The 144,179-nt window shown below is 38.3% G+C and overlaps 4 protein-coding genes, 2 long non-coding RNA genes and 3 pseudogenes across 7 annotated transcripts; 4 read left to right on the top strand and 5 right to left on the bottom strand.

Annotated features, from left to right (window-relative positions):
* Positions 1 to 23,106: 23,106 nt before the first annotated feature.
* LOC148720347 (tetratricopeptide repeat protein 28-like) lies at positions 23,107 to 32,915 on the bottom strand. 2 transcript variants are annotated; one of them, XM_088738284.1, is made up of 2 exons: positions 27,919 to 32,915; positions 23,107 to 23,772 (listed from the first exon to the last, which is right to left on the bottom strand). In XM_088738284.1, the coding sequence occupies exons 1-2, from the start codon at positions 28,188 to 28,190 to the stop codon at positions 23,718 to 23,720; spliced, it is 327 nt and encodes a 108-aa protein (XP_088594410.1). In that variant the 5' UTR covers positions 28,191 to 32,915; the 3' UTR covers positions 23,107 to 23,717. The 2 variants fall into 2 exon arrangements, with proteins under 2 accessions (XP_088594410.1, XP_088594411.1); XM_088738285.1 differs by lacking the exon at positions 23,107 to 23,772 and adding an exon at positions 25,072 to 25,108.
* An 11,195-nt stretch (positions 32,916 to 44,110) lies between these two features.
* LOC148720348 (angiopoietin-related protein 7-like) lies at positions 44,111 to 56,325 on the bottom strand. Its single transcript, XM_088738287.1, has 4 exons — positions 56,286 to 56,325; positions 47,398 to 47,574; positions 46,931 to 47,311; positions 44,111 to 46,519 (listed from the first exon to the last, which is right to left on the bottom strand). The coding sequence occupies exons 1-4, from the start codon at positions 56,308 to 56,310 to the stop codon at positions 46,245 to 46,247; spliced, it is 858 nt and encodes a 285-aa protein (XP_088594413.1). The 5' UTR covers positions 56,311 to 56,325; the 3' UTR covers positions 44,111 to 46,244.
* A 9,905-nt stretch (positions 56,326 to 66,230) lies between these two features.
* On the top strand, positions 66,231 to 70,616 carry LOC148720349 (uncharacterized). The gene is made up of 4 exons (XR_015993130.1): positions 66,231 to 66,757; positions 69,378 to 69,466; positions 69,786 to 69,862; positions 70,478 to 70,616. It is a non-coding gene; the product is annotated as an uncharacterized LOC148720349 (long non-coding RNA).
* A 24,225-nt stretch (positions 70,617 to 94,841) lies between these two features.
* Positions 94,842 to 96,856, bottom strand: LOC111330444 (visual pigment-like receptor peropsin; annotated as a pseudogene).
* An 8,166-nt stretch (positions 96,857 to 105,022) lies between these two features.
* LOC148720350 (uncharacterized) lies at positions 105,023 to 108,756 on the top strand (annotated as a pseudogene).
* Positions 108,757 to 115,706: 6,950 nt separating this feature from the next.
* Positions 115,707 to 126,029, top strand: LOC111330468 (angiopoietin-related protein 7). The gene is made up of 5 exons (XM_022935325.2): positions 115,707 to 115,846; positions 123,750 to 123,926; positions 124,017 to 124,397; positions 124,859 to 125,164; positions 125,796 to 126,029. Exons 1-4 carry the CDS (start codon positions 115,822 to 115,824, stop codon positions 125,134 to 125,136), a joined length of 861 nt encoding a protein of 286 aa, XP_022791060.2. The 5' UTR covers positions 115,707 to 115,821; the 3' UTR covers positions 125,137 to 125,164; positions 125,796 to 126,029.
* Positions 126,030 to 135,658: 9,629 nt separating this feature from the next.
* On the top strand, positions 135,659 to 138,570 carry LOC148720351 (uncharacterized; annotated as a pseudogene).
* A 687-nt stretch (positions 138,571 to 139,257) lies between these two features.
* Positions 139,258 to 139,888, bottom strand: LOC111330443 (uncharacterized). Its single transcript, XM_088738283.1, has 2 exons — positions 139,601 to 139,888; positions 139,258 to 139,468 (listed from the first exon to the last, which is right to left on the bottom strand). The coding sequence occupies exons 1-2, from the start codon at positions 139,825 to 139,827 to the stop codon at positions 139,324 to 139,326; spliced, it is 372 nt and encodes a 123-aa protein (XP_088594409.1). The 5' UTR covers positions 139,828 to 139,888; the 3' UTR covers positions 139,258 to 139,323.
* A 1,101-nt stretch (positions 139,889 to 140,989) lies between these two features.
* Positions 140,990 to 143,478, bottom strand: LOC111330462 (uncharacterized). The gene is made up of 2 exons (XR_002694793.2): positions 142,796 to 143,478; positions 140,990 to 141,347 (listed from the first exon to the last, which is right to left on the bottom strand). It is a non-coding gene; the product is annotated as an uncharacterized LOC111330462 (long non-coding RNA).
* Between the last annotated feature and the right edge of the window lie 701 nt (positions 143,479 to 144,179).

The raw sequence follows: 144,179 nt of genomic DNA on the forward strand, positions 1-144,179 counted from the left end.
TGAAGAAAACGTCGTTCGCCACTCATGTAAATCAGAAAGCTCCATGATTGCCTCTACTGTCATCGCTCAGGTTTGGCCATGATCTGATCAGTTTTCTTTCAATTTGTCCATGCTGTTTTAATCAAATTCTCTGTATATCCTAGGGCTTATGCATACAGTGTACACGACCCATGGTTTGACAAAGTTTATTTATATCTCATGTCAATCGTGTTCTATGACATTCAAACTCAGTGAGCAGAGTTCATTCTAAATCTAAGATGCGAGGAACGACGCTATTGCGCTGAACTCCATGTCTTTGATCTTTGGGCCTTTCTATGATAATACTGAGTTGGATTATTGCGAATTCAATCCAAATAAGAAGATAAAAACGGATCACTTCATATTATGGTAAATGCGAAACTTGTATATATAGCATCACCATTGAAAAAAGGAGCTCTTTGCTGTTTTATTTTGCTTTTCTTACTGCCATCCCTCTGGGTTGCAATCAAGTAATAACACAATTGACATAAGATATAAATAAACTTTGTCAAACCATGGGTACGTGTAGACTGTATGCATAAGCCCTTGGATATACAGAGAATTTGATTAAAACAGGATGGACAAATTGAAAGAAAACCGATCAGATCATGGCCAAACCTGAGCGATGACAGTAGAGGCAATCATGGAACTTTCTGATTTACATGAGTGGCGAACGACGTTTTGCGTATGATGGACGATGTTCGCAGTAGATGGCGCTATTTAGGCAATAGCGATAAACAGACCTTAAAAAAATCAGGCCTGTACGGGATTCGAACCACTGACCTCTGCGATACTGATTCCATCAACTTAACGGCCTGCTCTCAGTTGGCTTGTTAGCTCAATTGGTAGAGCGCTGCACTAGTATCGCAGAGGTCAGTGGTTCGAATCCCGTACTGGCCTGATTTTTTTCAGGTCTGTTTTTTGCTATTGCCTAAATAGCGCCATCTACTGCGAACATCGTCCATCATACGCATCTAATACCGCAGTTCAAAAATATATGAAATTCACATATTTATTGTATCTCTGAACGACGTTTTCTTCACTAAAATAAAACCTCACTAAGTCAACGTCGTGGTTTTCATTTTCCATCAAAGATTCACATCTCTTTTCCAATTTTCTTACTTCCATTCTTTTAGGTGAAGGGGCCGAGTGATAGGAATCCAAAACTATCCTTGAATATTCAATACCTTAAAAAGCCTTAAAGTATATTTTTTAGGCAACGAAACGCAGTTTTTGTGGCAATAAAGGAAGACAAGCGGCAACGATTATTTCCCAGGGATTCCCGTTATCGATCTTATCGTGAGGAAAGTACGGACAAGGGATTAAACTAGACTGTTTAGATTGAAGGCTATTGTAATTAACCTGAATAGAGCTGTCGCTGTACAGGAACATGCTAGCTGCTTCCGAACTCTCTAGGACCAATTGAGACATGAAAAGTCCTTTTCGATTTACCCTAAATTACCCATATGGAGTTTATTTCATTTCAATAAGTGATCTTATATTCTTTAAATCCAGTTTTGCAAAGGAAATCTCCGCATCTTCATACAGAGTTCCACGGGCTGGCCTAAACCTCAGGAAGTTCTTATCTTATTTTTTTAATTTTTTTATCATTTTTATAATACGTGACGGATTTGACCTGCGAAGATGTTATCTGATCGGAAAGAAATTTTTGAGCTGCTTCTGATATTAGGACATCTAAAAGTGACGTACTAACTCAGAAATCTTCTTCAAAAATATAAGAAGGAAGTACTTAGCTACGTTACTGTTCTTTAAGATTAATTACCCATGGTCTGGTGGATATAGACCCTGCAATTGTTCCTACTGGATATCGCTATTCATCGAGCTTCCGGTGCTAAGCATATTCAGTACTTTTGCACCTTATTCGGCTATAGGGGGGCACAGTTGAACCTTGAAATTATGATGTTTCTGAAATAAACTTAAAATACTTGTTTGAATGTATTCCGCCACAAACAGACACAACAATTTTACCTGAGCGTTGATAAATATCAAATTTCTTTCAATCAGTTAATCGCATTGATTTCGTAAAAGCTATACGATATGAGTTGGTATATGTGGGTGATGATATCACATCGTGGACTTACTTTCACATGACCGTGCAGTAATGAACTAAGGATGCGTTAAGCTGCTTTTCCCTAAAAAAGCTGAACAAAAGAGTTTTAAAGAGAGCTTAGCGGCCCTGTGGAATACTCGTGATGTTAAGTAGGTGGTTGACACATCATCGACCTCTCTCCTTGGTTGCAAAAAAAAATGCCCTTCTTCCTGTGTTTCATTTTTGTCTATGCAGTCAATGGTCTGAGATCATCGTGATTCAGTGCTTGCGACAGTAGAAAGACGTGGGAGTTGAGGTAAAGATTGTATATTTGCTGAGTGCCATGATAACAGTCTCAAGTGACAATCTTTAATGAAGTTAATGAGGTGCATCCTGTATATTATACGGTCACGCGATGAAAGGTTTCGACGAATTTGCGGAAGTTCTTGTATTCCAAGCTGTCCTGTTGGTTCAAGAATGCAGAAACTGAGGGTATAAAAAATGCGAACCAGTTGTAAACAAGCAACTCCGTTCGAATCGATCAAACGAGCTATCAACATTTTAAGTTGGAAAAACAAGAAAAGTGATCATCTCAAGATGCAAGCTCAAAACTCAGATTTTCCCCATGTTTGCTTTCCTTACCCAAACGGTTTTCAAGCCCTTATGCGTCTCTCAGGAGAACGAAATTTCAAAAGTGAAGACTCGCCATGCAACAGTAATAGGAGTTCCGCCTCATCGACAGCTTCGAGCCTACAATATCATGAACTGGTGAACCAACTCGCGTTTAACATTGAAGAAAGCGTTGTAAAAGTTGGATCTACAGCTCAACTCAAGAAAAGAAACAGTTTCCTCTCACGAAAAAACTCTGGCCTGAGACCTAACGTGAGACGTAAAACAACATGTATATTCCCAGAGGAATGGTCCGAGACGTTTGTGGCCCAAGATGGAGTCTTAACTACAAATTTCTGCACTACGGAATTGTGATTGTACTTTTGCTACTCAACTAACTGCAAAAGGCTTATATACTCTCGGTTTAGATAAGCAAAGACCGGGTGTGTCGCCTGGATCAAAGGAATAGTGCTGAGCTTTCCTGTCAACAACAAGAAAAGAAAACAGTGTTACACCGTCATTTCATCGTATTCGATAGAAACATAGTCTCGAACACATGGCATGGTTTAATGGATTGATGACTATGGAAAAATCAACCAGTCTGAACTTTACAGAAACAAAAAGAAAGCATTATCGACTGCACACAAGGCTGATAAAATCCAGACTGACATTTTGTAGAACGTTATGCTCTCGACTGAGTTAAGTGTATATCTACAACTTTTAAACAAGCACCATCATCGGAAGATGATGCTTTTGCGAACTGTCACAGATGAAAGTTTAGATTATATAAATGTGTGCAAGGTCTTTAGAAGAACAGTTACATTTAAAGGAAAAATTATGTAGCACTTAAGATGATATATTAAGTCGATTTATCTAATATATTTTTTAAGGTAAAATATTTCCCTTGTTTAATAAGGGACGAGGAAAGCTTATATTGAGAAAATTATCTTAGGACGTGATCTAATTTCGCAATATCTTACACAAGATCAAAAAGCTAAGTAACATTTATTTACTTTACGGACAAATAGTGCAAATTGGACTACGTTAAATGAGCATGTATTTTTCAATGAGTTAAAGGCAAATATAATTTATTGTAATTGTGAAGATTTAAAAATGTTTCAGGTGAAGCTTGAATCTAATGGACAATTTTTCATTATCTGTTAAGATTAGTTCAGGGATAGCCATAATTTCAAGAGAATACGCAAATTAGCGAAAAGTTCGGCACTCAGTGAAACATGTTAATAAAGTGTCCAAAGAAAATCCCGGAAAATAAATATCTAAAGGCAAAGTGAAAAAAAAAGTTTTGACAGTTTATGGTACCGTGATGGTATTGCACTCGACTAAGGATTTTAAAGAAGAAAGAGTCAATATCACGAAGGAACCTACGAATACTGAATTTAGTATGTTATCCTGCGTTTATTTCGATTGACCAGAAGGGTTCTTCATAGATCATTAGATATCTGGTTTTGCTGACACGCTTGTCAGAGAGGACTAGCTAACTTTGGCTATCATAGCATAGCTGCTCAAGTTTCTTATCGATATGTTAAGGAAATTTTAAAACAACCTACACGATGGTATTGGAGTAACAAATAAGGACAATTTCTCTTTTCATCACTTGTTTTTTTTTTTTTTTTTAAGATCTTTAAATATTCATCTCACGTATCAACAATCGTCACCTTCCACGAATGGTTAGTTCACAAGAATTGGTTTAAAAGGTATTTGAAATCCAGCTGTGGGAGAAAAAAGCTATATTTTTTTATCATTATTTTAAAGCCATGCTCTGTGTCATGTTAAGTCCATTCGCTAAAAATATGAGCCGAGCAGTTTATTATGTTTCTTAAGCAAAAGAACAGCATTTTTCTAGGACTTGAATTAGGCCAAAGTATACCCAGAGAGATTCTCGCTAGAGGGTCTTATATTATGACGTCAGCACCGATGCATGTATGAAAGGATGAGCGCCAGGACTCGTTTTGAAAATGAGGCGAAGAGTAATTCGGAAATGGGCTATTTTTGTTTTTGGGGAGGAGAAGGGAGAGGCGTTGTAGTAATAAGTGACTTTAATTTGAATGAACTGAATTTTTGAAATGTAAAGATAATTAAAGGGGTTCAAAAAACCCAACTGAAACACCAACATTGCTTAGTATAGATTGATTTCTCTTTAAGTCTGGCATAACACTTTCTCTTTAAGTCTGGCATAACACTGCTAACATCTTATATGGTTCCCACAAACAAAGGTACTTGAAACACAAATTGGGATTTCTTTTTTTCTGAGTCACACAGAAAAATTGATGTGTTATTTTAAAGTTTGATTTTAATTTTAGGTAGTGATGTTGATGTTGTTACAGCTTCAGAGAAAAGCTTTCTTGTGGTCTGATTCCTCTTATTGGCTTGTCTGTTTATTTGATGACTGTTTGGTTATGATGAATATATGAAGTTCATATATTTCGAACTGCGGTTATAGATACGTATGATACACGATCCTCGCAGTACAGAGCGCTATTTATGCAATAGCGAAAATCAGACCTGAAAAAAGAATCAGGCCTGTACGAGATTCGAACCACTGACCTCTGCGATACTAGTGCAGCGCTCTACCAATTGAGCTAATAACTGGGAGCAGGCCGTTAAGTTGATTCGTAATAAACCCGTGATGATAAATCCGGCAGATATCATGACTAATATCAAGTTCATATATTGTGAGCTGCGGTTATAGATTCAGATGACTGTTTGTTTCTCTTTCACACCATTTGGCTCCAAAAAGAATCTGCTCAACTAATAGATTCCGTGTTTCAGTGCGTTTGTTTAGTGAAAGATTACCTGTGACATCAAAATGTAGAAAGAACAAGAACGTGGCACATATGGCCAAGCCTAGTGTGTCTGGTGTGTAGGTCTTCTGTGATATGATAATTAACAGACCCACAACAACATGGAATCTATTTGTTTTGAATATTAAGAAGAAAAATTTAGAGTTATCTATTTTTCTGCACACTAATAGATCATAAGTAATGAGCCAATCAAAATAGAGGTGCTAAATTCAGCTTGTTATGAATTGCAGAAACATGGAATGACAGAGTGATTTTTACAGGTGACAGTCAATCGCTCTCCTGAGTTTTGGGGAGGGGATTGATTCAGAGGACGCTCTCTTATTTTACAAAATGTGCAAACAAATGTTTCATGACGAGTAAGTTATTGTCTCTGCACGCCTTATTCTTGTCCTTCACAATTAACGCTTTCTTTCCTTAAGAAAAAAGTTAACCAGTTTCCTATTTCCTACTTCCTCTCAGCTTTACAGATGTAACGCTAACCTTAGTTTTAGTAAGTGCTATTGCTTGTTTACCAGAAGATCTCACATCTCTTCCTTCATTTTTATTATACATATAAAGCGCATAAGAATATTTTTATAACTTATGCGCTATATAAGTTTAATATTTATTATTATTTTAAACCACCGATAGAGCACTGGACTGTTGTGCGGAAGGTCGATGGTTCGAGCCCCGGCCGGACCAACACTAAAGGTCTTAAAATAATTCAGAAGAATATGCTACCTTTCTATAACATCGAGAAAGGGTTAGATGTTCCAGTCTTCTCGGATAGGGACGAATAAATGGAGGTCCCGTCTCCTGCAGGGTTAGGGGTAGGAGACGTTAATTTCCCACGTACGAGATTATTGTACGTGTGATGGATGGCCTCCCCTAGGGTGGGACGGGTTGGGATTATTTAGAGGGCCCCAGGATCACCATTTTAATTACTGTCACGTGCTACCTTCTTGAAATAAAGTCTGTTATATTATTTCTTTATTATTTCTTTCTTTCTATTATTTCTCTTTTCCCTGAAAAGCAGTACTTTTATTTTCATTTATTTTCATTCTAATAAGAAGTTAGTTCAGTTCGTTTAGATTAGGCTTTTAATCTTTGTATATATTTTATAATGATTATATAGTTTTAAGTTTTACATTTGTAGGTATATCGCTTGTATACGATTGAGTGGGATTTACCGTGTATAAATAAAGTGATCTATCTCTATCTATCTTCTTAAATTGAGTATATCATTTTTCTTTTCATGAAATAGAGAACGAAACACATGGAATAATGGGGTCTTTGTGACAGGAACCTGGTCAACCACGCCCTGATTCTGTTTACCGAGCGAAACCACAAAAATCTCTATGTCATTCGACATGAACACGCTATTGAACCAAAATAGAAGATCGAGTAGCATTGCCTACGTTTACAGGCGATGACGACAAATTTAAACAAGAAGTGGATTGGATTGTGGGAAACAGAAATGCTCGTCGAGTCACACCAAATAACTCACTAAGGTTTAATCCTGTTAAGAACTCGACAATTTCTTCTCTCACAAAGAACAACACAAAAACGTCTCGATGCATTCTTTTCACGGAGCCTGTCATCGGAACCGAGGCTCTCACGATTTTCAAAACGAGGCTGTTACACAACACTCAAATAATGCAGCGAGGTCTAGAGAGTATGTTCTAAAGGCAGTTGCACTTATGCTATGAATGACTCATGACTAGGTCTTTCTCGACCCTGATTTTATTCCAGCCTAGTTACCATTTAAGTTAAAGTCCGCCGGTACATTCTTATTGTGGATTGCTGCGTTCGCATCTCCTTTATTGTCCCGTATCCGCTTTACTTTCTGTTAATTTAGCATCTCACAAAACAGGTGTTTTCCCCAGTTTTGGTTGAATTTTGTATTCACCTCTCACATAGTTTTTTTTTTTTTTATTTTCACATAAGATTTGACTTTTAATAAGTATTTGGCGCACTTTTTGTCCTCTTGTTACTGTTTGTTGCGTCAATATCTTGCGATCTGTTTCTTACTTTTTCTGTTTGATTTTAACGTTAGTGTCTCGCGCAATAGATGTTCCTTTTTTCGTAGGTTTGACAACTATTAAAGTGGGTAGTGCACTGTTTGGTGTCTTCTCTGTTTGATTTAAACTTCTTATCTCGCGCATTTTTTTATTCATTCTCTGTATGATTAAAGGCTGATAGTTTCTAAAGAAACTGTTTGGGGCTGCTTCGGTGGGGGTAACGAAATAATTTGGATATATCAACAAAGTTGAAATGGTAAATTGGCCACCATAACGATTACAAAAGCTAAGATTTGACTTTTAATTAGCTATTGCAATCGTTACGGTGGCCAATTTACCATTTCAACTTTGTTGATATATCCAAATTACTCTGGTATGATTGTTGCGTTACAATCGTGAGCTCTCTTTCTTCCATTCTCTGTTTGATTTTTGAGTTATTTAGTCGCGCACTGTTTCTTACGTTAGTATTTCTTCCAATTTCTTCGCATTCTCCCTTTTACTATTATGTTGCCTCCCATTCCAAGCAGTTTTGTCTTCGATCTGTTTGAGCATCACGCTTCAATTCCATGCAGCTTATCTCAACTGTTCGCCATACTATTACTACCGCGCGCGCAACGTTTTTTTTTTCTTTGAACTATCATCTTACTTAGCGGTACAAACAGCTTTATTACCCCTTGATTTGGCTAAAAGAGAACTAAAAACTGGATCATAATAGCTTAGATTAAAGATTGATTTTGGATTTCTCATCTGTGATTGGGACTTGAACTAAACTACAACTAATTTTTAAGTTCAATTACCCCATCCTTATTCATTTTAGTCCCCTAACGGCTGAACTGCGGCTTTCCGTAGTGTCACAAGCTTTCAATTCAGCTAGAGTTACATAAGCATGTGAAAACAGTTACTTGACCCTAAAAAAAGGAAAAACGGTTATACAAAGAAATACCAGTTTTCATTTAAAGACGATGTCTTGGAAAGATACCATTTGTGTAGTTGTTAGTCTGTTTCTGCCCTCCCTCATAGTTGTCCTTTTTGAGTTCTTAATTCCTAAAACAAACATAACACATTTGTCACTATAACAACTCTAAAGCGTACGGTTCAAATTTCCTAAGAAATACTGTTTACAGCATCGAACCTTGATTTATGGAATTATTTAGTAAAATAAACCCCCTTTTGGCAGCTGCTATGTCGGCTGATAATGTCCGCGGCTGAGATAATGTTCGAGAAATACATGTTTGGCCGAGAGGTAAGGCTTCGAGGACAAATGTGATATTTTGAGGACAATCTCTCAGCCAAGGACATTATCAGCCGACATACTAGCGAGCGAGAAGGGTTTTTTTTTTTTTTTTTTTACTTTTTAACCCTCATTAATTTCCGTACCGCGCATTGACAAATTCTTTCAGTTTGTTTACGTTTTTGTCATTTTCAGAGCGGCATTAGCGACGCTACAAATCGAGTTCAGTTTTCTTTCAGGTAAACTAACAAAGATGAAACAGTGAAACTTCTAAGTTGACTTTTGTCCTCTGGCATATTGACAATTTCAGGATCTGTAAGTAAATCTTCCACAGGAGCGATGATCCATTTGTCACACAAATGAAGGACGGTATCTTCGGTTTGTCAACACTAAAACCGGCGGCGCTCTTTTTGAAAACTCCATCCACATCGCAAACGTGCTCAGCATCAAGCGTGTTGATACACACTTCGTCTGTTGTTGTAGATTTCAAAATATCAATGACGTAAAAAGAGACAAGTGATTAGTGAGAGTCATGACTCGCACACCTTATCGCTTAACTAATTTAAACTAGTACCGTACATGGCAACATGTCAGTTAATCATTACTGTGTCTGTTTGATACCTATGCTGTTGTAGTCCAAGATAGGATGTTTTCTTTAATTTTGTAATTATTTCTCAGATAATTTTTAACCCCCGTTTTGTAAATGAAGGCGATTGCTTCCTCTTCACTGGGAGTCCCGTTAGCAAGCTACAATCACTCCAATTCATTTTGGATTCCAATTCTCATTTCCGAGTGTTCAAATAGAACTCTAATCTTATAACTCCAGCTGCTAATGGTATGCTGTAGTCATGGGCACATGGTTGATCTCGGTATCCTGCGGAACTTCGTCTGAGATTGTATACTACAAACTTAAAATGTCGGAGGAAGGCGGTGAAATTTACACCTCCTTCCACCCTCCCTTCTTTTCTTGTGTTTGTTCGTTCAGTTACGAAATCATTTTAAATCTTTCATTATCTTGCCTTTATTTTGAATTCTTTATGGCATGTTTACGAAAATTCCTTCAATTCCCACAGCTAATTAACATTAAACTTCTTTTCACATGATCGTTACATTTTTAAGCTAGCAGGTAAAGAGAGATTAAGAGTTTGAATGTTTTCTTCAGATAAACTAAACTCTCCCATTTGACCTATAGGAACACAGGGGGCAGCTAGCAGAGAGATTTACCTATCATACCTTGGTCATAAAGAGGTTAAATCTATGTTCGGTTTCTCTAGGCAAAAGTTTCCTCAAACAAAGTAATCAACGAATAAAGGGTGAACGTTTCCAAATAAACTGTGTTGCTGCGTCGGCGGGGGTAACAAGGTAATTCGGTTATATCAACTAAGTTGAAATTGTAAATTAGCCAACGTAACGAGTTAAAAAGCCGACATCTCGAGCGTTAGCCCTTCGTGAGAGCGAAGGAAGGAAAAGTGGGTTTTGTGTGGGTTTATATCCAGAAAGTGGAGCTACGCTCTTGGTGGGAACATGGCGACGAGAAAAACAGGGATGAATTTGTTCCGAGCTACCTAAATGTAAGGAAAGACCGCAGATTGTCAGATGTTACTTAGAATGATTAGGTAAATTAAAGTGTCAGGCGACTGGTTTTGATGCGTCCTTGTCATTCCTTCCTACGCCGCGAAGGTGTTCACGGAATCGGTCTCCTAGTCGTCTTCCTGTTTCTCCGATGTATATCTTTTTGCAACAAGTGCAAGTTATGCAATAGATGACATTGGCGGAGGTGTACGTGAAGTGATCAGTGGTCTTAATGGATCGTTTGGGTCCAGATATTTTCTTGGCGTTGTGAATGAAAGGACAAGTTTTGCATCGTGCGCGAGCGTATTTAAAAGTGCCGGGTTGGTCATTAGTTCGGAATGAACCTCTTACCAAAAAATTCCCTATGTTTTTGTCGCGTTTGAATGAAATGCGTGAAGGTTGCGAAAAGATAGCGCCAGTCTCTGGATCGTTATAGAGTAATTTAAAGTTTTTAAGAATAATGGATTTAACTGGGTGGTTGTGTGGGTGAAACGTGAGAGTAAATGGAATAATTTAATATATGATGGTAAAGTTTTCACGATGGGGGTCATATGAGGCGTGAGTAGACCAGTGGTCAACGTACTGGACTCTGGGTCAGATGGCCCCGGTTCAAGACCTGGCTGGGACTTGACGTTGTGTCCTTAAGCAAGACGCTACACATCCACATACTCTTCTCGGCTAGGTCTTCCCGTCTTCTTAATTAATTTCGACAGGGGACGTGAAAGAATTAGAGTGTCGGACTCGTAATTCGTCGCTCCCGGGTTCGAGTCCCACCCTGACCACTGGATCTGTTTCACGGTAGCCCCGAGTTCAGATCCTTGGCCACGCTTGTAAATAGCCAACTGGTTTGCCTCCGGCCAGTTGGGGTTCTTAATGATGTTCTTAATGATGTTATGTTCAATTTAGACCACTTGTTTCATTTGTTTGCAAGGACCACAATGGAAACTACTGGTTCACCAGTAATTGTGTAATCCTATAAAAAGACTTTTTTTTTTTTTTTAATCTACATCACGAGATTACTGTGATGTGGTCTAACCTGTTTACTTGGAATGGGGGAAGGGGGCAACTGTAATAATTTCTTCTTTATTAATTGTAAACTGACGCCGGCAGTCTGGAAAAGACCCCCGCTCAGTATTGTAAAGCGCATTAGAGCATTACATGGAAATGCGCTATAGAAATCGATATTTATTATTATTACAATAATAATAATAATTATCGTTTGTCTCAATAGCAGGTAGGGCAACTGCAAGCCGAGACAATGGGCCGACCTGGTTTGTTAGGTTTGTGAATTTTAGGTAAAAAGTCAATACAAGAAGTTCTAGGAGTGGTTATGATGAGATTTTTTGCAGTGGCCGGCAATTCTTGTTTAGCTATGAGTTCGTTTAATAGTATTTTTTTGACGGTGTTTTGATTAATAGAGGTGAGATCTTTGTCAACCTTTTGGTAAAAATTATTAGCAAAGTGGCGTATATCCCAAAAGTTTGAGGGAAAATATCCCAGAAAAGTGAGACCACAAACATGACTATTACATTTGAAGATTATTTGGTTGTATAACTCTACTTGTTGTGGCTGGTCGACGCACAGCTGGTTTCCATATGGGGCATCTAAGTTTTGGTGTATGCGCGGTGGCGGCATCTTCGAACAGTGCCACAAGGCCTCCGAGTTAGTATCTCTCTATTTCGTTCAGTTTTCTCTTGATTTTTTAGTCTTAATGTTGCGTTAAATACTGTAACATTTAGTGCGAGTTTTCTCGGAGCATTCGTGAAGGATTTTAGATCAAATGTTTTGATTTTACATGATTAGTCAACGTTTGCGACAACACCATTACTTTGTCAGTTTGCGAAATAAGGTCACGAGAATGCGCGAAATATACATAAAGGCGACCGGCCATTAAACTTTGTTTTCCAGACAGAAGAATATATTTCCCCTCCACTAGTTTTAATTCCATTTACATTTTGATTCTTTTGTAATTCATGTGCAAACATCCGCTCCTTATATTTTGTTTGGTAAAATTATTACCTCGGTCTTATTCATGGAAAATGAAACTAATTAAGGGAGAAGTACAATACAAAGCTAAAAACTTCGAACAACTTACCTTTCAAAACAATAAATGCTTTGTTTACTTTCTCGATGACGTGCTGATGAAAACAAAAGTAAGAAAGCGAAATGAGACTTTCCCTGCTAAAAAATACTCATTAGCTTGATGATGTTGTTTCTATGATTACGCCGAACTCACAATGTGTCGATCTTAAATACCACGCCAGTGCATAATATTTCTGAATTAAAGTATTAGTTGCTGCTCACTTTAGAAAAAGAAAAGATACTCAGACCATCTGTGAATAATTAGGAGACCAAAGCAGGAAATACATCCGCTGTTTTAAAATTGTTTTTTTATATTATTCATTTTCTCAGTCAGAGAAGAGTCTTTTTTAGTATTCTGATAGTATGACTAATAAAACCAAAAGCAAGAAACTAGATGGAAACTTCCCCGCAAATCAAAGATAAATGAAAAAATAAATTGTTAGAAAGAAGTGGCCCCTTTATGGGTGGGAAAGAGTATTTTATCGAGCTATAGAGACCTCAATGAACAGCAAACCAAAGGATTAATTTTGCTTGGGTAAAAATGTCGTTGCATTGCCAGAAATTTGGGTCAAAATGCCGGACGCGCGTGGGTATTGAGAAGTTAATGGCGGCGAAATCGTGTAAGGAAATGTAAGGGGTTTCCACAAAAATCCAAAATACAACAAATACGAGTCAGATTATTCCCTAGCTCCGACTCGAAACATGTTCAATAGAGATTAAGCTGTACTTCTAACATAAAAATGATTCAAAAGCTGTTTGTTTACTTACTTCCAGCAATGTTCGATATTCGAGGCTAGCCATGACCTCTAGTCTGTGAATAAGATTCTACCTATTCGCTGATGATACAAACCTGTTATATGCTGATAAGAATTTAAATCACTTTAATCTGTTGTGAACGTGGAGGTACTTAATGTCTGTGACTGGCTAAGCGCTAATAGACTCTCCTTAAATATAAAGAAAACTAATTTTGGTATCTGTCATCCATATCAAAAACGCTTAGATTATGAAGTTAAACTTAATATATATGACAACTACAGTAATAGACTGATAAGTATAGAACGTAAATAATATGTTAAGTACTTAGGGGTACTAATGGATAGTAATCTCTGTTGGAAATATCATATCAGCCACATCGCGTCAAAGGTCAGTAGTCATATAGGTATAATATCTAGATTAAGGCATTTCACTCCCTTCGTGACTTTGCTTAATATATACAGATCTCTTATTCTTCCATATATCTCCTATGGCCTTACTGCTTGGGGACAGGCAGCCAAAATGCACCTAAACAAAATACTCCATCTTCAAAAACGGGTAGTCCGCTTGATGAATTTCTCTAAGTTTAATGTTCACGCTGTTCCACTTTTTATCTCTACCAATATTCTGCCTTTACCTTTAATCTACTTTAAAAATTGCTCTATCTTAATGCATGGTGTCAATAACAAAGTCGTGCCACCTAACATTTCTGCTCTCTTTAGATCCATTAAAGATGCTCATCATTATAACACACGATCTTCTACCGCTGGTAACTTCTATATAAACTACTCTCGACTAAATCACTATAAGAATTATTTTTCCTCTATGGGGGCAAAAATTTTGTTTTGAGACAGCTCCCAAAATAGAGTTTCAAGAAAAAAATAACCGAATCTTTACTTAAAATCCTTCTAAACCAGGATTCTTATCCTTATATTGATACATTAATAAATGAAATGACATGAAACTAGATTTCGTTAAAATAACGAGTATTTTATTTTATTTCATTTTTTGTCATTACAATAATGGTAATTGACACGTCTCTCATACTACCTGCCTCGATTAGCTTCGCTATATTGCAGGTAGTCTTAATCTAGAAGTTAAATTGTGATTATGAATAAAGATGTTGTTGCGTTTTTCAAATATAGCGTAGTTCATGGCAAAGGATCGTCGATTTGAGGGGCAACCCTGCAAGAAGTCAACTAACTCCGACTCGCATGGAATAAAGCGAAGTTCGAAGTAAGCAAATCGTCCATAAAGAGACATTTCTTGACAATAAGATACTTCCAAAAGAGCTTGAAAATTGCTATTTTTGCTCTGTTGAGTCTGTGATCTGAGACCAATCCTTGAGAACGCATCAGAAGGGAAAGCGTTAAAAGAAAAACCCTCCGCGAAACCTTCAAACTGTCGCCATATTTGTTTTTCTTATTCAGCATTGTTTGACGGGAAATAAACTCAATCCATACCACCTCGTACTAAAGTAGAGCCTTGAATAAATGTATTTTCTCGCGCGAAAATCAAGAAGCAGATCAGAGAGACCTGTATAGTACGTTCGTTGAACTGTGTTTTCAACTGGGAGAAAAAGCCCTTTTCAAGTACGATTTGCCTAGATCTTCCCATTATTTAATGCAAGTGGTTTAAGCTACAATTTCCGAAATGTCAGACATCTTACGCGATTACAAAAAAAGCCAGTTTGAGTGGACATTGATTGAAGCTTAGTATAGAATGTCCCTTGCATTACATCAGAAAGCAAATTGCTCTAAGTCGCTCTGCCTTAAAAATACCAAGAGATCTGTTCAAAGTTGTTTTCCTTTTGCTTTTTTCTCCATAAAGAAGGTCCACAGAACTTAAATCGTTCAATATTTTATATGGAATTTGTCCTGACCGCCATCTTTGTTTTCATCCGACTGCAATCCGCTGACCAATGAATGCGGGAGCAAAATGTCCTCCTCGATTTCTGGCGATGAGCAAACCTAAAATCCATCGCTTTCCATCCTACCTTCAAATAGGACACGCAAGATCAAAATGTTGAACAAACAGATTTTCTCGTCTTGAATTATTATTAATAGCTATACCAACGACTCTGAAAAACTCTAAGTTTCTCAAGATAGCGAAGGCAACAAAATTAGACAGGACCAAACCGATATTTGAAGAAGAATAAAACTTTACTTAACGAGGGTAAAACTCATCGATTACTCGTCACCCAGTAGTTTTCATAATGACCCTTCTACAATTAAAAGTAATGAAACGTATCAATGAAATTAATTAACCATCAGAATAATCTACCAACTAAATTTATATAATGAAGAACTAATATAACGATATTGATTAATTAACTACTAATAAAACTAGAAGGTTTTACAAATCTTAAAATGATCAATAAAAGAATTCTAATTACGGTAGAGTTTAAATAGGTAATTTTTAAAATTTGTATGGGAGAGTAACCTAAGTTTTGGATCAAGAGTGTTCCACAAACGACAAGCGCTTGAGTGAAACGTTCTGAGGACAGAGTTCCTTTTACAAGCTGGCGTTGTTATATTGTTATTGGAAACTAATCTCGAGTTATAATTATAGGTATTGCTTATATATTCAATGTATTTATTAAAATAAGCGGGGCAATGTCCTTAATTTATTTTATTAAGCATATAAATCTTCCTAATACGTATAATATCGTCTATAGGCAGCCAACCTAGTTTGTTGAAAAGCTTGACAGAGTTTTCATGAGTATCTGCGTCCAAAACTAGCCTAGCACATCGTTTCTGTAGTCTTAAAATTCTTTGAAGATTCCCAACGTTACAATTACCCCAGACCGTGCAACAATACTCTAGAATTGGCTTGATGAGGGCAGTATATAACATTTAACTGCAAGCCAAGGTTAAGTAAACCTTAGCTCTTTTAATAAGACAAATTCTAGAGTTCAATTTTTTAATTAAATAGTCAGGATGTAAGTTCCACGAAAGATTTTGGTCAATGACGACAACTCCAAGCGGCTTCTGTCCCGCTGCCTCGCCCAGCCTGACGCCATCGATATGAATTTCCATTGTGGTCTCATTGCTATAGTTTAGCTTTTGTAAAGAACCAATTAGCAGGTGTTTGATCTTCTCTGTGTTTGGTATCATCCGGTTCAGTTTAAACCAACTGTTGGCCTTGTCTAGACTGTCATTCAGAATATTTTGAATATTTGTACAGTTAGTGCCGCTCGACCACATCGTTGTGTCGTCGGCATAAATATCGACATCAGTGTTCTTTAACAAGAGGGGTAGATCATTCATATAGATAGAAAAAAAAGTGGTCCTAAGATGGAACCTTGTGGTACCCCGACATCAGGTTATGAAGGGCTGAATAACACACCAGAGACAGATACAGCTTATGTGCGGCCTGTTAAATATGATCTGAACCAGTTCATTTCATTTGTACCAGTGTGATATTTATCAAGTTTTGCAAGTGAGATGACATGGTTGACTAAATCGAAGGCCTTACTCAGGTTTAAAAGACTGCACCAACGAGTTTACTGTTTTCCATGGCTTTCAACCAGTTGTCGGAAATATTAAGCAGAGCAGTTTCACATTAGTGATATGGGCGGTAAGCGGACTGGTTACTATATTTAACAATTATTCGCCGAAGGCGAGGTGAATATTGTCGAATAATCCCCGAGACGAAGTCGAGGGGATTATACGACAATATTCACCGAGCCTGAGGCGAATGATTGTTTTAGTATAATGTCAGAGCTGAACAACAGAGAAATTCGGAAATCATAACATTTTATTTCCGGTGTAAAGGTCACATGCGCCAGCGGGGACCCCGCGTGCGAATGATCAATAACATGACTCAACCTTCAAACAAACTTAAAACACGTCTCTCAGCAATAGCTGCATTCGAATTTGCGGCGAAGCATTACTTTGGAAGACGTAATTGAAAAGAAAGCAGGTTAAAGTTTGTAGGATGAAAGAAATTTCATCGCATTACTTGTTGATGTTGAAGGTAATGTTGAATGAACATTCGTAGAGGTTCCCCGATAGCAGAATCGAACTCGGATCAATTCCGTTGGAAATTAGGACGTTTCGTCGCTTTGAATGGTGGAGATACTGGTTTCTCCTGGTGGATCTGGACTGCTTCGGGCCATCACATCTCTCTTTGATTTTGAAGCTGAGGAGCTGGACGCGGCTCTTGGTGGCGCATTTTCTTTCCTGTTGATGAAAAAAGTTAGCGCGGACAACATGTGCTGGAATTGAAGCAAGGAGGGCCTTTCGCAGTAGCTTTGGATGCTTGCGTCACTTTTGTGGCCTGTGACTGCTTTTATTTGTCGAGTTTCCACGTTCTCCGAGGACAAAATGGTGACCGTGGTCGCCCTGAGGGAGTGGTTGGTGAAATAAGGCTGGATCCCGGCTCTTTGCGACATGGTTTTAAGCATGTTTTCAAGCTTGTTATGGCCTAACACCTTCCTCTCGAACCAGACACTATCTTTCTCTGGATTAAACCTTGTAGATTCTGCCTTGGGCCGTTAGAATAAAAACTCTACTTCCGGATTGAGATGCGAAAGATAAGACTTGATGGTCTGAACTGGGCGTCTCTTGGAACTGTGGCTTGAAAATATTCTTCCATATGCGTGATCTTCATTGCCCTCAAGGTCGCCCGTGTGATTTTTGGTGGAAAGCTCTGCGCCTGGTTCTTCTTTATTGAGCTCAAAGTACTCTTCACTTGCGGCTGTAACTGCCAAGCGAAGCATGGATTTCTTCAAAAGAATTTGATTTTCTCTGCCTCTTTTACCGAAATATAGCGAAACATAAAACCATGTTGTCTGCAGCAAAGCGCGAGGTATTTTCGTATCTGCACTCGCCAAGTCTCCGCTCTCAAACAACTTTTGGATAATTTGAGCCGTCAAAGGATTCTTGTGGATTGTTCCGGCAATTTTACCGGTGCTGGTAAGGTGCTTAAGGTAAGAATTCAAAGCTTTATTTGCTTCGTCAAACTGAATTCCGTCGCAAATTGAGAATTTCTTGTTGAGTGGAGATGAGCGTAGATAACGATCTAAGGCCGCCCTGATTGACAACAAACTTGTTTTCTTGTAATGGCTTCCGTCTCGTTTTCTTGCCGACAAATAAAACTTCGAAAGATATTTGTTCATTCCGTGGATATCCATGCACTCAAGTTCTGTTTTGAACTCGGTTTGTTGCGCAAACCATTCTGTGAAAGGCAAATTAAAAGTTACGATTGTGATGTACCTGTTGACTATTTCAGCTCCAGCTGTCGATACTTTTGCTTTTTGTACCGTTTCAGAATAAACTAATAAGTTCAAAGAGGCTGACTTACCTTTAAAAATTTTAACACCATACTTTGTTGCATACTGCGTTGACCTAGGAACTGCACCGATGTTAAGTTCCGTAATTTCCTCATCGGAAACATTTGCAAATGTTAAGGATAAGTTGAGAAAACGGACACCACCCCTCCCCTTCCCATGTAAACGTATTTGTCACGAGTTGCCATGGCAAAAAGAATAATTAAACGCACGAGGTTCGTTTTGGGCCGCCATATTGCTTGTATGTTTGCTTTCAATGTAAATGATTTCGACCTCTCCTTCCGCGGCCGGTAACACAAACCGGCTGCTGACAGAAATTTTGTTTTTGCTTTATATAAACCGCCTGGAGCGGTTTATATAGCGTCATCTAAGGAACCGCTCGACCAATCAAATTGCTGGAAACTCTTTGTTCAGCTCTGACCTTATACTAAAATAGATTATTCGAGGTTAGATGCTGTAAGTAGGCAGAAGCTACCTGTCTTTCTAGCGGTTTAGAGAGTATAGGTAGAACAGATATGGAACGGTAATTGCCCCCTCTCTTGTGCTGAGTCTCTCTTGTGGAGTGGTAATACTTTGGCTAATTTAAAGGCAACAGGAAAAACGCCATTACTGATGCTAGCATTGTAAATAAGCGCGAGGCTTGAGGATATTACTGGTAGAGCTTCTTTCAGCACACGGATGCTGATGCCATCTACACCTGTTGCCTTGTTTGAGGGAATCGTTCTCAGGACTGCTTCAATAATTTCCTCAGTAATAGGTGGGACACAAAATTTATCTTGTGCTAAGGGTGGCATATGGCTGTTAACAAAGTCCTGTAAGAGGACATCAAGTTCAGATTGTGAGGTTGCCAGGTTTTCTTGATCACGTGGCACTGTTGCTGTATTTATCGAAGTAAAGTATTCATTGAATGCGTCCGCTATCTTCACTGAATCAGTAACATGTTTACCATTAACTGAAATAACGTTGGGTGCTTTTGAGGTGGGTTTAGGCGGTGCTGAATGTTTTAACAGTTTCCACAGATTTTTTGTGCTTTCTTTATTTTCTACGATCTTTTCTTTGAAATAGTTGGACTTTGCATTCGTAATTAATTTGGCAACTTGATTCTTGGTCCTTTTATACATTGTTCTTGCCAGCGCACAGAGTTTGACATGTGCTTTAAATTTGTCTCTGACACGTATTTGCCTGATGATGTCGCGATTCATCCAAGCTGGGGTTTGTTTGTTTTTCACCCGTCGGGTGACCAGTGATATATGTTTATTTAACACATCCATAAATATTGCATACCAGCATTCTAGCTTGTGGTCCACATCGGCATAGGTGTCAAGAACTTTCCATGGCACACCTGCCAGATCATTAACAAAATTTTCTTTTGAGAAATTCTTAAAGTTTCTGTACGTAATTTTTTCGTGATGGTTTTTACTGCGTTTACCTCTGCCAAATTTATTCGTGAAGCAAATTGGATAGTGATCGCTTTGTCCGTACACAGGAACAATAATCTCGCTGATTCTATCTTCGTGTGTTGTGTATAGAGATGATCTAATAAAAAAGATGTGTTCCTGTAATCTCGCGTTGCGGTGTTTATTAATTGCTCCAAGCCCGCATCACGGAATATCTTGATGACAGTGCAGTTTGCATTCGTTGCATCAAGAAGATTTATGTTGAAGTCGCCGGTTACTATAATTTCATTCCAGTGACAAGAGGCTGATTCAATAATCTGTGTGATTTGATCATATCGCTTCGACGTTGAGTTGGGAGGGCGGTAGAAAACAATAAATAAAAATTTTGCTCCAGCAGCGTGTTGTTTCACTTCAATGCATACATATTCAGCCCTTGATTCTTTGTCGAGAATATAAATTCGTCGACATATAAGTGAGTTTTTTTTTGTATAAATCGCTACTCCACCTCCTTTAGCATCGTTCCTGTCATAACGGTAAATTGTGTAGTTGTCAATTGTAAGTTCAGGATCAGTCCAGGTGGAATTCAGCCAGGTTTCACTCGTTGCAAACAGATCGAAGTCATTCATCAGCATTACCATTTTGATTTCTTCAAAATGGCCGGGAAGGGAACGCACGTTTAGATGGCAAAGTTTCAGACCTTTTTCCTTCAGTTGGAAACAAGGATGCTTAGTTCCATGTGCATTTTCGCTTTCCTTTCGTCCGTAAGGGCCAGGGTGGCTTGAGATGTCACCGAATAATAATAATAATAATAACAATAATAATAATAATAATAATAATAAATTAATATTTATTTTGCGCAAATTAGCATGTGGATATGATCAAATGCGCATCACAATACTTTTCGGTTGACTTTGGCCGGACTGCATCAGCAGTTTACAAACAATCGAAGGAAACTTATTTGAAGATGCCCCCTCCCCCCAATTCCCAGTAAACAGGCCAGACCACATCACAGTAATCTCGTGACTGGGTTCTTTAACGTCCTCTGCCTAACCAATTAACTAATTAATAGATGGAGGAGACGGGACCTACGGTTTATTCGTCCTTATCCGAGAAGACTAGAATGTCTATCCATTTCTTGATGTTATAGAAAGGGAGCGCATTCTGCTCAGTTATTTTAAGACCTTGAGTGTTGGTCCGGCCGGGGCTCGAACCATCGACCTCGACCTCCCGCACAACAGTCCGGCGCTCTAGCCAATTGAGCTAACCGGGAGGCGGTTATAATAGGAGAAGACCAGCATAATAGGAGAAGACCAGCAACATAGCCATTGAAGTTGTTAAATTTGCGGGTTGTTTGTTTTCGAAGCTTCAGATCTTCTACGATGCAATATGCTGGCTTGAAAATCCATGAAGCTGATACGTGAAAATTCTCAGTTCGCTTTCGAGCAGGATTGTCATTGTTGCCAATAGTTTGATGGCAGTTAAATAACAGCAGCTGAAATAAAGCTGCTAAAACCACCAAAGCGACGGAGCGAGAGTCGGAACGTCCGCTCGCCATATTCAACGCGTCCTCGGCAGTTATTTCATGAGAAAAAGAATGACAGCTGCCGGTATGCTGAGCCTTTTTATTCAAAATAGTTTCAATTTCGACTGAGTAGCCGTATTTATCCATTCCTTACACTGGGAACGCCGAAAGCAGCCTCCGTCTTTCTGAAGCTGAACATGGATTTGCCAAAGATAATTGACCACGCGAGTGAGACATTGACCCATGAGGGTGTGAATGGGGTTAACCGACTAGCGACAAAAGGCGAAAAATACTACCGTCTACTGACAAAACGAGAAAAAAATTACCGACTACCGACAGAAAAAAATTTAACCGACTACCGACATGGGCCGACATTATCAAAATTTGTTTCAGAAAGATGAGACCAGAAGAACATTTTGTATCGTTTTTTCTGTCATCTTCTTACATTTTGGCCGGAAGAGCGCGGGATTATTTTGTAGAACAATTTGCGGTACTCGAGCCTACGAAACCTCCCGCTGTAATATTTCAACCACGTTGTTTGTTCATACAGTCTAGCCATGTCAGCCATAAGTGGAATCATAAAACTGATTGAGAATTTTTTTTTCCGAAAAGGCGAAGAAGTCGCAATCGAACGCCACCATAGCCGGGTTCCGGTCGACGAAGATAAACACAAAGAGTATTCGATTTTAAAAAACATCTCTTCAATTTGGAATTGGTGGTTTCTCGCTGAAGCTCTTTCGCCAGGGAAAATCGTCCTCGGGCAAATGCGAGAACTTTCCTATAGTAACAGCTGGGCAGGGGCAGCTAGAACTGCCAAATTTAACATAGCGCTGGATGACGGCAGCAGTGAGCTCAACGGTAAGTCTTAGAACGCTCTCTTAGTCTGAATAGTTTTTAAACATGTCCAGCGGAGTGTGATGGTTGTATCACTGTAGTAGTTTTGTAGTTAAGTTGTAAGATTAAATATTTATGTTGTTCACTACTCGTTCTATTTTTTTCCATTTGCTGTTTTTCGTGAAGAGAAAATTTTTGTTTCAGAAACGAGCTAACTAATAAAAAAATATCCCTTAGATATATTAGTCAGTAAAGGGGTTTAAGTATAAACTTCCATCTGTATTTCTGTGTAATGAATAACGCAACTTAACAGCAATAACTGTTTAACCTGCAAATTGTTGTATTTGACTTCGGTTCAGTGTTAAATACAAAAATTTTCTAGGTTGAAAATAAATATGTTGTTTATCGCACTTATAGTTTAAAGCAAATGATGCCATATTCTATTGATTATTGCGGCTTCAGGTTAACAGTCGCTTCCATGGCACGGACACACCGCATGGAGCCTCGCTCTGTTGTGTGTCCCGCACCCTTGTCCTCCGTTCTCCTCTGTGTCTTGTTCATATGTATATTTTAGTCCTTTTAGTATTGTAAGTATGGTGAAAGCGATTAAATAAAAATAAGATTGAAGTTGAGAATTTATCAAAATGGAAAATGAGCAGATATAAACAAGCAAAAATAAAACTTTTGGTTAACCTGGCGTCAAACTACTCAGTTTTCTCCGGAATGAAAGGAGAGTTGTTTAATCTTACATGTCCAACCACTTTTGGAACCACCTTCAGTGATGTATGGCGTGTTACATCGAAATAAGTCATCAGGGATAAGCGAAAAGGCTTGTGGTGGGCATAGAAAAGCTTGGTTGATGCCGTTTGCGAGGCGTTTAATATTGAGATAAAATGAATAGAAGAAGTTCTTATATTTTACAATCGTGCGCACTCTTTCTTCTCTTCTCTATTTGATTGTTTATGTTGAGTTATTTAGTCGCGCACTGTTTTTTACGTTGGTATTTCTTCCTCTTTCTTCGTATTCTCTCTTTTGCTATTACGTTGCTTCCCATTCCAAGCAGTTTTGTCTATGATCTTTTTGATCACGCTTCAATTCCATGTAACTTTTCTCCACAGTGCGCCACGTTGTTACTTCCGCAATGTTGTTGTTGTTTTTTTTTTTTTTCAACTATCACCTTACTTAGCGATGCGAACAGCTTTTATCACCCCTTGATTTGGCTAAAAGAGAACTGAAAAATGGATCATAGTAGTTTAAATGAAAGATTGATTTTGGATTTTTGTGATTGCGACTTCAACTAAACTACAGCTAATTTCCCACGTTCAATGACCTCATCCTTATTCATTTTAGTCCCCTAACGGCTGAACTGCGGTTTTCAGTAGGGTCGCTCGCTTTCACTTCAGCCATGGTTTTGTTATATTAGCATGTGAAAACAGTTACTTGACTCTAAAAAAAAAAATGCTTATACAAAGAAATACCAGTTTTAATTTAAAGACAATGTCTTGGATGGATAATCTTTGTGCTGGATCAGTTGTCAGTGTGTTTCTGACCTTCCCAGATCATCGTTCTCCTCTTTGAGTTCTTCTTTCCTAAAACAAACATTGCACATTTGTCACTATAACGGCTTTAAAGCATATGGTTCAAATTTCCTAAAAAATACTGTTTACAGTTTCGAACCTTGATTTCTGAAATCATTTGGTAAATAAATCCCTTCCGGCAGCTGGCATATCGGCTGATAATGTCCGCGGCTGAGATTATGTTCAAAAAGTGAATGTTTGACCGAGAAGCGAGGCTTCGAGAGCAAATTTGATATTTTGAGGACATTCTCTCAGCCGCGGACATTATTAGCCGATATACCAGTTTAGCCAGAGGAGTGTTTATTTGCTTCCATTCATTTTTCGTATCGCGCGTTGACAGCTTACTTTTTTTTTTGCTTTTTTGAAACTTCCGGAGAGGCATTTGCTACACCACAAATCGAATTTGGTTTTCTTTCGTGTATTGAACTTGTATTCAGACCTTAACAGCTCGGGAAATTTTGGAAATTTATTTCTGCACTCCTTCTTTCTTATGGGCATGTGAGGTCAAACTGAAATAAACAAATTACACTAATTACTTTTAAGGCACTGTGCCGTAATGTTCTTGAGCTAATTGAAATTACAACTCTGTATTCCTTTCCCTTTCTTGAACCTTGTGTTCTCCGCTACGATTTTCGAAACGCATGTTCATTTTTGTAGAGAAATGTCCCTAGGGATATTACGTAACTAATTTCGTGCAAAACATTTCGTGTAAACTAGCAAAGATAAAGGAGTGAAACTTCTGAGCTGGCTTTTGTTTATCGTTTTCTTTTTTCTTTTCGACGAAAATATTGTCTGGACAGATATCGACGGAAACGGGAGTTATACCTGTGTGGCGATTTTGCACCGCGCGACGTAAAATAGCCGATAAAATCGCGCGAAAATAGATGGTGGCTTTTTTTTATATAAGCTCTGATTCCTTTGTTCTTTTCGAGGGGAATATATTACATAGCCCCCTAATCAACTGTTGGAAAAGCTGGGTGCGGCTTTGATTGTTTGAAGGGAAGAGTGACTTATTTCCCTTGCATATTAATACATAATCCCCTCGCATTTAAATTACCTGTTCATAAAGAACAAATTTACAGTAAATACAGTGAATTTGGAGGGTATTCACTCTTATCCTTCTTCCTTATTTCATATACAAACTTGCTCAGCGAAAACGACAGTTCGAAATTGCACAGTGTCTTAAAAATTCCACTGTTTGGAGCTACCAGGAAAGTGTCGCTGTCATTTATTGGTAACGAGTTTCGCTATGTAACCCAGTCATCTCAAACTAGTGTACTCCATGAAGTTTCCCTTTCAGTGTTTTAATTTGTTACAGTAGTGATCCCTCGGCCGGAATCTTCTTTATCTGTAAAAAGGTCGGTAAAAAGATCCTCTGTGCGTAAATTAAAATTGTCAACTGCTTTCTCGTTGTCTGCACCTACAAATAAAGATTCAAAGTTGTTTTCGAAACCTCAATCGAGGTGCCGCCACTAAAACTGCTTTGAGTAACAAGCAGTTCTGACTCTGAATCGCTCAACATTGCTAGCCTGTTCCTAGCATTCACTACGAACAGGACTAACAACTAATTCGAAATGCGACTTCAAAAAAATAATATGATTAAAAAGCCGAGAAACTTGTGAATCCCACCAATGCCAGCATGGAGTGTTGAAAAACCAAACAAACATGAACAATAGAGCCATTTGTCTTCAGTGTATTTTTGCATCCCTTGAGGAATCCTCGCACATGTAATAATAATAATAATAATAATAATTTTATTTATATAGCGCTAAAATCCAATAATTGTCCAAAGCGCTACCTAATTACAATATAAAATATAAAATATATAATATAAAATATCTACAATATACAATATAATTCAAATATAGCCTAAGTTATCTACTATATAAATAAAAAACATCTCAAAACAAAACGAATCTCATAACCTATATGCTAACTTAAATAAAAAAGTTTTAAGGGATTGCTTAAAAGTTGCCACTGAAGCACATTTCCTAATCTCTAGAGGTAAATCGTTCCACAATTTAGGTCCTGCAATAGAGAAAGCTCTGTCTCCATATGTTTTCAATCTACTTCTTGGAACCACTAAATATTCTTTACATGAAGAACGCAATGACCTAGAGTATGTTTTAAAATTCAAAAGGTCAGAAATATAGGAAGGTGCAAGGCCATGAAGGGCCTTGTATACCAATAAAAGGACTTTAAAAGTTATTCTAAACTCAACTGGTAACCAATGAAGATTAATTAAAATAGGAGATATATGAACATGCCTCGGTGTCAATGTGACAACACGAGCTGCAGCATTCTGAACTGCCTGTAGTCTAGCTAACAGATACTTAGGAAGGCCATGTAATAAGGAATTACAGTGATCAATTTTCGAACTAATAAATGCATGGACTAAGATTTTACATGTATCTTGGCTTAAGTACTTGCGGATTTTAGCAATATTTCTCAAATGATAGAATGATGATTTACAAATGTTCTTAATGTGCTCCTCAAAACTAAATATGCTATCAAACTGAACCCCTAAATTACGAACAGAGTCACGAGGTGCAATGCACTCAGAACCAACAGTAATGTGACCAATGTCAGGCATGGGATGGTATCTGGAACTGATGACTACAAGGTCCGTTTTGTCCTGGTTTAGTTTAAGATAGTTTCTTATCATCCATTCATCAATGTCCCTCACACAGCATTCCACTCTCAACTTCACTTGTTGGATGTCATTCAAGCTGGTAGATTTAAAGGTAATATATAATTGGGTGTCGTCAGCATATAGATGGTATGATAGCCCATGATCATTTATTATGTCCGCAATAGGTGATGTGTATAACAAATACAACAAAGGGCCCAGAACTGATCCCTGAGGGACACCACACTTCAATGCACGTTGTGAAGAATGACTATTCCCAACTTTAACAAACAGCTTACGTGAAGACAGGTATGATTTCAGCCACTTAAGCACAGTTCCTTGAAAACCAAAACAAGTAGACAGCCTTGTTATCAACTATCAACCGTGTTATCTGAACAAGCATAGGTTATCGGCCTTCAGGTCGTGGTTATGTGATTTATTTCCCTTGGGCAACGCACGAGGGGAATAAATCACATAACCCCTCGCTTCAGGCCGATAAGCCTTGCTTATAATTCTGAATATCCTGAATACAAAAGCAACTCAAATTCACCACCAATTTACGAAAACGATTCATCAATATCGGTTCCATGTTAAGTTTTCTTTTTCTTAAAATGTTATGGTTGATAAAGAAACAGGAAAAACCACAAACAAATTAAACCTGTCCACAAAGTAGTTATCTGAACAAGCATAGGTAGCTAATGTTACTTACAGTCAAACTAAGTGAAGCGTACCCTCAGGATTACATTAATGATTTGATTATTTGAATATTGAACCAGCTAATCGTTTCAGGAGCGCAATAACGAATCGAACATGGAAACCGCTAACCGTTTCAAGAATGCATTATGGTTGATTATTTGAATATTGAACCCGATAGTCGTATTCGTTTTGAGAAGGCGCGGATCATTGTTCAAATCAGAAGTCCATTTCTGATTGGATTATGCGAACACGCGATGATGGATCGGAGCTATTTCAACATGGCGGCAGACATGGCGGGAAAGGTGAGTTCGAGTGTTGTGTAGAAATTCTTGTAAATGTTGTTGTAAATGGAATGCTATCGAGAGCTTTTTTCGCCTATTTATATTTTGACGAACTTGTAGAAATTCTTGTAGGTATTCATGGTCGAAAAAAATAGTTTACGGACGAAGCCATCACAAGACTTTTTTATTTCGTTAATATTTGCGATCGACTGTTTTCGCAGTGTTTTTACAGTGCAGTTTGTTCATTTTCAGGATTCCTCTTCGAATAGAACAATCTTTATTGGACTTCAGAAATGGACTTCTAATTTGAACAATGATTCGCACGTTTTCAAAAAGGATACGGCTATCGGGTTCAATACTCAAATAATCAATCCATTATTGCACTTTTGGAACGGCTAGCGGGTTCAATAATCAAATAATCAATTCATTATTGCATTCTTGAAACGACTGGCGGGTTCAATTTCCAAATGATTCATTCATTAATGTAATCTTAAGGGGTACGCTTCACTTAGTTTGACTGTAAAGAAAATCGCTCATTAAAACCTGACTTACCCTATTTTCGTAGAGTCAAATGTCACGTTATCTTCCATTAGCAAAAATGGAGCCCACTGGCTGGGATTGGAAAGCCATTGCTTCTTAACCATTTTACGGCTTCGGTGAAGAGATATACTGGCACTTTCTCCACGAATAAGGTGCTGGTAAAAATGTTTCATGAGCTTCGCAGTTGCTTGGTCTTCTAAGGCCCACGATGCCGCCAACACTGAACGTGTGCCAGATGCTAAGAATGCTCGAGCGATTCCAACGACTCCTTCCTTTTTAATCATTCCACTCCCACTATGAGAACGGCTGAGTACTACCAGTTTAGCTCGCACTCGAACTCCTAGAATGTTGGTCACCCTCAGGAGGTGGTCCTCCTCTTGTGGAAAACTGTTAGTAGTACATAGAGGGGCAAGGAAAATCTCTCCTCTTGAATGATACTAACTGAAGGTATTTTTTTAAGTACCGCCTGCTTTGTTGCGCACTTTCCCAACAAAGGTTGAACGCCTAGCAGTTAATCAACCATCCTTGCTTCCTAATTTGCATAGAGCATTGGTGGTTTATTAAAGAATCGTCCATTGTAATGCACTTTGTCAACCTTGGGATCACCCATTACCAATGCACCAGTTTGACTGTGATAATCTGCTGGACATTCCTGAATGAGACGTCGAAGAGTCGTCAGGGAAGGGACAATGCGGAATTAATAATTCTCTGATAAATACTTTCCGTCTAGTTCATCACGCAAGGCAGCAAATGGTACTCGGTACGAGAAACGATCTGGCACAATGACAATTTCAAGCTCTTTAAGTAAATCTGCCACAGGGGCGATGATCCATTTGTAACACAAATGAAGTGGGTAAAACGTGGGTAAAACGCTAAAGCTGGTAGCGCTCTTTTTGAAAATTCCCTCTTCATTGTAAACTTTCTCCTGAATAAGCGTTTTGTCTTCCACTTTGTCCGTTGCTCGAAAGAAAATGTCTCCATTTCCTTTAAAACCCAGAGTACAACTCGACGCTCATAATGCGAAATGTATAAAATATCACAGTTAGCTTCTTTTCTTACGATGTCTTCAATCCCGAACTATGATTGTGGATCAGCCGAGATATGCCTTTCAGCGGAGAACTTGTCTGCTATGGATTCCGCGAGGACTCTTGCTCGTCCCAGCTCCTCGACATAAAGAGCATCCCGAAATTTTCCAGTATTGCAAAGCAACTTCGTGAACAAGTTGTGGTGATAAGTAGCGTGTTCCTCAAGCGGGGGCATTTGAAGTTCTCCGTCTCTTTTCAGTAAAATTCTTATTTCTTCATATTTTCCAAAACATTGAAGAAGACATTGCTTTGCCTCCTTAACCTCTGATTTTGATGCCTTTAACCGTGAAATACAGTGAAGGATTTGAAACTCATTCCTTTTGTCCCCACTTTTGCTGCCTATGGAGTGAGCTTCCTCAAAGTAATCTTCTGCCTTGTCGCTTTCACCAACCGAGTAGAATATATTCCAAGGCTTGGGCAAATTTCTGCTTCGTTCGCTCTATTGCCACGTTCCTTGTTGATGGCAAGGGCCATCTCACAAAATTATATTGCCTTCTGACTTTCATTAATAAAAGCAGACACAGCTGCCAAACCTGCGAGACTGTTTCCTTCTACTGCCCTGTTACCAGTTGTTTTGCTCATGTGGAGTGCTTTTTCGAGAAATTATTTTGCTTCACGGCACTTGCGTAGGTGGATATAAACAGTTCGAAGGCTCAAATATCTTGAACTTAGTTTTCGGTTCTCGTGAATTTTTATTGCGATGTCAAGTGCTTCCTCAAAATATTCTTTAGCCCTCTCGTAATTACCAAGGGATTGAAAAAGAAGTCCGAGGTTTCCGTAACTTGCTTCTTCTCCTTCTCTCTCGCCAACCTCTCTTGCAATGTCAAGTGCTTTCTTGAGACATTAATTCTTTAGCTTTTAGATATTTGCTAAGGGAATGAAACACAAGTCCAAGGTTCCCGTTACTTGTTCCTTCTCCTTGTCTGTCGCCAATTTCTATTGCGATGTCAAGTGCATTCTCGAGGTGCTCCTTTGCCTTTTGTTTTTCAAGGAGGATATTACAAACAATTCCAAGTCTTCAATGAGTCACTGCTTCTTCCAGCGGCCAGTCGTTTTCGTGATGGTGAGTGCGCTTTCAAAAGTTTGCTTTGACTCTACAAACCGACTTTGTGCTTGATATTTGTCTCCTTCTTTTATCGTTAGTATTCCTGTCACTTGAGCTTGTCAAGAAGTTTTGAACATCTTGCCTTACATGTGTAACTAAAGACAGCGTTGAATATGGCTTCAGAGATGTCAAGTTGAATATCAGAGGCGAAGTTTTGGACTAGACTTACGCAGTCATTACACAACTAAGCCGCTTGTAAGCCACAACCAGTCTTGAGAAGAAGGATGGCTTCATCTAAACCTATCCAGACTGCTTTTAAGATTTCTACTGCCTTATTCATTACAGCTCTCTCCAGTGTGTGAAAAAAGAATCGGCTCGGACGTTGAGAAAACAAATAAACAAGGTAAAATTTTATGAAGAAAAAGAATAGAAAATAGAATTGAAAAAAAGAGGTCAGTAAAGCATTTTTTTCTCACAAAACACTTGAGCACAAGATACCTCAGTTTTTGTTATTTTACTTAAGTCACGCCGGGTTTGCATTTGCCAGGTTAAATTCCTAAACGAATGTACCATTGACAACTCGAATTCTCTATGACTCGTCGTCTGTCAAATCAAAGCAATTTTCTTTTGTTGCGAGGTGAATTGGAAGTTGTTGTTTTGAGACTTTTCTAGTTCAGCCCTTTGTTTTGGTAGATTTATATTATTTTGGTTCAGCCCGCGGATTTCTTGTTACCCTTTTAGACATTTAGACAATTAGACAGTTTCACAGGTGGTCGTGTTTGCGTTGGTAAAGCTGACCTTGAGTTCTACCTACACTGAAGTTCCTGTTTGCGTGGGCAATTCCTGTGCGCAGCCGTTAGCGTTCAATTGGTTTGCGTGCGCAATTACTGTACGCAACTGTTCACGTTCAGTTGGTTCCTTGGCTCTTAACAAGTGCTTCGGTGAGGGCCAACCAGTTTCTCCCTTTTTGCAAAATAAACGGATACACTGTGGAAGCTCTCGCGGTTAGCTAACCCAAACATGTCTACGGTTTCCTCCTTAAAGCGTTAGTGCCTCTCGCTAGATTATTAGATGCGTAGAACATTAGATGCACAAGGCATTAGATGCATAGAGCGTCGCTGTAGTAACTCTCAAGAAGAGAATAAAAGAAGAAGAGTACAGAGTCTTGGCACCTCTCGTTAATTGGGCCGAGCGAGCTGTAAAATTCCCCAAAACAGACTTCTGCTCACCAATGAATTTCAGATTATTTCTCGGTGATTCTTGAACATAGAAGAACAATCATCGGCAAAGGTAAAGAATCCGATCCTACCGACGCGTCGTTCAACGCGTCGATCAAGACACTACTAATAAAGAAGTTTGGATCAATTTTTGATCTAGTTGAGAAAAATAATGATAATTAATACGAGCTGCCAAGACAAGGACGAGCAGCTGACTCAAGCCCAGCAAGACGCCGACGAGATGACACTTCGTATCGTATTCAATCACATTAAGCAAATTTGATTAAGAAATGCAAAACTTAAGTTTTTGAAAAACTATCCTAACAGTACATTAGTACGTATATGTGCACGATCCTTCGCAGTAAAGCACTATTTGAGCAATAGTGAAAATCAGCCCTGAAAAAAAAAATTCAGGCCTGTACGGGACTCGAACCACTGACCTCTGCGATACTAGTGCAGCGCTCTACCAATTGAGCTAACAAGCCAACTGGGAGCAGGCCGTCAAATTAATTCGACATAAACCCGTAGATGATAAAAATCAAACAACAAACATATGAAACATATGTATGAACTGCGGTTATGAAACATATATGTGCACGATCCTTCGCAGTAAAGCACTATTTGAGCAATAGTGAAAATCAGACCTGAAAAAAAAAAAAAAAAATTTCAGGCCTGTACGGGATTCGAACCACTGACCTCGCTACTGTTTAGTAGCTGAACAGTAACGATAACAACGAAGATAAAGAAGGGACATACTCATCGACGAGTGACGAACGCAGACGCACTTAAATAAACATTTAACTTGTTATCTACATTAAAATAACTTTCAGAGGAGCGAGTCAAAACATATTGCTTTCCCTTGTGCAAACAAGCGCTTGACTGATTCTTACTACCTTTCCCCTTTTGCTCGCAGCCAATTTTTGAACTGGAAGAACGTCGTAGAAAAAACTTTGGTACCCAGGCATTTGAGGAGACCATCTGTTACAAAGGTTAGACCGCTAAAGCTTAGTGGTTTGTAGATTTCAAAATATCAATGGCGTAGAAAGAGACAAGTGATTAGTGAGAGTCATGACTCGCAAATCTTATCACTGATCTAAATGAACCTAATACCGTGCATGGCAACATGTCAGTTAATTATATTAACTGCGTCTGCTTGATACTTATACTGATGCAGCCCAGGATATAAAGTTCTCTTTCATTTTGTAATTATTTTTTCAGATAAAATTTTAACCCCAGTTTAATAAATGAAGGCAATCGCTTCCTCTTCACTGGGAGTCCCGTTAGCAAGCTACCGTACTTCAGTCCAATTCATTTTGATCCCAGTTTCATTTTCGAGTTTTCAAATGGAACTATGTCTGCATGCCAGACGTGAAAACTAATTCATGAAGGAATGCCGAATCGATTTCTGTCGGTACATTTGAAGTTATTGTTTTGAAAATGAGAAACTTAGAGCTAAAATATGTTACACCTTCTCCTTCCCCCTTTTCCTGTGTTTGTACGTGTATTTACGAAATCATGTGAAACTTCCTGTATCATAACTCTTATCTTATAACTCCAACTACTAATGGAATCCTGTAGGCACGGGGTTGATTTCAGTATCCTACGGAACTTCGTCTAAGATCGTAAACTACTAACTTAAAATGACGGAGGAAGACGGTTAAAATTTACACTTCTTTCCCCTCTCCCCCCTTTTCCTATGTTTGTTCGTGTAGTTACGAAATCATTTGAAATCTTCCCTTATATTGCCTTCGTTTTGATTTCTTGATGGGACATTTACGAAAAGTCCTTCAATTCACACAGCTGATTAACATTAAGCTCCTTCTCATATGATGGTTACATTTTTAAGCAAGCAGGTAACGAGAGATGAAAAGTTTTCAATTTTTGTCTTAGCATAAACTAGACTCTTCTATTTGACCTATAGGGACCTTAGGGGGCAGTTAGCATTATTTTACCTTCGTCATAAAGAGATTTTATCTATGTTCGCCTTCGATTCTCTGTGCAGAAATTTCCTCGAACAAAGTAACCAATGATATTTTTAAAAGTATGACTACGTGGTTATGTTAAACGAAAAGGTAACAACGTTGAAAAGATGGATGAATAACTACATCTCGTGGCAGAGTTTTCAAAGTATGTTGCAATATCGTACAGATTGCGTGAATCGATTTTCTGTTTCATATTATCAGCCTTCAAAACAACGACTTCCCGCTTTGGTTCACCGAGCGCTGACTTCGCCTCATGCTTAATCAACTAATGAATTTTGACAAAGATCAAATGCATGGGAATGTCTAAAAATTTAACTTATCAGGTAAAACGAGTATGTGTTGGCTTACCTACCTTGTCTATTAGCCTCGATAATTTGTATTGTCACTCTAATTTTAAAATGTGTTACTCGCCTATTTTTGTAAGCGCCGTGACTAGTTGATTACAACCTAGCAGGTTGACAGAGAGAAAAGAAAAATAAAACATAATGAGCTCCTTTTTCAATGGCGGTGCCATTTTTGCAAGTTCCACATTTGCAAGGTATGAAATGATCCGTTTTTAGTTTCTTATTCGGGTTGAATTCGCAATAATTCAAGTCAGTATTATCATAGAAAGGCCCAAGGATCAAAGACATGGAATTCAGCGCAATAGCGTCATTCCTCGCACCTAAGATTTAGAATAAACTCTGCTCACTGAGTTTGAATGTCATAGAATTCACGATTGAGATATCAATCAACTTAGTCAACTGGCATGCGTACGTGAAGACTGTATGCATAAGCCCTTGGATATACAGAGAATTTGATTAAAACAGGATAGACAAATTGAAAGAAAACTGAACATTAGATCAGATCATGGCCAAACGTAAGCGATGACAGTACAGGCAATTAGGCAATTATGGAACTTTCTGATTTACATGAGTGGCGAACGACGTTTTCTTCATTGAAGTAAAACCTTACTGAATCAACGTCGTGGTTTTCATTTTCGATCAAAGATATACATCTCTTTGTCAATTTTCTTAATTCTTTTGGGTGAAGGGGCCGAGTGATAGGAGTCCAAAACCATCCCTTGAATATTCAATACCTTAAAAAACCTCAAAGTATTTTTGAGCAAACAAAACGCAGTTTTTGTGGCAATAAACGAAGACAAGCGGCAACGATTATTTCCCAGGGATTCCCGTAATCGATCTTATCGTGAGGAAAGTACAGACAAGAGATTAAACTAGACGGTCTCCACTGAAGACTATTGTAATTAACCTTAATCGAGCTCTCGCTGTACAGGAACATGCTAGCTGCTTTTGAGCTCTCTAGGACCAATAGAGACATGAAAATTCCTTATCGATTTACCCCAAATTACCCATATGGAGTTTATTTCATTTCAATAGGTGATCTGATATTCTTTAAATACAGTTTTGCAAAGGAAATCTCCCCATCTTCATGCAGAGTTCCACGGGCTGGCCTAAACCCCAGGAAGTTCTTATTTTTTAAAATTCTCTATTATTTTCTTAAGCCGTGACGGATTTGACCTGCGAAGATGTTATCTGACCGGAAAGAAATTTTCGAGCTACTTCTGACATTAGGACATCTAAAAGTGACGTACCAACTCAGATATCTACTTCAAAAATATAAGAAGCAAATACTTAGATACATTACTGTTCTTTAAGATTAATTACCCATGGTCTGGTGGATACAGACCCTGCAATTGTTCCTATTGGATATCGCTATTCATTGAGCTTCCGGTGCTAAGCATATTCAGTACTTTTGCACCTTATTCGGCTATAGGGGGGCACAGTTGAACCTTGAAATTAGGATGTTTCTGAAATCAACTTAAAATACTCGTTCGAGTGTATTCCGCCACAAACAGACACAACAATTTTACCTGAGCGATGATAAATATCAAATTTCTATCAATCAGTTAATCGTATTGATTTCGTATAAGCTATACGATATGAGTTGGTATATGTGGGTGATGATATCACATCGTGGACTTCCTTTCCCATGACCGTGCAGTAATGAAGTAAGGATGCACTAAGCTGCTTTGCCCTAAAGCCTGAACAAAAGCGTATTAAAGAGAGCTTACGCCCTAGGGAATACTCGTGATGTTAAGCACGTGGTTGACACATTATCAACTTCTCTGCTTGGTTGCAAAAAAAAAAAAAAATGCCCTTCTTCTTGTGTTTCATTTTTGTCTATGCAGTCAAAGGTCTGAGATCATCGATTTTATCTGTTACTCGAAAGGATAGAACGTATAGAAGTTGCTTTAGATTCCCTTCGTGATTCAGTGCTTGCGTCCGTCGAAAGACGCGAGAGTTGTAGTAAAGATTGTTTATTGACTGAGTGCCATGATAACAGTCTCACGTGGCAATCATTCATTAAGTTAATGAGGTGCATCCTGTATATTATACGTTAACGGAAGTCCGCGCTCCTTGCATTCTAAGCTCTCCTATTGGTTCAAGAATGCAGTAACTGGGGATATAAAAACGCGGACGAGTTGTAAACAAGCAACTCCGTTCGAATCGATAGAAGGAGCTATCAACATTTTAAGTTTTCGCATTACGACACTTTCGAGGGACTTTAGCCGGACTGCATCAAGCAGTTTACAATATCAATCAAAGGAAGTTGAAGATGCCCGGCCCCTCCCTCCAATTTCCAGTAAACAGGCCAGACCACATCACAATAATCTCGTGAGTGGGTTCTTTAACGTCCCCTGCCTAACCAATTTAACTAATTAGTAGATGCAGGAGACGGGACCTACGGTTTATTCGTCGTAGAAAGACGTGGGAGTTGAGGTAAAGATTGTATATTTGCTGAGTGCCATGATAACAGTCTCAAGTGACAATCTTTAATGAAGTTAATGAGGTGCATCCTGTATATTATACGGTCACGCGATGAAAGGTTTCGACGAATTTGCGGAAGTTCTTGTATTCCAAGCTGTCCTGTTGGTTCAAGAATGCAGTAACTGAGGGTATAAAAAACGTGAACCAGTCGTAAACAAGCAACTCCGTTCGAATCGATCAAACGAGCTATCAACATTTTAAGTTGGAAAAACAAGAAAAGTGATCATCTCAAGATGCAAGCTCAAAACTCAGATTTTCCCTATGTTTGCTTTCCTTGCCCAAACGATTTTCAAGCCCTTATGCGTATCTCAGGAGAACGAAATTTCAAAAGTGAAGACTCGCCATGCAACAGTAATAGGAGTTCTGCCTCATTGACAGCTTCAAGCCTACAATATCATGAACTGGCGAACCAACTCGCGTTTAACATTGAAGAAAGCGTTGTAAAAGTTGGAGCTACAGCTCAACTCAAGAGAAGAAACAGTTCCCTCTCACGAAAAAAGTCGGGCTTGAGATCTAACGTGAGACATAAAACAACATGTATATTCCTAGAGGAATGGTCAGAGACGTTTGTGGCGCAAGATGGAGTCTTAACTACAAATTTCTGCACTACGGAATTGTGACTGTACTTTTGCTACTCAACTAACTACAAAAGGCTTATATACTCTCGGTTTAGAAAAGCAAAGACCGGGTTCTGTCGCCTGCATCAAAGGAATAGTCTAGAGCTTTCCTGTCAACAACAAGAAAAGAAAACAGAGTGACACCGTCATTTCATCGTATTCGATAGAAACATAGTCTCGAACACATGGCATGGTTTCATGAATCGATGACTATGGAAAAATCAGTCAGCCTGAACTTTACAGCAACCAAAAGAAAACATTACCCACTACACACGAGGCTGATAAAATCCAGACTGACATTTTTAAGAATGTTATGCTCTCGACTGAGTTAAGTGTATATCTACAACTTTTAAACAAGCACCATCATCGGAAGATGATGCTTTTGCGAACTGTCACAGATGAAAGTTTAGATTATATAAATGTGTGCAAAGTCTTTAGAAGAACAGTTACATTTAAAGGAAAAATTATGTAGCACTTAAGATAATATATTAAGTCGATTTATCTAATATATTTTGAGGTCAAATATTTCCCTTGTTTAATAAGGAGTGAGGAAAGCTTACATTGAGAAAATTCTCTCAGGACGTGATCTAATTTCGCAATATCTTTCACAAGATCAAAAAGCTAAGTAACATTTATTTACTATACGGACAAATAAGTGCAAATTGGACTACGTTAAATGAGCATGTATTTTTCAATGAGTTAAAAGGAAATATAATTTATTGCAATTGTGAAGATTTAAAAGTGTTTCAAGTAAAGCTTGAATCTAATGGACAATTTGTCATTATCTGTTAAGATTAGTTCAGGGATAGCCATAATTTCAAGAGAATACGCAAATTAGCGAAAAGTTCGGCACTCAGTGAAACATGTTAACAAAGTGTCCAAACAAAATCCCGGAAAATAAACATCTAAAAGCAAAGTGAAAAAGAAAGTTTTGACAGTTTATGGTATTGTGATGGTATTGCACTTGACTAGGGATTTTAAAGAAGAAAGAGGCAATATATTGAAGGAACCTACGAATACTGAATTTAGTATGTTATCCTGCGTTTATTTCAATTGACCAGAAGGGTTGTTCATAGATCATTAGATATCTGGTTTTGCTGAGACGACTGTCAGAGAAGACTAGCTAACTTTGGCTATCATAGCATAGCTGCTCATGTTTCTTATCGATATGTTAAGGAAATTTAAAAACAACCTACACGATGTTATTGGAGTAACAAATAAGGACAATTTCTCTATTCATCACTTGTTTTTTTTTTTATTAACGATCTTTAAATATTCATCTCACTTATCAACAATCGTCACGTCCACGAATGGTTAGTTCACAAAAATTGGTTTAAAAGGTATTTGAAATTCAGCTGTGGGAGAAAAAAGAAATATATTTTTTTATCATTATTTTAAAGCCATGCTCTGTGTCACGGTAAGTCCATTCGCTAAAAATATGAGCCGAGCAGTTTGTTGTTTCTTAAGCAAAAGAACAGCATTTTTCTAGGACTTGAATTAGGCCAAAGTTTTCCCAGAGAGATTCTCGCTAGAGGGTCTCATATCATGACGTCAACACCGATGCATCATGTAAAGTATTCAAAGATTAAAGAACTCAACAGATTTTTTTAATTGCTTCATCGTTATCGGTGCTTATCGAAAATGGCACTAACTCCGACCGGACGTTTGAAGGGTAAACATCGCACCGGCTCAGAGCAATTTACTGACAGGCGCCTTCCGTATTCCGTCTCGCAGAAAAGATGGAGTCTTTCCTCTACAAGTTATGACCCACTTTTGAATAATAATTTGTAAACGCTTTTTCTTTAAAGTAACAATAATAACTGGGCTCCCTATCGAGGAGATTAGCGAATTTCAGAGAGTGTCAGAAAGAGACAGTGATTAAAGCTAGTTGTGGGAAGAAACTTAATTCATTTATTATTTGTCTTGTAACACCAGAGTAATTGTGTTGCTAAACAAGAAGGAAATTTTTAAGAACGTCCGAAGGAAAACTGATAAGGAATGGCCATAACCAGTCACCCCTCCCCCCCCCCCCTCTCTTTGTGGTAACCTACTCCCTCCGCATTCTAAGAAAGGGCCCGTAATTAAAAACAGAGGTCACGATAACAAGGCTACGAAAATGCTACAAGTATGATTTTATCGCAGCATTGTTATTTATTTGATAAGACAGGGTTTCAGTAGCAAATATTGGCTTGTTTCTTTGCATGAAAAAACAGATTCCATCTTGCCGTCCTTCTGTTAGATCATAGATGACGTCAAAGTGTGATGAAAGTGTGGCGAACAAAAAAGTAGCGCACGAGCCCAGCCGAGTGTGTCTCTGATGTTCTTAATACAAATTGATGTTTTCAGGGATCTGATACTAAACAGACAGACTCACGGCAACATGGAATCTCTTTGTTTGGAATAATAATAATTATTAATAATTTATTTACTTATATTGCGCGTGTTACATATGCAGATACTCACACGCGCATTACGACACTTTCGAGGGACTTTAGCCGGACTGCATCAAGCAGTTTACAATATCAATCAAAGGAAGTTGAAGATGCCCGGCCCCTCCCTCCAATTTCCAGTAAACAGGCCAGACCACATCACAATAATCTCGTGAGTGGGTTCTTTAACGTCCCCTGCCTAACCAATTTAACTAATTAGTAGATGCAGGAGACGGGACCTACGGTTTATTCGTCCTTATCCGAGAAGACTAGAATGTCTATCCATTTGTTGATATTATAGAAAGGTAGCACATTTTCCTCAGTTATTTTAAGACCTTGAGTGTTAGTCCGATTGGAGCTCGAACTCTCGTCCTCCCGCACAACAGTCTGGCGCTCGAGCCAACTGAGCTAACCGGAATATTAACGAAGCAAAATGAGACGTCACCTATTTGTCTGTCCTCTAATAGATTATAAGTAAGAACCAATCAAAATGAGTGTATTATCTAGCTTGTCGCGCGCATGTCATGAAATGGAGAACAAAACACATGGAATAACGGGGTCTTTGTTAGAGGAACCTGGTCAACCACGCCTTGATTTTGTTTACAGAGAGGAAACGACGAAAATCTCCACGTCATGTCACAAAAACACACTATTGAATCAAAATAAAATATTAACATTGCCCACGTTTACAGGCGATGACGACAAATTAAAATAAGAATTGGATTGGATGTACATTGAAGGATGCAGTGCGATCAAAGAACCTATTATCTTAAGGTGTTTGCACTTATATTATAAATAACGAATGGCAAGGTCCTTCTCGACCCTAGTCTTATTCCAGCCTGGTTACCATTTGAGTTCAAATCCGCCGGACATTCTAACCGTGGATTGCTGTGTTCGCATCTCCTGCATTGACTGGTATCCACCTTACTTTCTGTTAATTTAGCATCTCCCAAAATATTATTTTCTTCCGTTTTGATCGAGTTTTGCTTTCTCCTGTCACGCAGTGTTTGTTCTTTTTTATGTAAGATTTTACTTTTAATTAGTGTTTGACGCACTTTTTGTCCTTTCTTTTACTGCTTGTTGCGTCAATATCTTACGCTCTGTTTCTTCCTTTTTCTGTTTGACTTAACGTTAGTGTCTCGCACAATATATGTTCCTTTAATTGTCGGTTTGATATTTGCTTAAGTGGCTAAGGCACTGTTTGGTGACTTCACTGTTTGATTTAAAACTATATTATCTCGCGCATTTTTTTGATTCGTTCTCTGTATGATTGTTGCGTTACAATCATGCGCACTCTTTCTTCTCTTCTCTGTTTGATTGTTGAGTTATTTAGTCGCGCACTGTTTCTTACGTTTGTCTTTCTTCTAGTTTCTTCGTATTCTCTCTTTGACTATTACGTTGTTTCCCATTCCAAGCAGTTTTGTCTTCGATCTCTTTGATCATCATGCTTCAATTCTATGTAGTTTTTCTCTACTGTTTGTCACGTTATTACTTCCGCAATGTTTTTTTTTTTCTTTTTTTCAACTATCACTTTACTTAGCGGTGCGAACAGCTTTTATCACTCCTAGATTTGGATAAGAGAGAACTAAGAACTGGATCATAATAGTTTAATTTTTAATTTAAAGATTCATTTTGAAGTTTTGTGATTGCGACTTCGACTAGACAACAACTAATTCCCATATTCAATCATGTCGTTAGCTTCCGATTTAGCCATGTTTGCAAGAGACTATATATAAAAACAGTTATTGGACTTTGAAAAAAAGAAAAAATGTTTGAGCAAAGAAATAGCAGTGTTCATATAAAGATAATGTCTTGGAAAGACTGATAACATTGTGTAGTTGTTAGTCTGTTTCTGCCCTCCCTCATTGTTGTCCTTTTTGAGTTCTTATTCCCTAAAACAAACATAACACATTTGACATTATAACAACTTTAAAGCATAGGGTTAAAATTTCCTAAAAGTACTGTTTACAGTATCGAACCTTGTTTTATGGAATTCGGTGAATAAACCCCTTCTGGCGGCTTGGTATGTCGGCTGATACGTCCGCGGCTGAGATAATGTTGGAAAAATGAATATTTGGCCGAGAAGCGAGGTTTCGAGGGCGAATGTAATATTTTTAGAATAGTCCCTCAGCCAAGGACATTATCAGCCGACATACCAGTAGGCCAGAAAAGGGTTTATTTATTTGATAACCCTTCCGTCCATGATTTTTCGTACCTCGCTTTAACAGCTACTTTATCTTGTTTACTTTTTAGTAATTTTCGGAGCGGCATTTGAGACACTTCCAATCGAGTTTGGTTTTCTTTGGTAGTTTGGAAAATAGGAATGCCGGAATTCGGAACCGAAACCGGAACCCGTATACTCGGAATACTCGGAATACCCGGAATACCCGGAATTCACGGAATGACCGAGAAATAATAAATGTTTAAAAAAATGAAAGTAAATTAATAAATAAATAAGAATATTTATGATTAAAATTGATGATAAATTCACAACTTAATTAAATAATTTGATACGAAATTTTTCTCTGAGGGTCCCCCCCCCCTCCAAAAAAAAAAAAAAAAACACTTACCGGTGCTGTTCATGGAGATGCACGTACCAGGAGTGAAAAAATGTCTGCGTCAGGCCAGTAGCCCATACAGCCTAAGCGACTGAATATTTCTACTCTCCCTTCCCCCTGGATGGGATGCTAATCCATCACAGGGTTTCTCCCCGTTTAAAATTCGCCTCCACCCATTTACACACCTGTAGGATGTCTAGGGCGCCATGACCATTAGGCCGCCACGCTTTTCCAGCCGGAATCATTGCAGAAGATTAAACAAATGGAATATTTCCAATTAGTTTAATAGTTCAATTGTAAAGAGCTCCGAACTATTACAAGCTAATACTCTACCTTATATAATTTTTAACCATACATTGGGAGCTTTCAAAGCAGCTACCATTAAGACCAGCCGTCTACAGTTAAAATTGAGAGATCGTCAGTTACTCGACACCTTTTCGCGTCTATTATAGATACCTTGAATAAATACCTTTGTTTATAAGCCTTGTTTAGAAGACTCAATCCGTACAAGATATATATTTAAAGGTATGTATTCAAGATGAAATAAACAATTTATAATATAACAGAAAAAATGAGTTTCCAGATAGGATTTGAACCCACGACTATCCGTCGGATGCTCTAACCACTGAGCTACGGAGACTCTATGGTGAGCAAGGGTCAATTATTGGGTATTGACTGGAACCGCATCACGCGGGTACACAGCCAAACATCAGCTAGCGCATAGAGGCTCACTAACAGCATCACGCTGTCACATTAAAGCATCACATGCATTAAAGCGTCACCAGCCAACCAGCCCCCAAAGTGAGCATGTAAAGATGAAATAAACAATTTTTAGTATGGGAGAAAAATCGAGTTTCCAGATGGGATTTGAACCCACGACCCTCCGTGACCCTCCATGACCTTCCGTAAAAAGGTGTCGAGTAACTGACGATCTCTCAATTTTAACTGTAGACGGCTGGTCTTATTGGTAGCTGATTTGATAGCTTCCAAGGTGTGGTTAATAATTATTTAAGGTAGAGTATTAATTTGTAATAGTTCGGAGATTTTTAAACTAATTGGAAATATTGCATTTGTTTAATCTTCTGCAATGGTTCCGGCTGGAAAAGCATGCAGGCCTAATGGTCATGGCGCCCTGGCTAGACATATAGGTGTGTAAATGGGTGGGGGCGAATTTAAAACGAGGAGTAACCATGTGATGAACTAGCATCAGAGATAAAACGCTTTGAGTTAAAACGTTTTCATTAGGTCACTTAAAGCTATGTAATTCATAATCTACATAGAACATAATCCACATGAAATCAAGAGTGTCGAAATTCTGAACGCTTATACATCGGTATCTATTGGCCATTCTATACTACAGAGTAGGCTTTTAACTGTTATATTTATATCATTACCAAATAACAAACCATTCCAACACACACTGTTTACTTCGCTCCAGATTTCATTTCTCGTCCGTAGTTAAGTGTCGCTCTTCCCTCCTGATTTCGGAGCCATGTGATAAAGTTTCGTATCAAGATCTCTGAGGTCGTATTTATTGGACAACTCCTTTCGACCAAGGAACGAAATGAAGGTGCCTTTTCAGCACCAGTACGGTGTTTACATTAATAATAGCTATTAACGCTCAAATGCCGTTTCCGAATAAGTTCGATAAAACTTGACAACAGCTTTTAAAAGTAAGTTGACGATCGAGTTGAGTATCGAAGATCATACAACCGATGTGTAACTTATGAGGCTTGATGTGGATGTTCCATGCGGTAATTATTAACGAAATAAGACACTGGCGTACTTCTACTGCGATGTAATAAAAAACGTACTTTTATTGAACAAAATAAGACAACTGGCCTTATTTTGCGATCAGTTTTTAGGATATTTAGGGCGATTCAATCTTTTGTCAGCTGTCAGTAAAAGCCCACCACAAATGTCAGTTGTCAGTTAGATTTTCAGCGATTTGTCAACTGTAAGTTAAAATTTTAGCCATTTGTCAGTTGTCAGTTAAGCCCACATCATCCAGATCCTCTCTTAGGAACACCTTCGTGGATCCGATGCAAAACGCTGCGCTTACGATATTTGAAAGCCAAACAGAAGCTACTCTCTTCATTCTCTCCACTCAGTCTCCTCATAACTTATCCAAGTTTCATTCTTTGCCTTTTTCCTTTACTTTGTTATATTTTTCTTAAAGTTCTTCCAATCTCGATTTTCTAAAGACAGATCTACTACTATTACCAGTCTACAAGATTCAGAGTTTCTCTTTACACATGTGTGAGGTTTGAAACAAATATCGTTGCTACTCATGTTTACCTACAATTCAAGTGTCGGCTTTTGAGTAGAGAAATATAGACACCTGGAATAAAATTAAACCTTGGGTAATAAGCACTAATCGGCCTTCGAACAACTGGCCCCTGAGTTGCTTTTGTAGTCAAGATATCAAGGATTCTAACCCATCCATTAATTTTTGTGCGATTTTCTTGGCTATTTTTGCGTCCCGTGATGCAAAATCGCCGGACAGGTATCGCGCATGCAATAACTCCCGTTTGCATCAAGATTTGTCCAGGGAATATTTCCGTTGAAAAGAAAACAAGCTAGCGGACAAAAGTCAGCTCAGAAGTTTCACTGTTTCCTCTTGTTAGTTTACATGAAAGAAAACGTTAGTTTGGAAAATATAGAATGCCGGAATTCGGAACAGGAACTGGAATACTCGGAATACCCGGAATTCCTGGAATTCCCAGAATGACCGAAAAAGAACAAATGTAAAAAAAAAAAAAAAAAAAGTAAATAAAGAAATAAATAAGAACATTGATGAGTAAAAATTAATGGTAAATTCAGAACTTAATTAAATAATTTAATACGAAAATTTTCTCTGAGGGTCCCGAAAAAGAAAAAAACACTTATCTGCACTGTTCATGGAGATCTGGCTTTGTAGACTAGGGGCATATCGTCCATATACGCACAAACGTCCTTGCGTACAAATAAAATCTGGAAAAAATTAATTTTTTTTATTCCCTTAACGCATTTGTCACAGTTACCATAAAATAGGACCGATTTTAAATTTCGAATTATGCTGGCTCGCGTATTTGTTTTTTCAGTAGGGACCTTAAGCAGTCAGGACGGCAACGCCAAGGAAGACTTCGATTAAAAAATGAATTTCTACTCTTAAGTCAGAATTTAAAAAATGGCTGCATGAGCTTACTGTCTCACACGGCGCCACAGCTAAACTTCAGCATGACGTATAGAAGTAGCGTTGAGTTCCAAATGGAAATTAAATTAATTTACCGTCGTGGTCTCGGTTCGTAGACGACGCAAATTTTGGCGATTTCACCTTGTTGTTTTGCATAGGACGGCTAAGAAATGTACAAAGTTTAAAAACACACGTGCTGAGCAATTTTTCTGCCAATTAGATCTCTTGTTTTTCCACGTCCTCGTTGCCGTTGCCGTCGGGGCTGCTTAAGGTCCCTAATACCTTTTCATTAACCAATGAACGACAAGAAACGTTATTTGGCTTCCTAGACTTATCAACTCTCTAGTTACTTTAGGAAGCCAACACCATTTTAACTTTAAAACTCTAGAGATAGGTAAAATAAACAACTAACTACTGCATTTTCCGTCGAATCTATTTATGAAAAAAAGGTTAATTTCAAACGTAAGCGAACTAGTTTTTGAATTGTAGCCAGGGGGGTGGCAAGTCATTTTTGGCTTGCAAGCATGTTCCACACCCTTTAAGTATAGTGCGGCCGAAGAAGGCAGTAGGGGAAGTCAAGTATTTCCGACAAAAGTTTGTAAGCCCGGGCTTACTGGCTTATGGCTTAAGGGAGCTACGTACATGGCAGCATTTTCAACTAATGGTTCATAAAGTACATCACAATGTATGGGAGCCGGGGAAGCAGTCAAGCAACTGAAGGCCACGATATCACCAATCAGAAAATCAAAATCGTAATAAAAGCAAGGTAGAGGTGAATCTTACATAAGTTGTCACCTCCGAAGGCGTCTAAGTAGAATACGTGAGAGTCACTATTTAAACAATAGAGTGTTTCTGTCGAGGAACTATCGGCTGATAGTTGCCCCGCTGAAATTTGATGTTCTTAAAACGAATACTTGCCCAAGGAGCGAGGCTTCGAGGGCAAATATGCTAGTTTTAAGAACATCAAATTTCTAAGGGGCAACTATCAGACCGATAGTTCCGAGACATAAACTCTCTATTGTTTTCATTGTTCACCACTAAATTTTCTTCCTCGCCTACAGCTTGTCACAAATGTCAATAACTCGCAACCGTACATTGGCTAAATAATACGTTATACCTATCAGAATTGAAAAGTCACTGTTTTTCCGATCTGCCTAACTTCGCGGCCGTCAAACTATTCAAAACACTTCACGGATGAGTACTATTAATCCAGGTATTTTCCGCGGACGGGCACTATTCATCCGTGTATTTTCCGCGGGTTAGCACTATGGGCTGATAGTGTCTCTCCATGGATGAACACTATCGCGTTACGTGATCGATTTAAACCAATAAGAACCGGAGAAAATTTAGTGGTGAACTATAATCACTTATAGGGTGTTCACCTATTCGTCTGAAAGTTCTAAAAGAAATTCACTGGTCTAGTTTTCATTTCAGTTGTTGTGGGAGTGCCCTCGGCACTGTTTGGAACTAATTTTCCCCAGTGGATATCGGCTCTGGTTCTAAATCCACAACGCGGATAAATTCCGTTGAGATTTGAAAAAACAGCACAATTACTATCGTTGCCATACCACCAGCCTCCGCCTCTTTTTCGAGCGCAATTAGCAGGATCTCTATCCCAGGTACCAAAAACAAAATCTTTGTGAGGACCGAGGGAATCAGAAAAAACCGTCGCATCTGTTCCAAAATAAAAAGAAAAGGAATTTGCAAAAGTTTACGATGAACATCTTAACAAACAAACAGAAGAAAATTTAACTCAAACAATAGCGACATGCTGTTTCGATGAAGTAAATTTCTCCTAGCATTATATCGTACTGATTCGACCTAGCATCCAGGGTGCTTATTTACCTTTGGTACCCCGGGGAAGGGAACTTATTAGAAACAGGGCGTTTTTCGTTTTTTGATGAAATAGCAGATTGTGATACACCATGGCATGAGCTTACGCGAAGGTAAAGCAGCAAGGTTCCCGCTATTTTGAGTTAAACGTAAAAGGACAAACTTACGTTTACTGATTCACGTAAAGGCGGCACCAAATCGCTCTAATATTTAAAAATTGCACAATGAATGGTAAAAACACGGTTTTATTACTGGTAATATTGCCAATGTACAGCCTGTACTTTGCCATCTCGGTCCCAACCCCGAACCAGTCATACTCAGCGTGAACAGTATTTCCAGTAGTTACTCCCAGATCTAGTCGAAGCTTGTTATATGTTTCGTTTCGAGTCAGGCGCTTTATCTTGTCCAGGCCAAGCCAAAATTCACCAACTAAGTTACCGAAGCCACGTTTGTAGTCATTCCAAGTGCGGTTAAAATCAAAAGAGCCATCTAGTCTCCTCTGAAACACCGCCCACCCCCCACCTGCTGTTGTTTGGTCACAATATACATTAAAGGCACCTGAACCATCTGGATCGATTGCGTAAACGCCGCTGATCTTTCGGCCGGATTTGTACAGCTCAGCACAGTTCTTAGCTGGTCAAAAAAGTAATGATAAGAATTAATATGAATAAATGGTAATAACGGTATCAACACGCATGATCTTATAGAATCTTACTTACCACTCGCCAATGTTTTGTTCTCCATGAGAATGCTAACCTCGAATCGAAGTTGAGTGATTTCCTTCATTATTTCTTCCAAGCAAACTGCAATGTTCTTTTTGCAATCTATTGGGGTTGCGCGTGTTGATGGTTTTATTTGAAAAGTCACAGAAAGTGCCAGAAAGAGGATAGCAGAGGCTAAAAGGAAAAGAAATCTGATTATACGGTATGAAGTTTCCCCCTGGAGAAAATCCAGAATTAGTTAGAGAATTCGGATAAACATCCGCCGAAGGCATACATGTAGCCCTGGGAGGTGGATAAAATAAGAAGGTATTTGAAGGTTGATAATGGCAGATGAAGGTGGATGTAGCTAGGAAGAAGATAGCAGATGAATGAAATAAAAATGGAGATAATTGAAAGAGGATGAAGGACATGGACGTAGTAGATAAAGGTGGATGAAGATAGAAGAGGGTAAATGACGATCTTTGAAGGTAAAGGATAGTAATTGGAAGTAGACGACGGTAAATGAGGGTAGATGAAGGTAAATGTTAGATGAAAGAACATTAAGATGACGAAGTCAAATTTAGATAGATGAAAGGCCATGAATGTAGAGGAAGGTAGATAAAGGAAAATGATGGTCATGAAAGGTGATCAAGGCAAAACTGTGGTAGATGAAGAAATACTGTGAACGTAGATGGGGGTAAATGATGGTAAATTTAGGTTGATGAAGGAATATAGGAGTTAGGAAAGGAAAAACATAGTGAATCAAGGTAGATGAATGAAGATGAACGTAGATGAACGTCGATGAAAGTAGAAGAAAGTGAGATGAAGGTAAACGATAGTAGTGGAGGTGGTATAAGGTAAATGATTGTAGGTGAAGAAATATGATCTAGATAAAGGTAGAGAAAGGAAAATAGTTGTACTTGAAGGACAATGAAGGGAGATGGTGAAAATCAGACCTGAAAAAAATTTCAGGCCTGTACGGGATTCGAACCACTGACCTCTGCGATACTAGTGGTAAAGCAGTAAAGCACTATTGCTCAAATAGTGCTTTACTGCGAAGGATCGTGCATATACGTTTCATAACCGCAGTTCATACATATGTTTCATATGTTTGTTGTTGTTTGATTTATCATCTACGGGTTTATGTCGAATTAATTTGATGGCCTGCTCCCAGTTGGCTTGTTAGCTCAATTGGTAGAGCGCTGCACTAGTATCGCAGAGGTCAGTGGTTCGAATCCCGTAAAGGCCTGAAATTTTTTTCAGGTCTGATTTCCACTATTGCTCAAATAGTGCTTTACTGCGAAGGATCGTGCATATACGATAGATAATTAAATATGAGGGTAAATGAATGGAGATGTGAGTATATAAAGAAAAATGAATATATACTTTAGACAAATACGTAAATTTAATATCAGGACTCTTTGTGTGTATATGCGAGAGATCTTTTTCGCTCCGCCTATATGTTTCTGAAGCACAGGTTTTTGAGCACGTTGCACTGTTCTAGCGCATGAAATCTTCATAAATGTCTATCGCTGAAATCAAGCTTATATGCTCATATCGCTCGACAGAAAGGGTCACTTCTATGTTTTTAATTTTTTTTTTTTTTTTGAAACATAGATGTTTTCTTAGAACTAGACAACGATGGGCTTGAGAAGAAAGAAGAAAGAAGAAAGTTAAATCATCAAGCCCAGTAGCAAAGAGGGATCTACCATTCAGTGCGGATTTTACAGCCTCGTGTATCGCATAGTACTTTGAGCTAGATCAAATAGTGAAACAGAATAATTGCAATACTCGTTTGGAGAGATGAATGAAAGGGAGCAGAGAGCGTCATTGAGAGGAAAAAGAAGAAGGAGCTCGAGGCCCGTTTCTTCAGCAAAATTGCAGAAGTAATTCCTTTTATTATCCAACTACACTTCGTAGAGTGCAAATAACACCAAAGACGAGCACAGATATCACGCGATATTTGTATTTTAGAGTATCGGTTAAACAGGTTTTTTCGCATCGCACAAGCGAAGAACTGGATTGAAGTTAGGAAAAAAGTGGCGGACAGTTTGAATTCTATTTGCGATGATGAAGAGTCGGAATGACTGGAAAATATAGATGAAAGTTTGTTGGATATATTGAACACAGGAAAACAGCTATATGAACAGGAAATTTCTTCATTTATTGAAGAAAACAGGAAAATTAACACGACTAAGAAGACGAAAACAGACTTTAATGTTTGGACTAGCTCGATGGTGCAACTCCATAAATGAGAGAAGGTCAATGGAGGATATTCCTCCCGCGGAACTGAACAGCCTCCTTTCCCAATTTTTCATCGAAGTCAGAAAACCTAACGGTGAAGAGTTCCAGCCAGGAACTTTAACTTCATTTCAGCGAAGTTTTGATAGCTATCTACGGCAACATGGAAATAATTACAACATCATTCAAGATATAAGATCTTTGAAAAATCACGCGAGACGTTGGAGTCGAAACGAAAGCAACTAAGACTGTCAGCTAAAGGAGTTAATCCACCATTGGTTCCAATCTCGACAATATGGCGCAAGGGCTACCAGCACTCCCCGACGACTACGCCCCAGAATCACCTCCCCCTCAGCAAATTTAGCCCCCTAACGGTAGAGAAGGTTCGCAAGCTCATCAATAGCAGTACAAATAAAAGCTGCAATCTAGACCCTATGCCAACATCCCTTGTGATAAATTGCATTGAGGTGCTTCTACCGATCATAACGAAAATAATCAATTTATCACTTGAGTCTGGGCTATTCGCTGGTGACTGGAAGTGTGCGCTTGTTCTTCCTCTGATGAAGAAGTCTGGACTAGACCTTCTATACAAAAATTACAGACCTGTCAGCAACATGCAGTATGTTTCAAAGCTGACTGAAAGGATGGTGTACGAGCAGATACACACCCATATGATCACTCATTCACTATATCCTGAGTTTCAGACTGCATATCGTAAAAATCATAGTACGGAAACGGCTCTTGTTAGAGTCACGAACGATATCCTCATGAAAATGAACACTCAAGAGGTCACCTTGCTGGTCATGCTCGACCTCAGCGCCGCTTTTGATACGGTTAATCATAATATCCTCTTTACTCGTTTGAATTGGGAGCTTGAGATATGCGGATTCGCGTTGGAATGGTTCAGGTCGTATCTGGCGAAAAGAGGCCAGCGAGTCTCCATCGACGGATCTCTTTCAGAGCGCTTTAGCCTGGAGTGTGATGTCCCACAAGGGTCATTTCTGGGCCCCCTGCTCTTTCTAATCTATGCATCCAAGCTATTCAGAGTGGTTGAAGATCAACTTCCACACGTGCATTGTTATGCCGACGACACACAGATTTATCTCAGTTTCAAACCTATCAGTAACACATCCCAGGAAGATGCAATCCGTGCGATGGAATGTTGTATCGAGAAGATCAGGCGCTGGCTGATCCATGATAGACTCCTTCTTAATGACGACAAGACTGAGTTTATTATTATTGGAACACGCCAGCAACTTAAGAAGTTACAGGCTAAGAATATTAAAGTAGGTGGCTCAGAGATAAAATCTAGCCACCAAGTTAAGAACCTTAGGAGCTGGCTTGATTCAAACCTGAATATGCGCCACCATATTACTAATGTACGTAAGGCGGGTTTTTTCTACTTGCATAATATTAGACGCATTAAGAAGTATTTATCGAGAGACAGCTTACTCACTCTGGTACACGCATTCATCACGAGTAGGTTAGATTACTGTAATGCTTTATTGTATGGCCTTCCCAAAGAGCAAATAGCTAAGTTACAACGCGTGCAAAATGCTGCCGCCGGACTAATTATGGATATCGGGAAGTATTCTCACATTACTCCAGCACTCTATGAGTTACACTGGTTACCAGTACTAGCGCGTGTACACTTCAAGACCCTATTATTAACTTTTAAAGCCATCCATGGCCTCGCATCCGCATATATTAGCAATCTTTTAGTAATCAAACGCAAGTCCTTGTACAATCTTAGATTTAATTTAGGTATTTTATTAGAGCCATGTAGAGGCAAAATGCTGGCAACCCTGGGTACTAAACGTGCATTTCAGGCAGCTGCACCGCATCTATGGAATGAGTTGCCATTGCAATTACGCAATATTCGATCTGTAGAAATTTTCAAGAATTCAATTAAGACTTTTCTTTTTAGGGAAACCTTTTAATAGTAGATAAATTATGAATCCTATATAGCCAATTTAACTGTAATATGTAATTATTATTTATTCATTTATTTATTTTTTTAATTAGATGAGATTTTGATATTTAGAGATTTCAGTTGTAAAGCGCTATTGATCTGTTATTGTAAATAGCGCTTTATAAGAAATAAATTATTATTATTATTATTAAGGAGGCCGTCCAAACAAGGCGCTGGGTCTAACAAACAATGAGCTTGAAAAGTTTTGGAGCGTAAAGCAGCTTGGAGATCATTCGCCTGAAGCTCTTCTCCGTACAGTTTGAATGAACAACATCGTGCATTTTGGTTGGCGTGCGCAGGACGAGCATCACAAAGTTCTGCTCGAAGACCTTGAGATACGACGAGAAGAAGTCGGCGAAAGGAGAAAATACATTATATGGAAGACGGAGCGAGGATCCAAGACGAGAACCGGAGGGAAAGAGTTTGGTGCAGAGAGGTATTTTAGCCCACACTTCTACTCGACAGGTGGTGATCGATATCCCGTGAATATTTTCAAGACTTTTCTGGCACGAAGACCACAGGACACGATGAAACCAGATTCCCCACTCTACTTGGCCGTGATTAAAGTCCGAAAACGGAAGTCTGGTACAAACGACAGCCTTTTGGTATCCATTCCTTGGGTCAGTTCATGAAGACGATGGCAGATGCCGTAATCCTTACCAGCAAACACACAAACCACTCCGCTCGTCGAACGATGATTACAGACTTAGGCAATGAAAACGTCAATAAGCTGTATATCGGACAATTATCAGGACATAAGAATCTTAAATCTATACATTCTTATTCCACTGTATCAGCAGCAAAAAGAAATGTTGTTTAAAATAAGCAGCCACTGTGGTGCTCGCCCAGCGCAAATCAGCTGAGTTTGAACAGCTTTGTTCAGAGCTCCTTTGTCACAGGAATAAATGCCAGTTCTGCCTGTGAAAATCAGCTTTTCTCTGGTGCACTTTTTAACAACTGCACCATTTTATTGGCGAACGAGCTCCCCAGATTCCTTCTAAGCGAAGAAGAATCGTTATCAAAGAGGAAGATAATGAATGAACTTGCTTCGAGCTTAACTGTTTTACCCAGAAAATTGTAATGAAAATTCGCCTTCTTTCGAAATTTTTACTTGTCAAAACGAATTTCTTTTCTACATTCTTTCTTAATAGAATTCTTAAACCGAAACACTTGCATGGATTGTAATTCGATCGAAAGACTCTTTTTACAAGTTGTGACTGAGAGCAATAAATTGTGCCAGCGATGGCTTGCTCGAAACCGCAAAAACCAGTTTGACGTGTTCTCCTGCTTTTGACCAATCAGTAAGCTGAATACCCCGCGCCAATTCCGTTCCGCTTCGCATACTTTTATCACGCACTCCCCGTATATAAATTTCCGCGAAATTCGCCCGCACTGGAATAACAATTTGGCGTGTTGGATAATGAATAATTTATTAGACGTTTTGTTGTATGGGATCGCTGAGTATTTTTACTCGTTATTTGTATTTTGACTCACCTTAAGGGCTCGTCAAAATACGGCACAACTCGTAAAAATACTCAGCGATGCTACAAAACAAAACGTCTAATAAGATATATAAATCTAACTGCACCAAAACCCTCCAGATTGCAAAACGAGGATTTCGGGCGAGGACCATAACCATGTAAATATGTATTTTGTAACAACATTCATGAATGCAAGTATATCCTTTAAAATAAATCAAAGGGCGCCTGTGGCCAACTCGTAAACTAAGGTGCTAAAAAGGAGATAGAAAGCAGAATCATTGCAAGTTAATCAATCATAGTACTTTAGTATGTGATGGAAACCCTCCGGGGGGGTATATAGGTCATTTTTGGCGGGGTATGTGCAGCTGGCTTCTCTGTCAACATCAAATTTTAAATTTTAGTACGATCGAACTACGTCGTTTGATTATAGAGGGGAGCTTGGGTGAATTCAGAAAGAGAAATATTCTGCAGAAGTAAGCTCGAAGCGAAATTCTTCTGCGGAGTAAGTAGTCTTTCCATTCTGCAGAAGTAAGTTCGAAACGAAATTCTTGTGCGGAATAAGTAGCATTTCCATCCAAAAATAGGAAAACAAACTTTAATCAAAGCAGCTGGTTTGAAAAAAGAAATATATTGTTTTCTAGGGTTCAAAATAATTTTTCAGCTTTTAGCGAAAATTTGTAGGCCTTTATGAAAGCTTATTTATTTTCCGGCTGTCGATTCAGCATCAAAATCCTTATTTTTATTAACATGTTTCGTTGCGGCAATTCCCTTTCTAACAAAGCGCAGAGAACGGCTCAATTTTACGGTGTATGTTCAAGCGTGAAACATACGACTTTGTCTAGACAAACTTTCGCGGTTCTTTATTCACAGTAGTAGGAAATCCGTATGTTCAAGCACCGACTTTGATTTGAACGCGTGAGAAGGCTTTACAAACGACATCTAACCGGATTTTGGCGGAGAATAAATCTTGATTAAAGGTAGTGTATATGCGCTGAAACATAAACATGGTAATGTGACTGTGTGTACACAAACTTCCATGTTTCGCCCTTAAATAAATAATTAGAACGCTGAATACTGTAAACAAAAGTTCCCCTGTAACAAGCTTCAAATTTCGAAACTTTATAGTTGTTTACGTTTCCTAAAACATTTTAAAACATTTCTTGGCTGCTTTATTATCTGGTATGTAATGTTCACCATAACATGACAGTGACTTTTACTTCAGTTGGACTATCAATAAGCATAATATTTTCTAGAAAATTCTAATTCTTTGGTGAAAAAAACGCCGGCAAGTCTGCTAAAATTTCCGGCTGTTAATTTGAACCCAGGCTCACACTTTTACGGTGCTCCTCGTTATGTTTACGCCTGGACGTTTCAAAGACTCCTAAAATTCAGACTTCAAGTTAATCATCGCACTAATCTGAAAGGTTCGAAGTCCATTTCAATTTAGTAAATGTCGAAACAGCCGTATATATATCAGCTAATAATTTTGATAAACTTTGGTGTAAAGCTTTATAGACCAACAGGACTCCCCCCGCCTGATAGTAGAGCGTGCTCGTACGTTTTCTGCGAATAATCTCTTGTCTCTACTTTGTTATTCTAACCTCCTGCATCGTCGGTGACACCAGCAATGGTATCAATATTATCGAGAATGACAATGACGATATCCCCTTAAAATGCTTATTGTGAAATACTTAAGAGATTACGCGAATGTAAAGACGGTTTTGACGTCATCTCAGATCTTTCGTGACACTCGCAAAAATATTCCATGTACGAATATAAGGGCAAAAGAGGGTTTTGTACCAATTTTAATTTGGAGTTTGGCTCTCTTAATCCATCTACGCCCGAGGGAACAACAGCAAAAGCAAAAAGAACTTCAGCACTTTGCCTGCCTCGATGATCTTCAGCTGGATGACATCGTCGAGGAAGCTTAAGGGAAGTGCGTCTTGGGTTTGCACAACTTTGTTAAATTCTTCCAATCCTTCTCTTGTTAAGGCGAGGCTGCGTGAATAGGAAAAGTCCTGTATTGCCTAAAATTATTGGTAACTCCTGCTCAAAAAGGCAATATGTGATTCACGTTCTCAGAACCTTTTATAGATTATAGCAAGCCATTCGAGGAAATTGCCTTCCATTCAAGTTTAGTAATGCAAAGGGTTCTGCTACATGTGAATACCTTGCGAATCCCCTGCCATAAGTAAAAATTCATAAATTCATTTATTTGCGCGCGTGTTCATATCCAATTACTATAACAAACTATCAGCTTTTCATCCAGTGACGTGAAAACACGGCCACCGCGGGTGATTGTTTGACTGACTAAATTAGCTTGCATAATTCTTGACCACTGTGCCTTTAAAAGGATGAGGTACCCCCTTTTGATTCTGGAGAGATGTCCGTAGAATAGTTTTTCTAAAGAAACCTCGCTCTTCGCCACTTGATTTTTATTTCTGATGTTCGCCAGGCCATAATCGTATCACGGCCCAGCAGTAGATAAAATCAAATGGACTGCAGTGACAGTTAAAGGACAGTAACATCATCATTTAATCAATCAATCAATCCGATCGATTTATAGATATATCGATCACAACTTCAATTTCCCACATAAATATAAAACGAGTACTGACTCATGACGAGAAACATTATGACAGAGCTAGTAAATCACATCATTAATTGGAGAGATGAGAGAAGAAAACATGGAGCAATATTGAGAAGAAGAAGAAGAAGAAGAAGAAGAAGAAGAAGATGAAGAAGAAGAAGAAGAAGAAGAAGAGGAAGAAGAAGAAAGGGAAGAAGAAGAAAGGGAAGAAGAAAAAGAAAGAGAAGAAGGCACCTGCAGCCTGTTTATTTTGCGAAATATGAAAGAAAAAAGAACCTTATAGGGCATTACAAGCCCCTGAAAGCGTAAAAATTGGACTGCGCCAGACTACCTGACTGCTCTACGTTGTAAGCCATCATCGAGAGATATTTCAAAACTTCTGGAATTCGACCTCTCTTCTTTGCGAATGATAATACAGAATGGGCGTTTGGAATGTTCTTGCTGTTTGGAAAATTAAGAGTCGCATACAAAATTCATGGCTTAGAAGTTGGTACAACCCTCAGCATCTTCAAATTTACGAGCTTTAGTGCACTTTAAATGAAATGAATGAACAAAAAGTCTTATATTTGAAAACGTTTCTCTAAGATACGAATTATATTGTAAACAGCCAGATTTCACCTACCTATTCCTCGTCGAATGCCTCTCATTGTCTTTCGTTTGGTGTTGTTTGCAGTGTTGTTGAGAAACGCTGCCAGAAATAAAATATTTGACGACGACTAAAAGGAAAATTAAGCAACTCTACAGAAAATGTGCGTTGGCAAGGTTTTGTCAAAACTGATTCGACTCGAACCTACGCTAAGCTTTCTATACCCGACAGAGCTGCGTGGGCGTACGTTCTATGCACCAGACCTTTTAAGTCGTCAGAGTCAAGTAAGTCCGTTATCGTCAAAGGTATTGAGCACTATTCGTAATAATTTTAAGTTCACCAACAACCAGTTATTTTGGTTATTGTTTCAGCCATGCTTTGGTAAGTCACGTTCAGAAAGGCTCCAAACGCAGTTAGCAAGAGAAACTAATGTTTTGTTGGGGCAAACATTTCACTTCCGCGGCAATGACAGACGATATACTTATATAAGTGGATAACAACAGTTTGGGGGACTAACCTTTGTTCGAGAACGTGCAAGTTCGTGAGAGCTGCGTGTAGCCCTGAGGCTGAAATTGTGTTGGACTTTGACTTTTAATATGGGATTCGTGATTTAAAGGTGAAAATAGACAATAACAATAACAATAAAGTAGTTATATAGTGCTAGTATCCTAAAACTTCAAAAGTGCTTAAAAAAAGCGACACAGTAGTAAAATTATAAAAATGCTTTTTTAAAAAGGAAAGTTAGAAGTTTGTTTTTAAAACGGACACTGAGGAGCTGTTCATGATATCGGACAGCAAAGTGTTCCAGAGTCTGGGGGCAGCTACGGAAAAAGATCATGCACCGTATGTCTTCAAATTACAATGAGATATCAGAAGTAGATTTTTAGATGATGAACGTAGTTGACGAGCTGGAGCGTAAAGTGTGAGTATATCAAGAATGTACGATATGGTGCAAGATTGTTAAGAGCTTTGTACGTGATGAGTAGAATTTTAAACATAATGCGAAAATGTCGGTAATTTTCTATTCCCTGGAATCTTAAACGGTAAATAATTTTACTTGCTTAGGCAAATTAAAGCATGGGTCGAGAGGCCAAAAGACCCACCGCAGAGAGTACAAAGATCTTTTTTAATGACGCAGAACAATCCATGTAGAGGATTCCACAAAGATATGACAAGACGTGTTTCACTAAAATTGTTCCGGAAAATTCATCCCAAGCTTCACATGACTTGAACTTGAACTTGAACTTGAACTTTATTTTTATTTAGACACAGTAAATCTATCAGATAAAATAATAATATTATTACAATCTATTATTACAATTACAATCTACTTTAATCTATATAAACATGATCTAAAATTTAAAAGTGAAATAAAAAACAATAAAGGAATTCTGCTTTACATAGATACCGTGTGCGTTTTGTCGATTCAGACGAAAAAATTGCGACAACCATTTCGAAAAGATTGAAGTGATATTGCTTGTCTATATGCACACCCAGAGATTTAACCGAGCTAACTAGTTTAATTATGTCACCACCTATGATTAGTTTAGGGGAAGTAGCGTAAGTACCTATCCTTTGCCGCGATCCAATTAATATGAATTCAGTTTTAGATGAATTTAGAGTCAATTTTTTTGCAGTGAACCATGTATTAACATTGGATAAGTCGTGATTCATAACATCATTGATCATTTCTATGTTGTTGCTGGCAAAGGTCAGGTGAGTATCGTCGGCATACATACGAGCAACTGAATTAGACAGGCAATTAGGAAGATCATTTATGTATAGCACAAAAAGCAAAGGTCCTAGAATTGTTCCCTGCGGAATTCCACAAGTGAGAACTTGACTAATTGAGAGCGAACCATTTACGAAACATTGTTGATTGCGATTATCTAGGTATGACCTAAACCATTCATAAGCGATACCGGGGATACCATATTCGAATAATTAGACATAAGAATTGTATGGTCAATGGTATCAAAAGCCTTTTTTAGGTCGCGAAAAACAACGGCATTTATACTGCCTTTATCAATGTTGAAGGCCAATTGTTTGTGGGCTCCAACAAGGCAGTAACAGTTGAATGGAGCGAACGAAAACCAGATTGCTGGCTGGAAATCAAATTGTTTTCAGTGAGATAACCGTAAACCTGATCGTACATGATACGCTCAAACACCTTAGCTGCTATAGGGACACTAGAAATTGGGCGATAATTGTTTAAGTCGGAGTGATCTTCCTCTTTGAAAAGTGGAATAACCTTTGCGCATTTCCATTCCTGAGAGAAAACACCTGATCTGATGGATTGATCAAAAATAGAAGACATAGGATCAGCTATCAGATCGGCGCACTCCCTAAGAAGTCGCAAAGATATCATATCTAAGCCTGTGGCTTTCGATTTACAAAGCTTAGACAAAAGTGAGAACACTTTAGAAGGATTAATACATTTTAACTCAAAACGTTTGTCAGTTCCCTCAAGGTAATGTAGTTGTGATGGACCATTATTAGAATAAATCTGGCTAGCAAGCTTGGGTCCAATAGAAGAAAAGTGATTGTTGAAGGCATCGGCCAGCTCAGGAGGGCCGTAAACAGAGTTTTGACATTCCTGAGACTATGACGTCACAAAACCTTTATTTGCAAACGGGGCAAGGTTATTAAGAGCCACTTACTGTAAATATCGAGAATCCGACGACAGTTGCAAAATTTCGTAATTCATTTTATGTTTTCTAAAGGACCCTTTTAATGAACCTTTTTCGAAAATTATATCAAAGAATTCTATTGTGCTTTTTTTTCTACGAAAAATCGAAACGTTCAAAATACGCCTGAATGACCGTTGTTCCCCCCCCCCCCCCCGTAAAACAATGAAAAATTATGCAAATTTGGCAACTTCGTACGCTACAACGCGATACAGTCCCGCTTTTAAATTTGGTGTGCTGGCAGATGATCCTTTCATCTCTTGGAAAATGTTAATTTCTTGTTATGTTGTTACGTTTAAGTCTGAATAGTAACTCGCGTCTCTTTCGCGGAGGTAAAATCAAAGTCAACTTCAGTGGTTTGTGAACAGGTCTGCCATATGTACTTACAAATCATAATGTACATCAGCTTAAAGCTTTATTCTTTTTTTTTTTTTTAATTCCTCCGATTCTCTATCTTGGCCCGCTATAAGAGGCACGTCCCGGTTTAAAAGAGTTTGGGCTTGTTTGTCAAAAATGTAATGCGAACCCCTGAACAGCTGTCGCGACCCATTTAAAGGCCTTTAAAAAGGTCTTATATGATATATTTACAAATCAAAACATATATCTTCTTTAAGCTCTATCCTGGTAGTTTAATTCCTCTAAGTTTCTTTCTTGGCCTACCATAGGCGGCGCGCCCAGCTTTCAAAGAGTTCGGGCTAAAATGACCAAAAATGTAATAGTGGTATAGAATGGGGTCTACCAGCGCAGCAAAATTAAGATTTATTAATAGTATATATGTTTTACCAGCGCAGCATAATTAAGATGCATTAATAGTACATTGGAAAATTGTTTATTAAAATATAATATTGAATATAATGAATAGAGATGAATTAGAAAACCTTAGCGAAGACGAATTAGAAGTCTGTTACAGAGCAATTAACATAGACGATGATAAGGTAGCTAAACTCTATGTGGAAAAAGTCTTAATAGTAGAACGAGACAATAAGACCTTTAAATTAATAAGAATTATAATGAGAAAAATGATTGATATTAATGAATATAAATTAGCATTGCACTTACGTAGAGTAGCTATAAGACAATAAGATAGATGGAGTTATCAATTATATAGAAGCCTACCCTAATCGAAGATGATTAGATCTTTGTTTAGTTCAGAGTTTCTTTTAAGCTTTTGCGCTTTTAGATGGCAGTTTTTACCCCTTAATCAGTACAGTTTTTATTGTTATTACAATCATCACAATACCAAGCACATTTCTTCATTTTTCTATTATGACTTTCTCTGAATGCTTTCATTCTTTCTTCTTCTGTTTTATAAACGAATGGTCTGCCTCTCTTTTTATCCATATTTAATATATATATATTTCATTTTTTTTTTTAATTATAATTTTTCTATATCTTTTAATGATACCCAACTATTGATTTCTTCGGGGTATCCTTTCCATTTTACTAATACTCTACCTTTGCTCCTCTGTATGACTTTTTCTGTGCGGTAGATATTTTGCCTAACTAGTTGCAGTTCTTTTCATAAAAAAGTATCTTGTATCACTTCATCTTTTTGATCGCGAATCTTATAAATAATGGGATCCGTGTATTGGATTTTATCAACGATGAATATTTCTTCAGTCCAATTAGGAGTATATCCCTTATCAAAGGTTTTTCTCTTAGATTTACTTATTCTTAGAAAGTCACCCACTTTAAATTTAGGTTTCTGATTATTAGCTTGTAAATCGCTATATAGATTAAAATAAACCATACCATATTCTCTTTTTGACTAGCCTCAACTGGAGTCCTACCAATAGATCTATGTTTAGTGTTATTGCATTGATTGAGTATCTTGTCTAGTATATAATAAGACTATCGTTTTGTATCGTGAATTGCTTGTACATTTTATCTTCTATAGTTCTATTCCAACGTTCACAAACAGATGATTTGTCTTCGTTTTCAGTAGAATACATTTTTACATCCTCTTTAACTAGTAAATCTTCGACATGTTTGTTGTAATATTCACGTCCTCTGTCGACCCATAAGAATTTAGGCTTTCGACCCTCTTTGAATATACTCTCTAGGGCATCTCTTACAGCTAGGCCAGTTTCACTTTTTAGCGTGACTACCCGGCCATATTTGCTAAAAATGTCTAAGACCATTATTAGATATTTGTATCCCTTATTCCATCTACGGAACTATTGCATGTCAACTAGATCAGAACACCATATATCATCAACATTATGAGCTATGACTCTTCTCTTTCTAAAATTTCGTTTTATCGACTTGTGTAATTCATTAGTCAATCTCTCTTGCCAGCTTTTTTGGGTGGTTTTTTTTTTTTTTTTGTGGTGGTTTTTTTACGCCTAGACCGAGCTTTTGTTTAGTATTAATTACATCTCTTGCTAACCAATGGCCCCATTGACCTTCTTTCCAAGAAACTGCATCCAAAGCTTTGACCATTTTTCTATCAGCTTTGTTTTTACATTTTTTTAATCGCCTTTGCAAACGGAATAGTCTACACCATGCTGCATAGCAATAGCACCGGTTTTTTCAGTTGGTGTATCATAAATTTCTAATATTTCACCTGTTTTAGGATTATATTTGACTTGATTTTCAAGATCATTATATAAGGACCTGTATATTTATGACCTGGTAAAGTCCAACCCCCTTTTGGTTTTGGTAATTTACCAATTGCTTTATGAATATCCAAAGCACCGCCTTTGTAAAGAGGATGGGTTGGATCATAGACACCTTAAGGTGAATACATGTCCATTGGGTACCATTTCTCTAGGTCTAGACCTTCACCATGTAGTGGATCTATCTTATCTGCCAAATCACCGGAAGCCGAGTCAATAGCTTTATTTACATGGGTACTAGCTGCTTGCTTTAACTTATTTCTGGCAAAGTTACTCTTTAAGGACTTACCGTAGCACCAATTCGACCTAAGTTGTAAAGACCTTTAGCGCCAGCTTTGAAGAGTAATTCTTCGAGACCTGAACCTTTTTCAGCTGAGATAAAACGTGATATCATGGTAGTAATAACACGTTCACTACCGGGAACTGAATCTGTCTGCTTTCGTTTACGCACACAATGAGTTTTCATATATTATAAGATCATATATTCTTTTTTAAGCTTGTTCCATTCTTGGATTGCTGTTACGGTGAACGTCCGGCCACCTTCCGTTTATCTCTTGAAGCAAGGACAACTTAAACTTAGATTACGGAATCCGTTTTTTTTATCATGGTGTCAGAGTTTTTGATTAGACGGTAAGGCATTTATATATTCTGGAGTATTACCATTAAGTCTTCTGTAGGTTAAGGTACAACGATTTAAAGATGACTCGGCATAGAAAGGAATCCAGTTCAAAATATTGAATAAATGAATAGAAGGGGCCGTTTTTTCGGCATTTAAAATAATTCTAACCGCACGTTTCTGAAGACGAAGAATTTTCTGAAGATTTTCCTTATTACAAGAGGTTCCTATCGAACTGCTATAAAGGTACACAGGTTTTATAATCGTGGAGTAATAAATTTCACGTTGATTCCGTTTTAGATAAGGACTTATATGATGAAAGAGACCTATCCGATTCACAAGTGTTTTGCTCAGTTATCGACGCAGAAGTACTCTGATCGTGTGTCATTCGTGAAGACGTTCATTTTATCTATGTATATCGAAAGTGTCAAAGTGATCATATCAGTTATTGCGTGCTAAGAGCTTGATATTTGGTCATGATTCCCAGATTAGATAAGCTTTGAAAGCGTATATGATGAAGCCTGTAATATGTCAACAGAGCAGTGAATGAAAAACGAGGAAGGGGTGAATAAAGGGAAAAATCCCGGCATAGGGTAAAATATTGACTGGACTGGACTGGACTGGACCATTTTTGGACCATTTTTTGGACCATTTTTTGGACCATTTTTTTGGACCATTTTTTCGGACCATTTTTTTTACCATTTGATAAAGGGGAGGCACACCTTTAGTACACAGGGAGGGTTGGGTGCAGTCTACAAGTGTTGAGGGAGGGGTTGGGGGCAGAGTGTTATTACTCAGGGAAGGGTGGTAGTTGTAAATACTACTGATTAATGGAGCTTTTACTCGATCGTAATAATCAACATTTTTGCGCTGGGCTGCGGCGTTTCTTAAATGTTTTAGCCTTGCGAAAGCGAAACTGCCACGTACATTTACATTTACATTTTACATTTAAAGAGCACAGATTTAATTGTGGATATATTCAGTCGCGCTTAATAGTATCGCCAGGTTGAGATCGGACGTCAGCATTTGGCAGCCGCTTCAGTCCATGTAACGATCTCACCATCCCATCCATCCTACCCCGGGGAGGACATCCACAGTAATCTCGTGCATGGGAAATTTACGTCTCCTATCCCTAACCCTGCAGGAGACGTAAATTTTCTCGGATAAGACGGGACCTACGGCTTTACGTCTTATCCGAGAGTACGAAGCAATGTGAGTGAAGCGTCTTGCTTAAGGCCACAACGTCATGCCCCAACCAGGACTTGAACCCGGGCCAACCGATCCAGAGTCCAGCGCACTGACCACTGGACTACTCATGCCTAGCCACGTACACACTGGACTTTAATTCTTATTGAAAATATCGCGTCTACGATCCTCCACTGTTGAGTTACCAGTCTGGCACAGGTTATGCGTGTGCCTTTTGAGTCGACTTGTGCATCATCAGTTTTCCTTTGTGTATACAGTGTGTAATTACCAGATTTATCTATCTTTCTTTTGTCATTGATGTTGTTAGACGAGATCATTGGTCTCTCAGGTTTCTCGTTAACACAGACCTCGAAAACGCAGACCGCATGACAAACAACTAAAGAAATGCTACGGCCCAGACTCAAAATTCCTAACTCAACAGTAGAGGATCGTAAACACAGTATTTTAAATATAAATTAAAGTCCAGTATTTACGTGGCAGTTTCGCTTTCGCATAACAGAAATTCCGAGATCTCGTCTGATAACATCAGTGACAAAAAAAAAGAGATATAGCTCTGGTAGTTACACACTGTATACAAGTTTTGCGAGGTGTGCGTTTTCGAGGTGTGCGGTCTGCGGTCTGCGTTTTCGAGCTCTGTGTTAACGAGACTACGAGACACCTGAGAGAATATTGCTTGGTACGATTGCACCAAAAATGGTTTCATATAGTAAACGTACAAACATTAAAATTGCGATAGCGCTTGTGAATTCTATATTTGCGGCTAAAGTCAAGGGCCACGGAACGGAAATTCCGTGATCTCGTCTGATAACATCAATGACAAAAGAAAGATAGATGTTTCGTTTAGTAAATAGGCATTGTCTATGATGACAGATCTAATTTAACTAACAGAACTCGTGATTGACATTAATTCCTCACAATGATTTAAAGTGTTAGCTTGTCGTGATTTAAACCAGTTTTTCAGAAGAATCAGAAAGAGAGAGAAGTCGATTTTTGTATCTGTTCGCTTACCCGAATCTGCTAACCTGAAGTGAGAAACCTGTTTTTACGACCCGCCACAGAAGTAAGTTTCCAGTCATGTTTTCTTGAATTTTGCCATGAGATTAACTAAATTTGCGTTTTCTGATTTCGAATTACAAATGTATTTCTCTTAGATCGAATAATCATTAAAGTTTGGATAATATTATACGGTTTGTATAAATAGTGCTTTACTGCGAAGGATCGTGCTCATATACGTCTCATAACCGCAGTTCACACATATGTTTCATATGTTTGTTGTTGTTTGATTTGTCATCTACGGGTTTATGTCGAATTAATTTGATGGCCTGCTCTCAGTTGGCTTGTTAGCTCAATTGGTAGAGCGCTGCACTAGTATCGCAGAGGTCAGTGGTTCGAATCCCGTACAGGCCTGAAATTTTTTTCAGGTCTGATTTTCACTATTGCTCAAATAGTGCTTTACTGCGAAGGATCGTGCTCATATATTATACGGTTTGTGGTGGTCGTCTGAGCTGACCAGTTCCGAGTAAGGAAACAATAGATAAATCTGGTAATTACACACTGTATTCACAAAGGAAAACTGATGGTACACAAGTCGACTCAAAAGGCACACGCATAACCCAAAGGCAGCCCAAGCTCACTGCTAGAAAAGCGGACGTAATTCTTAACGTGTTGCGCAACGTTTGATATTTATAAAGGTTTGTATGGGATGTTATCGGTTTGCCTTAAAAGAGAGAAAAAAATGTCTTGTTTTGAAACAAAATGGGCTTACCTTATTGCCTTGTTGTTTTCTTTGTTGATTCCGAGCGTCTCAGGTCATTTTGAAGCGTTTTCGGCGAGTTAGCGCTATGTTGGTGTTCAACTGCTAAAAGAAAGACAAGGCCGGAAACCTATTTTAGAAGTGTCCGTCGCCCGAAGCGAATAATTCCGCCAAAAGATTACCACCAGTCTCGATTCCTCCAGAAAATCAAAGCAGAGATGTTGCAGTTTGATTTCCATTCACTCGATTCCCAATTCCTCCCACAGATCTTTCACTAGCGATGCTTTTATCTCCAGATCGATCGGCTTTCCAATTTCGAATTTGGCTGCTTGAAACATTTGCGGGCCCATTGGCCGATCGCACATTATGTTGGGTAACAAAAATAAGCCCGGCGAGGGTAGCCAGCGACCTGCAGTCGACAAAAAAACCAGTTAGCTCTCGTGGTCCCCTCGAGAGGTTTTGTCAAGACCGCATTGTTTTGATCGACCAATCAACATCGAATGGAAATGTGTGATCAAACAATACGGTCTTGACAAAACCTCTAGAAAAGATCTGTGGGAGGAATTGGGAATCGAGTGAATGGAAATCAAACTTATATATATATAACAACTTTATTTAAATAATAACATGTAACATATTATTATTAAAAAAAGGGTTATAGAAGGGAGGAACTTAATCCTCATTGTAAACTATACCCCAGATATAAAAATTTAATACTATGTAATATACATATACATACTGAAACATTTTACATACAGGCATATATCTATATAAATATAAAATCAAAATAAAGAAGACATATCTAAGATAACTATTTTGTTTAAGATTATAACTAAATAATGTATAATACATAGAATAATTTAATTTTTAGTCATAGACCTAGTTAAAAAATGTTGATTTAAGAGCTTTCTTAAAAGCATTAATTGAGTCAAGTTCAACTACTGATGATGGTAAACTGTTCCATGTGTCGATATGTCTGTGCCAAAAAGAGTACTTAAAGATGTCTGTACGGCTAAATGGTTTGTATAGTTTAAACTGATGACTTTTTCTTGATTGCCTGTTACTGAAGGATATGTAATTATTAGTGTTTACAGGAGAGTGTCCTTTAATGAACTTAAAAAGCTGAACCAAACTAAGAAACTCTCTGCGCTGAGCTAGTGTCGCTAGTTTCAAGGATTTCAGTCGGTCTTCATACGGAGTGTCTTTATCAATGATCCATCTTGTAACGTTCCTTTGCACGCATTCAAGTTTTTCAATGAGATATGCTTGGTGAGGATTCCACGCTTGACAAGCGTACTCGAGTATTGGACGGATCATGGATTTATAACCAGTAAATAGAGCCCTAGAGTGAGATCCAAATGTCCGCTTGAGTAAGCCCAATAATCTGTTCGATCTTGCAACAACAGACAGTACGTGGGGTTTCTCTACTTTGATTTTCTGGAGGAATCGAGACTGGTGGTAACTTTTTGGCGGAATTATTCGCTTCGGGCGACGGACGCTTCTAAAATAGGTTTCACGCCTTGTCTTTCTTTTAGCAGTTGAACACCAACATAGCGCTAACTCGCCGAAAACGCTTCAAAATGACCTGAGACGCTCGGAATCAACAAAGAAAACAACAAAGCAATAAGGTAAGCCCATTTTGTTTCAAAACAAGACATTTTTTCTCTCTTTTAAGGCAAACCAATAACATCCCATACAAACCTTTATAAATATAAAACGTTGCGCAACACGGTAAGAGTCACGTCCGCTTTTCTTGTAGTGAGCTTGGGCTGCCTGTGCATAACCTATGCCAGACTGGTAACTCAACAGGGGAGGATCGTAAACGTGATATTTTCAATAAGAATTAAAGTCCAGTGTTTACGTGGCAGTTTCGCCTTCGCATCGCTAAAAATTTAAAGTAACGCCGCGGCCAAGCGCAAAAATGTTGATTTTGGAGAAGTCAGTCGAAAAACCGATTAAATTAATTAATACGATCGAGTAAAAGCTCCTTTAACTAATAGAGTTTACAATTACAACCACCTACCACCCCTCCCTGAGTAGTAACACTCTGCCCCACCCTCCCTTAGTACTTTTAGACTGCACCCCCCTCCCTGAGTACTAAAGGAGTGCCATCCCCCATTATAAAATGCTCCAAAATATGCTCCAAAAATAGTCCAAAAAATGGTCCAAAAAAAATATTCCAGTCCAGTCAATATTTTTTTACCCAATGCCGAAAAACTCCCCCAAAAAGTATTCAAGCATAATTCAACGTCCCAAACGAAAAAACTGAATATAGAGGAAGATTGCCAGTGTTTCTGGTAAAGACACTTGCTCTTGCAATGCTGTGGCCCAGGACTTGTGGGTCTGCCTGTCACGCAATCCTTACTGAACATTTCGAGACAGTAGGGGGCAGTTCACGCAGCGAATACACAAACAATATTTGGCGCTGATGCATGGTATATACAAATTTATAAAAAATGCACAAATCAAAGTTTAAATATGGCAGAAATAATTATTTTACGGTTTGTATCCGTCCTTGGCTGCTTCGAACTGGACGATGTTACATTTTGGCTTGTTTTGTTTCGAAAATAACCGCTAAAATATTAAATCTCAGTTAACCTGAGCAGCAGAAACGACAGATGCTGATCAAAGTTACCTTTGTATCAAGATTGGTAACGATATTTCGCTCCCAAAGCGGACTGTTGTCTTTTCCACGTGCGCATTGTTGATTTTTCACCTCCAATTGCGTGACAAGGAATGGTGCGTTTTCACCTCTGAGTCACTTTTGTTTGGGGTCCTAAAACTTCGTAGTTTGAGTAACCCAAACATTTTATTAGAGTTATTTGAAGAAGAAACCTTGTTCTTTCGCTTGAGTAACTTGATATAACCCCATGTCATGTACCAAGGTGCGATTTTACCCTTTCAATTTTGCCATATTTTTGTCCGCCGAAATGAGTGAAATATTGGAAAAAAACAGAAATTCCCCCAAAATTTAGATTGCAACGGAATCGAACAAAGAACACTTCAGACTGTTTTTAAATACGTGTTTTTTTCCATTAGGAAAATATTTGGTGACATTTACTGTTTTTCTTATTTTCAAGCGACGTTCAAATAATGTTTGTCTAAACCTCGTGAAGCTGACGTGAGAGCCACAAAACTGATTTTGCCGCCGTTCGCGAAAAATAAAAATGCAATTGGACTCAAAGTATTTTTTCTAGAAACAGTTCATCCAGACCTATATTCTGCCAAAGTTTGGGGATTTTCGATTTTTCCATATTGCACACCGGGTGAAATTTACGGACGGCCGCTCTTAAGTTTTAACAAATATTAATTTACATTTACTGTTTCTTTGTCTGTTTGATATTATATATTCTGAAAATATTTCTTAACAATTTTTCATTATTCATTATATTATTACCTTCGAAAATAGGTAGTAACCTATTGTAGTCACCATGTGTATGCATTTAATTTAAGAAATATAAGCAAAAGTACCCACATGTACTTGTATATAAGTTCTGTATCTGATTGTTTTGATGTGAAAGGGTTAAGTTCTTACTTTTAGCATGATCGGCTATCTCACGGAAAGGAGGCATACCAAAACTATCAAAATAATGAATGACATGATCTTTGACATAAGTAGCAACCCAATGACTACCATCCATGTAACTGGGTTCTAAATTATAGATGAATATGGCTATTCGGTGATTTTGTAAGCCTTTTTCATCGCGTGAAAGGACCTTATTTATAGTAATCTTAAGATATCGGCACCATCTTATAAGATCAAAGTTACTCACTGGAATCTTATCCGAGAATTGTGGTTTTATAAAATTGCTCCTACTAGAGGAATGCTGTTGAATGGGCTGTTTGGACCCAATAAGAGACTTTGGCCGGTATTTTTGGTCTTTTTTTTTTCCTTGTCCCGATTGAGGCCAAGTAGTAATAAATGGCGGTGGTGCTCCTAATTGTGGACCCCCATGTCCCTTTTGTCCACCAGGTCCACCCATTTTTGGCCCACCACCACCTTTGATAGCTTTCAGTATGGGTCTAATAGTAAGGGAACACCAATACTAGCCAAGATTGTACCAAGACCACTACCCACTTGATTTTTACTCGGGCCGGCCATGATTAAGTCTTTACCCGTCTTGTGTGCCTTAGCCAAATTAGCAATTTGTGTCTTATTCAGACTATCAATAGCATTAGCTAAATGATAGAGTCTTGCATGTGGTACCCGGTATGCTACTCCTCAACCGGTTTTTTTTTTTTTTTAAGTATTTGGCTTGCACCTTTACTAGCTAATCCTGCAAGTGCTGATAGACCAAGAGTCTTACCTACCGTTGGGGCTAAAGCTTTTACAACAGGTAATATAGACTGTAATAGACCACCACCAATTTGTTTTCTAATATTACTATTTGGTAGTTTAATATCCATCCCTTCGCCAGATTTACGTCGTTTTTCAAGCTTCTTCTTTGTCTGCATGGAGACGGATAATTCATTGTTTCCAGTAAGAGCCTTATGCTTAAGTCTTAAAGTAATCTCTTCACTAGCTTTATAGGCTTTCGCTAGTCGTTCTTTTTGTCCTTTTGTTAAAGTTATATTCGCTTTATGAAGTTCAGTCATATAGTGTATTCTATATGATATTTTTCTAATATCGTAGACTCTACATTTGATTACTTTAAGTGAAATTTAGAAGACGTTTAAAGCAGCTGGTTCAGTATCCGAGTCATCATCGTCAAGAAGTAGACATTCATCACACGGTAAGACTTATTTTCTTTTAAGTAACGCTAGTTAGATGATCTTAGGTTTTAGAGTAACACCAAAAGTTCCTCGACATAATGAGCTCCATTTACATAGTAATGATACTTCCGGCCATTTAGGCAAAACTTCTGAGACATTATCAACGTCAACATCAGCCATAGGATTTTTTTCGTGATCAAAAAATTTAGTCACGAATTTAAATTCTTATCCAGTAAGGCTGAGAATTCTAATTTTGGTGGAAAATCTAGATATTCTTGGCAATTATCGACCGTCTTGTAAGGCATTTTAACCATTCTTTTCCATAAACCATTTTCACCATGTTCATCATAACCACGGATTGCTTCTAGAGGTGTATTCTCTGAAAGTCCCCATTCACGTTTCATCGGATAGCATTTATTGATGAAAAATTAGTCTAATTCTCGAGCTTTTTTTAATTATTCTTCTGAGTCATTTAAGGATATTTGCATGTTCTTTCCAGCAGTTTTATCATTGTTATGTCTATTTAATTGTAAACCAAAGGGGCACGTATTTTTTCTATACTTTACATACAAAGGTTTACCTTTGTATCTTATTCAAATTTGACTTAGTCCAAATTGATTTGGTCTCTGTTTCAGAAAGCTTTACTCCTTTGGGTCTAGATGGAGAATGTCAACAACTTCAAACTTGTTTTCACTTTGCTTCTCTGTGGACATATACTATACCTAAGATAATTATTTCTAAATAATTTCTGAGTCAATTTTAGACAATTAAAAGTTGGTCGCCAACCTTATCAATAACGACTTCTTCTTCATATAAGACAATTGGATGCACATTAAAATCGGCACCAGCGGCGTGATTTAATTTACATCTGAAAATAAGTTGCTTTGGATCTCTAGTAGTTCTTTCAGCTTGGTAAGATAGATCAAAATAGACAATAGGATATAAGGTTTGATAATTACTCAAATTCACTTGCGTACCGGAATCATTTCTTCGCCAAGAATAATTTATGAGTTCAGTGAACATTCTTACTTTACTGTCACTATCAAACTCTGTTTCTGGATAGAAAATCCCATTACCATATTCTAATCGGCAAGTAGTCAGACTGCTATTATTATCACCTGCATTTAGTTTAAAAGTATAAAAAAGATAGGGATTTTGTGCAATGTCATTCGTCTTATTTCTCTCTAAATAGACAAATACTGCTTTTACCTTATCAACACTAGGCGAGATGGTGAAAAATCCACTATTTCTAGTGGCAGCTGATACCTGATTCATGTCTCTATGATAAGTTCACTGACTTACTTGGTTTTTGAAATTCACTTACAAATTTGCTCAATGATGAATCTTTTAGTTCCAATCGAGGTACCCATAAGAAAAAGCGATCTAGTACTACTCTCCCCTCATCATTTCCATCGCCTGCAAGACCAGTAGAAACGAGGATTTCATTATCAGTTTGAAGAGTCAGATTAAATTCAAGCTGCATTGGTGGCAACATTCTTCCTTCAAGCTCTGCAAAAAATGCATATCTATTCAATGGTATGATAACATTCACATCATTGTTAGCCGTTGTCAAGAGAAGTCTTGCTTCAAAACCCCTATTAACAGTACGATCTACTGCTGGCGCCCTTGTATCAGCACTAGTATCTAGATACCAAAAACTATTTTCAGCGACATCTCGGGCATAATCATCTGAATATTCTAATAGATCCTTAACAAATGTCACTTTATGTAGATTATTTGAGTCATAGGCAATCCTTCCTCCGCTCTTTATCATCATATGATTTATTAATGAATGAGATCCGTTTATGACTGTTATTCTATCAGCACCATAAGCAGTTCCGTCAGATAGTTTCTGCACTTTAAATTGTACTTCACAATAAGCATTATACCAATCATAAAAACTACTCCGGTCATTCACTGTAAATTTATAACCAGTTTTCATTTGATGTTGTCCATCAGCTGCTGCTCTAATCTCATCACCTAACCGAAATCTCACTTGTTCGTTTCGAGTCACGTTTTCGCTTGATCTAAAGGCCATTATATAATCCGTAAATACATATTTTTTTAATAGATAAAAGTCCAAAGCAATATTACTCTGCAAAAATTATTTTATTAATAAGGTCATGGATTTCATAGTGTCTCTCAGCCTTTTTATCAGCTGTCTTTTTAATCTTTTTACCCTTTTTATTAACTCCAAGGTCTTGTACTTTAACCTCCTTTTTCCCCAATAAACGCTTTTTTATCAAGTCACCTGACTTTTCTATTGCCTTATTAGCAGCCATTTTATCTAACTTATCTCCAGTCTCAAATATTCTTGAGGACAGAGCTTTTTTTGCAATAGGTTTGAAAAATTTCTTAGCTATTGCACTCATGACAGCTTTAGCGGGTCGCATTATATCATCTATAATAATTCCACTACCTCGGTGCTTATAAACAAACCTTCCTAGACTAAGATGGTAGACGCGTTTGTACTTATGTGATTTCATATGATAATGACTCAGTATTCTTTTTTAATACTGATCACGTATCACAATTTTTTCAAGTATTAAAGAATAAACCACATCCGCATGATGAAGATTGACTACGCGCCTTCGACCATCTGTGACATACATTCTAATGCTATTAATAGTCGTTCTGTTAACCGGACTATAAGTGATCCTTTATTGGTTCTAAGGTAAATAAATAGGAGGGTCTTAAATTACCTGTACCAAAAGTATATATGACATCTGATTCGATTCCATTTACTAGACTATCAGAAATAAGGTCACAATGGATATTTAAAATATCAGTTTCTTCTGTGACAGTAGACACTCTTGCTCCTATACTATAGGTAGCCGTTAATATTTTCTTGTCCTAACCTATGAGTTCATAGCTGAATAGAGGCTGATAGTTTCGAAAGAAACTGTTTGGGGCTGCGCCGGTGGGAGTAACGAAATAGTTCGGATATATCAACAAAGTTGAAATGGTAAATTGGCCACCGTAACGATTACAAAAGCTGACACTTCGAGCGTTAGCCCTTCGTCGGAGCGAATGACGAAGGGCTTATTCGCTCCCACGAAGAGCTAACGCTTGAAACGTCAGCTTTTGTAATCGTTACGGTGGCCAATTTACCATTTCAACTTTGTTGATCTATCCAAACTATATGAGTTCATAGAAGTCACTGTTCGTGAGATCTAATTTATAATTTTATAATTTTTCGCCAGAGTAATAATCACCCTAAAGGTTGTCGGATCAAATGTGAATGTAATAGGATAGCTCTCTTTACCATTACAATCGGTCCTCTTGGTCAGACTTTTAATATAGTTATCCATATCTTTATACGTCCAAACAACCGAAGAGAAAGTAATCTTGGCAAAGGTACTTCCGTTCTCTTTACTGTAAGCTATTAATTGATTTTTATAATCGGGATTAATATAATGTCATGAAAAGAACATGGATATCACACGACTTAATCCTATTTCATATTGATAATTACTATCGAGAGTAATTGGCTAAGTCAGCTTTATTGTAAAATCACCGGGTTTATTATTACCTTTTCCTCGAACTGAAAATCTAGTAAGGACAATTTCTGTTTCCATTATATTTTTATACTTTAAAATATTTTTTATTAATTTTCCATATTGACTTTTATTAATGGTATTGTTTCTTTGTAAGGTATCTAAGATACTGACTTCCATATTTCTCATCTCTTTTTAAGTGTTTCCAGCCCTCATTTCACCAATGATAATATCTAATCGCATGGGAAGCTCCTTTAAATTATTATAAAAAATAGATACCACGCACTCTTCTAAGCCCGGGACCATGAATACTTTCAGCTTTCAGAGTCTTTTTAGTATTTTCCCCGATGACATCAAGTCTGTCACTTAATGGTCTAGAAGTTCTAGCTATTTCGCCATCATTGGTCTGACGTACAATACTTTTGGCAGTAATTTTTTTGCTTTGAGTTATTCATCTGTCTTCCTGCTCTACTTTTTCTTTTTGCGAGACTGCTCCAAGCTGTAAGGCTCATTTATATTATAAAGACTAAGTTTTTTTTAACATTATGTTTTACAAGTTGTTTAACTAATATCCTTTTGAGTATCTTAAACGATAAATTAATACTTAAAAGATATAATATGCGAATGATTAATTATGAAAGACGAGATGATGATTTTCAAAGAACAATAAACAAATCTAAGGTATTCTAAACTAATCTAATGTAATCTAATCAAATCTAGGTGATAAACAATAATCGGGGTATATTAGAAGTTCAGTACAATGTTCACAAATTTACAAAAAGCAGTTGATTAATCTAAGTAGTAAACAGTAGTCTGGGTATATCAGAGGTTCAGTATAATATTCAATTTTGGTAGCTAAAAATTTAATTCAGGTTCAAGAAGTACAATTTAAGCTTGTTTTTGAAGTTGCTAATGGTAAGGCTGTTACAGAAAGTCAGAGGGATATCATTCCAAATAGTTTGGGCTTGGGAAAAAATAGCAAATTGATACCTTCGCGAGAATTCGTGTAAGTTAAAACAAGAGCGAGTTGAATAATCATGAAACTCACCATTGAAATGTAGAAGCGAAGAAAGAGTGGCAGGTACATGGGGATTGAAATATGAGAAAACAAAACAGGATACATGGACTTTGTAGAGTAAGTGGAGTGAAAGAATGTTGAGCTTAGAAAAAAGAGGTTTAGTATGTGTTATTGGAGGAGAGAATGTAATAATACGATGAAGATGATATCACTGGTAAAGTAGAGATTTACAAAGACTTTCATAACTTCAATAAAAAGGTAAAGCCATTTGAACTTAAACTTGATTCATCAAAAGGTTATTATTCAAATAGATTCGGAGTCAATATGTACAGTGCAGCAAAATCGGAATACACAGTTGTTTGTGAAATGTGGTGGGCTAGTAATAAAATTTATTACAGTTCAGTGACTGACTGCTATAAGCTCTGTTGAGACAATTACAAGATAACGAACAAATCGATTTCCAAATCATGCGAGAAGCCTTGTTCATATGAGCAAATGGAGTGATGCTATGCCTAGTTATTTGATGTTTGACATTGTTGTTAAATTCAAAGCAGGTCAGGCATATGATCAAAAATTAGATATATGGGTAGTAATCTGTGGTTCGAAGGGATATCATAACGACATACCGGTTAAAGTTTATGATAAGTGGTATGCGTTGTTCGATAACATACTGTACATTTATCCGCAAATGACTTTAAATAATGAGCCGAAGATGGCTAGGAATCCAGCGACTAAGAACTATGTTGACAGTGTTCAAACATCTTTGCAGAAAAACATTGATACTAAGGCAAGTAAAACAGAATTAACGAATGCAACAAAAAATATTTGGTACAGAGGCAATCTAGCTCATGATAATAAATCAAGAGTATCGTTTTATGTTAATGGAGCATCGGATTATAACACCAAAGTGTCCCAGAGCAATAATGGTGATTTCACAGTGAATTCAAGCGATAACACAAAACTAATTGTCAATAATGCTGGTTTGTACCTTATCACACTCATCGATGGCGTGAAAAGGGCGCATTTGTCACATCTCAAGTTCGTTCTTGATAAACCATTCATCTCTACTAGCAACAGCATTACGATTGAGCTTCCGAATACAAACGTTCTTGGGTGACATTAGTCAACACAGTAATGTTATATTTCCAAGCAAACACATCGCTAACATTAGAGACAGATAATAGTAATACGCTTTTCGACAGATTAGATTACGGTTATATTATGATAGCAAAACAAGATTAAGAGAGAGGTCAGAAGCAAAAAACAAGATAAATCTAAAGTGGACGTGACCGGAAAAAATGATTGCTAGTTATAATCACAATGGACTCTGCAAAGATTGTTTAAATTACTCAAAACTGCTCTTTTTACGCTCAGGCAAGCAAGCATTACGGAAAAGATAGAGGCGAAATAACGGTTGTATGCGACCGTTGCGGTGACAAAGATATTTGAACTTGTATTGGTTACGAAGAATATGACCTTCATAGGTACTAAAAGTTGGAATCACCTGAAACCACCTGAAACCACCAATGAACCACCTGAAACCATCTGAAACCCCCAAGGAAACCATTTGAAATTACCTGAAAATATCTCGAAATACTTTAAAACAACATGAAAACACCTAGAAAAGTACGAAACCACCTGAAACTACCTGAAAATATCTCGAAATAAGTTACGATATGACCTTTGCATCTTCTGTGTGTATATAATTTGACGAGAGATGTGGTGAATCGTTCAAATGCGTGATGCAAAATCGTGCCTCATTGGTTTTAAATTTCTTAATCAAATTATATGATTTCAAATTTCCAAATTTCAAATTTCTTGTGAAGGCTACTGTTCGAGTCTGATACATCAGACAAATTTTGATGCATATAACAAAAACAAAGTAAAAATTTCGTCCAGAGTAGATGGGTAGGAAATCAAATTCCTTAATAAAAACTATAGATAGCATTAAATTCAATAAATAAAAAAAATAAGGTAAAAATTTTCGCTTTACTCTAAGTGGTAGAATGAGACAATTTTTTTTAGTCAAGTTTACTCGAAAAGTTTAGTATAAAAATACAAGGGTGGGCCAGAGTGTCAGACATATACTACTTGTAATGCGATCCGTTGAACGGCTGTCACGCAAGAGGTCACGTATTTGTTACATTCTGGCCAAGCTGAAAGATTGGCCTTGGCCTCTTGCGTGACAGCCGTTCAACGAATCGCATTACATTTTTTGTCATTGTAGCCCGAACTGAGGCCCCATTTTTTTTTCTTGGGGAGGGGGGAAGGTCTCTTAATAGCCTGTATCCCTACATTTTTTTTTCTTGGGGAGGGGGGAAGGTCTCTTAATAGCCTGTATCCCTGTAACTTTTTCACCAAAAATCCCGTATCCCATAAATTCCGGTTACAAATATCCCGGAAATTAAAGTATCGGCGATTTTTTATGTTACTTGTTTTTATGTTTTATGTTTTATGTTTTACTTGTTTTTATGTTTTATGTTACTTGCTACGATATATTTTATAACATTCGTTCACTGGCATTAAAACGTAAACTGGAAAAGCACCGTTTTCAAATAGCTTATTGTGACATTGTGACAGTAGTGTAAACTGCTGTCATTCAAAATATAGTAGATATCAAGTGGAAATTATAGTTAACAAATGTTGCCACCAAAATCACTTTTGTATACCAGTTAATACAATTAGCTTACCTGATTCACTTAATTTCTACATATCGCCTGAAACCAAAGTCCTTTCTCATTTAGTTCCTTTATTAGTTAGTTGCCGTCTGAAATATCCAAATATATGGGTCGGTCTTGTTTTCTTTAAATGGTAGTAAACATGTGGGTCAGTTGGCAACAACAAACATAAAATTAAGTGAGGATGGCCTTAAAATAACTTAAAAGTTGAAAAAATCTAAATAGTAAATTCTATAACCAAATAATCAACTATGTTGATTTTCATGGAAGGGTACTGTAAGGTCAGTAAGGCCCTCCACGGACTAGGGATTTTAAAAGTTATCGACAACTAATTAAGTCGGATAAAGGATTCCACACACTGGCGCTCAAATACGGATTTAGCGACCGATACGCAGGGAAGTTGGGCACCAAGAGCTTACTGCGCATGTTCCGTATCGCCATAACGCCATAGCAACTCTTTCATCGACATCAATGGACTGCTTCATTCTTGTCGTTTCTAGGTGAATATAAGGGGTCAGTCTTTCAACAATAAGAAGAAACGTACCCCTGTCTACTCGGAAATTGGTGATAAAATCGCCGTCATTCCAGTTTCTACGGCACGTTGGCCAAAAGTCCCTTGAACGAACATTGCGCCAAATTTGCCTTTCAGTCGTTTTGGATAAAATATCCCGCATCAGAACTTGTTGGTGGGCAAAAGCTGCCGCAATAATGACATCGTTAGTGTCGTTTCCACCTCCAAGAACGGGATGTGGAGAAGGAAGATCAAAAAGAATGTTTCCTTTACCAAGTATTTTACTTCTGCAATCGTCCATGTTTTAAGCCGGTGGGGAAAGCCGCTAACACAATAGCGCGGAGATCTAAAAGTAGTCGACAACTAAAACAAAAGTTTTCACACACTAGAAAAACGCTAAAAAATGAGGCCGTGGACAATTATTAGTTGTCGACTACTTATTATTAGTTGATAATACTAATAACGGACTATAATACTAATAATCGACGATAATACTAATAATCGACTACTTATTATTAGTTGATAATACTAATAATCGACTATAATACTAATAATCGACGATAATACTAATAATCGACTACTTATTATTAGTTGTCGACTACTTATTATTAATTGTCGACAATTATTAGTTGTCGACAATTAATAGTTGTCGACAACTAATAATTTGCGGTTGACTTGTCTACAACTTGCGCCACAGACTACGTTTTTTAGTTGTCGATAACTTTTAGTTGTCGATCACAAATAGTTGTCGTCAACTAAATCCCTAGTCAGTGGAGGGCCTAAGACACGTACCTGCTTTGAAATTCTCAAGCAGTTTGGCCTTATGGGGCGACCGTTCAAAGTTGATGCCACCTTTCAGAGCCTTCCAAATGTTGGAATCGTTTGCCTGTCTTGCCCTGTTCGGCCGTCCAACCTCTTTAGATTTTTATTAAACTTTACCTTCTTGGCAGGTGCAGCACCATTTTTGACACTTGGATGTCCTGGATTACGATCATCGCTTGGGCCTTCATCTTCAACATCTTCGACATCATCATAATGCTTGCGTTTATTAACCTCTGATTTTGTCAATTTTCCATTCAGCATTTCAGACACTGTTGCACATTGGACCTCAATGACTTTCACTGTAATACCAATCGATATTTGCATAAGTTATTGTTGTTATTGGTCGGTTATTCAAAGAATGTCAACAGATCAACAATCTACTTTCAAATCAGCAAAATCATGTCGGCAGCGACAACAATAAAATTGAGTAGGACTTACCGATCAGCTCATGTTTTTCCTGGAGAAGAGGTCTGGCAACTTCGAACTGATCTTGAATATCAGTTGCGGTCCTTCGGAAACTCGGCCTCGGGTACATTTTGCTTCTACTGAAGTTTTATTTTGAAGTAAAAAATTCCGAGCTCATTCTTTCGCTCCACAAGGCCGGCTGACACTTTAAAACGTTCAAAAAGTTTATCCTTTTGTTGTTTTGTCTGAAAGGACCATTTGGAGACTGGCTTATCGCAGTTTTTTTTTTTTTTAAATACACGCCGTAACGTCCGGAATGACTTTGACCTGCGCCATTACAGAGGTCTCGCCTCGATCAGGTGGCGCTGCCTCGATCGAGCGCTGGCGCGCTATTTTTAGTACTTCATGTCATCCCCACATAGTAGGCTCTTACAGATCGTGCTAGCACTTTTTTTGACATTATTTGGCTCTACGAGCATTTTTTTTAACATTTTATCCCAAAAAGCACTGCTATATTCGATTTCCGACTGATTATTTGAATGTATAATTTGTCTAGGTAATCACATGATTTCGAGTGCAATTTGGAATAAATAAGTACGAGTTTATTTCGTCGAAGTTGGATTATTGTAACGTTCTTCTATCTGGCCTACAGCAGTCATAAATTAATATACTACAACATGTACAAAATTCAGCTGCCCGCCTGCTTACTGCTACCAGCAGATATGATCACCTTACGCCTGTACTTAGAAACTTACATTGGTTGCCTGTGTCCGCCCTTATTCATTTTAAGATACTTCTCGTTTTTAAAGTATTAAATGGCCTGAGTCCTCTGAATCTTAGTGAGCTGTTAAGACCGTACATTCCTAATAGAAACCTAAGATCTTCTAAGAAAAAACTCTCAATGGTACCTAAATGCAATCTTAAAAGATATGGGTATAGAGCGTTCTCTGATCGAGCTCCTACTCTGCGGAACGCCTTGCCGGAAGATATTAGGCAAGAGGACCTTTTAACAACATTTAAGTCTAAACTTAGAACCCATTTATTTGGGCAGTTGTAGTTTTTGCTTTCATTGATTTTTCACTATTTTTTTAATTCACTTTAATTCTTAATTCATGATATTTTTCTATCACTATCATTGTAAAGCGCCGCTGGATCTTTGAGAAGTGTTGCGCTATATAAGCTATGTATTGTATTGTGTATATATATCTTATTAACCAAGCGCGAGGGCCGTACAAGGAGAATATCGGCCCGAGGTCTTGACAATACGGACCGAGCGCAGCGAGGTCCGTACAAAAAAGACCGAGGGCCGATATTCTTCCAGAACGGTCCCGAGCAAGCTTGGTTAATAAGAGATTTATTATACGACTGAAGTTCAAAGAGATACAAGTGCGGTATCATTCGGGACCATTCGGGACAGTACCCGGTCCAATACTTAGAGAATATTGGACCGGCAATAGAGCATTTTGATTGGTTAATTTTAGCATTGGCCCTCTGACTGCCCGAGTCGTGTAATAATGTATTGTATTGTCTTGTCCCCTGCCTAACTTAATTAACCAACCAATAGATGCAGGGGACAGGACCTACGGTTTATTCGTCCTTATCTGAGAAGACTAGAATGTCTATCCATTTCATGATATTATAGAAAGGTAGCACATTCTCCTCAGTTATTTTAAGACCTTGAGTATTGGTTCGGCCGGGGCTCGAACTCTCGACCTCCCGCACAACAGTCCGGCGCTCTAACCAATTGAGCTAACCGGGAGGCGGTTGTCTTGTCAAAGGGAAGCGACTCCAATGCCTTAAATTTATATGACAGCGATGGGGATAATTCCAAAAGGTTGATATTAAGGCGAGCTTTTTGAGAACAAGTTGAAATTTCTCTCAAGGCTTCACCCGAATATCTAGTTACCACCAAATAATATTCCATTTCCGAACTACCCTTGGCCTCATTTTCAAAACGAGTCCTTGTGCTCATCCTTTCATACGATAATAAGTTTTCATTCACTGCAAATTAAACTCATTTTCACAAGAATGGATGAGCACCAGGCCTCGTTTTGAAAATGAGGCCAAGTGTAATTCGGAAATGGGCTATTAAGATAATTGTTCTCAGTTATTTTCCGTCGCGAAAGATATTCTCGCCTTCTGCCCAATTTCTGACCTCCCACTTGAATAAGCAGTCGGTAATATAATTGTCACGTTGAAACATTTTCCTTGTACTCGAATGCAATTAACCTCCTTAAATTGTTCCCCTACGAAAGATCAAGAGGGAGACAAAGAAAAAAATTTCAGCCAATTTGTTAAAGGCTTAACGCCTTCTTGCGGCGGATGTTGTACTTTCTCGGTAATGTTTTTCCTAGTTTCAGCCAATCTAGAACAATCTACGACAAATGAATTGGTCAAAACTTTCCAGGTTAAGTTCAATTTCCGAGGGTATAATTCATTGTCTCGATGAAAGAAACCTTTTGGCTAATGATGATCGTTTATGATGATCGTTTCTCGCAGCTAAGGCTGAATTGCAGTAGGGGTCAGTATTACATAGGTACTACATTAATTATACATCTTATTGATAACGAACAGTAACAAAATTATTAAGTCTGTCTGTGGCCCCCCTAAACCGATCTACTCGAGCATTGCCAGCTCGTCAAGAATAACCATGGTGGACCTCTGTGGCGCGAAGAAGGATGTAACTTATAGGTTAAAGGTTAAGTCATCCTCGCCCCAGCCATCAACCTGGAGCACAGTTCAGCTCTGCGAATCACGAGAGGCTACAGCCGAGCCTCACTATGGCCAGATCCGTAGTCAAGTCGGGGGAAGATGATCCTAAGTGCTTTCCGTTGTACTAACTTTACGAGCTCAATAAGGTACTCGGGAAGATATGCCCAGACAGGCGCCGCGTACTCCAAGACCGACCGCATTAGGGAGCAATACTGAAATAAACACTAAATTAGTCTGAGGGACTCCTGCCTTCCCAAGCACCCTAAGAGCGTAAAGGCGCTTGCTCGCCTTCTTCACAATTTAGTCAATGTGGTTGTTCCAGGACAGATCTCAGGAAATATAGACACCGAGTAACTTGTAACTATCTACCTGCCTGATACTAATACTCCCAGGAACTAAGCCTTGAGGAGAGGCAGGCAGGTAATGAAAAAATTTTACTTGGAGCTCTTTACATTTCTTGGAGTTTAAGCGCATTCCACGTAGTTAAGCAAAATCCTTAAACTCGTTAACAATAAATTGTAAATAACTGGGGGAGCATCTAGGAATTATTTCAAAGACTCTGGTGTCATCAACATACTTTAGTCGATTTGGCCAGCTAAACACTAGACGATTGACGAGAATAGCAAATAGCAGCGGGGCAGATTTTGTGCCCTAAGCGATACCCCATTGCTTACGATAACATTTGACAAGACATTCCCATTTTAACGCGCTGGGGCCTACTAGACAGAAAGGAACAAAGCCACCTAACAATTACATTGCTTTTGGAGAGTTGGTCTCTGCAATGATTCTATTTTTGTTAGGCGCTGAAACAAATTGTCAAAGGTTCGCACACACTGAAAATGGCAAAGTGCTTTAATTTCTGTGAAGCTGCCAACTTTGAGAGTAGATGAGATGAGACTTGAGTTGCAATTACGACGATTGCGGAGAAAAATGCGTATACACAATAATGCAGCTGATCTTGAAATCCTCTTAGTGGTTAGACCTAACCCAGCTTGGAATTTTTTCCGCATGAGTTACACCCATGTTCCGTTTAGATCCTATTCTCAGTTTAAAGTGTTCGGATCTGTTTTTCTGACTTTTTTCGTTTAACTTCATAGCCAAATCCCGAGCAAAGAGAAAAGATAGTAGCAAAAAATGATTTGATTTCTTAAATTTGAACCAAGAAAATAATATGAACTCCATCTCATCAATAACTATAAATATACCAGGTAATTTAAGGGGTGTGGGGAAGGGGAAGAGCAGAATTTTAGCAAAAAGGGAGGAAAATCCGGGCGAGGTTCAATTATCCTGTACTATATCTATAAGAAGAGTGAAATTAATGGTATTTTTTATTTGATATGATGTGTTTGTCTTTATTTTTTTTGTTTGTTTGTTTGTTTAGTTTCTTTTTTCTGGGGTGGGGGGTGGTGATGAGAATATTATTGCAATGTTCAACCGATCGAGTTTTACCTTTGATATCAATTATCATACTCGAGTTAAATGTTTCGTGCCAGCGCATACAAATCTACATAAAAAGCAAATATAAAACCCACAGGAACAAGTCATTACGGGTCATGATCACTTACAGTAACTAGATACCGGAGGTCGTTACCTGGGCCAGCCGTGTTCCGGTGAACGCTGCCTAATACACAAAGTTACTTAACGAGACTTTAAAGTACACGATGAGAAAGCAAAATTAATGAAAGAAATTCCACAAAATTAATGCCCTTGAATGAGAGAGGAGTATTAAAAACTTAAATTACTTCAAAACGATCCAGAGACTGGCACTATCTTTTCGCAAACTCAACTCATTTCATTTAAACACGACTAAAACATAGGCAAATTTTTGGTCAGAAGTTCATTCCAAACTAATAATAATGACCAACCCGGCACTTTTAAGTGCGCTCACGCACGATGCAAAACTTGTCCTTTCATTCACAACGCTGGGAAAATATCGGGAACCAAACGATCCATCAAGATCACCGATCACTTCATGTACACCTCCGCCAACGAAATCTATTGCATAACTTTCACGTATTGGAAAATGATGTACATTGGCGAAACAGGAAGACGACTAGGTGACTGATTCCGAGAACACCTTCGCTGACTTAGAAAGAAATGACAAGGACGCATCAAAACCAGTCACTAGACACTTTAATTTACCTAATCATTCTAAGCAACATATGGCAATCTGCTGTCATTCTTTACATTTAGGTAGCTCGGAAAGCCGCAAAACTCTTAAACGAAAGTTTATCTTTCAAATCGGCAATCTTAATCCCACAGGTATCAACGAACGCTTTTCATTCTACTTATTTATTCGTGTTTTTCTCGTTGCCATGTTCCCTCCAATGGCGTAGCTCCGCTTTCTGTATATAAACCCACACGCAACCCACAATTCCTGCATTCGCTCTGACGAAGTGTTAACGCTCGAAACGTCAGATTTTTAACTCGTTACGGTGGCCAATTTACAATTTCAACTAAGTTAATATAACCAAATTACCTTACTATTATACTGTTTGTGGTGGCCGTCTGAGCTGAACAGTTCAGAGTAAGGAAACAGCGAACCTCAGCTTACCTCTGAGGCACTGAGATGGGGATTTCCCCACCCCCCCCCCCCTCCACCACCCCGCCCAGTAAATGCACGACTCAACAGCTTCCAAGCCTTTTTTAACATTACTCAACGTACGAAATGATTTTTTCTATACGTCTACCTGAGACGCTTGAATCTGAGCGGCTGTATACTTGCAGCTTTTCTTAGTCCATTATCGGACTAAAGACGATAATGGACTTTTGACGCGTAAGACAGCGAAGGGCTGTCTTACGAGTCAAAAGCAAACACGTCGTTGTGAAATGCGTTTTTCGCTAGGATAAGTTATAAAATTCCCCATCAAACTTTAGGCGAAAAAGGGGTGACAGACATGTTTTCCTTGAATCGAAGCTTGATACCTTTTTTGCATGCGACTAATGAAACAAAGAAGTTTTGTTCCAATTAAAAAGATACGATCACCAAAAGAAATATCCGAGTTGTGCAATTGATGGTTGAACTCTTGGCTTATGCAGACATCTGCTCACTAATGATTTCAGTTTATTTTTTGGTGATCCTTGAATATAGAAAAAAAAGGCTCCAGCCCGACTAAGTAAACCACGTTTATTTAGTCAGGCTTATTAGCCTGCACTTCGTATACTCATGCGAAGGCAAAACGATCGTCATATACGTCATTTCTTGAATTCTAAATGTCTTTCCCCTTTAGCTCGTAGCCAGTTTTTAAACTGGAAGAACGTTGTCGAAAAATACTTTTGGTATCCAGGTATTTTAGGCGACCATCCGTTACAAAGCTTAGACCGCTAAAGCTTGGTGGTCTGTAGATTTTAAAATACCAATGACGTAAAAAGAGACAAGTGATTAGTGAGTCATGAATCGCAAACCCTCATCACTGAGCTAATTTAAACTAATACCGTGCATGGCAACATGTCAGTTAATCATAAATGAATGGTCCATTTCATTTTGTAATTATTTTGTCAGGTAATCCTTAACCTCAGTTTTGTAAAAATAGCGGAGGGACCCTGTAAAATTTAAAACTCATTCCCCACCCCCACCCCCCTTTTTTCCTGTGTTTGTTTGTTTACCTTGTTACGAGATCATTTTTTAAAATCTAAAAATCTTCCCTTTCATTGCCTTCGTTTTGATTCTTTGGTGGAACATTTACGAATAGTCCTTCAATTCCCAAAGCTGATTAACATTAAATTTCTTTTCACATGATCGTTACATTTTTAAGCAAGCAAGTAACGAGATGAAAAGGTTTGAATGTTTTCTTAATATAAACTGAACTCTTCTATTTGACCTTTAGGAAACTTCGGGGTCAGTTAGCAGAGAGATTTATTTATCATACCTTGTTGGTCATAAAGAGGTTTAATCACTTCCTCTGTGCAGAATTGAAAGAAAGTAACCAATGGTATTGTAAAAAGGATTACTGCGTTGTTTTGCTAAACAAAACGTTAATGACTTTGAAAAGATAGATGAATGACTACCGTCTCGTGGCAGAATTTTCGAAGTATTTTGCAATGTCGTTCATATTGCGTGAATCGATTTCTGTTTCGTATTATCAGCCCTCAAAACAATGACTTCGCTGATTTCGCCTGATGCTTAACTAATGAATTCTGACAAAGGTCAAATGCATCGGGATGTCTGTAAAAATTAATTTTATCAGGAAAAACGAGTAGATGTTGGCTTACTTAGCTTGACTATTAGCCTCGATTACTTGTATCGTCAATCTAATTGGAAAATGTGTTACTTGCGTATTTCGTAAACGCTGTGATTAGTTGATTACAACTCGGAAGGATAGCAGTACTAAAGCAAAAAAAAACAACAATGAGCTCCTCTTTTCAATGGAGATGCTATATTTGCAAGTTCCAAATTTGCCAAGATATGAAATGACCCGTTTCTATTTTCTTATTAGGGTTGAATTCGTAACTATCCAAGTCAGTATTACCATAGAAAGGCTCAAAGATCAAAGACATGGCATGGAATTCAGCGCAATCGCGTCATTCCTCGCACCTTAGTTCGAATGAACTCTGCCCACTGAGTTTGATTGTCATAGAACTCAGATACAATGAAATATATGAAGTTCATATATTTTGAACTGCGATATTAGATACGTATGATGCACGATCCTCGCAGTAGATAGCGCTATTTAAGCAATAGCGAAAATCAGACCTGAAAAAAATCAGGCCTGTACGGGATTCGGACCACTGACCTCTGCGATACTAGTGCAGCGCTCTACCAATTGAGCTAACAAGCCAACTGTGAGCAGGCCGTTAAGTTGATTCGTAATAAACCCGTGAAAGTGATAAATCAGATACAATGAATATATATGAAGTTCGTATATTTTGAACTGCGGTATTTTGAGCAGTGGTTCGAGTCCCTTACAGGCCTGAATTTTTTCAGGTCTGATTTTCGCTATTGCTTAAATAGCGCTATCTACTGCGAGGATCGTGCATCATACGTATCTAAAACCGCAGTTCAAAATATATGACCTTCATATATTTCATTGTATCTGATTTATCCCTTTCACGGGTTTATTACGAATCAACTTAACGGCCTGCTCCCAGTTGGCTTGTTAGCTCAATTGGTAGAGCGCTGCACTAGTATCGCAGAGGTCAGTGGTTCGAGTCCCGTACAGGCCTGATTTTCGCTATTGCTTGAATAGCGCTATCTACTGCGAGGATCGTGCATCATACGTGTCATAGAACTCTTAATTAACTGATTGAGATATAAATAAACTTGATCAAACCATGCGTAGAGAAATATTTTGGATATATCAACAAAGTTGAAATGGTGAATTGGCCACCGTAATAATTACAAAAGCTGACGTTTCGAGCGTTAGCCCTTCGTCGGAGCGAATAGAGGAATTGTGGGTTGTGTGTGCTTTTAAAGGCAGAAAAAAGAGCTACGTTATTGGTAGGAGCATGGCAACGAGAAAAACATGAATAAATTAGTGGAATGAAAAGCGTTCGTTGATCCCTGTGGGATTTAGACTGCCGGTTTGAAAGATGAACTTTTGTTCAAGATTTTTACGGCTTTCCGTGCCACCTAAGTGCAAGGAAAGACCGCAGATTGCCATATGTTGCTTAGAATGGTTAGGTAAATTAAAATGTCTACCGACTGGTTTCGATATGTCCTTGTCATTCCTTTCCACGTCTCGAAGGTGTTCTCGAAACCAGTCGCGAGACATTTTAATTTACCTAACCATTCTAAGCAACATATGGCAATCTGCGGTCTTTCCTTGCACTTAGGTGGCACGGAAAGCCGTAAAAATCTTGAACAAAAGCTCATCTTTCAAACCGGCAGTCTCAATCCCACAGGGATCAACGAACGCTTTTCATTCCACTAATTTATTCATGTTTTTCTCGTTGCCATGCTCCCACCAATAACGTAGCTCCTTTTTCTGCTTTTAAAAGCACACACAACCCACAATTCCTCTATTCGCTCCGACGAAGGGCTAACGCTCGAAACGTCAGCTTTTGTAATCATTACGGTGGCCAATTTACCATTTCAACTTTGTTGATATATCCAAATTATTTCGTTACTCCCACCGACGTAGCCCCAAACAGTTTCTTTCGAAACTATCAGCCTTAATTCATGCGTAGTGAAGACTCTATGTATAAGCTGTGGATATACAGAAAATTTGATTGAAACAGGATGGACAAATTGAAAGAAAACTGAACGGTAGATCAGATCAATTGAAGGCCAGACATGGGCGAACGCGGCAGAGACAATTTTGGAACTTGCTGATTTATTTAAGTGACGAAGGAGGCTTTCTTCAAATAAAACGTTACCAAGTCAACGTCGTGGTTTTCATTTTCAAACAAAGATATACATCTCTTTTTCAATTTTGTTTTTTTCTTTTAGGTGAAGAGGGAGTGGCGGGGAATCCAAAACCATCCCTTGAATATTCAATACCTTAAAAAATCAAGCAAAGCACTGCTTTTGTGCCAATAAAGGAAGACAAGCGGCAACGATTCTTTCCCAGGGATTCCCGTAATCGATCTTACCTTGACGTACCTACGGACAAGAGATTAAACTAGAATGTCCAGTTTGAAGGCTACTGTAATTTACCTGAGTCGAGCTGTCGCTGTACAGGAAAATGTTAGCTGCTTTTGAGCTCTCTAGGACCAATAAAGACATGAAAAGTTCTTTTCGACTTGCCCTAAATTACACATATGATTTATTTAATTTCAGTAGGTGATTTGATGTTCTTTAAATCCAATTTTGTAAAGGAAATCTCCCTATCTTAATTCAGAGTTCTGCGGGCTAGCTCAAACTCCAGGAAGTTCTTGTCATCATTTCTTTATGCCGTGACTGATTTGACTGGCAAAGATGTTATCTGACCGGGAAAAGATTTTCGAGCTGTTTCTGATATTAGGACATCCAGAAGCAATGTACAAACTCAGGTTTGTTAGAGAAGCTCTTGGGAGGGCTCTCTGAAGATCTTGGCTTTTTAAATTTAAATAAGCTCATTACAGCACAAACCTATCCTTTCGCTACCATGCACAACGTAAAGAGAGTTATCCTTCACGATTAAAAGAAAAAACATGTCATTGTAGAGAGGGGTCATTGACATTTTTGCTACAGAAATAATTTCACTCTTCTTAAGACATCAGTAGACGAATCCTGTAGAACAATCAATTTTGAGCCTTCATTGAGATTACGGGGCTAGGTATATTCAAACTTTTGCATCTTATTAGGCTCTATGTGGGCGCAGTTGAACCTTGAAATTAGGATGTGTCTGAAATCAACAATCAACTTAAAATACTTGTTTGATTGTATTCCGCTACAAACAGAAACAACGGTTTTACCCGAGCGTTGATAAATATCAAATTTCTGTTGATCGATTGATCACGTTGATTTCATTTAAGCCGCGCGGTATAAGTTGCTATATGCTGGTGATGATATCACATCATGGATTTCCTTTCACATAACCGTGCAGTTATGAACTAAGGACGCGTCAAGCTGCTTTGCCCCAAAAGCTGAACAAAAACGTTTTAACAAGAGGTTGCGTTGCCCTGTGGGATACTCGTGGTATTAAGCACGTCGTTGACATATTATCAACTTCTCTGCGTAGTTCCAAAAAAAATTCACTTCTTCCTGTGTTTTATTTTTGTCTATGCAGTCAGTGATCTCAGATCGTCGATCTTATCTGTTACTTGAATGGATAAAACGTAAAGAAGCTTGCTTTAGATTTCCTTCGTGATTCAGTGCTTGCGTCATTAGGAAGACACGAGGGCCCTAATAAAGACCGTATATTGGCTGTTGCCATGATGACAATCTTAAGTTGTAACCACTAATTGGGTTAATGAGGCGCACGTTGTTTATTATACGGTCACGCAATGAATGGTTTCGATAGATTGCTGAGGTTCCAAACGGCGCCACTTGCATTCCAAGCTATCCTGTTGCTTCAAGAATGCGGTAACTAGGGATATAAAAACGTGAACAAGTTCTAAACAAGCGAGTCAGTTTAACTCAATCGAGGATAGGAGCTATCAACACTTGAGAGCGAATTTAATTCCGTAGTCTTTTTAAGCAGGAACTCGCACGAGAGTTTTCAAAGTAGTGTTGGAAAAACACGAAACGTGATCATACCAAGATGCGAGCTCAAAACTCGGATTTTCCCAATGTTTGTTTTCCGTGCCCAAACGGTTTTCAAACGCTTATGCGTATCTCAGGAGAACGAAATTTCAAGAGTGAAGACTCGCCATGCAACAGTAATAGAAGTTCCGCCTCATCAACAGCTTCGAGCCCACAAGATCATGAACTGGCGGACCAACTCGCGTTTAACATTGAAGAAAGCGTTGTAAAAGTTGGAGCTACAGCTCAACTCAAGAGAAGAAACAGTTCCCTCTCGCGAAAAAAGTCTGGCTTGAGATCTAACGTGAGACATAAAACAACATGTATATTCCTAGAGGAATGGTCAGAGACGTTTGTGGCGCAAGATGGAGTCTTAACTACAAATTTCTGCTCTACGGAATTGTGACTTCTGCTACTCAACTAACTACAAAAGTCTTATTTACTCTCGGTCTAGATAAGCAAAGACCGAATGTGTCGCCTGGATCAAAGGAATAGTCTTGAGCTTTCTTGTCAACAATAAGAAAAGAAAAAGAGAGTTATGCCGTCATTTCATCTTAATCGATAGAAACATAGTCTCTAACACATGGCAGGTTTAATGGATGGATGACTACCGGAAAGTCAGCCAGCCTGAACTTTGTATCAACTAAAAGAAGACATTACAGACTGCGCACGAGGCTGATAAAATCCAAACTGACACTTTGAAGAAAGTTATGCTCTAAGTGAGCTGTATATCTACAACTTTTGAACAAGCACCATCATCAGAAGATAATGCTTCTGCGAATTGTAACAGTGAAAAGTTAATTATGTAAATGCGTGTTTGACTAAAGTCTTTAGCAGAACATTTACATTTAAAGGAAAAATTACGTAGCACTTAAGATGATATATTAAGTCGATTTTTCTAATATATTTTAAGGTAAAGTATTTCCCTCGTTTAATAAGGAGTGAGGAAAGCTTATATTGAGAAAAGTCTCTTAGAACGTTATCTAATTTCGCAATATCTTACACAAGATCAAAAAGCTAAGTAACAGTTAATTGCTTTACGGACAAATAAGTGCAAATTGGATTACGTTAAATGAGCATATATTTTTCAATGAGTTAAAAGCAAACATAATTTATTGCAATTGTGAAGATTTAAAAATGTTTCAAGTGAAGCTTGAATCTAATGGACAATTTGTCATTATTTGTTAGGATCAGTTCAAGGACAGCCATAAATTCAAGAGAACACACATATTAACGAAAAGTTCGGCACTCAGTGAAACATGTTTACAAGTGTCCAAACAAAACCTTGGAAAATAATTATCTAAAAAACCAAAGTGAAAAAGGTACTTTTGACAGTTTATGGTATTGCACCCGACTAGGGATTTAAAGAAGAAAGAGGCAATATCGTAAAGGAATTCGAAACTACGAGTACTGAATTTAGCTTCCCATCCTGCGTTAATTTCAATTGACCAGAAGGGTTCTTCATAGATCATTAGATATCTGGTTTTACTGACACGATTGTCAGAGAAGACTAGCTAACTTTGGCTACCATGGCATAGTTGCTCAAGTTTCTTATCGATATATTAAACAATTTAAAAATAACCCACACGATGGTATTGGGGTAACAAATATCGACAATTTCTCTTTTCATCACTTGTTTTTCTGTAGCCCAAATAACGATCTTAAAATATTCATCTCACGTACTAACAATCGTCACCTTCCACGAATGGTTAGTTCACAAAAATTGGTTTGAAAGGTATTTGAAATCCAGCTGTGGGAGAACAAAGCAATATTTCTTGATGATTATTTTAAATCCAAGCTCTGTGTCACGGCAAATCCGGTCGCTAAAAATATGAGTTTATTATGTTCGTAAAGCAAAACAACAGCATTTTTTTAGGACTTGAATTAGGCCAAAGTATGCCCAGAGAGATTCTCGCTAGAGGGTCTCATATTATGACGTCAACACCGATGCATTATGTAAAGTATTCAAAGAACAGATGTTTTTTTTTTTAACTGCTTCATCGTTATCGACGCTTATCGAAGGTGGCATAAACTCCGACCGGACGTTTGAAACGTAAGCATCGCACCCTTAGAGCAATTTACTGGAGACACCTTCTGCATCCCGTCTCGCAGGATAGTTGGAGTCTTTCCTGCATAAGTTATGACCCAATTTTGAATGAGAATACTTTGTAAACGCTCTTTTTTTTTACAAAGAAACACAAATAACCGGGCTACCTACCGAGAAGGATAGCGAGTTTCAGCGAGGGTCGGAAAGAGGGGGCAGTTAAAGCTGTTTGTAAGAAGAAACCTAACTGATTTTAATCAATTAAATAAGCCTTCACGAGCCCTCCTCCCTTGGCGGCCGTTTGGGGCCGGCAACGCTGACCTCTTGATATTTGTCTTATAACACCTGACCAATTATGGAGCTACATCAGAAGGAGAACTGAAAGATTTGGAGGAGAGAAGGGACATTAATTAACCAACCCCCCCCCTCCTGTTTTCTACTAACCATCTTCCCCCCCCTCCCCACCCATCTTAACCACAACCCCGTAATTAAAAACACAGGTCGAGATAACATGGCTATGAAAATGTTGCACAAATGTTGTCATCGCAGTATTGTTATTTATTTAGCTAAGATAGGGTTTTAGTACAAAAACCCTCAGTTGTATTGGCAGGCCGTGTGCCAAACAAAATCAATGCATAAAGTGTTTGTTGTTCATTTAAGCGCATCGAAAGACCAATAGCCGAGAATAATGACCCACACTCTGGCACTCAAAGTGTTTTTAGTATGCCCCATCCCTTGCCCGACCCCCCTCCCCACCACCACCGCCTCTTCCTCTCCCTACCACCTCTATACACGGTAGAGATACCTGACATGGCCAATATAATTTAATCTGTCCTAAGTTTCGTAATATTACTGAGGCTAGAAGGTCTTTTCAAGTTCGTAGTGTCAAGTTATGGAACAGTTTGCCAAATGAGCTTAAGAAAAAACGCAGCACTTCCTCTTTTAGAAATGATTTGAGAAATTATTTTATTGATTCTTATAGAGACATTTATTCTTTTGAGGCCATATTGTAATATATGTTTTATTCTATATATTCTATTTATATCTGTTTTTAATAGTTACTTTGTTGGGCTAGTTCCAATTTTTAATTCTAGATTTGCTTATATTACTTACTAATCCTTAGTTTTGAGGGCCCCTGGTTTGTCAGCGTAAGCTGTTATGTGTACACCCTCTTTAAAAATAAAGTTGACTTACCCTTTCCCTTAGCACGCCTGAAGGCTCCTCCCAATTATTTAGGAGTACCTACGTCGGGTTAAATCTTGAGTCGCCAACTTTAGTGCTCCCTTTTTTCGAACGATGAGAAGTAACCACTGGAAATCGACTTTATCGAGCTATATTTAGATGACTGAAACATTTTTGATAATCATCTCTCGTTCAGGGACATTGAGGAAAAACGTTCGCTTTTATTATTATTTTTTTATTTATTTATTTTTTTTTGCAACAATGGCCTCATTTTTGCTTTCTCATCATGCCCTTTCAGGTCTCCTTAATTAACTTTGTGTAGTAGAAAGGGTTCACTGGTACACGGCTGAAACATTTTTAATAATCATCTCTCGTTCAAGGACATTGAGAAAAAATGATAGCTTTTATTTATTTATTTATTTTTTGGCAACGATGGCTTAATTTTTGCTTTCCCATCACGTACTTGGAGGTCTCCTTAATTAACTTTGTTTATTAGACAGCGCTCACCAGAACACGGCTGAAACATTTTTTTATGATCATCTCTCCTTCAATGACATTGAGGAACAAAGTTAACTTTTATTAATTATTATTATTATTTTTGTTTTTGCAGCGATGGTTTAGTTTTTGCTTTCTCATCGTGTACTTTAAAGTCTCCTTAATTAACTTTGTGCATATTAGACAGGGTTCACCGGAACACGGCTGGCCCAGGTAATGACCTCCGGTATCTAGTTACTGTAAGTGATCATGAACCGTAATGACTTGTTCCTGTGGGCTTTATGTTTTCTTTTTATGTAGATTTGTATATGCTGGCACGAAACATTGAACTGGAGTATGATATAATTAATATCAAAGGTAAAACTCAATCGGTTGAGCCATTGCAATTTGTTTCTCGTCCCCCCCCCCCCCCCCCCATACCCCCACAAAAAGAAAGCAAACAAACAAACAAATAACAAAATAAATACAAAAACATCATATCAAATAAAACAACACCATTAATTTCACTGTTGTTATTGATACAGTACAACATAATTGCATAATTGAACCTCGCCCGGATTTTCCTCCCTTTTTGCTCAAATTTGGCTCTTCCCCTTCCCCAGCCCTCTTAAAACTCCCTGATTTGCAGTGATGAGATGGAGTTTAAACTGTTTTCTTGGTTTAAATTTGACAAATAAACTCGCTTTTTATTATTATCTTCTCCTTTTCCCGGGATTTGACCATGAAGTTACACGAAAAACTGAAAGTCAGAAAAACAGATTTCAAGACCAGCTGCGTATTTGTGTATATGCATTTTTCTCCGCAATCGTCGTAATTACAACTCAACTCTCATATCAGGATCATCTACTCTCAAAGTTGGCAGGTTCACAGAAATTAGCACTTTGCCAATCTCGGTGTGTGGGAACCTTTATCAATTTGTTTCAGCACCTAACAAAAATAGAATCATTGCAGAGACCATCTCTCGTCAAACAACTCTCCAGAGGCTAAAAGGTTTCTTTCATCGAGACAATAAATTATGCCCTCGGAAATTGAACTTGACTTGAAAGTTTTGACTAATTTATTTGTCATAGATTGTTCTAGATTGGCTGAAACTCGGAAAAAACATTACCGAGAAAGAAAAACATCCGAAGCAAGAAGGTGTTTAGAAATAAATTGACTGAATTTTTTTTCCTTGTCTCCCTCTTGATCTTTCGTAAGAGAACAATTTAAGCATTCGAGTACAACGATACTGTTTCAACGTGACAATTACCGACTATTTATTCAAGTGGGAGGTCAGAAGTCGGGCAGAAGGCGAGAATATCTTTCGCGAGGCGAGGGAAATAACTGAGAACAAGATGATCCAACTTGTTTAACAAAAGATCTTGGCGACGTTCTAAGAAAACACGAGAAGATTTAAGTCCGAAAACCATTTCTATTTTATTTTGACAAGTCACAAGTCCAGTGGTTACATATCGCCTTAAACGCCTCATCTGCAGAGCAAGAATTCATTCAGAATCTACTTAAAGAGAAATCTATATTCTGGTAAGGCTTTTTACGAAATATCGGAAACCTCGGATAAAGGTGATGTCAAAGAAAATCCGTGTAACAAATCTTGCATTATAGCATTCACTTTGTTCGATCCACCGTCGCGGTTCCACTTGTATCTTGAATTGAATGAGAAAGTCCGAGTCCTTTCTGGAACAAACCAATCGATAGTATTCTTCATCGCATACGTCAACATGGCACCAATTTTGTCGTGGTTTTTTATCATATTCAGTTGACTTGCGTACTGTCGGGGTCTTTTTTGAAGTACTCCTACCTATATCTTAGTGATGTTCCCGCCATTGCAAAGCGATTGATCGACAATTCAAATTGCTCTTAAGCAACGACCGATTTATTTTCCTTCTTCAGTCAGAGTATATATCGGACATTGTTTCTGTGCAGAAAAAAGAGTTGAACAGCTACCTCAGTAATATTTGATAGGTTCGTGTCAATTCCATTACTACAACAAACATATGAAACATATGTGTGAACTGCGGTTATGAGACGTATATAAGCACGATCCTTCGCAGTAAAGCACTATTTGAGCAATAGTGAAAATCAGACCTGAAAAAAATTTCAGGCCTGTACGGGATTCGAACCACTGACCTCTGCGATACTAGTGCAGTATCATTACTGTTCATATCAATCCGACGCACCATTATTGCCACGCTCCCTCTGTTAATCTGATTTGTTATTTCGCCACCATAAATGCGTCCACACACCAATGTTTTCTTGAAGGCCTCCTTAAATTGCGGATTCATTACTCCATATAATATCGGATTTACCACACTACTTGAGAACATCAGGTAGATAACAGCTGTATCCAATTCTTGGGGATTACTATAACTTACAATTCTCATGACATGTACAACGACCATGGAAGCAGGACCCCATGTCAAAACAACCGCCTCTCGGTTAGCTCAATGGATAGGGCGCTGGACTGTTGTGCGGGAGGTCGAGGGTTCAAGCCCCGGCCGGACCAACACTCAAGGTCTTAAAATAATTGAGAAGAAACTGCTACCTTTCTATAACATCAAGTAATGGTTAGATATTCTAGTATTCTCGGATAGGGACAAGTAAATGGAGGTCCCGTATCCTACAGGGTTAGGGGTAGGAGACGTAAATTTCCCATGCACGAGATTACTGTGTGATGGATGTCCTCCCCTGGGGTGGGTTGGGTGGGATTTATTGGGTGGACTACTCGCATGGTTCGCATTTGTTCCGTTCTAGTCCTACCCTACTGCGGTAATGCAGTGAAAATGGTTAGAAAGAAACAAACAAACCACAATAAAACACGTCTTTAAAAGTTTGACGTCAGTACGGTGATACGTATGAACACCAATTCCATTTTGCCCGCCATTGGCGTTAAGATTTTTCGTGCTCTCTTTCACCTTTTTGAAAACTTGATAATAAAAATACACTATCGCGATTGCTATCATCCTTATTAGCTCACCTATAACCATAATGGTGTAGGAAAGGTGTCCTCCCCGCCAGTCGTAGGTACAAACAGAAAATTGTTCGTCATAATGTATTTTTCCCCATCCGTAGAATGGGGGCGTAGCGAGTAGCTATATAGTATAGCGACCATCCATACGAGGCCACAGTAAAGCCGAGCTGCTCTTGTATTATTGGGAAAGAACTCGAAAAACATGGCTGGCCTAACGACTCTCATATATCGATTCGGAGCAATTAAGCCCATGTTTAGAATGGAAGCCATGCCCATGACTCCTTGAATCAATGCAGAAACCTCACACCACTCCTTGCTCAAATTCCAAATTCCCGTATACAAGCTCACTACCCAGAACGGCATTTTCCGGGTGGCCATAGATATATCAGTCAGTGCTAGGTTGTAAATACAAATATTGGTTACTATTTGCATCCAGGAATATTTATTAATAACGTAAACAACCAGTACATTACCAAATATGGAAGCAAAGCAAGGCAAACCAGAATGGCCAAAGTCACTTCTACATTGATTTCCGCTCTCGAACAACCGAGAGGATCTTGGTAAGTTAATTGAGACATCCTTGTCTGTTTTACAAGTTCCACTAAACAGAGAAATAAAACCAAAAAAATAGATGGTGTCGATGCCACTGAGTGTACATTGATTTACAAATTACAGAATTCAAGCTTACGTCCTGAGCTACCATTCTTTTTTTAGCCCCCACCCTCTCTCCCGTCACAGAAATGATAATTTGCTTGAGTTTCAAAAATCTTGGACTTATCTGACTACTGTATGATCTAGACCTGTAACTTGCGAAGCGCGACTAATTCATTTACCACCTCCTGTTGCAATGCCAAATAAATCCCAACATATTTCTCAGAGATAGCAAGAGTCTGAACGAAGTCGATATGACCCTCGTAATCATCGCTTCTTTCCGCGGTCCCTTCTAAGAGTGTCTCAATGGGGCGAGGGCGTTTGCGGCTAACGATTAAAATTTTGACCAATTTACGTTTAATGGTCCATATCTATTCATTATTGTCACAACCTTTCTTTTCTTTTACGGACATTTTTTGTCACATCTAACGGTTAAAATGTGTCAATTTTTTTGTTAAACGGCCAAATATTTTGGCCGTTTCACGGTTAACGGTTATCCCCATTGAGATCCTCTTCAGTTTTAAGGATCGATCGAATTTATTCACACACTACGTTAGCACACTTTTTAATTTCCTGGAAAACGTCTTGTCAAATTTTTAAGAAAATGACTGGGACCAAAATCTTAAAATTTAAAGGATAGCAGAATACCTATTCCCCGCTCAGTAGATGGAACAGGAGACCACTGGTCATATTGCGAAGGGTTGGTTCTAAGGTTTAACCTAAAGTTGTTACTGAGGAGCATTAGACTTTCCGTGACACCGCTGGTCACATTGCAAAGGATTGATTTTAACCTAAAGTTGATAGGTGCATTTGACTTTCTGTGACACCGTATTCATCACAAGACCTTAGGACAACACCGAGGAGGAGAAGATTCCGTGCAAAAATCGAGTTGAAAAAAGAATTATTGATGTAGGAAAGTCTTAACACTGACTTTCGAGAGATTATTAGCGATGAAGTAAGTGAGCGCCTTTTCTTTTAAAATTATTCATTTTTTCGCTTTGGGTTCGGAAAAGGCTTTGGCTAAAAAACATTTTTTTTTCGTACGTTTTACTATTCCTCAAACCATAACGGTAAAAAATAAATGAAAATGACATGATACCAAAATAAAAATATATGTATATATGTATATATGTATATATATATATAACTAACTGCAGACAGTACTGTTTCGGCCTTCTGGGCCTCATCAGTGCAGTGCTAATGCTAGGATGGGGGAGAACCGAGACGGTCACCCCAAATGACCCAACCTTTGTGGTATCGTATAAGCCATGCCAGAGTGCTCAAACTAGAGTAAACCAGCGAGCATGCGCAATTGCAACGGCAATGACTCATCCTAGATAGAGTGCTCAATTTGGACATGAAAGCAAAGCTTTGTATGCCAAAGAGCTATATCTAACTGCAGACAGTACTGTTTCGGCCTTCTGGGCCTCATCAGTGCAGTGCTAATGCTAGGATGGGGGAGAACCGAGACGGTCACCCCAAACGACCCAACCTTTGTGGTATCGTATAAGCCATGCCAGAGTGCTCAAACTAGAGTAAACCAGCGATATTGACGATATTCACCTCGCCGAAGGCGAGGTGAATATCGTCGAATAATCCCCTCGACTTCTTCGAGGGGATTATTCCACAATATTCACCGAACCTGAGGCGAATACTTGTTTTAGTATAATTTCAGAGCTGAACAACAAAGAAATTTCTAAAATCATAGCATTTTAGTAACATTTATTAACATTTTAGTTCAAAATTTTATATAAACCGCGCGGAGTGGTTTATATAGCGTCATATAAGGAACCGCTCGACCAATCAGATTGCTGGAAACTCTTTGTTCAGCTCTGAAATTATACTAAATATAGATATAGATCTGAACGACTATCTTTAAACAAAACTTTTTTTGCCTCAATTGTACCAAAAACTGATTCCAAGCAGTTCAAGTGTTGTTTTTGTTTTTTTTTTTCGTTTACAGTTTTTGGGCTCTCTGTTTATCAACTCAGTTAATAGTCAGTCCCCTTTGTGCTTATAGAGGATCATTCGCCACTGAAGCATTAAAGTAGCGCCGAATCCATGATTTTGTTTCTATTGCTATGTTACTTATGCTACTTGTTTGTTGTATAAAATGTATATTAAAAGCTATATTTTCAAAATGAAAAATGCAAATCATACTAATAATTGTGGTGTTAATGGATTTAATACCTCAGCAGACGATCGAAAACGTTTCAAAAGATATTCATGTTCGAAAAGTGCAGTAAATAAACAATCATTAATGCTTGATAGTACTTTTGCTCATTTAAAGAACCGACGCAGTACTAGCACATGTCTTGTAGCACGACCCAATTTTTTTAAAGGCAGGTTTGTAATTTAGCAACTAAACTATCCTTCCCTCATATTATTCACGTTGGCAGATTTACAAAATAAAAGCAGTTTTTCAATCTCAGTTGTTGAAATATTTATTCATGTTTTTTACCTTTTTAGGAAAAATAGAATCACTGCCGAGACCATCTCTCGTCATCCAACTCTCCAGAGGTCAAAAGACTTCTTTTAAAAACACAGTAAATCTTGTCTCTGGAAATTAATCTTAAATGTTTTGACCAAGTTCTTAGTCAGAGAATGGTCTAGAGTAGCTGACAACTTGAAGGACACCGTTATATATCGAGGAAAACCTATAAAAAGAAAGCGTTTTGCGTCAAACAATGAGTTAAAGTTAGACCTTTATTTCTCCCAGATACTAGTTAGGCGATTCTACCAACTGAGTTATGAAGCACATTAATTTGATGCACATTCAAGCATATTGATCATTGACTGTTACCCACAGGAGAACGAGGACCGTAGGATTGCCGGATCCATTGGGAAAAAAAATGTATCATACATACAAGTGTAATCGGAACTGGATATCAGTTATGGGAAGTTGTGTCAAAGAAATCGAAATCAACTTTCGTTAAGGAAGCATTATAATGTTCTCTGATTGGTGAAGAAAGTTCCTGCCATCTTTTCAACCTATGAGATGGAAAACTAAAACCAATTTTGTCTTGAGTGCTCACCTCTTCTTGCGCTTCAAGTGATTTCCTTGTTCCTTGTGATATCTTCCTTTCTTCCGATTGGCTGTTTTGGTTTTTAAGAGAGAATTTCCCCTTACATAATTTCCCCTTACAATTATATCAATACAACATCAAGCAAATAAGTAATGAATACAGGAAAATATCAATGAGGGGATTATTAGTTGATCAAATGCCAAATTCTCTTATTTATCACCATAAGAATTGAACGGCATACAATAAGGAAAATCACTACTTTGATCTTGGAAGTGAAAGAGTTAATTATTTCCGTGGTTATTTGCAAACCTCACATGGCGTCTTTGGAACATCTTCACGGATCCAAAACGATGCAGTCACGATACTTTGAAAGCAAAACAGAAGCTACTCTCCTCATCCTCTATTCTTGGCCTCCCCAACAGTCCCCAAGATAGAATGTCTTTTCCCATACTCGTTAGGTTTAAAACAAATATAGTTGATGCCTTTATTTATCTGCGATTTAAGTGTCAGTGTTGATAGGCACTCATCTAAGATTGGGTCTAACAAAACGTGTAGAGCTTGATCAAATAAAACAATCGTTTCCCTTTCTAATTTCTCTCCGGATTCTTCTGTTAAAGTCGAAAAGGCATTAGACTCAATGATCTTCTTAAATTTTCAGAGCACTTTATTTGAAACGTGTCTCTTACGTCAGAATTAGATTTGACGTCATCGCCGGGAGATACGGCACGCTTTGTCTGTTATGGACTCAACTTTTTCAACCCGTATTAATACTCACAATACAAAGTAATCTTTGTTTCTCTCACATTTTTTCTTTGTTCTTTAGTCCTTGTCGTCTAATAACATAATTAGGACGTTTTATTTATTTATTTATTTAAGGCAATTTTCAAAGATGCTTGAAATATTTCAAATAAAGTGACGACGATAGTGAAATAATCTCTTTAAAACTGTATCATTAATCCATTTAACTTCTTCAACAGTCTACGCAATATTTTTAGCTTCGCTATTCGATCATAAACACAAACTTTTTAGGAGAAGGTCCTCGAGATAAACGGCAGCAGTGATCAAACTTTTGAAAAAGCAATGGCAGTGAGGAGAAAGAAAATACCATACGATGAATCTCTGAATCCATTCGCTGAACTGTGTGCCTCAGTCGCTTTCTCAGAGCAGCTCAGAAACAAGTTGAAACAAATGGGACTCGGTGGTGACACAAAAAAACCAGTTGAAATAGAGTTTGATGATATCGTGGCAGCTTTATTTCGAATCGGAAGGGGAGTCGGGAAGACGCCTTTTGAGGCAAATTTTTAAGACATTGTAACAATGGATATTATTATACATTAATGTCACCAGCTCGATTTTGATTGACTATAAGCACGCAGCAACTTCTTGCTTGCTCTGTTTCTCTTATGTCATACCCACAGACAATAGATTTTATATATGTAGAAATAACATCATACCTATAGACAATAGTTTCGTGTATGCCCAAGTGACGTCACTTAACACACTAACAAGAGTTTACTGCTGCACGTTGAAAACCTTTTTTGTACCGTGCTCTTGTCTTTACAAGTGCAGCTCAGGTATATGCATAAAAAAACAATTATCGGATTCGGTTTTCACAAGATAGTGATAATTATCAAGGCCTTAGTTTGTGTTATTCTCCTCAGCCTTCGCGTTCGGCAAATAACGCAAACTTTCTCCTTGATAATATCATGTGAAAACCGAATCCATTAATTGTTAATTAGCAGTCATCCTGGATTAAGCGGATGAGGTTGCCGTTTATTATCTTCCCCTTGCATCAAACGATCACATAAAGCAGAACTACTCAATCGATTAATTAAATCTTTCCAGTAAACTTTTATTCCTTTTCTTTATTTGGAAACAATGGTAGTTGTATTTCTGAGTGCGTTTTTGTACAAGTGGTCAATTATGGTAGAATTTAGTAAACCTACATTTTCGTCCACGCTCCTAATGGGCCTTTGCATCGAACACAGAGAAAAGAAAGAGCTAACGAGAAAAAAACTTGGCAAGCCTGAGCTGTAAATGATTTAAGAGTCTGTCCACGAGAGGACCAGGCAGGCGTGACACATGTCATCTTACCGATTTCTCTCAAACTTTCACAGATGATTAAGATCATAAAGTTATTCAAGAGTCCAAAGTAGTTTGGGCCCCCGGTTAATCCCTGGGGTACAAGGGCTTTCACATCAAATCCCAGGGATAAAACCCCGAAATTAGCCCTTAAATTGCACTTCCAAAAAAGATCTCCCACACTGATAGAATGCGGTGGATTTTAATCTCATTTCATCCAACAAGTTTTTTAACCTTAAGCAATCGAAGGTTCAAAGTTGGATTGATTTGAAATCATCCTCGCCAATCGAGAGCATTTCATAATCAACCATGTCACGCGACAATTTCAAGAGGCCGAAAACTAGGCTTTTTTAATTGCAAATATTTCCAATGGGCAACGTTACATGTCGATCAACATGTAATCGCAGTAAAACCCAATCACAGTGCTATGTTTCTGACCAAAAAAATTTTTGGCCTCTGTGAAACATTCGTGATCACATTCCTCCGAAGTGCGTGACAGGCAATGTTTATGTAAGCACCTTGTGATCACAAGCTGCTAGTTAATGAGCCGAATGAAATCGTGTTATGGTATATGTGACGCCAATTGTTTTGTTTTTTGGCTCTAGAAGTATTAACGGGTGTTTAACTGCATAGTTAACACGCTGAATTAATTGTACTAATTCGTAGATATTGACACAATTCACTGACAGTTATTAGTAAATCTAATTACACCGATTCGTGTTTTTATGCTGGAAGTCAACAGCTAAAAACAGAGTATGCGAGGTATATTTTGCACATTTTTTTACTTTTCATACTTCTTAAATTTATTATCAAACCTGGGATGCACTTGAACTAATTTCCTTCCGGAGAAAAAACAGCTGTCATGCAAAGTTAGGTGTGTGGCGTGACACGTGCTCCCGTCACATGTGCTTGGATGAATTCAGAAATGAAATTCCCAGAGCTCGAAAAAAATAAACGTCTATCTTGAAAGTCAATCCACATTCTACTTTAAATAAACTTAATTTATTTCACCTTTGTAAAGTCTGATTGCAGGATTGTTTTCGAGGTAGAGATCCTTCAATCAGGCTAATGTAAACACCGTCGCCGTGAAAATAATCAAAGATAACAAAAAAGCACGTAGTCTTTTCTTCCCAGAGAAGTCTCGCCGTAGTTTTTTCTAGTTACTTGGTAGATTTTTTGGAGCGGTAACTTAAAGCTATGGCTGCCCAATTATCTTGTTCGTTCTCTTCGCATTCCAAGAGCACTTGTGATTTTTCAGCGAGATTTCCAGGGAAGAATGAATTATTCCCTTTGTCATCCTGTACGAGGGATATCAAATCTCATTTGCGACAACTGAAGGTTGCCCAAACATATGGCAATACCAAACCCACAACTCTCAGCGGTGGTAGATGATGTAAATTCTGAGGCACCTTCATACGCCGCACAAGAGGTCGGTCCCCGGATAATATCAACTCTGCAACTTCTAGTGGGGTCAGATTATGCAAGTTCAGAGGCTCTTTCGTCCTCTTCACAAGAATCAGTACCTGAGATCGAAACGTCGCTAGAATGGCAGCCAACTCCTCAAGTACAGCATAGGCTTCACTTTCTGAATAACTTTCTCCGGAACACTGCGGACGGAAGAGTAAGTCCCATTCGATCTCAGCTCTGTACAGATGTTTTGAATTTTGTCCCCTTCCTCAAGTCGCTACTACAAACGTAAAGCAGTGCAAGCAGTAGAGACAGTACTGGAGGCAATTGCGCCACAGCGGTCCACTTGGCTTTTCGATCGGGTTGTTGAGAGGTACAGCAGTGGAAGGGATGGAAACAGGCCAGATAATCAACTTCTTGGAAGACTCGTAAAGCTCTATGAAGAAGCAAATTCATAGTATAACAGACAGCAGACACTCTCCATTTTTGTTGGTGACCACTCGAGGTCTGAATTATTGACCTTAATTCCGGGTCTTACAAAATGGAGAATTGACAAAGCAAGAAAACACGCTTTTCTTAACGAGCCTGGTCAAAAAATAGAACCACCACAGATCAAGCGAAGTAGAATGCACCCAGCAAAGGTTGACCACTTTCTTGATTTTGTTTCTAGTCCGTCTTTTTTTGCAAGATGTCGCGTACGGAACAAAAAAGTTGAAACTTTCCGATGGTGACACACTGGAAATTCCTAATGTAGTGAGAACTGTGATAGCATCGAGACTTGTCCAACTGTATACATCGTACTGTTCCGAGACTGGATTTCAACCTTTAGGTCGATCGACGCTGTTTAACATACTTAAGGTAAGTAGTTTCGAAAATAGAAGAAAGTCTCGATACGCAATTAAGGCAATTCCATAGTTGATCATTATAAATTAGTAAACAAACCGACTTTGCTCTGCCTACATTTCAACATTGTCTCTACTCCGTTAAGGTACCTTAGTCCTAAACTCCGGAGTAGCATCGCTACTAGTAAGGAGATCAATGTACAGATCGCTGCCTATGATCGATGTTAAGATCTAAAGAAAACAGATATTGCATCAATAATGTTATTATTTTCACACTTATGTCACTAAGTAGGTGTTCCCTACCAAGGGCACCTCGTGGGAGATAGTTTTAGACACAAGTAAAGTTCATCATCCTATTTGTGTGATGCACCGTCAAAAATAAGATAGATACACTAACAGGCATGACATGCGTCAAACGTTGCAGTTGAATTCTTTTTTCAAAAGGTATGCGCGGCTTCTAAAAAGAAATCGCTCACAGGGCTGGATAGCATTCAAACAGATGGTGTGTGTGTGCCTTTGCCACATTAGTAGAAACAGCAGAAAGGTTATGCTCACTCGATAAGTAAAATCGTTGAAGTTAGCAAATGCTAAAGAAAGAGCAACTTATTAGACCGTAAAACTGTTAGGGAATTTCCTGGTAATAAAAGGTTTGAAAAATACTTGCTATGCGTAAATGAATGTTTTTGTATCAGTTTTATAGCATCTGGAACTACATGCATCAACTGTCAGGGTTTTATATATATTTCTAAATATATACCTTTTTAGGTCTACAAGAAGAAGGAACGAAGGATATGAAACGCCGCTTGAAGAGTGCGAGGCAGTATTTAAAGACCGATTACAAAATCCACTTAGCAAGGGAGAGTCCTTGTTCTGACCACTGCCGACAATTTGCCTTGAGTAGTTCCGATCCAGAATTCCACGGAAGCTGTACGCATGAGCACACGATCAACTGTGATCGATGCGAGGATCTTAAGAATGTAATAGCAGACCTTTAGTTGGCATTTGACTCACAAGAAGTCAAATTCAGGTGATTATATGTGTTTACAGTTGATATCATCTGGTTTCTTCACAACCTTCGTATTGTTCTCGAATGCAGTATGCAACTGAAGTCCACGATATGTAACTAGCAGTCAAAGATGACGTGACAGATAACTATCAATCTCAGTGTCATACCACAAAGGCTGGAATGTTTTTTATCTTCTTAAACTTTTATGAAATGCTTGAGAACTGAACCGTCTTTAAGGCAACTTGTTTTCAAGTGGAACCTTGAGAAGAATTTACCAAACAATATGTAAGTTTTCAAATCTCAAAAGAAAGCATATTATCTAAGTTATGTTGTTATACGTCTTTTAGCACCAAAGACTAGCTGGAAGAGTTACAGTACGATGTGAATGACGCAATTCCTGATATTGATAGATGGAAAGCGCATATCCTCAGGGCGGCTCACCAGAACACAGCAAAAAGTGCGGTTATCGAGAACCTGGCCAATAACCAAGTACTTATCATTATGGATTGGGCTATGAAATTTCTCCCAATCGGTTACCGAGAAACACAACGAGATTGGTTCGGGAAGAAAGGAAAGTCATGGTATGTTTCTGTTGCTGTCAAAAAGGGGGATGACGGAGAAATTAAGGTAGAGTTTCAGTTGCGTCTGGGCGTAATTTAACTAAGATCGACGTCTAGTAAAAAGAAAACTTACAACTGATTTATGATTAGTGTTCATCACGCCAGCGCACCAGAAGGAGTGATAAACTAATCTAGTGTTCATCATACTAACTTAGATCAACGCAATAACGTGAAAGCGATGCCGCAACCAAGATTTTTGCAAACGTTATATCTGTGAAGAAGACATTGGCCAGAAAAAGTTGATTTACACATTGTACGCAATTTCTTGGAGGTAAAAATGTCGGGTGAACCGAAAATGCAAGTACATGCTTTCAACAAATTCCCTATTGCGTAGGTTCTTTCATAATATAGAGCTTTACCTCAACATTAGCTGCAAGCCTAATGGTGACAATATACTAATTAGGTAATACAATCCCGTTTTTTCTCTAGAAAAGAAGCTATATCCACCTTTTCGACAAATGCACCCAAAACTGGTTTGCAGTGGCATCAATCCTGGAAAGTACGCTTGTGGCCTTAAAGGTTAGTTATTCTAACCTCAGTGAAGCTTTCTTGCGATCCGATAACGCTGGGTGCTACCACAATGCGTATCTTATTCTGTCATTGCCAAGTCTTAATGAGCGTGTCGGAATCAGAATCTTGCGCTATGACTTCAGCGATCCCCAAGCCGGCAAAGATGTTTCTGACCGCCGTATAGCCACTCTTAAAAGTCACATGCGGCGATTTATAAACGAGTGAAATGACATTAACAACGCCATTGACATGAAGGTTTCATTTGAATCGTATGGTGGGGTAAAGGGCTGCTATGCCACTGTAGCAGAAATCCAAGATTCTTTCCAAAATATGACGAAACATAGCATGACTGGAATTCAAGCACTGAACAATTTCTTGTTTGAGTCAGCTGGACTGAGAGCTTGGAAGGCATACAATGTGGGCACCGGCAGGTTTTTTTCGCTGGCACAGCTTCAAAATTATGGTACTCCACGAGGTCCCACAGGTATCAAAGAACTTCAGCCATTTAGCCAACCGTTACAAGATGTCGGCACGTTTCGTGCAGGAGCAACGCAGGCTCAAGATATCGGACCATTAGCGCCAACGGAGGTGCAAATAATGCAATCAGTCGAAGCAGAGTCAGCAACGCGATCGATCGCCTCCTATTCCTGCCCTGAACAAGGATGTGTGAAAGTCTACAAGGAATTTAAAGGTCTAGAGAAACATCTCGATGTTGGACGCCACCTAATCAAGTTAGAAAGAGAATCGGACTATGACAGCATTATAACAAAGTGGGCAGAGACCTGTAAAACTGTTACAAGAGACCATGTGGAAGGTGAGGTTGGTGATATCCCGTCAGTAACAGAATCCTCATCACTATCAGCTCACAATCCATCACTGGAGGTGGGTTGGGCAATGAAGAAATCAAAGAAGTCAATCCGATTTTCCGAACGCGTTCGCTCTTATTTGCAGGAGACATTCTTCCAAGGAGAGGAAACCGGTGTTAAAGCAAATCCCGCTGCTATTGCATGTAAAATGAAGAGTCAAAGATCGTCAAATGGAGATAAATTGTTTTCAAAGGAAGAATGGCTTTCAACACATCAAGTTGCAAGATATTTCAGCAGGCTGTCAGTCCTTAACAAGTGTGGTGTCTTGAAGCGAAATGTAACTGCTTCCCAAGAGGAGAAAGAGGACCTTGATGATTATATCAGCGAAGTAGAAGCAATGGAGACAAGATTCCAAATAGGAAGGGAACTAGAACTTTAATTTAAAACGTGTATTTTAATCGAATTAATCTCTATTTAATTATGAATAACCTGCAAAAGGTACTCATAGATACCGTGAGGTAAAAAGTGCTGTTTATAATATCTGGCAAGGAGCCTGGCAAAAGAGAGGAAAGCAAAGCCCTCTACATTTGAGTACCACAACGCTACTAGCAACTCCTTGCCACATAACATATATAGCAATGCGAATTCAATTGTAACTGCAATGAAACGTGGAAATAAGCTTAGCACTTATGTCCACTAAATACATATAAGAGGCTGGCTCCAGTCCTAACGTGAATAATTGTGAGCAAGACTACTACTATGGGATACTCCACAAACGCTTACCAAAACAAAATAAACTGCAACGATCAAAATAACAGGGGTATCTTTCAATCTAGCATATAGACTTGAGCAGCTCTTTCCCTACTTATTAAAAATTTGTAGCAACTGAAGTATTTTGTAGTAAGTTCTCAGTTACTTCGTTCGCACCTCTGTTCTTTCAAAATTGAAAATATTGCATACGAAACATGAATCTTCGAATGCCGTTTTTTATCATTCTCGGATTGGTTAATAATACCACAAAACATAATTTAAAGGATTGATTATGGCGCGAAGATAATAATTTACCGTGAAATAGTATCTAACAGTAGGTGCGTTGTAGTCAAACCTAAAAGAAAAAGAATGGAATTAAATTAAATGTAATTAAATGAAACTAAAAGAAAACAATGGAAAAAGTGCGTAATACTAACTAATAGTGTAATAACTACAATTTCATGGGTCTAGTTAAATCACCCTAGTTCCCACATCATAGTTGAATAGAAATAGAGAAAATTATGATGAATACAAGCACAAAGTGGCAAGGAAACTGATCGATTACGTGCTTTCTTTTTTCTTTGTTTACTTTTCATGGCGATAGTTTTTAGATTCACCTGATTTCAGAAAAATACTCATGCCATTAGATTTTAGTACAGTAAACAAAAATAACTTGAACTTAAGTCGAATATGGATTGCCTGTCAAAGAGAGACTTTTATTTTTTCGAGCTCAGTGAATTTTATTTCTGAATTCATGCATTGAAGTATATGTAACAGAAACACGTGTCTCGCCGCACACCTAAATTTACATGACGGATGTATTTTCTTCGGTAAGGAAATTACTTTAAGCGCGCTCCCATGTTTGAAGATAAATTTAAGAAGCATGAAAAGAAAAAGATTTACAAAAAATTAGTTGGCATACTTTGCTTTCAGCTGTCGACTTTCAGTATATAAACACGAATCGGTGTCATTAGATTTGCTACGAGATCTTCTTAAGTAACTATCAGTGAATTGGGTCAATATCTTCGAAATGTACAATTAATTCAGCGCCTTAGCTATGCAACTAAACATCTTTTAATATAGTAAATGGCTTGAACCCGGGCGTAACATGTGAAGGTGTAGTCTGATCGTCCGGGTGAGTGTAGTCCTGAGAAGGACTGTTGTCGGTGGTAGTGACTGACGTTTCGACAACCTGTGCGGAAGTCATCATCAGAGTCAAGTGAATGATTGTTGTCAGTAGAATGTTCTTATTCCAGTTCTAGTGAAATGATCGGTTGGTTTTGCCATGATGTTATTGGCTGTAAGACGCGGACAAACCCATCTCCACACTACGTCGGTTACTAACCAACGTTAAAGACAAAGACGAACCGAGGAACAGACAGGGAACGATTTTTAAGATCAATTGTTCCGACTGCCAAGCCTCCTACATCGGTGAGACTGGCAGAAACCTCACAACAAGACTGACTGAACACAGATGGGCGACGAGGAAAGGTGATGTCAGCAATCACATTGCTGAACACCATCGACTTACCAACCACAACATTGACTGGGACTCTGCGCAATGGCTAACCTACAGCACTGACTATTTTTAACGACTGACTCTGGAAAGCTGGTTTACTAACTTAGAACAGACTCCCCTAAACAGATGTCAACAACTACCCGCCCCATACAAACGACTCATTCACGACATAAACATCACAAACGACCGAAAAAGAAAGACCTAACTTTAACGACAGATCGAAACAGACCAATCACGACCGACTTATGTCACTTGAGTCTTACAGCCAATAACATCATGGCAAAACCAACCGATCATTTCACACGAACTGGAATAAAAACATTCTACTGACAACAATCATTCACTTGACTCTGATGATGACTTCCGCACAGGTTGTCGAAACGTCCGTCACTACCACCGACAACAGTACTTCTCAGGACTACACTCACCCGGATGATCAGACTACAACACCTTCACATCTTTTAATATCTTTAGAGCCGAAAAACAAAACATTTGGCGTCACATATACCATTAAACGATTTGATGCGCCTCGTTAACCAGCAGCTTGTGGTCAAAAAGTGGTTAAATCAACTTTGCCCCTCACGCACTTCGGAGGAATCTGATCACGAATGTTTCACAAAGGCCAAAATTTTTTTCCCCAGAAACATAGCACTATGATTGGGTTTTACTGTGATTACATGTTGATCGACATGTAACGTTGCCCATTGGAGATATATGCAATTAAAAAAGCCTAATTTTCGGTCTCTTAAAGTTGTCGCCTGACATGGTTGATTATGAAATACTCTCGATTGGCGAGGATGATTTCAAATCAATCCAACTTTGAGCCTTCGATTGCTTAAGGTTAAAAAACTTGTTGGATGAAATGATATTAAAATCCACCGCATTCTATCAGTGTAGGAGATCATTTTTGGAAGTGCAATTTAAGGGCTAATTTCGGGGTTTTATCCCTAGTATTTGATGTGAAAGCCCTTGTACCCCAGGGATTAACCGGGAGCCCAAACTACTTTGGACTCTTGAAAAACTTTATGATCTTAATCATCTGTGAACGTTTGAGATAAATCGGTGAGATGGCATGTGTCACGCCTGCCTGGTCCTCTCGTGGACAGACTCTTAACAACTAGTCATCGACATACATAAAACAAAAACCTTTTCTTTTTTTTTTTAAGGTGTTCCAATGTTCTTGTTATATGACCAACATTGAGAGGAAGCTAAGGAAAATGTCAAAAAAAAAAAAAAAAAAAAAATTATTAAAGAAATTTGATGGATTGATTGACTGGAAGTAAAAATCTAAGCGTGCGGAGATTTCTGAGAATTGAGCATGCTTCACCAAGGATTCCTCATGTTGTTGATCTTGGTAACTGAGAATGAGCAACTATTTCGGTTGAAGTATTTTCAAGTGCGGTCTGCATTCAAAAGTGCCTAATGAAGGAAATGAAATAGGGTGATCTACGTGACATCAAGCTGTTTTTAAGTGTCAAATACTAACTAACAAAACAGCTCCTGTTTATCAGTGGTTGCGGTACAAATAAGAAGAACAAAGTAGAGTAGAATAGTGTAGTGTATTGTTGGTACATGTGTAGGTTTGAGCTAAAACGATGATAAAATACAGCACTGCTAAGATAAAGCATTTAGCTACATAGGCATGTAACAGACATAATAATCGGTACTTGACAACTAATAAGGTGGTTTCTAGAAAAAAAACACAATAGAAATAACTAACAACTCGCTGCATGAAAAGAATGCTGAAAAAATTTCGTTCAAAGTACCAGAATAATAGAAAACTGAAAAGTACCAGCACTGAACGTATCTTAATCACGACAACAACAATTTGGTAAAGATCAGACAAATTAGTAATGATAACAATGAAGGTGAAAGATAAGAAACTTACTTTGGTGACGACTCGCACAGACGATAACAGAAAGTTTAACCCAAGGGCAGTCAAATGGTAACCTGTAGCTGATTGATCCTATGATCGTAGCGGTTGCGGGATAACTAACTATTACGGTTGTTACGAGTCGCCTTTTAAATACGCGCGTACGTGATTATGTGTTGCCTGAAACGCGTGTACTTCATTTCTTAAGCTTTATTCTATTTCTTAAACACGGATTAAGCTTTGCATAAACATGAAATTGCACATTCCTAACCGATGCTTGATACATTTGAGCACTTTTGTTGTAGTAATTTAAAAGCATATACAAGAAATTAATCATTCCGTTGTTATGGCGGAAGATACATGAGGTGTTAGTAGGGCAGAATACTCAGTGACGGGAAACGCTGCATGATGAAAAAATTTAGGTAGAAAATCTCTGAGATTATAAAACACTTTTAACCCATTCATTTTATTTTTTCGTGAGTTGTCTCGTTTTCATTTTCTTTTTTTTATGTTTTGTTTTGTTTTGTTTTGTTCTGTTTTGTTTTATTTTGCTTTTTCTTGCGGGTGCGATTAAAATAGATCAGCCGTTTTGTTTACGATTGGCGACCTAATCAGATTACTAATCGCAAATTCGCTTTCATAAAAGCTGCAGCAGTAATAAGAGAGTTAACCGATTTATTTCTTATTCATCAATTATAGTTAATCGGTTTATCAAAAAGACGTGATGCGGCCGCTTTTTTCGGCTCATCACTGATATTATTCTGGGTTTACGGTTACCACGGAAATTAATAGTTGAACAATGGATGTTTTAACTTAGCTAAGCTAATTTTAAACCCTTTTTCTGCGTAATTTAACCCAGGTTTGTGGTTTCTTATATATCTGAGAAGTGTACTTGCTATTTTTCCGGATGCGTCAATCTTCACATGTTATTCACCATGGGACAAACAACTGCATTCAGCTTCGAACATGACGTGCGGGAACAATTATAACAATAGCGCTATCTACTTTTCTCAAGCGAGTTTCTAGCTTGTCATGTTGGGAAGGAGGTTCCTTCCCAATATTTGTGGACAACACCATATCAGTCAAGTTTACAAGGGAACTTATTCCTCAACCATGGCCTGAACAGGAAGTTGGATAAACCATACATTCATTGGTTACTTAACCACTCCCCATGGGGCTTTTCAGGGCCATGCTTACAATACTGTACGGGGGACTTTTACCAAACTGCTTGCGCAGTTTACAATGAATAAAGGCAAATCTAACAGATGTCCCCAGTTTCCAGTAAACAGGCCAGCCCACATCACAATAATTTCGTGAGACAGTTTTTTAACGTCCCCTGCCTAATCAAATTAACTAATTAATAGATGCATGAGGTGGGACCTACCGTTTATTCGTCCTTATCCGAGAAGACTAGAATGTCTATCCATTTCTTGATATTATAGACAGGTAGCACATTCTCCTCAGTTATTTTAAGACTTTGAGTACTGGTCCGGCCGGGGCTTAAACCCTCGACCTCCCGCACAACAGTCCGGCGCTCTATCCAATTGAGCTAACCGGGAGGTGGTAGGTCGCCTTTTATAATTCTCCTCTTCACCCTAAACTTTTCTGATGTCTCGGATAAAACCAAACTCCAGAACAATTCCGCCGGCGGCGACTGAGAAAACTCTCACGTCTGCGCAAAACCAACATCATGTTCGTTAGAACTTGCTTGGAAATTTGCGTAGCAGGCGTTAGATATGAGAGGGACTTCCTTAACCTTGATTGTGGTGCAACGAAACCCAAACAAAGAAAGAGAAGCGAGAAAATGAGAGCGTGATCCTCGAAGTCTTCCATTTTGTTGGTTTGTCATTTATGTCAATTAAGTTCACTCACTTCACAACCCATTTCAGTGCAGCCGCTTATAAAATATAACTCGGTTATTGCAACCTCAACCAAATTTTAACCGAGTAAATTATTTGAAAATTTTAACCAAGTTTCTAAAAAATAAGCCCGCTTAACTCTCTTAATAGTGCGGCCGCAGCAAGTAGCGGAAACAGATCGCAGACTAGTTCAGTTGGTGGCTTCACCTTAATAAAAATTGCATTGAACTTTGCCAACTCAAGTTCAAGTGAATTAAAATATAAGCGAAAAGCGGCCGCTCTCGCGAGATTTCCGGTTGTCAATTGCTAAGCAACGAGAAAATCGCTTTTGAAAACACGATCGCAGCTTGTCTTGTAATCTTCATTCAAGAGTTTGTAATACACAATTGAGTGGGGTGTTCGAGATTACGAACACTAAGACCCCCTAAAATCGAATCCGTCGAAATATAAAGTTAAATTGTTATCTCCTGTCCGATTCTTTCCACCGACTTTTTTGTCAAATTAAACGGTATGTTTTGGGGTCTTAGTTTTCGTAATTTCGAAAACAAAGATTCCTCTTAGTTTTCGTCATTACGGAAACTAAGACCCCCAAACTAATCTGTAACATTTCTACAAAGTCGACTCATTTTATAATCCGTATAACAACCAAAAACTACTATCATTCGCGTGTTAGACGATCCGCTTCTTCTAACAATTTGCAGCCATATATTATTAGCATTGTGGCTTTATAAAAAGGATGAAAACCACAGACTACCTACATATAATTGTACACTGAAAATATCTCTTATCCTTATTGGTATATATAATTTTATATAATATATAATTTTACTGTATAATTATACAATAAAATTATATAATTTTTATTGTTTATCCTTAAAGTCATAAAATTGGTTTTCTACTCGAGATAGATTTTTGTCTTCGTTGTAGGCTATGTCGCTGCGACCTCAACGCCTGATTGTCAAGTGGTCAACGGTTTTATCGGTTAAACATCACATAAAAATACGGATTTTTTTTCCTTTTATGGCCAGGGGAAAGATAGAAAAGCGCTTTTATAAAAAGGGCGACTGACAGGAGTATATATTACATTGCGTTTTTTTAATAGTTTATTTCTATCGTTGCCACCCCGGCGGAGATCACCGGGTTATAATGTAAAGGTAGCTGAGGGGTAGGTGTGGGAAGCAAGAAGAAATAGTCTGTGAGGGACAATCACTAAAATCACTCATTAAATTAAAAAAACAAATTCAATTGATTGAATGAATTTCCTGTACTCGACAATTTTTAGTTCTAATTTCAGAATAATAAAATAAACAAAAAACCTTAGCAAGGAAGTATTTGTAGGCCAGCGATGTACTTGCAATGACAACTCTGAGATATTAAACAGTTGTAAATATTTAACAATAGAAATTACCTTGTTCAATCCTTTTTCGTGGCTTAGTTAAGACAACACGAAACCTTTTCAGTTTCCGGTATTTCACCATTTTATCACAAATCTCATTGTTGACCTCGAAACCTATCAGTAGCTCTGTCCTTAAAATATAGCATTTCTCACGAACTCGCACCTCTTTGAAGAATGGCCGGCCTTAAAAAGTTGCTGCTATCCAATTATTAATATCGTTTTTCGCTGCCGTCGAAGTGGAATGTCCGCTCCAAAAAAACGTCTACAGGTTGTTTTGCTAACGTTTAAGAATGAAAAGTGAAATTTTAAAATGTATTTAGCGCAATACATACTCTTTCTTGGGTTTATCTTAAACAAACAAAGCTGTTCTATCGCTCCTGCCAGTTGGAATCACTTACTGAAACAGAAGGGATATATTTCCATGAAAACATTTCTATTAATAATCCCTGCCACAGACGAAAGAAAATCAAGAATTTGACACTACTGATGCGTTTGGCGATGACTACCCTAAAATACCTATAAACAGGGGTTAAGCCGGACAACATGAAACTAAGTCTTATTATATATACCGTTTAAGATTCCCGAATGGAAGATTAACTGATTTTCACCTTTAAATCACGAATTCCATGTTTTAAGTCAAAGCCTATCACAAGTTCAACCTCAGGGCTCTCCGCAGTTCTCACGAACTTGCATTTTGGCCCCCAAAGATTGTTGTTATTCAGTTAAGTATATCATCTTTCATTACCGCGAAAGTGAAATGCTTGCTCCAACAAAACATTGGCTTCCCTTGCTTCCGTTTATATTAAGAATGGAAAGCAAACCCCTAAAATGTATTTGGCGCAATTCTAACCTCGTTTGGAGCCTTTCTTAACGTAACTTACCAAAAAATGGCTGAAACAGAACCAATATAATGGGTCACTCGTCACGTTAAAATCAATACGATTAGGGCTGTCTTTGAAGATAACGGAAGTACTTTACTCTGACGACTTAAAAAGGCGTGGTGCATAGAACATATGTCCACGTAGCTCTGTCGGGTATAGAAAGCTTAGCGTGGGGTTGATTCCAATCAGTTTGACAAAGCCTTGCCAACACACGTTTTCTGTAGAGCTGCTCGATTGTCCTTTCAGTCGTCGTCAAAAACTTTATTTCTGGCAGCGTTTCTCATTAACACTCCATACAACACCAAACGAATTACAATGAGAGGCATTCGACGAGGAATAGGTATGTGAAATATGGCTGTTTTGTATATAATTCCTATCTTGAAGAAATTTCGTCAAAAACTGAAGTATTGCTTAGATCTGATATAGTTCAGTTTTAAATATAAGACTTTTTGTTCATTCATGTCCTTTAAAGCTCACTAAAGCTCACGAATTTGAAGATGCTGAGGGTTGTACTAACTTCTAACCCATGAATTTTGTATGCGACACTTAATCTTACAAACAGAAAAAACTTTCCAAAAGCCCACTCTGTATCATCAATAGTGAAGAACAGACGTCGAACTCCAGAAGTCTGGGAATATCTCTTAATGGTGGCATTAGACATAGAGCAGTCAGGTTGCCTGACGTAGTCGAATTTGTACCCTCTTAGGGGCCTGTAATGCCCTATAATTTTCGTTTTTTTAGTCCTATGTTGCGAAATTAACGGGCTTTAGGCGCTTTTTTCTTCTTCTTCTTCTTCTTCTTCTTCTTCTTCTTCTTCTTCTTCTTCTTCTTCTCCTTTTCTTCTTCTTCTTCTTATTATTATTTTCCTCTTTTCCTCCTCCGCCTCCTCCTCCTCATCCTCCTCCTCCTCCTCCTCCTCCTCCTTCTCCTTCTTCTTCTTCTTCTTCTTCTTCTTCTTCTTCTTTTTCTTCTTCTTCTTCTTCTTCTTCTTCTTCTTCTAAATATTGCTCTATGTTTTATTTTCTCATATCTCCAAAGGAGTATTGTACTTATTCTGTTTCTCAAGTTAATTTGGCTCAAAGTCTACTGCGCTTGGAGAAATCATGATCTCGATACAGGAGAAGTTCCAATGTATCATCAAAATCTACATAAAGCGTCAATTCAATTTCTCTCTGGTGTAAAGATCATTGTCTTCTAATCTGATGCAGTGTTCGTGCAACCGAGGTGCAAGTTCGATTTACATTAAAAGTCCACTTTAAACATTGAGTACCAACACTGACTTATATTTGTGATTATAATGTGGAGTATTACAGACGAGTGAAAGCAAGTCCTGTGAATTTTTTCTTGGTGCAACCAAAGTCCAGTTGCCGCAGATTGCTGGTATAAGGAAATGGGGGACAGATCTCTGCCTTTCTGTTAAGCCACACCAGTGGTCCGAATAATTAAAGTTTCCCTACATTTTTCAGTCAAGTAGTTTACAATCAATCGCCCAAGGGAGTAAAAATTCACTTTCCCGACCGAAACTTATCGCCAAACTAAAGTAAAAGGAGACATTTATTGTCACCGGGTCTTGACCTAGAAGTTTGTCAATTGCGCAAGCTCGTCTTGAATTTGTCAGGATCAGCATTACGTAACATGCACGGCGAAGAAATAAGGAAGTTGTGCTTAAGAAAAGAGAAAGCCTGTCAAACAAAGTACATCTCCCAATCTCATAAAGAAAAAAAATCCTATGTACCTCCTGAGCAAACACCACTTATCTCTCTCACATCCCATGAAAGTTCATTCGGTTTTGAAGAAAAAAGATGTGACGACCTGAGGGCCACAACTCTCTTATTTAGTAATTGATATTGGAAGACATTTCACCTACTTTAGGGTTTTATGTCCTCGAAAAAGGAAAGCCACAACTGAAAAAAGAAATTACATTTCGGTATGACTGGCAAAGTGTCTTGGAAAATTCGTTAGCTCTCCCTGGATTAGTTACCAAAGCTTATTTATGAATTCAGCTTTAGCAACTTATAAGATTGGTTTCCTTTTCTCGGTACTACACAGCAAGATTATTTGTAATGTGCTGAATGCTTCTCGATGATTTTAAAGGTTTTAATTCGTATACCTGGAGCATGAAATTATGTTCAGGAAAACGAGAGGCTGTCTTCGATCACTTCCTTCGCTCGGTTTCACGAAATATACGTTTCAGTTTGACGATGACCTGGAATTCGAATACAGTTTACTGTTTCTCTCGGAAGTATTATCCTCAGAGCACTCAAAGTTTCCTGGATTCGAAGTAATTTTAGTTAAAATTTACTCAGAAATCAAGATTTTAGATGAAAATTTCAGAGCATAATGAGCGATCAGATTTCAAAGACGCTGACTTTGAAATCTTTCAAAGGTGTTGCGTGTTAACCGAAAAAACTACAACTAAAACGTAAGGTATAAATGAGGAAGAAATATTTCGAGACAAAATGCTACATTCAAAAAAATTCCAAATATGTTATTTAAAAGCGAATAAGTCTGAATTCGTTGCTTATTGGCGATTCACGCAACAGGTTCAACGTGCTTGATCGAAGACTACTAAATTGCTTTGCGTTATCTTAAAAATTATGAAAGTTGTAAGATTTAGATTAATGTACTCTGTCGCACAATACCTCAAAGACAAATCAACACTTAAAAATTATATCTACCGGACCAAACAATGATCTAAAATTGCCATGCTGGCCTACTTAAGTTAACAAACTTATTCAGTTTTTACTTTCAAGCCATTGGTATCGTGTTTGGAAATTTTAGTATCGATCAAACTGACCGAGAGCTATTTTCGTCGTTTTCATTGCTTTCAAACTCGAGTATCCTTCCACAAATTTGTTTTTCATATAAACCTCCTAAATTAAAGATCTTCCTTTTCTCGCAAAAGTCGTAGCCAAGCTGGAGAGGAACTTTGCAATAAATCGCAGAGCCATTGGTATCGCGTTTGGAAATATTTGTATTGATCAAACTGAACGAGAGCTCTTTTCATCGTTTTCTTTGCTTTCTGATTCGAGTGTCCTTCCATAAATTTGTTTTAAATTTAAAGCTCCTAAATTAAAGATCTTCCTTTTCTCGCAAAATTCGTAGCCAATCTGGAAAGTAACTTTGCGATAAATCGCGGAGGGAAGTGTCAGTCTCGAACGAAGTGTCAGTCTCGAACCCTTTGTTGACTGACGTCATGACGCACGCTCGCGCGATCGAATTTAATCATGCGAATTTACTAGCTCTGTCGTGTTTCTTGTCATGAGTAGTCGTTATATCTTTATGTTGAAAATAGTAGTGATCGATATATCGATCGATCAATCGGATTGATTGATTGATTGATAACTGATGATGTCACTATCCTCTAACTGTCACTGCAGTCCATTTTATTTTATATAGTGCTAGGCCGGGATACGATTATGGCCTCACGAACATCAAAAATAAAAATCAGGTGACCAGGAGTGAAGTTTCTTTAGTAAAACTGCTCCGCGGACAGAATCAAGAATGAAAAGTGGGTTCCCTCTCTGTTTAACGCGCAAAGGTTAAGAATTGTGCTAGGTAATTGAATCGGTCAAACAATTACCCACGGTGACCGTGTTTTCAAGTTGCTGGATAAAAAGTTGATGTTTCATTATAGTAATTAAAAATTAACACACGCGTAAATAAATCTATTTATCTATTTGTGCTTATGGCAGGGGATTCACAAGGTATTCGCATGTAGCAGAACACCTTGCATTACCAAGCTTGAATGGAAGACAATTTTCCTCGAATGGCTGGCTATAATTTATAAAAGCTTCTCAGAACGTGAAACACATATGGCCTTTTTGAGCAAGAGTTACCAATAATATTAGGCAATACAGGACTTTTTCCTGTTCAAATAGCCTCTTCTTAACACGAGAAGGTTTGGAAGAATTTGATCAATTCGTGCAAACCCGAGACGCTATTCCCTTGAACTCCCTCGAGATGTCATCCAGCTGACGATCAACGAGGCACGCAAATTTAAAGTGCTAAAGTTCTTTTTTCTTTTGCTGTTGTTCCCTCGGGCTCAGATGGATTGAGATAGCCAAACTCAAAGTCAAAATTTGCCCAAAAATTCTCTTTATCCATTATATTTGTATGTGGAATACTTTTTTGCGAGCGCTGCGAAAGATCTGAGATGACGTCAAAACCGTCTTTGCATTTGTGCAATCTCCTTTAAATATTTCACAATAAGCATTTTCAGCGGATATCGTCATTTTCCTTCTCGCTGATATTGATACCAATACTGGTGTCACGGATGATGTAGGAGGTTAGGATAACAAGGCAGAGACAAGAGATTAATCGCAAAAAACGTACGAGCACGCACTCCTGTCAGGTAGGTGCCTGAGAGTCCTGTTGGTCTCTAAAAGCTTGCCACCACAATTTTCTGCAGAGATTCTCATTTTCTATTCGGTCATGTATGGCTGCATACATACTAAGAATTACATCCAAATAAGATAAAAATAAGTTTTACTCAACAAGGAAAAGGTATGTGACGTAAGGCTTTTTGGCGTACAATCTGCAAAGTACATAAACTTCCATAAACAATGCGCTCCATCTACTTCTTTATTTTTCAAATATAGGACTTTTCGTAGAACATAATGTCACTTAATGCGAAAGGTTTTCAACTTAAAGCGGCAAACAGATGTAGGAACTGTGTTATACCATGAGGATTTGCATGCACGACTTCATTGTACATAATTCAAGACCTCTCGAAAAGCGTTTTCTGTATCATCAATCGGCAAGGGACAGAAGTCTAACTCTAGACGTTTCGTAATGGTTTTCGATGCTAGTTTAGATAACGCACAGTCTTCTTATCTAGCAAAGTTGAATCTTTACGCTTGTGACTGCCTATAACAAGACTTTCTACTTTGTTCTGCACAATTCGATTTCCAAGTCCAAAAAATCGGCTTGTTTAATCGTTTGATCGAAAACATTCTATTAAGGTGAGCTAGCCTGCACAGTAGGGACAATTTTACCAGTCAGTGTTTAGCAGTTTCTTGTTGCTTCTACCATCGCACGGTGGCGGAATGCAAACATGGCCAGTCGAATAACGTAAGCTTTATTAACCAGCCCAGATAAGGCGCCGGATAGAAGTGAGCTCTTTCAGTTTCTAATTCGCTTCTGCATTGAGGACGGCAAGTCAATGTCGAGTCAGTGGCGAGCTAGACTAACGTATAAACTTTAGTCAAGTTTTGAAAATGGCTCCCCAAACAAGTATCATGAGAGTATAGAGCTGTTTTATAGTCCTTTTTGTCGAGTTTCATAGGGTGTAAGGACAAATTTAATGCCATGCTTTATTCCTTTCCAGTCCTTATCAACTCGTGCGTACGCGATAGCGCAGAAACGAGTTATTGTGGGCCCTTTGGGGTATACAAATTGACGGTGACTCTCAGTTATTTGTCGTAATTAGTAGGCTCCGAACTCGAGATCTATCCTTCCGAAGAAGTCCGAAGTCCTGGCGCCATTGTCATTGCATCGATTGTTGCGATGTTTATTGCCTTTACACGGCTATTTCGACATTTACTAAATTGAAATGGACTTCGAATGTTTTAGATTAGCGCTATGATCAACTTAAAAACCAAATTTGAAGGGTCTTCCAATCGTCCATGCGCTAAACATTAACTCTGAAACTAAGTTACTGAATCTATGAATTAAAACTGTCAAATTTCCTAAACTGCGGAAATGTTAAAAAAATTAGAGCCACGTCAGGGGACCGGACAAATGCATCAAACTATCGACCTATCAATATATTGCTTACACTCAGCAAGATTCCTGAGAAAGCCGTACATACACAGTTATACCAATTCCTGGTTGCTAATAAGCTCCTTTCAGGAAAACAGTTTGGATTCCGGAAGAGACTGTCCACCACATCTGCCTTGACAACCTTTGCCGGCCAACGAAGTCCTTCTCAATATGGAACAGGGTAAACTATGTGGAACCGTGTTTTTTTATATCTAACAAAAGCTTTTGATACGGTGGATCACCAGATCTTATTGTCTAAGCTATCGACGTATGGTTTGTCTGGAAATTCCCTTCAATGGTTTCGTTCTTATATCACTGACCGAAAACAGCGAACATCTTGTGGGAATGAGATTTCTAACGAGTTGCCAGTAACTCACGGGGCTCCACAGGGTAGCATTTTAGGCCCCTTGTTGTTTGCCATTTATATAAACGATCTGCCAAGCACTCTAGAATACTGCTGTGCGTCCCTCTATACAGATTATACCGGAATTTACTGTTACGGCTCATCTTCTCATGAGATCAGTGATAAGCCAATTCGCGACTTGTTGGCCGTAGCTATTTGGTTAAATGCTCACAAACTTACTTTCAACCTTGAAAAAACTAAATGCATGCTTTTAGGTAGCAATAGAAAATTGGAAAGCAAAATAACTGTCTCTATCAATTTTCGACCACAATGTAAATAATATCAACAGCTTCAAATACCTTGGAATTTTTATATCATCTTATTCTACATGGACAAATCATGTCCAATACATTGCTAGCAAACTTAATCAAAGGCTTGGTCCCGTAAAACACATTAAGCATTTATTACCTTTTAGTGCGCGCCTTCTATTTTACAATACTCTTGTAATGCCTTTATTTGATGATGCAGACCTTGTTTCGGGAGACAAGAATAATATAACCTTAATGACCAGTTTGCAAGTCTTGCAGAATAAGGCTGCTAAAATAACTTTAGACAGACCTATTTATTCGTCTGCTGAGCATGCGCTTGCCACTCTTAAGTGGTTTCCATTAGAAAAAAGGCGTTTTCAGAGAAGTGTTTAAATGGACTTGTTGGGCATGATTTGAACTTCATAAGACAGCATGAACAACATGATTATAAGACAAGAACTAAGCTAAATCTTAAACTTCGAAGTGTCAAGAGGAATTGGGTAGACAACGGACAACTTTTCATGCCATCAAGGATTTTAACTCTCTTGGCCAAGCAATCCGTTATTCTTAATATTTTTTAATGTAATCTTTTAAATTTGTGACTTCCTGAATTTCATACCATTTTTTTTTTTAATCTGTGATCCATATGAATTTAAGTTAATGTGTTGTTTCTTTTTTATATTTTCTACATATTTTTAATTTTTTTAATTCTTTGTTGGAGATCCTTTTTGAACACCATATTTTATTTGAAAAAGTCATCTCAATAAAGATTGTTATTATTACAGAGTTTTTCATTGACAGAGCAATGGAAATTCCGGCGGAAACATGTACCTATGACTTTTAAAAAAAGTGAATTGACGGCATTATAAAAAAAGGGGGGAAAATGTACAGAACAAAGGAAATTAATGTTTAGAAGTGTCTCCCACCAAAAATCGAACACGGACAGTCTATGGAGACCTAAGTATATCCATATCACCACTACGTCCCTGAGTAAAACTGTTTGAGAAAAATTAGCTACTCATGCCACAAGCTGAATTTGGCATTTGGGAAGTAATCACATCGTCAGCAAAGTTTATCAAATCATTAGCTTATACGGCTGTTTCGACATTTGCTAGATTGAAATTGACTTCGAATGTCTCAGGTTAGAGCTATGATCCACTTGAAGATTGAATTGTAGGGGTCTTTGAAAGGCCAAGACGTAAACATCACGAAGAGCACCGTAAAAGTGTGAGCCTCTGTTTACTTTCGTATACCTTTATCTACTATAATTTACCTTCATCTTAATCATCTACCATCATTTACCTAAATTTACCATCTTTTACCACCATCTACTTTCATCTACATTCATATTTCTTCATCTACCATAGTTTTTCCTTGATCACCTTCCATTACCATAATTGACATGTATCTACCTTCCTCTACTTTCATCGCCTTTCATCTATCTGAATTTAACCTCATCTATCTCCATGTTCTTTCATCTGACATCATTTATTTACCTTCATATACCGTCCTCTACTTCCATTTACCTTCCTTTATCTTCAAAGATCGTCCTTAACCCTCTTCTATCTTCATCCACCTTTATCTGCGTTCATTGTCCTTTATCCTCTTTCAGTTATCTCCATTTTCATCTTCATTCATCTGCTCTCCTCTACCTAGCTACATCCACCTTCATCTGCCATTATTAACATTTAAATACCTTCGTCTTCTTTCCTCCTCCTCCCAGGCCTGCAGGTATACCTTCGGCGGATGTTTATCCGAACTCTCTTACTAATCCTGGATCTGCCCCAGGGAGTAACTTCACATTGTATAATCAGATTTCTTTCCTTTAGGTTCTGTTACGCTCTTCCTGGCACTTTCAGTGACTTTTCAAATAAAACCATCAACCCGTGCAGCCCCAATAGATTGCAAAAAGAATACTGCTGTCTGCTTGGAAGAAATAATAAAGGAAATCACTCAAGTTCGATTTGAGGTTAACATTCTCATGGAGAACAAAACATTGGCGAGAGGTAAGTAAAAAACTCTAAGATCGTGTGTGTTGGTTGATACCATTATTACCATTTATTCATATTGATTCTTATCATGATTTTTTTGATCAGCTAAGAACTGTGCTGAGCTGTACAAATCCGGCCGAAGGATCAGCGGTGTTTACGCAATCGACCCAGATGGTTTAGGTGCCTTTAATGTGTATTGTGACCAAACAACAGCCGGTGGGGGCTGGGCAGTGTTTCAGAGGAGACTAGATGGCTCTTTTGATTTTAACCGCACTTGGAACGACTACAAACATGGCTTCGGTAACTTGGTCGGTGAATTTTGGCTTGGCCTGGACAAGATAAACCGCCTGACACGAAATGAGACATATAACAAGCTTCGAGTAGATCTGGGAGTAACTACTGACAAAACCGTTCACGCTGAGTATGACTGGTTCGGGATTGGGACCGAGATGGCTAAGTATCGGCTGTACATTGGCAATATTACAAGTAATTAAACCATTTTTTTTTTTTTACCATTCATCGTGCGATTTTTATATATCAGAGAGATTTAGCACCGCCTTTACGCGAAACAGCTAACGTTAGCTTGTTCTTTCACATTTCAAGTAAGACAACGTGAACCTTACTGCTTTAGCTTCGCGTAAGCTCACGTCATGGTGTTTCACAATCTGCTATTTCATCTAAAAACGAAAAGCGCCCTGTTTCTAATAAGTTCCCTTCCCCGGGGTACCAAAAGTAAATAAGTGCCCCGGGCGCTACGTCGAATCAGTACGATATGATGCTAGGAGAAATTTACTTCATCGAAACAGCATGTCACTATTGTTCGAGTTAAATTTTCCTCTGGTTTTGTTTTTTTTCGGTTTTTACGACAAAAACTAAGCTGTTGGCCTCCAAGATGTTATCTTGATCGTAAACTTTTGCAAATTCCTTTTCTTTTTATTTCGGAACAGATGCGACGGTTTTCTCTGATTCCCTTAGTCCTCACAGAGATTTCGCTTTTGGTACCTGGGATAGAAATTCAGCTGATTGCGCTCAAAAAAGAGGCGGAGGCTGGTGGTATGGCAACAATAGTTATTGTGCTATTTTGTCGAATCTCAACGGAATTTATCCGCGTTGTGGAAATAAAACCAGGGCTGATATCCACTGGGGAAAATTGGTTTCAAACAGTGCCGAGAGCAGTGCTCCCACATCGACTGAAATGAAAATTAGATCAGTGGACTTCTTTTAGAACTTTCAGACGAATAAGTGAACACCCTGTAAGTGAATAGTGATTCTCAGTTCTAATAAGATGCCTTCGGAGGTGACAAGTTATGTAAGATTCGCCTTTACCTTGCTTTTACTACGATTGTGATTTGCTGATTAGTGATAACGTGGCCTTCAGTTGCTTGACTGTTTCCCTCACGTCCAGACACAAAGTACAGTAATTTCCATACATTGTGATGTACTTTATGAACCATTAGTTGAAAATGCTACCAGGCGCGGAACTCCCTTTTGTCGGAAATACTCGACTTCCCCTACCTTTCCCGGCCGCATTATGCTTACGAGGTATGGAACAGGCTTACAAGCCAAAAATGACTTGCTACGCTCCTGGCTACAACTCACGGTTAAAATTAAACTTTTTTATAAATACATACGAATGAAAATGCAGTAGTTAATTGTTTGTTTTACCCATCTCTAGAGTTTTAAAGCTAAAATGGTGTTGGCTTCCTAAAATAACTAGAAAGTTAACAAGTCTAGGAAGCCAAATAACGTTTCTTGTCGTTCATGTATTAATGAAAAGGCACTGAAAAAACAAACACACATGTCAGCATAATTCGAAATTTAAAAATCGTTCCTATTTTATGGTAACTTTGACAAATTTTTTAAAGGAATCATTTTTTTTTTCAGATTTCAGCTGTTTGCACGGACGTACCTGCGTACATGGACGATACGCACCTGGTCTAGAAAATATATTTACTGGTATAAATAGTGTCACTGATGAATGCACTCTTGTTTATTGTAGGCTTGTCATATCTTTGTACATTTTCATATTTTCGAGAGATCTACGTTTGAATACATGTATCTAGTAAAGCAGTGATCCTCGCAGAGAGGTACCGAATTAAAGCAATTGTTAAAAAGAAACCTGTGTCTGCCAGACACTAGTTGGGCGATATTACGGACTGAGGTACAAGGCACAGGGGATGCACATTCAAGTATGTTGAGCGGTGATCATTGGACAGAGGAGGATGAGAGCTGTATGATTGTAATTCATCAAAGAATATGTATAATACAAGCAAGCATAATCGGAACTGAATATTTCTAGGAAAGTGTTTTACAAAAATTTGTTTTAAAGTTTCGTTAAGTAAGCCGTGTCGAGCAGTTCAATTGAAAAGCACAACATATTTCAACTCCAGAAAAAACTAAGCCGCAAATCATTGTTCGACTTGATGTCGAATGTAATGCGAGATTGCAATATATTGGCTTCGCTTTATCATGCTCTGTGATTAATGCAAAAAAATTCCTGCCATCCTTTCAGTATATGAGTTGGAAAACTGAAACCAGTTATGTCGTGACCACTCTCGTCTTCTAGTACTTCAGACGATTTACTTCTTATTAAATTACTTCCCGCAGGTTCCATCTTATATTTTCCTTTGTTGTAATCGGCTGTTTTGTAGTTTTTAAGTTTTGATTTACGAAAATCAATCAAAATGTACTTTTATTATTTTTTGGTTATTTACAAACCTCACACGGCGTCTTAGGAACACCATTGCGGATCCAAAACGCTGTGGTTACGATATCGGAAAGCCAAACAGGAGCTACTCTCTTCATTCTCTCCACTCGGTCTCTCCACAACTTATCAAAGTTTAATTCTTTGCCTTTTCCCTTTGTTTTGTTCTATTTTTCTTTAAGATCTTCCAAATTCATTTTTCTAAAGGCAGATCTACTTCAACTATCGGTCCCCAGTGTTGATAGCGACTCATCTAAGATTAGGTCTGATGAAACGTGTAGAGCTTGATCAAATAAAAAAGTTGTTTCACTTTCTAATTTCTCTCTGCATTCTTCTGTTAAAGTCGAGGAGGCATCAGACTTCATGATCTTCTTACATTTTCAGAGCACTTTATTTGATTGAGTGTCAGTGGTTCGAATCCCGTACAGGCCTGAAATTTTTTTCAGGTCTGATTTTCACTATAGAAAAAACCAGGAAAGATTTATTACTCGACGTTTCGGGGTCATCGTGACTCCATTATCAAGAGACTAGTTTAAAAACATGCAAATAAGGAAAGGTACAAGAATAGCATAAATTAGACTGAACGGCTTAAACAAACACCTTGGCGCGGATGGAATCCGTTTGCACGTTCAGTGTTGGCTTACGCATGCGAATATACAACATTTCATTAACAAGGCAATCAAATTTGCCGTTACATTTCGTGATGACGTTGAATTTTTTAAATGTAACCTGTGTGATGCAGGGTATGTGGGCTATACTCGTGGTCACTTACACGAGCGCGTAGAAGTGCACACAAGGAAATCATCTTCTATCTACAAACACTACCACCTCCAGCACAATAGTGAAATGCCTGAACGCTTGATCGAGCAATTCAACGTCATCACGAAATGTAACGGCAAATTTGATTGCCTTGTTAATGAAATGTTGTATATTCGCATGCGTAAGCCAACACTGAACGTGCAAACGGATTCCATCCGCGCCAAGGTGTTTGTTTAAGCCGTTCAGTCTAATTTATGCTATTCTTGTACCTTTCCTTATTTGCATGTTTTTAAACTAGTCTCTTGATAATGGAGTCACGATGACCCCGAAACGTCGAGTAATAAATCTTTCCTGGTTTTTTCTATGCCTTTGCTTTAGCAAATCCCTGCTGATCAAGATTTTCACTATTGCTCAAATAGTGCTTTACTGCGAAGGATCGTGCACATATACGTCTCATAACCGCAGTTCATACATATGTTTCATATGTTTGTTGTTGTTTCATTTCAACTTTGTTGATATATTCAAATTATTTCGTTACCCCACCGACGCAGCCCCAAACAGTTTCTTTAGAAACTATCAGCCGTTACACATGTACTGTTTAGAAGAGCGCTGTACAACTCGTCCCATATTCATACAGAGTAAAAAAGGTCAAATTTTCACTTCAGTCTCTGCGTGATGAGGGTGCTTCAGATTTTTCGGGAGCCTGAGATGGAGAAATATTCAACGAAGTAGAACTGAAGAGTGTAACGCAGTAAATGGTTTTAACCCGGGGGTAACATGTAAAGGTGTAGTCTGATCGTCCGGGTGAGTGTAGTCCTGAGAAGGACTGTTGTCGGTGGCAGTGACTGACGTTTCGACAACCTGTGCGGAACCTGTTCACTTGACTCTCATGATGACTTCCGCACAGGTTGTCGAAACGTCAGTCACTGCCACCGACAACAGTCCTTCTCAGGACTACACTCACCCGGGCGATCAGACTACACCTTCAGAAGAGTGTAACGTTCTGTAATTAACTTCACCGATTCCAGGATAAAAAAGACCGTTGGGTCATAACGGCCACTCCTGGAAATCACGGAATAGCACTTGCATTTCACTGCCAAGCCCTAGAGATTCCTGTCCACGTTGTTTTACCCGAACAGTCACCTTTGATGAAACAAACGATGTGCAAGAAATTTGGCGCCAACATCATCATAAAGGGAAAAAACCAATCGGAGGTAAGCCTTCTTTTTGTTTCTTGTCCTGTTAATCTTTTTTTTTTTTTTTTCGTTAATCTAATTTCAAAACTAATCAATTTTTTTATAATTTAGGCAAGAGAGTTTGCTACCAGCATGGCAGCGGAAAAGCGTCTCGCTTATATCGATGGGTGAATGATATAAGTCATTGTTGTTGTTGTTGTTGTGCCTTATTTTTACGGCTACTACCCGATAATGTTGTATCGTTTTTAAATGGTTATCTTTCTGAAAATTTTGTCCAGTAACTTAACTTTTAATTTGGCTTTTCTCTCGCTGCTCCTGGCTAACATTATTAGTGCATTTACAAAACGCAAGCGTATGCTCAACTGTGGAACTTCAAACCGAGGGACTTTACTGTTGGTAGAAGCAGCCATACGTATATTAATTGAGCAGTTCCTTAAGACATCCTTTGCAGAAACCCTAACTAATACTGTTTCATTTTACAAAATTTAATTATTATCATTATCATTCAATTAAAAGGCACGATCATCCTCGCGTCATCAGTGGGGAAGGCACTACAGGATTAGAAATCATCGATCAAGTGCGCAATTTGGATGCAGTTGTTCTTCCCGTGGGGGAAGGAGGATTGCTAGCTGGTGTTGCACTTGCTGTAAAGACAGTGTACCCGGATATTAAGATAATAGTAGGTTTTAAAATACTTGCAACTGTTCTTACGAGTAACTATACATTTTTGAAAAATATATTTATTAGCCCTGAATGAGAGAACAGTGGCAGTTGACTCAAAAAATTGTTCAGAGGAAGTTGTGATATTTTGACATTCTTTTTTTTTTTTCATCATGGTAGCTCACTGCTTCTTACATTAGATGTTTTACAGCTATATTGTCGGAAAAGAATCATAGGGAAAATTCCCAATTCTGTACTAACTTTATTCTTTTAACCTCTTTTAGGATGTTGAATCCAAAGTGTCCAAGTTTTCAGACTGCAATGTCTGCTGGGCATCCAATCAAGCTAAGTATTGACTACCCTTCTACTTTGACAGACGGTAAGTGATTTGAGCAGGCGCATTGTACTCTAGTCCTTTTTACATCAATCGTCGTTGATGAAGAAAACTTCAAGGTAACATTTTAAGGAAGAGTAAAAAGAACTAGCATTCTAGCTTGCCCCTTTTCCTTCTCCTGTATTCTTTTAGTAGTTAAGGTATTGTTTGCGTTCCTGTTGCATTGTAGTGACCCGAATTAATTTTTACTGAGTCCTTTTTTAATTCCAATGCATTTAGCGCTGAACCTACCAGAAGTCGGGAAAAACGCTTTTCATATAGCAAATGGACCTGTGGACAAACTTGTAGCTGTCAGGTAAATTAATTTTGTAAGGATAGCTGTTTTGGAACCAAACCATGCATATAGAATTACCAAAAGTGGCTTCTTCGTCACTGAATATGTCTGTGCTCCATTCTTAAACGCTGCATTATTGAGTAAACCTCAGTCATATTTTAAGTAGATCGCAGAACATTCCTGACGATGGGGAAGAGTCACGGGGTTGAAGTCTTTGTCGTATGGTTACTGGAAACTTAGCGAGAGTTTTATATTTCTACATGATGTTTACTTAATGTTTTTAAGTGCAGGGCATTCCGGTATACTTATGGGAAGCGAATGATCCACAGTTATTATCTATGCCTTACGCGAGTTGGTCACATTAATTGCACACCAATTGTGTAGCTGTCTGCGCTACCCTCGAGCCGAATCAGGGGAAGCAGGCCTTCGTTTACTTCTATATCTTGCTTCTCCCGTCAAATAAGAAGAGCAACGTGTTTTGGAACACTTATTGTGTTAATTGTTCATCTTCACTCAATGATAGATTCATTGGTGATTATAAGTACAGAGAAGCACAGACACCCGGCATATTTCTACCCAGCTGGTTGATGCAAAAGTTACTATAATTATATTTGACCAGTTTATTGTATTCCGTTACTGTCACACATTTGATTTCAATGGCCTACAATAGATAGTGCCGATTGGTGTGATGTGTGCCTTTAACGAAAGATATTACAACTTAATCCGAGGAACTATTTTTTCATATAGTGACGATCATATTTGTTTAGCCGTCATGAAGCTCCAAGATAATGAGCGTGCCGTCACGGAAGGATCTGGGGCGGCCGGTGTTGCAGCCCTGCTGGGTGGGTATTTACCACAGCTTGAAGGCAAACGGTAAGTTTGTAAACCCGAGTTCCACACAATTACAAGTCTAATATATCAAGTGTTTTTAAAATAAACATCTTTGACGATTTAGCAATGAGTTTTTTGGCGGTTTAGTCAAGTAATAAACAGCCGTTTTGTGAAATAGAACAGCGACTGGGATTTGAACTGTGCTTATATATAACCTACCGACTAAGCTAAACTCCAAAGGAAAGGAAATTTGTTTGAAATGTCAGCGGAGAGAGAGGAGGTAGAATTGTAGTGTTTAAATGAGAGGTGTACCATTACCCAGACTTTCGCCCAACGAGTGTCCGAGTAAAAAAGGTTTTTTGTGGAAAGTACGCATCACACATGTGTCGTGTGTGAATACAAATTAAGAACGATAAAGATATTTTAAACTTTTCCTTTTTCTACTTGCAGAGTAGTCGTGCCTCTTTGTGGTGGGAATATCTATCCGTCTGTACTGAGCTCTTGTATTGCGAAAGGACTTGCGCTAGAGGGGAGACTCGTGCGATTTGCAATTACCGTTGACGAAAAATCTGGAGGATTGGCGCAAATAATTACCTTACTAGCCTCCGTAAGCGCACGGTATGGGAAAAGAGAAATTTAGACAAGTACAATTTTGTTGCGAGATTATTGGCTGTGAAGAATTTGAGTCGACCTTGCATGAGAAAATATTTCCGAGGTGTAAGACGAGTATTAATCATGGGGTAATTAACTTTTAACAAAGTACCTTACAACATTAGTCAGCTGAGGTAGATTCTGGTCGTGTTTTGCTATTAGGATACGAGATGTCACTCAAGAACAAGTTCTGAATGACAACAACATGTTGATATTGAAGGTAAAGTTTTTTAAGATTTCTACATACGAAAAAACAAATCACCGAAAGTGAAATCTATCGTTCTCAGGATTAACCTTGGGAAAACTTGGATCACTGTTTGTGGAATTTACCGGCCTCCGTCAACTCCTAAATTACAATGTTGTAATGAGCTATCATTGCTATTCGAGGCAGCATCAACACTATCGAGTACAATATTGTTTCCGTGAGATTTTAATGTTGACATTTCAGAACCGGACAAACCGCCAAAATACGGTGGATCTCTTCTAGACTTGTTAGATATTTTTAACCTGCATTGCTTGATTAATGTGCCAACTCGAAAGGCCAGGACATCTCAAACTTATCTCGATTTAATTCTCACTAACAACAAGAGAAATATAGTTGCATCTGGCGTTGTGGATACACACATGAGCGATCATTCGTTGGTTTACACAATCCTTCGATCATTGGCACCAAGGGCTCGTTCACGCAAGATTTGCTTTCGTAGTTTCAAGAATTTTAGCCAGGAAAACTTTGTGCGTGACATGCAATCTGTGCCTTTCCACATGATTGACGCTTTTGATGAACTTGATGAGAAGGTTGATGCATTTGAACAATTGTTTCTAGATGTCATAAATAAGCATGCCCCCATTAACTGAACGATGGTACGCGGCAATCAGGTGCCATATATGACGAACAATGGAGGAAAGCCATTAGACACCGCAATAAATTGTGGAAAATATTCACGCGCAACCGTACGGATGCAAATTACGAAGCGCAAAAAATTCAACGTAACACTTGTACTTCTCTCAGGCGAAAAGCAATAGAACAGTACTTTGTTAAGAAAGCATCAGAGCCTGGTAACCCACGCGAGTTCTGGTCTACTTTCCGCCTTTTTTTACATACGAAAGCAAGAAGAGCCAATGATATTATCTTAAAGGAAAAAGGACAGAATTATTACTGACAAAAAGGAAACTGCCGAATTATTTAACGAACACTTTGTACACATCGCTGATCATGTACCTCTGAGAGAGGAAGAGGATTATGCCAATGATTTTGCTAATCATCTGAGTATCAAAGTAATCTTTGAAAACAGGGGCAAAGGCGAACCCCCTTGCTTCAGTTTTGGATCGCACAAGCAAATCTCAGGTTGAAAGCTTATTGAAAGATATCAATGTACGTTAATCGCCTGGTCACGATATGATCCCACCACGGCTGGTCAAACACGCTGCATCTGTTATTGCTGAGCCTCTCACAAGCATTTTTAACCATTCCATTGAAAACTGCTCTTATCCTGCAGATTAGAAGATGGGCACTGTGACTCCCTTGTTCAAAAAATACGACGAGTATTTTAGGTTAACTATAGGCCTGTAACTGTGCTCCCCGTTCTAAACAATATTTTTGAAAGGCTTCTAGCGGGGCAGATGCATGATTTTTATCTCTAAATGCTTTCAGATTTCACTAGCGCTTACAGGAAGCTTCATAGTTGTGAGATCTCATTGCTAAGGCTGACAGAAGATTGGAGGATGATGCGCGACAGAGGTGAGCTCGTTGTGGTGGTCTCTATGGACCTCTCCAAAGCGTTTGACGTTATTCAGTATCCACTCCTTCTTTCTAAGCTCAAGGACTACGGTATGGATGACAAAAGTGGCGCTCTACTCAGGAACTATCTCTCTGGTAGATATCAGAGAGTCAAGATAGGCGCACCTTCTCCGCTTGGAAAAGCGTTGAACGTGGGGTCCCGCAGGGGAGTGTGTTAGGTCCAATGCTATTCAACTTCTTTATCAACGATCTCTTGTTTTAAGTCAAGGGCGCCAGGCTGAACGTTGACGCCGATGATCATCAGATATACTATTCCCACAAAGACCCAACGACAGTAGACGCATGCATATGTCACAATGTCAAGTTAGCCAATCATTGGTACCATGAAATTGGGGTGTCAGTCAACGAGAGCAAGCACCAGGGTTTCGTTCTTGGCGAAACGGACTATAGCTTTTCCTTCCCAGTAAAGAACACATTAGAGACTTTCGGAATGGACATAGATGATAAGCTCGATTTCTCTAGTCACATATCCAACATATGCAAAAAGGTCAATAATCAATTTAATGTTATGTTACGCTTTCGAAAACTGATATCGAGGGACACCTTACTTACGCTTTACAAAGCTTACATTTTACCGCATTTTAATTATTGTTCCTCAGTTTGGCACTTTTGTGGGGCGCGGAATACGGATAAACTAGAGGCGCTGAATAAGAGAATACCTAGATTTACACTTAGGGATTACTTGTCACCATATGATAGCCTTCTGACTAAGGTCAATACATATATCTTATTAACCAAGCGCGAAGGCCGTACTGGGAGAATATCGGCCCGAGGTCTTGACGGTACGGACCGTAGCGAAGTCCGTACAAAAAAGACCGAGGGCCGATATTCTTCCAGTACGGTCCCGAGCAAGCTTGGTTAATAAGAGATTTATTATACGACTGAAGTTCAAATGGACACAAGTGTAGTATCATTTGGGACCATTCGGGACAGTGCCCGGTCCAATACTGAGAGAATATTGACCGGCAATAGAGCATTTTGACTGGTTGATTTTAGTTATTGGCCCTCTGACTGCCCGAGTCGTGTAATAATAGTTCCTTATGTAATGGGCGTATCCAGAATTTCTTTATTTTATTGTACAAGAGCCTGTTTTTCACTCATTTTCCAGCTTATATGAGAAGTATGTTTTTACTTCGGTCCACTTCTTATAATCTTCGCGGTAATTACATTCTGTCACTTAGAAAACCTAGAACAACTAGTTATGGCCTTAATTAGTTTTCATACTTCTCAGCTAAGCTATGCAATACATTGTCTGACTATGTTCGCATGAGTGCATTGAAAGACTTCAGAAAGATAATCCAAGGCCATATCTTTGTATAGTCGCTCCCGCTTATCTTCAATTTTCTTTTAATTTCTACTGATATGTTACATAATTATATTTCTAAATACTGTGTATTTTAGTATATTTTAGTATAGTTAGTATTTAAAATTATGTACAGATATATGTATGAATATATAGATATATAGATATATAGATATATAGATATATATAGATAATCTCCATTTTATGTTTTCTCGAAGATATTAGCTCCAACAAGCTACTCTAAAATTCGAGATGAAATAAAGTTTAGGATGATTTTGACATTTTTAGGGATCGTGAAAGTCTATGAAGATTATTAGTACGTAATTACTTACAAAAGAGGTATGATGAAGTTAAAGAAAAAGATTAATTCTTTCATTCCCAAATGCAACCAAAATAAATTTCCCCTAACAAGATTAGGGCCCACTCACTCTGAAATATCCTGATTTTCGTTCACTTTCGACACGCTGGTGATGCGGAGGTGATGCGAAGGGGATACGAATGTGATACGAAGGTGGTGATTCGTAAGTAAATGTCAGCTGGGAACATTTTTTAAATTTTTTGAGCGACTTTCCAGAGGAAAGGTATTTGCCTGAATATTTACCCTTAAGGGACCTGTAAACCCAAAAATCATACATTTTCTTTTCTCATAACTGTTTATCAAGTACACCAGATGTGCAACTCGTTTTTTCTCCAAAGTCCATTTTCACCTTGAAAAAGCTCTTCAAAATTCGAAACATTCGCCATCGTGAATTACGCCATCTTTCCTGTGACGTCACGGGTGGAACTTTCCTGTACTGAGGTCAATAGCTTTGTTTTACGATCGCGTGAGATACGTACAAGTCTCCTTTACAGCCGTTGTTTGCCGTTCTCGTCACGATTATTTTTACTTATAATTTGGTTGAATATATTCAATTTTTTCGTAATGGTAAAGTGTTGTGTCGTCCAGTTTTGTAGTAATTCAAACAAAACCGGGCATACAATGCATAAATTTCCAAAAGAAACAAATTTGAAGCGACAATGGGTGAAATTTGTTCAAGTTAAGAGCCGATTTCGACGAGCCGTCCGAAAATTCTGTGGTCTGCAGCAGTCATTTTTCTCCCGATTGCTATGAGAAAAGCTCTATGGTCGAAATGGGCCTTAACAAGCGAAAGCTACTTCTTCCTGGTGCTGTGCCAACGACTCAGGCCCTACCAGAAAAAATTCTTCCGAGGTAGAAAAGCGACCCATGCAGTCGACAGACAGCGAAGATCCAGAGGTGACCGACCGTACTGAGAAACGACCAAGGAGAAGTAGAGCTCTTCAAAAGTTAGAAGTTAACAGGGTAAGTAAAGAACTGATTTACGTGGAAACCTCAAGATTTTAGGTTCTCTAAAAACACCTTCCTTTCTCAGCTATTGAAAGATTATGGGGAAGCCAGTTGTTCGGGAGCCAGCGTTGAGCCCATAAAAGACACTGACCTGTTTGAACCTTTGTCGGAAACCGAAACACGTATCGAGAGAGAATTCGTTGATGTAGGTATACAATGCGATCTGGAATTTAGTTGGTTAAATATTCCACGAACATCTACGGCGAGTGTGGGTGAGACAAAAACCAGTCAAAAGAAATCTTCGTATTTTCTGCGCTTTGAAACCCGTCCGCGTTATTTAGCGTGATGGCTTCTTTTATTACACAGGTACACAAGTGGAACTTGTTACAACTGAGACCGAGGTCCAATGTGAGATCACGAACACACCATTTGTACCCACATGCTCTACGCCTCTGTGTAGTCCTGTAAAGAGTGTTGGGGGTCACAGCGACGATAATCAGGAAGACCTGGACTGTATTCCAAAATATTTAATTCCTGCTGAAGACTTGGTAGAGGAAGAAGTAGAGAAGGAAGAAAAAAACCAAACAACTTTGAAGAAAATCTTTCGAGGTAGAAAGAGATCCTGTCTTTAGTTTTCTATTTTTTAATTTTATTTTAAGTCCTGCTTACTTTACATTTTGTTATAGGACACCTCACAGGAAAAAAAGGTTCAGAGGACCCACAAAGTGAGAGCAAGTTCATCGTATTTTTTTCCTGTTTGATGCAACTCTTTGACTTCTGCCCTCTGTGTACTGAGCCCTCTACAGCTGAGGTATCTAATGTGCTAGGCACTCTAATCAATGTCACCCAAAAATGTCTAAGCTGCAGTTATGCGCGCGTGTGGAGAAGCCAACCGTGCATAAAAAAGATACCGGCTGGAAATCTGTTGCTATCCACTGCTATTCTTTACTCTGGTAGTATGATCTCCCAAACCCTAAGAATGCTGAAAATTCTGAGGGTACAGTGTTTTAGCCGCCAGACATACCACAAACATCAGAGGAACTACCTTGTACCTGTTGTCATAAAAACGTGGAAGTAAGAGCAGGAGAAATTGGTAGAAAGACTGTCCGATTTAGAAGGTGGTGTTGTTCTTTCTGGGGATGGTAGATCTGACAGCCCAGGTCACAGTGCTAAGTATGGGGCATTTACAGTCATTGAACAAAGGATCAGCAAAGTGTTGGATGTTCAGCTCGTTCAAGTAAGTCATCTATCTAAGGGCCATTAGCTTTGCTATTTTATCAGTAAACTGAGTGTTTAATATTTAAGACTAAAACAAGTCTTAACTTTTCAAAAGTCCAATGAGGTACCAAACAGCTCCTGATTTGAGCATGAGGGCCTTCTTTGTATGGAGACATTTCTGACAGAGAACAACCTTGACCTGGGTGTTATCATAACTGACAGAAATCGCCAAAATGCAGCCTACATAAGAAGGAATATGGCACCTAAAGGAACCAGACATTATTTTGACATCTGGCACATTGCTAAAGGCAAGTTAAATGACATTAGTCTGTGAACCGTTCATAATATAATTACTGGCATAAATGTATATCACTGAAGAAAAATTATATTATTTGCACCTTTTGGCAGTTTTGAGTAAACATTCCTCGTGGTGGACAAACTGTTTTCTTTGATCAAAGGAACTGGTAAAAAAGTTGATGCACTTGCAAAGCAGAAAGATTGCGAAAATGCTGGACTGTGGAGGAAGTCTATCATAAATCATCTATACTGGATGGCTGCAACTGCCCCAGAAGGGGATGAAGATATGCTAGAGGCTATGCGGAAGTCGGTTATTAACCACATTCAAGATATTCGTGATGGGCATAGCGAATTGTATCGAAAATGTGCCCATGGTGATCTAGATGATGATGATCGAGACAAGGAGTGGCTTCAGCCATGTAAGGTTACATGTCAACAAATTTACAAAACTGATGCTTTTGTGAGTTTTTCATGATGGCAATTGTTGTTTAGCTTTGTATTTGTTTTTCAGCATCGAAGGTTTGTGAGAAATGAACTGACATCCTTTTATTCAAGTCCCTGTTGAAAGATATCAAGATGGTGTCACCTCTCTATCAGACTTCTTCTCTTGAGGCACTTCACAGTCTTGACATAATATTTGCACCCAAACATACTGCTTTTGCATTCTTAGCTATGTATGCCGGGTAAAGGGATGAAAAAATTGTACAGCATGATAAATCTATCCTTTGCTATAACTTTTCACATTTCCAAATGTAACAATGGACAAAACATCCTTCTTTGACTTACAATATACAGACTTTTATTGGCTGCCCTTCACTACAATGAAAACAGTGATCGTTTACAAGCAGTCACAAAAGATGGAAGACCCTGCTACACAATTAAGTTCCCAAAGTTTAAAAAAGGAGAGTACTCAGTCCGTAAGGAAAAGATATCTGCTACTTATGATATACCACTGCTTCCTCTTACTATTTAGCAGAACTAATAGTACTAAATTTTTCGTTTGTTTGTTTCCTTGTTTCAACTTCTCTTTTAGCTCTGTCCTCGTCAGTTCTAGTTCTAGTTATTCTTTACAATTCCTCGGAACTAGTCAGTAATTTCGCGGTAAGTTGTGTATGTACCATTTAATTTTACAACCCAACAAGACAAACAATTATCATAACTCATGAATAATTGTTCTTTCAAGGCTATACTGAGACTCCAATTGAAATGTTGTTACGCGACTATGAAGAGAACCAGGGGTCATTAAAAAATTCTATACAGGATATGGGAGAATCTATGCCAGCTCTGCTTGCTGATTCCTTCGAGAAACCCTGCAAAGAAACAGCAGTTAAAGAATTTGTGTCACGGTTTGCACAGCGATGAAGTTGTTATCAGAGGTCATTAGGAAAATATTTTTCACTTTGAAAAGAATCAAAACATCCAGAGTTGAGCTTGCGAAACTATCTTTGTATTTCCAATCGAAGCAAACACGAACAGGTTCGATAATTATACAGGCCACACTCACAAATTTCCATGCACGTTACAACTTGCTTATCAATAATAATACTTCGGAGATGAAGGAAAGCAATATATAAATATCTGCTATCGAACAGACACAACCGCTTGTGCTGTAAGACATGAATAATTATGATCGCATTTACATGTACCTTTTGTTTCTGTCAAATGTTTGGCGGTTTCAATCCAGTGTAAGAAGTTCCAAAATCAACTGGAAAAGTGCTTCGGATTTTATTTACCGCATAAGATGGCAGAGTGACCCTGACATTTCTGCCGAGATAACCCCAGCACCAGCGAACAAGCTGTCTGTAGGCAATGTAGCGAAATTTCCTACCAGGAGAGTGGAAAAAAAACTAGCTCTAGCACTGTGTTATTTAATCAATAGCACAAACAACTCCAGCAAATCGATCTCAAAAATAGATAAAAGTAAAACACTTCACTTACTCGTTTTGGGTGTCATTATCTGCGCCGTATTGCTGCCTGTACGCGTAATAGGCCGTCTCCAGCACCCAGACATCGAGGCAGGTTTACTGAAAACCTGGATGCTCAGTAATACAACTCATTTGGGTTTCAGGCCTTTGTTCCTCCACTTTTTGCCACACTTGCCCGATTTGCGCACAACAAACACCTTTATGTGTTGTCGGCATTGGCTGACAAGTTCCACACTCACACCTTTGACAATTTTATATAAAACACCCACGGAGGCTCATGTTAAAAAACTTCTGTTGCATTCTTTTAGATTGGAAACTTGCTTTATTAAGTTTTCATACCAAAAACAAATAAATTACACAATGAATTAAATACCAGTCTGTGTTTCCGAGACGATCGGCATCGCTGTCAATCGGTTCTGAGCTGTTTTCGTGCGGATCATTTCGGTGAACAATACGCGGCTCATATTTATAAGGACGTGGCCCAGACTCTCCTAAAGGTTCTGAGTTATCCCCATCGCTGTCATATAAGATTAAGGCATTCGAGTCGCTTCCCTCTGACAAAACATCGTCCGAACTACTGCTACTTGAACGAACTGCCATACCAATGCTACTGTGAGGTCCGTGTTGCGCAATATTTTAGTTCCACCACTTACGTCACCACCTCTCTCTATTGTTTTCAACGGAAGTGAAATTTCAGTATAAAATGCTGATTTTCTCCTTAAATAAGTCGAATTGGGAAAAACCAATTGCAGATTCGTTTTCTATGACACTTTTTTCATGGAATAAGAAAAACATGTATTTTAGGGTTTACAGGCCCTTTAAACTAAGTATATTTCGTGTTCGAGTGGAGAAGAAGGCCACAAAGATGGCCTTCTTCACTCAGTTACAAGTGTACATGTACGAGAGAAATGTTGCCTTTACTCGACACTTATGGATGACTCGGCTCCGCAATGACAGCCTCTCTTGATTATTTGAGCAAAACTGTTTGAAATCAGGAATTGATATTCTCTGGAGCCTTTGAAAGTTTCTTCCACCGGTCTCATTTGTGAATTCGCAATTCCAACCCTTAAAATCAATTTTCTTTTTTTCAGGATAAAAAACAGTGGTGTTCATCCTTTCTTGCAGGGAGAGGTACAACTTCCGTAGTTAAGGAAATGGAACGTACTTTTTCCCGTTCCCTTAAATTACGCAACATGTTCTACTGTTATTCCAAGGAGAATCTTTACCGAAACATTTGAAAACTCTGTCTCATTTTAGCGGAGGTGATCCAGTTGCAGTCTAAGAATTCTTTTCTAAACCTCATTAAGTGTGCTTCAATTTACCTCCATCTCCGTTTGCAAATCACAAAACAAAGCGCTCGCTTTACGCGAATTTCGAAGTAATTTATGGAAGTATTTCTTTACTTAGATTTTGTACTGAATATTCATTTAAGCCGAGGCATGAGTATGCGGGACAGATGTATCAGAAATGTTCATGCCTTGATTTCTTTTGGTGTTATAGCAAAATATTGCAGCAAAGTTTTTTTTTTTTTCTGTTGTACACTCTACGTAGTTCATGTTGCGAAATCTGAGCATTCTGCTCAAGAAAGGTTTGCAATTTTCCATACTTAGTGTGATAGTCGTTAAATACTGCGACTTTGGTCAAAGCTGATTCGGACTCTGGAATATGAACGAAATGTCAACTGTGAAAACGAGATGATAATCCTCCTGCGACTTTTGAGAGAAAAGACACTTTAACACCCAAATTAGAAACTCCACCAAGACACTTTTTGAAGTATGCACTTTATTTTTTAACATTTATAATTTATACCTTTTCTCATTTATACATTTGCATCACAAAAATGAATTATTCGAAATGTGCATTGAAAGTGTTTATACGCAAATGAAACCACTCTCCGTGACAGGAAAGGGGACCTGTGATAAATTTTAAGCGTTTGATACTTTTCAGGCTGTCTTCATTGGGTTCTAGTTTTTCACGTTATTCTTCGCTGTTTATCAATCCATATTTAGCCCTGTGTCGCGAGAGCGTTCCCCAGTCTTAGATCTCCGTGAGATATCCTTTGCGGCTTCTACACAGATGGCTTGTGTTTCCCTGCAAATGCGGTTTAACGACTGGTATGCCTTTGACACGCGAAGAAAAGAAAGTAACATTTAAGATCCCAGTATACTTAGCGCGTAACGTACGTAGGCGTTTAAATAAATGGAGGAACAATACTCGTTCATGCGTAAGTCATACAATCAGAGCCAAAAAAATTGTCATTTGAGGAGAACTCATAATGTTTTCGACTAGGGAAATCTTTAAGTGATAGCTTGACTAAGTTTTTTTTTTTTCCGTTTCAACCTAACATATGCTTAGAAAAGTCTAGTTTCTGTCAAAAAATACCTTTTAGTTGTTCTTATGGAAACAAAAAAGCCACCCAAGGTTCAATTTCCCGTGCGAGAATGATTCCTTGAAGGAATCTTGCATTTTCTTACGAGAATAGCCAGGTAATCTTGTCTATCTTTCGCATGTAAATATAATGGGTAGGGTCTTCAGCCAGCAATGTAGTTAAGACTGAAGTCTATAAGCATGGAAAGCTTCTGTGATAGATATGACGATTTTACTACAATACACCATGTTTGGATACCCTTATCATTTTAAAATAGAATCTACAGCTTAATATTTAGTTGAACTCTGTTTGCCAGGAATTGCCAAAAATTTAAAAAAAAAACTGAACTAGAAATCTATATCTCAGCAGGTAAAAAAAATTTAAATGATCTATGATTTAGAATTGGATAACGTTATTCTCTCTTTTCGGGAATACTCCAAATGCAATCAAAGTGAAATTAAAAATGATTTAAAAGTACTTTATTGCTTGTTGGAATAAACTTGGCTAATATCATAGCTGAAAATATTATTTCTAACAAAAAATTAAGTTTGTCTTTTTTCCAAGGAAGGTTATATGAATTCTATGATATTTTCTACAGAGATTTTGAATTCTTTAAAAGCCCTTTTTTTTTGACCAATTTTTGGAAGCGAATGAACAATGGGTATTTACTGATACACTGAACCGAATTGAAATATTGAAAAACACCAACATCGTATGCATCCTAAATAGCAGTGATTTTTTTTGTCTTTTCGATTCTTGATATTTCGCCATTTTAAATTATCGCCTACTGTCAGCAGAATGATTTCGTTCGCTTCAACCTTTTCAGTCATGAGAGCTCAAACAAGTAATCCAAAATACTATTAAATTACGGAGTAAAAACTAATAAAAAAAAAACTAGTAAATGTACAAATCTTTCAGAGAAAATGACTGAGAAAATTTCAAATTTATCTAATTTTAAAACTTTCATAAATGGAAATTTCTATGCAGTCATTTTGAAATTTTATTTGGCAGCTGCTTATAACATTACTTTGACGAAAAAAATAAGAAGTCTTAGTGAAACACTTCCAACGGACGGCTTCTAAAAACACGAAGATAGGGTGATCCCAGATTCGAAATACAGTTAACTTGAAATTATTTTTAATTTTGCGTCGAGAGAATAGCAAAAGTTTTTTTAGATCATCGCAAAAATGAGTTACCCACCTTGTTAAGTTGTCTCTTTCCTACATTTCCGATTCCAGCCGTGAAACACTCGGTCTGTGAAACCAAGGCCAATGTGAAAACCAGGCCAAAGATCATCATTGCTATCCTCATGATTACTACAAGTAAGGAAGGGTTAGTCAGTCAGTTGGACTCAGCTGCAGATTCGATCTGAGTTTGTTGTAGAGTATTGTAGTTAATCTAGGTTTGTCGCCTTCTTTTATAGCCGCATGCCAAGAAAATTGGCACTGAATTCAATAGAGTTCAAAACTGTTTACCCACAATTATTCCTTCCTGGCTAAAGAAAGGAAGGACAAAACTCAATTGCAACCATTAGCCGTGCCTCATCTGTCCATTTCCGTGAGCTTTCTTAATTCTTGCGACAATTTGGAAGTACAAATCACTTCCGAACATAATGCCGGCCTTGCATAAGTGGCTCAAGAAGACACGACGCGTTTAATATGCGAGCAATAATTACAAAATGTTTAAGAAGTGCCGCAAAGGTTTGCGCGGAATGTCCAAGTCGTCGGAAATTACGAATAGTTGTAATGATTCCGAGGGAATATTTGTACACTGAGATGATTGCAAAGGCAAACATTTGCCCACTAGCCTTTGTTTCACTCCGGAAAACTTAAAATCTACTCCGGTTGCACCTTTTAGATATGATATCTACTGCGAAAAATCATTTCATATGAGATACTTGGCCCTAGCATAATTTCCAATTCCGGGACCATGTATTACCTATTTTCAGTGCGCTTTAATCATACAGAAATATATTTTGCGATAGTTCTCTTTTGTAAAACTCCTCTTTCGAAGTCGATTTAAGTTTTCTTTGTTTTTTTTTTTTTTTTTTGTTTTTTTAATTCTTAGACCTACAGTACTTTCTAGTAGGCAGTGGCGTCCCTCGCCGACATTCAATAATTACACTTAAATGACCATCCGCTCGCTTTAGATTTTTTCTCAGCGTTACCGGTACCATCTAATAATTTTTCAAAAAATTCTTAAACTTTCTGCTTTGGTGACGATTAGTTTTCAGCCGGAACTAACTTGTAACTCTTTTAACTCCTAACTTTCTCTCAAAAGTTATAAACAAGCTACGTGTATTACCTCTTTCGTAAAACGCCGTTTTTTAGATCAGCTATTGTTTTTTAACAGCTTTTTATAACTATGAAATACTTTCCATTAAGCAATCAAGATGCGTTACCGACATTTCAAATATTATTTTGTTTTAGTCTAGATTTAAAAGCTCACACATGAATATTTACTTCAAAAGAAAGTCATCGTATTACGCAAAGGTGCTATTACTCTGATGATGCACCTTACCACAGCAATGATTTTTGTTTTGTTTTGTTTTTTTTACAAAAAAAACCTATTCTGAACTAAAAAC

Source organism: Stylophora pistillata, chromosome 11 (assembly GCF_964205215.1).
Source record: "Stylophora pistillata chromosome 11, jaStyPist1.2, whole genome shotgun sequence".
NCBI lineage: Eukaryota > Metazoa > Cnidaria > Anthozoa > Scleractinia > Pocilloporidae > Stylophora > Stylophora pistillata.

Coding starts and splice junctions, on each gene's coding strand:
- LOC148720347 (XM_088738284.1), bottom strand. CDS start 28,190: ATGATTAAAAAGGAAGGAGTCGTTGGAATCGCTCGAGCATTCTTAGCA. Junction 23,773..27,918: donor TTTGACTCTACGAAAATAGG/GTAAGTCAGGTT, acceptor TGTTTGTTTTAG/GAAAGAAGAACTCAAAGAGG.
- LOC148720348 (XM_088738287.1), bottom strand. CDS start 56,310: ATGAGAGGCATTCGACGAGGAATAG. Junction 47,575..56,285: donor AGGCATTCGACGAGGAATAG/GTAGGTGAAATC, acceptor TTTTCCTTTTAG/CCTCTGCTATCCTCTTTCTG. Junction 46,520..46,930: donor GTACATTGGCAATATTACCA/GTAATAAAACCG, acceptor ATTTTGGAACAG/ATGCGACGGTTTTTTCTGAT.
- LOC111330468 (XM_022935325.2), top strand. CDS start 115,822: ATGAGAGGCATTCGACGAGGAATAG. Junction 115,847..123,749: donor AGGCATTCGACGAGGAATAG/GTATGTGAAATA, acceptor TCTTTCCTTTAG/GTTCTGTTACGCTCTTCCTG. Junction 123,927..124,016: donor GAACAAAACATTGGCGAGAG/GTAAGTAAAAAA, acceptor TTTTTTGATCAG/CTAAGAACTGTGCTGAGCTG.
- LOC111330443 (XM_088738283.1), bottom strand. CDS start 139,827: ATGGCAGTTCGTTCAAGTAGCAGTAGTTCGGACGATGTTTTGTCAGAG. Junction 139,469..139,600: donor CGTCTCGGAAACACAGACTG/GTATTTAATTCA, acceptor AAATTGTCAAAG/GTGTGAGTGTGGAACTTGTC.